The sequence below is a fragment of the Pogona vitticeps genome, chromosome 2 (genome assembly GCF_051106095.1).
Source record: "Pogona vitticeps strain Pit_001003342236 chromosome 2, PviZW2.1, whole genome shotgun sequence".
NCBI lineage: Eukaryota > Metazoa > Chordata > Lepidosauria > Squamata > Agamidae > Pogona > Pogona vitticeps.
The window spans coordinates 29422659-29562466 of record NC_135784.1 but is presented as its reverse complement, the minus strand read 5'-3'; the positions used below and the strand labels follow the sequence as shown (position 1 = coordinate 29562466).

The following is a 139808-nucleotide window of genomic DNA, read 5'->3' as shown; positions in this document are numbered from 1 at the left end:
TTATTTATTTATTTATTTATTTATTTATTTATTTATTTATTTATTTATTTATTTATTTATTTATTTATTTATTTATTTATTTATTTATTTGACTTATATACCGCCCCATAGCGCTACAAGCACTCTCCGGGCGGTTTACAATTTTTAATTATACAGGCTACACATTGCCCCCCCAGCAAGCTGGGTACTCATTTTACCGACCTCGGAAGGATGGAAGGCTGAGTCAACCTTGAGCCGGCTACCTGGGATTTGAACCCCAGGTCGTCAGCACGGTTTTTAGCTGCAGTACAGCGTTTTAACCACTGCGCCACGAGGCTCCATAGCATAGTTGTTGCTATGGTGGTTGTCACATAGTTCTAGTTGTAAATTTCCTCAATTAAATCATCTGCACTGTTTCCACTCAACACAAAATCTCCCACTTTCCTGAAGATATATCTTCTCTCCTCCCTTTTCCTCTAACAGCCTCTCTTTCAACTCCCTAGAAGTTGTTTCCAAATTACTATATGAAGATACAGTCCCTGGCGTGGACTGTTTTTGTCTTCTCTGTCTGAACTGGCCCAAGCCAAGATCTTCTCCCAAACTGGTCTCCTGATCCTTTGTACTTGGTCAGGCCAAGGACTGAACACAGGACCTTTTACCTCAGAGAAGACGGCCTTCTAAAAAGATATGTTTCTTCCCTCCCCCCCCCCACCTTTTCCACAGTAGGCCTCTGATTAGAGATGGCATTCCCTACAGGGCAAAGCTACCAGCAAGCAGAGAGTTAACCCAGATGGCAAATCTCCATGTTTGCCTTAGGCCTGTACCGACCTCTCCCAGACTGGAGCTCCTTTGCCAGCCAAAGCCAAGGAAGGAGCGGGCCGAGTGCCAAGCTTCTGTGCCTGGCACACTCCCTTCCAACCCCCTGCTGTTTGGCATGGAGAGAATCGTGGCAGATTGTGGGAGAGGAGGGGAGGGAAGAATGATCTTGCAGAAAAAGGGCATTTTTCAAGACATGGCCGGGTTAGACGTCTTGCAAAAAGGGAAAGAAGAAGGGAAAGACACAATGGTGATATTGTTGGAGTTGGGTTGGTCCAGGAGTGTGTGCCTAATCTGAGGTTTGGGACGGCAAAAGGGGAGGGCAACAAGGCAGACAGCAGGAAGAAGGGCCATTTCTGGGGGGGGGGGACTGCCAGCCCAAGATATTTTGCCGCCTGAGATCAGAACAAGATGGCACACTATCCTCCCTATTCCAGCTTCAAGAACTAACTAGCCTGGCAGTTATGACTGGATTGCTCGTTAGGCAGCAGGATAGTGTAAGGGGCTTATGTTAGACCATAGGGCCTAGTACTTCCTCACTCTCTAAAAGTGAAGGATGAACAAGGAGTGTAGGAGGAACAGCCCAGGAGTTTCAACATCCCACCTCATTCTGGTGCCAGTGGCAAAAAAAGAAAGGAAACTGTTACCCCAAAGGGGTTACTGTTCTTTATATCCTGAGGAGAGGGACCATGAGAGGAGAGAGAGGGCCCAGCCAGACTACTGACAAGAAGACCATACACCAATAATTTTGGGTTAAGCACTATTCATGTAACATTTATTGATGAGACATAAGACATAGGATATAATACAAAAGGTACCAAGAGGCCTCTCATTCGTACTTCTCATTCATACAAGATACTCACTCATCTAGAAGGCCCTTCTCTGAGGGTGATCAATCCTCAGAAAGGGTGATGGGGATCGTTCCAGCGCTGTTCCGAAGCCCACCTGTCTCTTCCTGGGTCATCCTTCTTATAGGTCTTTTCCTTGTGGGCTGTGTTAATGGGCTAAACCTGTGCTGGCACAAGCGCATGGGGGCAGACCCTGGTTTCCTGGGCAAATACAATCTGTTGCCATGCAGGAATGCTTCCTTTCACGTGTATAGTTTGTTCCATCTGCCACAGGCTTCAGCTAGCCTGCTTCCTCTTTCTTAAGCCTGCTTTCTCCAGTTTTAATTATATTTGGACTCTTTGCTCCAGTTCACTTCCTTCTTGTCTGGGCACAAGAAGTGCAAAAGTCCAAACCTTTGCCCACACAGCGGCCTCTTATTAATAATGAAATTGTCTCTATCTGTAACTTGCATCTTCTTTTGCAGCTCTGTATTCGACATACTGTCCCATCATCCCTTGTGACTTCTCCATCTTCTTCTCAGGTCTGAGGTACTGGTCTTTCTGGAATCCACACACACTCTGTCACTCATAACAAAACTTGAATCTCTGTGGAAAGAATATGTCTCTCCTTCTTCTTCTTCTTCTTCTTCTTCTTCTTCTTCTTCTTCTTCTTCTTCTTCTTCTTCTTCTTCTTCTTCTTCTTCTTCTTCTTCTACCACAATTTAGAATATAATAATATGCTATATTTATTTATTTAATAACAAACCTTTTAGCGCAGTGGTCCCAAAACTTTTTCAATTCCTTTTTATAATACCCAAGTAACCTGAAAACCTCCCACCATGTTTGCATGAAAAGGCATTTCTAGTATGGTAAAGTCATCCCTTCTTTCTCTCCCAAAAGGCCTGTTTCTCATACATCTACACTAACTTTAATATCTGGCTCCGAAAGGACAAGAAGGATTAAACAAGGGCTACAACACATATCAGGAGACCCACAACAACCCTCCAGGTTGGGAAACATTGTAAAGGAGAGAGCCTTCTTCATCATCTGTTCCTTGCTGTTTTCTTTTTTGTTATCTGTTTCTTTTTTTGTGAAACTGTCTAGCTCTAGGATAAGGCTAGCTCTAGGGTAAGGCTAGCCCTAGAGCTCTGCCTAGCTCTAGGGTGGGCTCAGACCGAAAGCCCATCCAAGACAGAATCTCCGTTTCCACAGCAACCAACCCAATGCCACTTGGAAGCCTAAACGTGATGCCAAGAACATGTGATGCTCAGCTCATGCTCCCTAGATACGGGTATACTTTACTACACTGAGGCAAGTTGCTTAAAGGCGGCCACTGTAAATGTGTTGCTGCCAGTCCTCTAAATCCACCCCAAAGGGAAGTCCCTTAGTCACAGAGCTGGTCCAAGATATTTTGTGGTCTAAAGCCAAGTTATCTGAAATTAGGAGTTATTTTGGCACATGAGGCAGAAAGGTCTACGAGCGCCTCTCTCCATCCCCAGGAGCGAAACAAGCAAACAAACGCCATACTGTAACAAGTATTTGCTACCCTTTCCTAAAAACTCAAAATCTGCTGCCTAAAGTGGATGTATTATTCCCCGTAACAGTGGGTTCACCTCTCTTTTTTGTGGTAAGAAATCCCTCATATTTTACTGCCAAATAGCCAGCTTGGTAACAACACCAACCAGCACCATAACAAGGAAGAGGCGAGCGAAACAGTGGCCTCGGGTGTGCAAAGCTGAGAGCATAGAAAAATAATACCAAATACATACCTACAGTGCTATAGGTACTATGCCATTAGGGAAAAGGTGCATCTTATAGCATTGTTGAGTCATTTGCTACCCCAGAAAAACTCACCACACTTAGAGGTGAACAGCCATGCTGAAAATTTATTGTATGGGAATTTGGACTCTTCCTATTCTGTCGGATAGAAAAGGGATTTACTTCAGAAATTGCTGCAAAGGAGGAGAAATTTCAGAGAAATTGTTATGCATGTGGTTCAGGATCCGTGTGCTTACCTCACTTTTGAGGTGGCCAAATAATGCATGTCTTTTGCTGTCCAGTTACTGTCCAGCGGCTTCCCCAGTTAAACTTCCATGGAAGAAGGACTTCATGACCTGTCTTCCTTTCTTTAGACAAAGTGCTGGCAGACAGGGAAACTGCAGAATTATGAAGAGAACAGAAAGCAAAAACAGAAACAAACACACTTGCAGTGTTGTGATAGTTGAAAATATGTCACTGAATTCCAAAGGGCCACGACAAAGCGGCAGAAAAAAAAATTAGAAGTCTTTTCCATGGGGAAATAAAACAAAACTTCGGAGAAATTTGGAGAGAAAGTATGGCATAGCCTCACATCTACCTTAAATCTTTAGCACTGCCCTTCCTCACATCTGTGGCAGGATTTAGCAGGAAGATGCAGCAAAGGCAACATGACTAAAAGGATTCCTCCAAAATGTAACATTTAGGAGCTTGAGGAAGGTGGGATCCTCAGCCTTGGAAGAATGACAACAAGGGCTGAGCCGAGCCAGTGTTTCCCAGAATATGTTTTCCTAGGAAATAGTCTGATATATCTCTTTTTCTTATTCCACTAAGGAGGGCAACAAAAAACAAAGCTACCACCACGGCTCATACTGAGTCGCTTCCTCTGAAAAATTGCTGGAGAATTTGATGTTCCCCTAGACCAGTGGCAGTGAACCTTTTTGGGCCCGAGTGCCCAAAACGGGGGGGAAAAACCAAAAACCCAGCAGGCAGTGTGCTGCGGTGGCAGCAGAACCAGATGTGACAGTGGCAGAACCAGAAGTGGCGGCGGAAGGGAGAATCCTGGGCACAGAGGTGCCTCAAGACCCCACTCGGGATCCTGGCCTGCCGCTTGTCGAAGTTTGGCTGTCGGGGAGAGCAGCCATCTGGAGTCTTATGGCTCGCGCGCCCACAGAAAGGGCTCTGCATGCCAGCTGTGGCATGCATGCCATAGGTTCATCATTGCTGCCCTAGACAAACTAGGTGAAATTGCCTACCCACTGACACACACCCCTTTTGTCTTTCCATAAAGAGGTTGCAGAATATTGAAAAGTCATTTGTGCATGCCTATAGGGTCTATAAGTAGCAACTGGCAAGCGAGAGGCATAAGAAACTTCTTCATGTATCCACACCAGTAACATGACGCTACACATGATGAGGATGAACACTGGAAAATCAATGTTCTTCCTCACATTTATTTATTTATTTATTTATTTATTTATTTATTTATTTATTTATTTATTTATTTATTTATTTATTTATTTATTTATTTATTTATTTATACCCCGCCCATCTGGTCCAGGGACCACTCTAGGCGGCTTCCAGATACTTAAATAAAAACCACAAATATGGTGGTGCCCCGCATAACGAGCGATTCGTTTAACATCGAATCCGCATAGCGATGTGTTTTTTGCGATCGCAAAAGCGATCGCATTGCGATGTTTCTAATGGTAAAACATCGCTTTGCGATGATCGGTAAGCGTTTCGCTTACCGATTTTCGCATAGCGATGTTTTTTTAACAGCTGATCAGTGGTTCCAAAATGGCCGCCGGGTAAAGAAAATGGCCGCCTGCTGTATTTTCGCGCCCTTTCCTCAGTTACCGGGCAGCGAAAATGGTGGCCACATGGAAGATTTCCGCAGAACGGTGAGTTTTTTGCCCATAGGAATGCATTAAAATGTTTTAATGCGTTCCTATGGGCTTTTTTGCCCCGCATAGTGACGAATCCACACAGCGACGATTTTTTCAGAACGGGGCACCACTGTATACACAAAATTTATAACATCCACAAGCAATTTAACAGATGTAGAGCCTATGTAACCTCTATGGACTACAAGGCTCATTCTGACAGGCATTTGTTTGGCGTGTCGTGTGAATTGATTCATTTGTTCTAATTTCTGTTGACCATACAGCATAATTGCTAAAGCGGGCAAATTTGCCCAACTGTGCTTCCAGGTCACCCCAGCCCACACCTTTTTGTGCCCCGCTTCTATTTGTGTGTGTGTGTGTGTGTGTGTGTGTAGCTGTCAAAGTTGCCAAGGGTCCTTCTGCTCTCAATTTCTGGAATCATGAAGTGACTTGATAAGCAAGCGACTTCAGTGTTTTGGCAAATTGAACACTTCCTCTGCTCCTCTGAGAAGGTGCTGGGGAAGTGAAATCATTTATTTATTTATACTTTTTGAAATTTAATCTAAGTGATTTGTTGCATCAGCAATGGTCCAGCAGAGGCAAAATACTAAGGATAATTTAATTCCCCCTGCCCTTCTTCAGTATATCAGTGTTTGTGCATGTTTATGTTCAAGAGGAATAATAGAAGGACAAGTTCTTGTATCAATTGGGCCCTTTGAATTTTATTTGGGGGTCTTGAAGATTTTGTATCCAGAACTGCTTTCTTTGAGAATAAAATCCTTGTACAAGGGGAAGACTTTGAAAGATAGAGCTGCCTTGATATTTAGTTCCTGGCATGTTTGTTTTAGAGATACTTTGGGGAACTTTGTTTTCTGAAAGTGACTGCTGCTATGACACTTTGTGCATTGGGCTTATGACCATTTTTGTCCATTCCTTTGGTTGCACCCTATTTGGTCTGAGTTTATGTTATCCATGTTGTGGCTTTTGCTTTTCAATGTAAAATTTCATGTTTTTGCAAAGCTGACAGTGTTTGCAGTGCTCCCTTAGAAAATAGCCTCACTGACCCAAGAGGACCTTACACCTACGAGACAGCAGGAACATTTACCCTGTAAATCGTTTTCTGCATCTAGAGAGCAAAAATGTGCATCAATGCATGTTTAACTTGAGTCTGGACAACTGAACCAGGCTTTTAAATTAAAATTGAACCAAATGTTGTGAATTTCAAACATTGTGTGGTATCATGCTTATAAATGGTTCTGCACTACCTGTCCCCCAACTCTATCTGCTCCTTTTAAGAATAGTGGTTGCATTGCAGTGGTGTCGAACTGTGGCCCTCCAGATGTTCTTGGACTTCAACTCCCAGAAGCCTTCACCACCACTTCTGCTGGCCAGGATTTCTGGGAGTTGAAGGCCAAGAACATCTGGAGGGCCACAGTTCGACACCACTGCATTAGAGGAACAAGTGAGATCATTCAGGCCATCAGTGCTAGGGCGCTCATCTGAATATTCCAAAATGAATTACTATAATTGCTACTTGTAATATATAGTCATTTATTATACACATTTACCTTTTTGCCAAAATATACACCTCTGTAAAAATATTGTAGGGCACAATTTTATATTTTGCGAAATCAACTAGTTAAGGTTCAGTAGCAACCATATCAGGAATGTCCAATTTCATTGGGCTCAGGGGCCAAGATTATTGTTCCTACACCTTATCCTGGGCCACACCATGAGTACATCTGAGTTCATTTGGAGACTATGGGTCTTAAGGGACTCCTCAAAGCCCACACTGCAACATCTGCTGAACCTGAGAGCCTCCAGTAATGGAAATAGGGCTTCCCCCCACCCAAACATTTTATCATGAAACTCTCAAGCAGGCATGTTGTTATTGCCATGTGCCATCAAGTTAATTCTGGCATCTGATGATCATCTGAATTAACAAGACTCCAAGAAAGGTCTTGTCATGAAGACTTGCAAACTTATGGTTGTGGTTTCCTTTATTAAGTTCATCCATCTCATGTTTTGTCCTCCTCTCTTCCTGCCACCTTCCACTTTTCCTACCAATACAGTGGGGTCTCTACTTAAGAACTTAATCCGTATTGGAAGGTGGTTCTCAAGTTGAAAAGTTCTTATGTTGAATCTGCATTTCCCATAGGAATGCATTGAAAACCATTTAATCCGTATCTGCTCTTTTCTGTCCATAGAAACTACAGTGGAACCTCTACCTCAGAACTTAATCCGTTTTGGAATGGTATTCTTAAGTTGAAACGTTCTTAAGTTGAAGCAAAATTTCCCATAGGAATGGACTGAAAACCAATTAATCCGTTCTGGCTGTTTTTTTGTTATGTAGAGGTGTGTTCGTACATTGAAGCATTAGTTCCCATAGGAACTAATGCAAAGCTGGTTAATACGTACTCTACCACTAGGGGGAGAAATTTTTTTTAACCTAAGATGACCTAAGGTTAAAAAAAGAACAGGAAAGTTTTTTTTCCTGTTCTTATCTTGGATTTCTGTTCTCAAGTAGAATCAAAATTTAGCAAATGGAGCTGTTCTTAAGTTGGATTGTTCTTAAGTAGAGACGTTCTTAAGTAGAGACCCCACTGTATTGTCCTTAGCAGTCACTTTTCTCTTCTAATTGTATGTCCAAAATACAATAGCATGACTTTACTCATTTTAGCTTTTAGTGAGAGTTAAAGCTTTATTTGACCCGTCACCAATTTATTTGTCTTCACTGGTGGTCCGTGGTGTCTGTAAAGGAGCTTCAGCAATGTCCCTTGGCAAAAATTGTCCTCTGTCCACTCATTCTTTGGAGTTTTTATCTGTACTTGCCCCTAAAAACTCCGTAACCTTACGCGTCGGAGGAAGCAGACTGCGGTTTATGCAAAATTAACACCATCACGATTTTGTTCGTCTTTAAGGTGGCCGAAAATTATTGTTTCTCTTGGTTTGTGTTCCAGCCAGGAGACCTCTCCAAAACACAGAGGAACATGAGATTGAAACTTGCTTTTATGGGATGCTCAAAACAGCCAGAGGGGCCTTAACAAAGCAGCCCAGCGACACGCTATGTGTACACACCTCCCAGCGGCAGTGACAGCCGGGCCTGGGAGCCCATTAGTTTTCCACTGGCGTCTTGGGGCCGTCTCTCTAAGTGCATAAATGTGACAACGCGTGACCTCGCCCTGCCCATGGTGTCTGGGCTTTGGGCTGCCAGCCAGAGAGGTTTGCTGGCGGGAGAAAGAGACTTTGATTTCCCAGGGAGATTATCTCCTGTGAAGGGAGGGAAACCCCCCCCAAAAAAGGGGGGGAGGGGGCACCCAGGCAGAAGCACGGCCTGTCTCCATATTGGAGGCCCTTTGTAGAGGCCTCCCCTCCTCCCTCCCTCAAGCGCAGCCTACAACCTGCTTTGTTCTGTCCCAGGCTTTCAGATGTCACTAAGAAAAGCTCTCGGCACAAGGTTTGGCAGGGATCAAGGCCGAGGCGCCTCTGGGAGAAGTACAGGATTTATCTGCTGTGATTCCAGAAGGTTTTGTGTGTGGTTAAATATAGCCAGGGAGAGAGAGAGAGAGAGAAAGGGGGAGAGAACAGTTAGACAAGCAAAGAAAGAGAGAAAGGAAGAAGGGAGACATGAGGGCATATATATATATAAAGGGACAATTATCCGAGAAGAACTCCTGCATGGAAGGCAATTTTTATTCTGAACACTAGCACTCAGTATTCTGCACCACGACAACCCAAAGGCTGCATTCATAAAAAGCGACGCCCGGCCATTTGCCAGCGTTTTGCCAAACACATACCCATCTTTCCTCCCATTTTGAATGAATCGTGCTGCTTTTATGGGTATTTGGGAGAGATCGAGATGATTTTCCTTAACCACTAGAAATCTTCCACAGGTCCTGAGATTTCAGAAGGCATTCGCCAGACAAGCTCCCTGTGACATCAAATGGGCCCGGGGAAAAAATCCTGTTGATGTAAATTTATGCCAGCATAGCCTGTGTTGGGCGCTGGAAATATTTAATTTAAACTAATGGAAAGCTGCCTATCCTCCCACCTTTTAGGTTCCAAAGCTCACAGGACTCCCTTTTGCCCTGGGAAAACCTTTGGGAGCCTTGGGATGGGGGGGGGAGAGACTGTCACCACCAGGGTACTGCTGGCAGTAATGTTGGCAATCAGGTGGCATTTTTTTTTACTGTCAAAAGTTCAGTGTGTTCCCCCATGTTCAGAGGCTCCAAAAAGCTTCCCCCGGGGCAAAAGGAGCACCAGGGAGCCTTAGAACCTTAAACGAAGGGGCACGGGAAGTGTTTAATTAATTTAAATTAAATGTTTCTGGTGCCTGGTCCAGGTTATATCAGTACAAGTTTACGTAACAGGATTTTGCCCATTGGATCAAAATAAACCCTCCATTTGTTTAGTGGAATTCTGAAAAGCATATTAATCTTTCTGGTTCCCAAATGTAGGTAACCCGGGTGTTCTTGAACTACAGTTCCCAGAAGCCTTCACACCAGCTGTTCTGATTGAGGTTTCTGCGAGTTGTAGTCTAAGAACACTTGAGTTACCCAAGGTTAGGAACCATTGTGTTAGTCCAAATTTGGGCAGAAGTACGTAGACTGAAATTCTGCTAGAAAATCTCTGTGTGATTGGCAAGGCTTGTCACTCCCCATTGTCAATACAATTAAAACATACAGTATCTGCCTTGCTTAAGTTTGTACTGGAAAAAGGATGTTTGAGGAAAACCCGGGGCTAATCATTGTGTAAAATAGCTTCTCGAAGGCACCCTGTTTCTTAATTCTTAGTATATGTTTTGGTTACTTGAAGCAGCATTTGCATCTGATTTCGTTTAGTGGACTTTTAACCTTCTGAAAATAAAAATAAAAAAACCAAAGAAGACCCAAAAAAACAGAGAAGAGTCCATGTGCTTTAAAGAACAGAAAATATCTTAGTGCTACTTCTGTCCTCTGAAGATGCTGGCCACAGAGACTGGCGAAATGTTAGGAAGAACAACCTTCAAAACATGGCCAAAGAGCCTGAAAAACACACAACAACCAAAACATCTTAGGTTTCATGGCCCACAGCACACATTTCTAGATGCATGAACAGAATTTCAAGTATATATATATTACATATATACATATGCAGTACATATTACATATACACATGCTTGAAATACTTCATGCATGGGCGGTAATCCATGAAACCTAAGATGTTCATTGGTCTTTAATGTATATATGTTACATATATACATGCTTAAAATGCTCTTTTGAAGAGACACTTGTTCAGCAGTCCCGAAACCAGCAAAATTAGGGAGCTGGACAGGGGACAGATTGTATTTGTCTTCAGTGTGGAAGGGATGGTCACTCTCAAATTGGTCTCCTCAGCCACACTAGATGCTGTCCCAAGTCCTCTATTCAGAGCAGGTTACCATAATCTCTCGAGACTGAGGGATGCCCGCTGACTGATTTCATTTATATAGTAGAATTACATATATGCCTACATAGCCAGCATGGATCAGGGTGGTGTAGTGGATAGAATGTTGGACTAGGATTCAAATCCACATGGTGCCATGGAAACTCGCTGGGAGTGGTAGCAATATAAACCACTCCTTGAATATCTCATATACCTGTAAAACCCAATTAAGGTCACTAAACCTCTGAAATGGTTTGAAGGCACATAATAACAAGCACACTACACATGATCTGGGTGGGGCTGTGAACATTGGAGTCATTAATTATCATTCCCAGTAGTACATTCTGCGCTAGTTGTAGTGTAAATGTATGTCTGTTATCTGAGGATTGTCTAGACACACCATTTGTCCCACCTTGGGGACCATGTTGTGCAGTGATCTTATTGCCAATGTGCCAAACCAGAAAGCCAGCAGTTTTTATTGTTTTAATTAGATTTCATACCTCTCTGTCCCTCAGAAAAACAAGGTTTGTTTTGCATGACACTTTGTTCTAGAGCAGTGGGTTCCAACCTTGGTTCCCCAGATATTCATGGAATAAAACTCCCAGAAACCTTCACTGCTAGCTGTGCTGGCCAGGATTTCTGGGAGTTGTAGTCCAAGAACACCTGGATACCCAGTGTTGGGAACCACTGCTCTAGAGGAAGGCCTTTGGCACTTTTGCAAGTACTAGCACTGCAGCACTAGGCAACAAAGCACACAGAGACGCACATCACATGCAGTTCACAATAGCTGACATTAGCTGGGCACTGGCAAGTGCAACATCAGTGCAGCTGAAGCACTTTATCATAGAATCATCATAGGGTTGGAAGGGACCTTGGAGGTCTTCTAGTCCAACCCCCTGCCCAAGGCAGGAGACCTCGTACCATCCTGGACAGATTGGCTGTCCAGTCTTTTCTTGAAAAGCTCCAGCGATGGGGCACCCATAACATTGGGAGGCAGGCTGTTCCACTCCTTAATGGTTCTCACCAACAGGAAATTCCCCCTCATTTCCAGGTTGGGTCTCCCTCTGACAAGTTTCCACACATTGGTTCCTGTCTTGCCCTCAGGCTCAATGGAGAGTAAATAGACGCCCCCTTCCCTGTGACAACCCTTCAGATATTGGAAGAGTGCTGTCATGTTTCCCCTCAGTCTTCTCTTCATTAAGCTAAACATATTTAGTTCTTTTAATTGTTCTTCATAGGATTTAGCCTCCAGTCCCCTTATCATCGTTGCTGCTCTTCTCTGCACTTCTTCCAGGGCCTATAGTGCTAGATAGTTAAAGGTGAAGATGTAAGTGCTAATAAATCCACTGAGCTTCCTTTCTGAAATGACCAAAAAAGGAGGCAAAATGATTTGCCATTTGGAAGATCCCTTTGGGGTAGTATGTGCACTTACCCCTGAAATTCTGAGTAATATTTCTAAGATTTTGGACAACACTTTATCAGAGTTTAGGGAGGAGAATACTTTTTTTTAGATTGCAACTTCCAGAAGCCTCCAGCCTTTAATTGGCCTTTAATTTTTTCTATTCGCAACTCCCGGAATTCCCCCCCCCCCCAGCCAGCATCGCCATATACAAACAACAGGCCGTGCTGGCTCAGACCCCTGTGAAGTGTAGTGCAAAAATAAATAAAATACTGTATTCTCAGCTTTGCAGTTGATGGAGTGTGTGATGCCCCAGGAAAGTTCATCCTACAATGCATTTGTTACTTTTCAAGATGCAGCAGGACTCTGCTGTTTTCGCAGGAACATCCTGTGGGTAGTCCTTTAGGAAAGGCGATCCAGAAAATGTCAGATATGTCAACGTCTGTGATATGTTATCATCCAGCATACTGTCTGACATCCAGGGTCAGTTGACATCTATGTAACGCAATACACATTGTTAAGTGCAAAGTGGATGTAGTCAGCCTTTCACCATCATACATGGCACCTTTATTGGGAAAGAAATATCCTTAGCTTTGGTGAAACTAATTCCAAAGTCCTGGTAGTCTTGAGAATTTCCCTTTCGTCACTCTCTTGATTACATTTCAGTCTCCTGTTTCTTGTTTGTCCAGTTTTTCTGCCTCGGTACAGCTGAATATATGAGCTGCTGTAGGCCCAGACATTGACGTACCTCCATGAATCATATGCATTCAATCTTCTTGACAAACACGGACACTCAAGACTCTTGGTATTTTTCATCAGAGAAACTGAAAATGACCTACTCTGGCAGCTCAGGGGGTGGTAAAAAGGTGGATAAATCTATCAGAACCTTACGGTGTCACCGTTAAGTCCTGTTCAATATTTGGCCACAAACTGAGGTATGATTCATACTTAGCAGCTGGGGTTATTTCTGCGTGGCGAATTAGTGCTGTGGTATCAAAGCTTGACCACAATTTTTCTGTTAGTTGCAAGGCGAAAGATGTCCATGTGTTGCAGAAGCAGGTACTGTATATTGATGATTCTTTGCGTCCAAGTCCCAACTCTGAGTCTGAATCTTTGGTATCAAGTCCGGAGTCCCTATTAAAAACAAGATTCCCTTCCCCCCCCCCCCAGAAATAATGGAGAGATGGGTGGGTTCTGACTCAAATCCAAGTTGGGTCAGCAGTGCAACTTAAGTCCGACTTGATAGTGAGTCCTGTGACTTAAGTCCCCATCCTTGTGCAGAAGCATGAAGCAATCATTTTCCAACGGTATCTAAACATTTGCAGAACAAATCTGGTGGGGAGGCTTCCTCTCCCTGTCAAACTTTCAAAGCAATGTCATGTACTTTGTGGCATGATGCAGAGTGATCTTAACGAGCCCTCGTTTCCACTCCTATCATAATAGGTCATGCTTTTTAACTCATTCTCATGCCACATTTTGCAAGGATATGAGATCTCATTGTACTATCCAAGAACAGCATCCAAGGCAGGGGTGGAGAACTTGAAGTATGTCAAGTTATCCACAGAGCACAAAGTGCTGTCCTCTGAAGATGCCCATGGCCACAGAGACTGGCGAAACGTTAGGAAGAACAACTTTCTGAACACGGCCAAAGAGCCCAAAAAACCCACAACAACCATTAGATCCTGGCCATGAAAGCCTTCGCGAAGACATATGTCCTTATATGTTGAAAACTCCGGCTCCCATTATCCCATTATCCCAAGCCAGCATGGATAGTGGCTGGAAGTGATGAGGGATGGAATCTACAGCATCTGGAGAGCCACCCGCTCTTCAAATTGCTTATTGCAGTTTACTTCAGGTTTTCGGGTAGAACCCAAAGACACACACACACACACACACACACACACACACACACACTCAACTGAAACAAGGTGTAAAAGAGCAGGTGAAGTGTAGATGCAAAACGGTGTTTTGGAGCCATGCTTCTCTTAGCCAGTGATATGTGCATAGCAGGTGGATCATAGAAGTAATCTAGGTGGACCTCAGGGTTTCTATAACATGGAATTACAAAATCAGTATTTTTGTTCATGTTTGAGGCAGGGAAATACAAAAACGATCCCTGACAGTGCATTAGCACACTTCTCTAAATTATCTTCAGTGCTAAAATATATATTCCATTGTGTTACTGTAATATTTACTACTGATGGAATTATTATTTTTGTTTGTAAAAAAAAGTTCTTTTCAGTCATGGTGAGACTCAGATTCTTTGACAGAACAATCAATGGGATGTAAGACAGAAAAGGTGAGCACCACCTTAGAGGACAATGACTTTCATCCTATGAATCAAACCAGTGAGACAATCTGAAAAGTGTGATTAGTCATACCAATAACTTTAAATGGGCCAGCAAAACTGCACAGCAGCTCATCACTACACTGGTTTTATATATAGGGCCAGATGTTAGAAATAGACCATAACTGGCAGAGGAAATTCCTTAACTAATGAAAGCGTCTGAGTTTCACAACTGGAATATCGCTCATCTCCAGAAGTCTGCAAATCAGCTAGTCTAGTTTGGTGATTGGTCCTCCAGATTTAAGCCCAGTATTCCTCTGAAGCCTTTGTTCACAAATCTGGAAAGACCTTGCCTCAATTACTCTAATTACAGTTTCTTTCTAACACCTGTTTCTGTTCCAAGAGTAATAAGCAATTGGCGCAAACACGGAACAGGTTGGGAATAGGGAAGCAGGTTGTCCTCCAGATGTTATTTTGCTATAACTCCCAGCTCAAACGGCAGCTTATTGTCCAGCTAGGAGGGGAACATCATCAGGACATTTCAGGACGAGTCACCTCTACCCATTATTCCTCACCATTGGTTATGCCGGTTAGGACTGAGGAGAGTTTTAGTGCAATCTTTAAAGAGCTACATATTTCCCACTTGTACACTGGATTCTTGCAATTAATGAAACAATTGGGAATTTTAAAAACGTCATTTTAATGGCTATAACTCAGTGATCCACCCCAGAAGATCTGATTTTTAATAAGATCTTTTTTAAAATCTTGCCAGGTGTGTTCAATCCTAGGCTTAAGGTACTTATGTTGTGCCAAGTCGCAGTCGGAGGACTGGAGTGGACTCCCTTCTTTGTGCAACTCAAGCTGCTACAGAGAGATCCTCTTCCCGAGGTGTCATGATGCACAGATGTGTCCTGCTCTCTTGTCCCACTGGGATACAGAGTCATCATTATCAGGGGTTTATTCATTCATTATTCACCACTGGGACTGTGAAAGCCTCCTGGCCCATCTGGCGTGATTGTGGTGCAGAACATGTGTCGGGGGAGATAAGCTGCTAGTAAATGATTCAGAGACTGCTCAGATGCCCCCATGCCCAATCAATATGCAGAGACGGGGCCCAGGAGACTGAAATGGTTCACTGTGAGCACTTTCTAATTCTCTCTCTCTCTTTCTCTCTCTCTCTCTCTCTCTCTCTCCTCTCCTCTCCTCTGGGTCTTATCAGTCTTCATTCTCTCCACCATGGCTTCCAAGGCGGCAGCAGCCCATTCCTAATGATTTCATGGTGAGACGAGTGGGTAGATCCTTATACAATTGCATGGTGGGGTGGGGGATGACATACAGATAAGGTTCTGTCTGTCTGCCTGACTCCATGTAGAATGTAAAGGCGAAAACCAGGGAGGACTTCCAGCACCAGCACAAGCTGCCCCCATCCCTCCAAAAAGCAAGAATGCTTGATGCTCACATGGGTCTCAATTTGCGTATTTCTGTCTAAAGATACATTTGTTGTTTTAGCTAGTGACAGGGTTTATCGTGCTTTATTGTATTTTTACATGGTGTTTTTATTGTATGAGTCTATTGTATATATGTTGTGAAAATTAATGGAATGCTAAACAAACAAACAAACAAACAAACAAACAAATATCGAGCACATTAAAAAGGCGTATATCCAGAAACCAATTCTGGAATTTGGGTGGGCAGTGTCTCATTTCCCGCCATCTCAGGGCCAAAGCCTGAGATCCAGTGAAAAGACCCCTCCCCCCCAAAAAACCCTTAATCTCAGGGCCAAAATATTAGCACTGGCCACCATATTCTCCACAGCGAATCTGAGACACTTGGCTTCCCTCTTCAGCAAACAGAGAAATTACAGGTTTCTGCGGACAATTTTTATAAAAAGATAAGGGGGAGTAGTGTTGGGGGACTGAGGAAAAAGTTGCCTAGTCTTACTTTCTCTTCTCTTTTCCCATCCTTAGACTTTGGGTTTTTTCCAGCTGAAATGTGGAGAAATTTTGTAAATTTGAGTAAATTCATCCAGACAATCTGCAGTGAAATTCTTCTCCATCTGCCTGGGCAAATTCTATACTGTTTCTAGCATAGAGAAGCATATACAGTATTGAACCTGAATGTCATGGAGGTGCTGAGGGTAAGATGTGTCTCAGGAAAAAAAGTGGGGGAATCCTAATCCAGAGCTAATGTGGCTGAATAAGTAGAATCTGAAATCTAAGTCAAAGCTCATTTAAAAAAAGATAGCTGGCCCGGCCCAAGACATATTGGTACCTGAGGTAAAAGACAACATGGTGTCCCTTCTCCCACACTCCACATACAGAAGCTGACAGAGACCCCAAATAAACTTTATCTTCACATGGGCAGTGGCAATGGGCTAGCATCCTCCACCACCATACCTGAAAGCAGTGAGATGTGTTTGTGTGGAACAGGCCACATAGAACACAAATTTTGTCATCCAGAACAAGGGACAGGAGAGGGATAAGGGAGAAGTTCAGGAAGAATTGTCTGTCATTGCTGCCTTCCGTGGCTGTTTGAAGTCACTGACACTCTACTCAGGAGTGGGGATCATGGGAACATTTCTTGGAACATTTCTGTAGTTTCCAGAACTCTATTAAAGGGAAAATAATTACAGACAGAGAGGCACATTTTTGGACTAGAGCACCCATAAATCTTGGCCAGCATAGCTAGTGGTGAAGGCATCTAGCAGTTTTAGTACAAGAACATCTCGGGATCTAAAGTTGGGAACCATTGCTCTAAAATCAAGAGGTGGGTCTATCTCATTTTTCTGTTTGGTTTTTTAAAATTCATTTTAATGGGGAAAATATAATAGAAACACTATTCCAGGAGCAATGGCCCTAGGATTTCAAAATCTTTTGCATCACACTTTTCTTTCTTTCTTTCTTTCTTTCTTTCTTTCTTTCTTTCTTTCTTTCTTTCTTTCTTTCTTTCTTTCTTTCTTTCTTTCTTTCTTTCTTTCTTTCTTCCTTCCTTCCTTCCTTCCTTCCTTCCTTCCTTCCTTCCTTCCTTCCTTCCTTCCTTCCTTCCTTCCTTCCTTCCACACGGACACACACAGTAACACAAACACACAGTATCTTCAGACTGCTAGGATTAGAAAGTGCCTTGAGGCATCCCCTATCTGCCACCACCCAGTAGGAGGTAAAAGACACAGGTCTGCTTTCTCCTAGTCTGAGGTCTGATGTTTTTATTGACTGTTTGGCTTACTTATGCAGAAGATAATACTTTTGCACCACTTTCATTAGTTATGTAGACAAGAGGATATCAGGTGTGGTTTCTCATACTCGCATACCATGTTTATCCTTGACTAGTAGGGACGATTTGAACCTATGATGTTATCCTGACTGGTCAGGCATCATTCATCTCCTGGGGAACCTTGGTGTCCAAATAGGCCTTTAAAAACCAGAATGATTTATAATACCTTTATGTACTTTGCAAAGGCAAGAGAGGAGAGTTATCTGCGAAGTTTGACTGTGACATATTTGAACCCCAGGTGTGAAATCTTACAGTAAGGCTCTCTTTTGAAAACACCTACATGCTAATCTGATACCACAGTTGTGTAAATGGACTTGTGGTCAAAGAGAGCTCAGAAAGGGGAGGAGATAAATCTTGACCTAAATTCCTTGCATTCTGGATAGAGGAGGGCAGAAAGTGATGCCATGTATGCAGAAAGATCACAGAACCTGGCAAATGCAAAACCTGCTGAATTTCCCTTGTTTGCATACCAAGCAGCTTTATACTGTATTTTGCTTTTTGTAAAAGAACACACACACACACACACACACACACACACACACACACACACACACACACACACACACACACACACACACACACACACACACACACACACACACACAAAACCCAACAGACTGAAACAATTTGGACCCACGGTGCAGATTTGCTTCAGTAAGAATGAAGTCTGGCTACCCCTCATTTCAATCTGGACCTGACACTCCAGTGTGGTATAAATTCCGAGCACAAACATATAAGAAAACTCCATTACGGGTAGCCCCCATAGAAGCCTTCACGATGAAAGTGTTGAATCAGAAAGGGATGATGTTAACTCACAAAGAACTACTTAACAGAGAACAAAATATAAAAAGTAAGCAAGAATTAGAGAAACTAGGGGTGGCAACAGACTGGTGGTCATTGAATGAATTAGAATCAAGATATACAAAAGATAGAAATTTGGGTTTTTTTGAAGGTGAAGTACAGGTAGATAAACTCTGGATCTATACTGACGAGAAAATAACAAAGAAAATGTATACATACTTATTGGAATATGAATTGGAGGATGAGAGGGTAAAGGAGACAATGATAAAATGGGCAAGGGATTTCGGCTATAATATTGACATTGATCACTGGACAATGATGTGGAAAGACTGTTATAAAATGATCAAGCCAGTAAATCTATGAGAAAATATCCTCAAAATGTTTTATAGATGGCATTATACTCCTCTAAAACTGGCAAAAATGTCAGAAGGTAGCAGTAATATCTGTTGGAAATGTAAAAAAAAGTAGGAATTATCATATGTGGTGGTCATGTGAAAAAGCCAGGGCTTATTGGTTACAGTTGTGGGAACTGATAAAAAGAATTATTCAACGGAAATTAAACTTTAAACCAGAAATAGCATTATTAAATATTATGCCAGAAATTACTGATAAGAAAATCAAATATTGTTTGATGTATATATTGATAGCAGCTAGGTTACTCTGGGCCCAAAAATGAAAAAGTGAAGACATGCCTACAATGGAGGAGCTCCTGAAGAAGCTGTTGGACATTATAGAACTAGATACATTATCAGAAGTGCTACAAGATCAACCAAGAGACTATGCAAAACAAAGTTGGAACTTAATACATGCTTGGGCCCAGGGACAGACTTGAAGATAGGGCAAAATGATTGATGGCCTTTGTTTTGTTTTGTTTTTTTCTTCTTTTTTCACTTTCAATGCTCTCTGGAGTTTGGGAAAGTTGGAATGTAATGAGGTCTGAATCTCTGTCCTCAAAGTGTGTGTGGGGGAGGGTTTGGGGTGTCTGTATTGTATTTTAGATATGTGTTTGTAGTTGAAATAAAATTTAAAAATTTTCAAAAAAAAAAATCTGGACCTGACACAGATTGGTTCAAAATTGGTTCCAATTTGGGATTTGCTCAAATACAGTGCACATACCTGGTTCCAAGCCACTTTCCAACTAGAAACCCTCTGTTTCTGTAATTAAAAGCAGGCAATTTATTCAGGGAAGACCGATCAGTTACTCAGAGAGTAAAACAATAGAATGCCAAAACCCACCTCAAAAATAAGGCCAGAGAACTGATTGGGGAGGGGGAGAAAAAGCTAGTCATGCAACAGGACTTATGCAAGAGGAGCCCCCACACCCTTTGCTCGGGTGCTTTCTACCCAAAAGTCTGCATGCCTGGTTGCAGGACTGATTTCAGAATTGATTGGTGGCTGGGTGCACCACGGAAACCCTGCCAAAGGGTGGGAGAACTCTACTGCAATTTCTATTCATAGGCTAATAAGGTGTACATTGTCATGCGTACGGTACATCATCAGATAAAACTGATGTCCTAAGGCATCTCTCCCCAAGACATTCCTCTTCAGGTGTGGTAGAAGTTTCCACCATTCTAATCCAGGTTGAGACCAGCTTGGTTGGAGAAAGCTGCCAAAATACACTCTTAAACACAAGCCACTTTGATCCACTTTGATCCTTTTGTCGTAGGGGATTAACTAGCACTTCTTAACTTCCCTTTGGAGTTTAATGGGTGGGTATTGGGTTTCCACTCCTGGGAGGAAGAGTGAGAAAAGGTGGCATTCAGAGGAGTCCCCCTCTCCTCCTTCTTAAGCCCATTAGAGAGTCCAGGGAGTTTCTTCAGTCATGGTTATCCTAAGCTCACAAACTGATTAAGGCAGCAGGATCTGATCTCTTGCTCCAGAGAGAACAGGTGGGGCAAGCAGAGGGTTGTGGTGGTGCTGTCATCGTGTTTGGGAACCCAAATGCCCTGTCCCCAAATGGAAATACTCTTCTTGTAACCAAACTAGACTGATCAGGGATGGAGGAGATTTTTGTCTGGTTCACATTTCTTCACATAGGTGCCAAGTTTTATCATAGATTTGAGGAGAGTGGGGAGCCAACTGGCTCCGTCTCCTATCCACTCTGCACAGACACACACACAGACACACACAGACACACACAAAGAAAGAAGAGGTGCATGTAGTGCCTCTTCAAGAAGGAGAAAAGAATCTTATGCTTTCAAAAAAGGGGGAAAGGAGTAATTATACTAATAATATTCTTAGAACTGCAGAGTTGGAAGGGACCCTGTGGATCATTGAGTCCAGCCTCTATCAAGGTGACACACTGGGGAATTGAACTCCCAACCTCTGGCTCCACAGCCAGATGCCTAAACCACTGAGCTACCCAGCAATAGGAGATGTTGCTATTCATTTTCCTAATGTTCTCCATCACATTCACTTCTAGATTTCAGTGCCCTCTACAAATTCCAGCGCGCCATAGAACAAAGCCCCAGTCACTTCACACTAGTTATAGCCCTGTGTTTTAAACTTTTCCAAACATGCCATTTGCTCCCTCCGTAAATGTGGAAGAACCTGGGATAGTGAAAAGATCAGTGTTTAGAGGAAGTCACTTTGACAATATTCTTCCCTCTCTTGTCCCAGCTGCCAAACGCCTGATCTAATCATGCAGCATTTGCTGTATTCTTCCCCCACCATGAATATTTGCTCCCTGCCCTCTCTCAATACCAGCCCACTTGATTCACCTGTCTCCTGCCAGAGGATGGTTTTCCCCGATCCCATCTCCGTTCCCCTAACCCCTATTCTTCCTTTTGTACAGAATCTGGGGATCCTGGCTAGTAGGTTCCTGCAGCCACCTACCCAGAATGGACTGCAGGGATTTTGAAGGGTGGGGAGAAGAAAAAAGATGGATGAGACATGACCTAATGTGTCTTTTCCAGCGATGACCTTCACATCTTCAAATGCAAACAAGAAACCAGAGAGAGCTAATAATACTCCTCTAGGCCCTGGCTGGAGTAAACACTCCCCTGCCCCGGGCTGGTGGGGGAAGCAAGGAGCTCAAATGACACCCGCCTGGAGCCAGCAGAGAAAGCCAAGAATGTGTCACCCAGAACGGATATACTATTACTGCGGAGTTGTGTGTTGCTTGCGAACGGCCCGTATCTCCTCTGTTTTCCACCTCAGCTGCTTAGCAGTGGCCTGTTTGCTGAAAGGAGGAAGTACTGAGGAGGGAGGAATCTACTTCCCTTTTGAAATTGTCTAATTCGGAAACCCTCTCCCCTTGAACTGGGGCGAGCCATCTGTAGCGCTCTGAATGGGGCTTGACTGCCACTCTCTGCCTTTCTAACCATTGGCGATGCTGGCCAAGCCTGACGGGAGTTGCAGCCCAACCACACCTGGAGGGCTGCACTGTGCCCACCTTTGCCTTAAACAAAGGAGTCGGACAAGCTTATGGAATTACATGGAAGCTACGTGGACCCTCCATGATCAAGAGCAGTTGTCTACAGATTGTTGCTTGTGGACTTTGAATGGGCAAGCTGATGGCCACTATGAGAAATAGGATAGTGTGCTGGATAGACTTTTAGTCTGGTTCTCCCATATGTTGGAAAAGTTACTTCTTTGGACTACCACCTCCAGAATTCTCTAGCCAGTATGGTCATTAGGGGATTCTAGGGACTGTAGTCTTCAAAGGCAACTATTCCAGGCTCCAGGGTCTTCATGGATTCTTGATGTTCTTTTAGACCCTGCTCAAGGCTGACTCAGACTTCCAACTTTCCAAAGTCAGTAAATTTAATACAGTACTCAGCTGGAGTGGGAAGTACGTGCCCTGTGTAATTAAATTCTAAACCACCCAGAGAGTGGTTTAAGCACTATAGGGTGGTATATCAATCATGAGGGTATCCTGACTCACAACTCTGATCCTATCTGTAACTAATCACAAGGGCAGATGCCAAACCATTGTTTGCTTTAATGGTTTGACATCTGCATTTGTAATAGATAGGATCAAGAGTTGTAAGCCACCACCAGGATACCCTCCTGATCGATCATGAAGCAATCTTTAGGAAGCCACTCAATCCCAGCCTCTTATCTGAATTAGCAATCACACGGTATTGGCATAATTATAGCAGTGGTTTCCAACCTTGAGTAACCCAGGTGTTCTTGGATTGCAATTCCCAGAAGCCTTCACTGCCAGCTGTGCTGGCTGGGGTTTCTGGGTCTTGCAGTCCAAGAACACCGGGGTTACCTAAAGTTGGGAACCACTATCTTATAGGCTGGCTGTAAGTAAGACATGCCACATCACTGATTCATATTCTAAAGAACGATGCAAAGTACTTAGCATTATGCTTTTCAAGCCATGTCAGTGCTGTAGGTGTAAAATGTGTCAACAGCCTCAGCACCACAGACACCTGCTTACAATACAAATAGCTGCTACACCAATAGTGTTAACTCATAAAAATTCTACATATTGTTATCGGACAAGGCTGCCATGCCATCATCCTCTTGGGAGACTCACACGTAGTAGTAAAATTATCGAATGCACAAATGAAAAAGTTTGCCCATTGGGACGTTATTGATCTCATTTACAAAAGTTAATAAAAGGCTAAAGATTTCTTGATCTTTATCAGTCGGCAAGCCTGCAGGGACTAAAATAACATAAAAAGTCCAGGAAGAATCCAAAGCGTGGAGCAGCTGCCTTTGGGAACTATAGTGACAAGAGAAATCTGGAGGTCAGCAAAAAACATGATTTTTCATCCTCTTTAAACGTATCAGGGAAAACAAATGCACATTCTTTAAATGCAGCGCTGAACTCTTCCTGCCTTCTGCTCTATTGCTTTATGCTACTCCTTACTTTATGTTTTTTTCTTTACCCGTTGTGAGTACCTATCCCCACCCCCATCGGGGCCCTCAAGCCTTGCCCTCTTGCTTTCAAACTGCGATATGATCATCTTGACTGGAGCCAGTACAGATGTGGAAAAAGATTAAAGCATTGATCTTCTGTCATTCTAATTCAAGCTGCCCTGCGCCTTCTCTCCTTGTTCCTCACTGGGTCGGGAGCTATAAAATTGGTCTGTCTCTGCTGCTTCAGCTGTCCCAGGTTCCTCAAAGCAGACATGGTCTTGGTAAAGATGCTCACAAGTATGCTTCAGTGGCGATGCCTTCCAAGACAAAGTGGTGGAGTATGGCTCCTGAACGTGTACAGCATTTTAAGTATATTTTTGGACATTGTGTATCTCTTTAGATGAAGTATCCTCGAATAGTTCATGGTCATGTTTTATCCATGTCTCCCCCATTTCCTTCAAATGAACTGAAAAAGAGGGATTTCAAAGCTCTCCTTTCTGGGGTTTGGTTAATGATAGCTTCCTCTCCTGTCTGAACCTTCTAAAATATGGTCCATCTTATCTAGCATTTAATTAAAAACAAGGCAGCTTCAAAGATTACTGTCATCAATCTGGCTCCCCCAGTATATATGAAATCTATTTATAAATGTGGAAACATCAAATATAAGTGCATATAAAATACAAAGTTAGTGTAGAACAGATGTCTGGGGGAAAATATTAGACTATAACTCCATCCTGGTTGGAGATGCTGGCAGTTGTACATTTTTTAAAAATATAACTTTTCCAGTCTCGGGTATGAATCAAAACCAAGGAGATCACCACTACCACCATTATAAAAAAAGAAATAAACCAAGAAGATAGCAGGAGGAAATACATAAAAGTAGTATTTTTAATAGCACAAATACAGTATACACATTTATAATGCCACAGTGTAAATAAATGATGGACCAGGGTTGAACCTTTAAAATCTGCTATAAATCCAAAGTTTTAAAGAATTCTTTGATGTTTGCACATTACCCCAATACCCAGATTACATCAAACAGATATAAAAGTCTGTTCAATAACAATCCTGTCTGGTTAAACTTGGATTCAGCGAATGTTTGTTTTCATTGATTCATAGTAAGCCAAAAGCTTTAAAAAATGTAAAGCATATGGAAACACAATGGAAGTTATCTCAAATTAATCAAGAAGCAGAAATCTTACAAGCGGGACTTGTTACAAGATGTCACCGTATGAGGCTGCGTCTTGCATTGGCTCAGGAGAGCTTCATTTGATTCTCACATGTTCGGATATTAACCCATCTTTCAACCATCAGTCAGCATTCTGTGGCCACAGAATCCAGTTGGTCCCTCTATTTCTGTAGGAGGTCCTCTTCAAAAACATAAAAAACTTTTCTGAAGACCTCAGACAACCCCAAAGCTGATAACCCCCTGTTTGTATGTGAATTGTGCTGTTTTGGGCCAATTAAATAACATTTAATAACCTTCAAAGCACTCACTGTGGACACAAACAGAAATTCTGTCTTCTCAAATTCATCAAGCATTGCCCATGTACTTTCAAGCACACCTCCATGCCCAGATGGGTTAAACGCTTCACTGAAACACACACACAACGGGATAACAGATTTGCAAGAAGCGGGATCCTGTGACCCGCCCTACATCCCTTTAGCCCTACAGAACTTCAGTGTACAAACAATCCTGTCTACCTTCCAGGAGCAAGGATGAAAAGAAACCAGCGCTTTGAGGTGAAAAGCTGTGGGCTTGCAAGCAAGCTCAGCCTTGCCACTCTTCTTAGAAATCAAGCACCGTTAGAAGTTAATGAATCCAGAGAGGGAAGGAGTTGGCTGGCAAATGATTAAATGGCCCCAGGGCCACAGAACCAAAACAAAGGGGAAAACCGCACCCACCATTTCCTCTGAAGACTCCTGTTTAAGGACCGGTTTGACTCTGGTGTACAGGACAGAATATATGAAACAAGAAACAAAACAGAACAATTCTAAACTTTGGTGACTGGAAGTCACGACCAATTCTACCATTAGGCAGAATGAAGCAACTGTCTGAGGATACTGTACAGCAATAGCTGATTTCTCATCCTTCCGCTTTAGCCCTCTAGACTTTCTTCTCCCCTGGAGATTAGAGATCTACGTACAGTGGTGCCTTGTTAGACAGTTACCCCGCATGACAGTTTTTTCGCTAGACATTGGTTTTTTGCGATTGCTATAGCGATTCGCAAAACAGTGATTCCTATGGGAGAATTTCGCTGGACAATGTTTGCCACTGCTTCGCAAACTGATTTTCGCTAGACGATTATTTTGACAGCTCCCTGAGACGTGGTGGCGCTGTGGGTTAAACCGCAGAAGCCTGTGCTGTAGGGTCAGTTGTAAGATCGAATCCATGCGATGGAGTGAGCTCCCGTCGCTTGTCCCAGCTCCCGCCAACCTAGCGGTAAATGCAAGTAGATCAATAGGGACCACCTCGGTGGGAAGGTAACAGTGTTCCGTGTCTAAGTCGCACTGGCCATGTGACCACGGAAGATTGTCTTCGGACAAAACGCTGGCTCTTTGGCTTGGAAACAGGGATGAGCACCACCCCCTAGAGTCGAACACGACTGGACAAAAACTTGTCAAGGGGAACCTTTACCTTTACCTTCCACGCTCACAAACAAGTGTTTTCAGGACCTAAACTTCAGAAGACAGCAATTTAAACAGCTGATCGGCAATTCGCAAAGCGGCTTTCCTATGGCCGATCTTCACTAGACAACAACGATTCTTCCCCATTGGAACACATTAAACAGGTTTCAATGCATTCCAATGGGGAAATGCTTTTTGCTAGACGATGATTTCGCTAAACAGCAATTTCAGTGGAACGGATTATCATCGTCTAGCGAGGCACACTGTATTGCACAGCCTGTCCCACACCCTAATAACTAGAGTACCACTCTTAAGTGGTGTGGGGAGGATGCTTTCCAGTTACCAGTGTGCAAATTAAATTTAATTTGCTAATCCATCATTTTCCATGGTGAGAAAGGGAAGGACCATTTTTTTCCTTTGCCTGAGGCCGCAGAATACCTTGGGCCAGTCCTGGATGAGGAATAATATATGGAGAGATAAGCATTTTTCAATGTCTCAATGCGTCTACCTTCATTGAGGCTAACCACTGGATTCAGTAAAATGGCTCTAAGTAACTTCGAATACCGTGTGTCCCCTTTCAGTGGCAGAATCTGTGGCCAGTGAGTTTGGGGCCTTCCCTGCCTCCCCTTCTCTCCTGTGGAAGGACTTTTGTGCTTATTGGCTAGCTTAAAACAGGAGAGATTGTTTGTCAATCCACGCGAGTAGTGCTGACTCCATCTGGCAACAGCTCTTTAGAGCAGGGGTTTCCAACCTTGATTCCCCAGATATTCTTGGACTATAAGTCCCAGAAATCCTGGCCAGCAGAGATGGTGGTGAAGGTTTCTGGGAGCTTTAGTTTGATTAACGTCTGGGGACCCAAGGCTGGGGACCATCACTTTAGGGTCATAGTGCAAGACGAGACTATTTTTTGCAACAGTGTCTGCAGTTCTGGACAAGATGGACAATCAGTCTCCAAGATGCTTCACCCTGTTAATTACTGCAGAGGCCCTTCCTGACTGCTGGCTTTTCCCTGGCTTTTGTGGCACCCTCAGGATTTGCCTTCACTTCATCTCTGGATGTATGTAGTTCAGCATTGGCATACAATCTGCCCTGTCTCTTTTCCAGGGTCCTTGCATCTCAGGAACCTTCAGCTGCTTTTTTTTTTTGGTGGACCAGACAGGGATGTGGGAAACCCAGGTTCAAATACCCGCTGTGCCATGGGGGAGCCTTGGGCCAGTTTCTCTCTTGCTTGCTTTCTTCCTCCCTTCCCCCTGAGCTAATTTACAGGATGGTTGCCATGAGAAGAAGGTGAGGAGAAGGAAAGAAGCCAGGTACACTACCTTGAATTAATTGGGGGTGGGGTGGGGAAGACAGAATATAAGTCTAACTAATACAGAAATACATCATTCATAGCATTAAGGCTGCAGTCCCAAACATACCAATTACAGAATTTCTACAAAACCAGGAATTCCAAAAAAGCAATCATGCTGGAAACTCCTGACTTAAGGTACAGTACATCCAGCAAAACTCTTCCCTCCAATTCCAGCCCCTCTGTGGTCTATGTAAATCTCACATACCTTTAGGACTCTATAGGTGTTTTAACTCTTGACATGTTTTCTCTTGGACTAATTCCTAGAAGTGGTCATGAACTACGGTAGTTCATCTCGGTTCATGCTGTTTTGTAAAGGCAGCAGTACAGGTGCTGCTACTCCCCTCCTCGCCTCCTCTGGCTCAAACAGCCACTCGCCAGACCCAGCTTGCTTGTTTTTTTCCAACTCCTGGGCTAATCTCCCAGTCATGAGCAAGAGCAAAGACTTCTCTGCCTCCCCTTTTTGTCTGAGAGGGAGATCGGCCAAGAGGGCAGAGCAAAGAAGCCTGAGATGTTGCCTAGACTGGAAGATCAATTGAGGAGATGCAGAAAGCTTGTAAGCTGGGCCTGGTGAGTAGCTTTTTGATCTGATTGAGCCAGAGAAGGTGGCCTTTATGAACTGGGATGAACTGGTTCTTGCCCATTTCTAGTAATTCTAGTAATTCCCTTCGGAGGGCTTTTTTTTGCTGGCTTCGACATTGCAAATTCCCTAGAACAGGTTGTTATTCAGGGATTTGCATGTCATTCTGAGATCCTGGATTTCTCCTTCCGTCCCCACCCACCCATTCATTTTTGAATGTACTGAAGGGAATAGAAAGCAGTCCTGTCTCAAAGACCCCACCCCACCCCCATTCAAGCAGTCCCAGGCCAGGGGTGTTGTGACAACTGTTTCCATAAAGACACAACTGTACAGTGAACCGTTGTGAAGAAGGGACTTTGCTTGTGAGTGTGACAACTGCTGTTGAATGGGAAACAGGTGGGAAGAGGGCTGCAAGAGGAAGACGGGAGAGGAAATATCTTTCTTCGTGATGAACTGTAAAGGAAATGTAGACTCATGACTCCCCTTTGAGGCTCCGCCACCCCTTTCCTGGCAAGACTCTTATCCAGTTTGCATTCACATTGTACTGTACTCCTCCATATCTATCTATCACAGGCCAAAAGGGGCAAAGTGCCATAGACAGATTAGGTCATCCAGGTCTAGGGCTCAGAGTGCTTAATGCTTGCTGTCTAGTTGTGTTCAACTAGACGGCAACTAATATTAGTAATTGTGTGCCATCAAATCAATTCCGAATCATGGTGACTTTTTCCAAGGTTTCCTATTCCCTTCTTCTGCAGGCCTCCTGGGACTTTGCAGCTTGGCCAAGGCCAAATAGGCTAGTTCTACTCCCACAGTGGGGAAATGAACTCCCAACACCTAGAACAGTGAGTTCTCCAGCCAGCTTCATCCATGCTAGTATGTAATTAGGGCTGCTCCCACCTCTCTCTCTTTTTTGCTGTGAGTTATCTCTCCTGCAACACCTGTACAGCTTCGAAAGGGGGGGAGGAGAACATGGGCTTCTCCTTACTGGGAAGAACAGTACCTCTCAAATCTGGCCAGATGAAATTTTTGTTTTAGTTTGTTTTGGGACAAAGAAACATTTGCAAATCATGTATTTGGGGCTGAAGTTCGTGTTTTAGGGGGGGAAAGTGAAGTTAAGTCGGTCCTAGACTGGTAAGCATCAAGATCGGTATGATAGTGGGATCAGGAAAAATGTCTGGAGAGGAGACTGCTTGCAGACCGTGTGGGTCACTCTGAGTTCCATCATGGGTAAAATATAACTGAGCAGCAAACGAATGGAATAAACCCTTAGATCTCCCAGTGCACCAGCTGAAGTTTGGCCTTTTCCCATACTTCCTAGGGTGTAAGCCATAATGAATTCAGCATGACTTCCTAATGAGTAAGCAACCATGCATGTGTAAGATTATGAGTTGGGTGTGTGTTTAATTTCCCGTAAGAAGAGAGATGCTTGAGACCGGTATCAAAAATCTCCTGGCTGCCTCTTCACCTGGTCTAGAAATACGTAATATATCCAGGGAGTCTTGTTTCTAAGCTGAATGACCAATCTAGATGAATTGGAGCCATGAGAAGTAGGGTTTATTAACCCCCCCCATGACGTTGCACAACCACCCATATACACTCAAACCTACAATGTGGAGGAGACCATTTTATTAGATCTGCAGCCTGGAGGGATTGGGTCCCTCCATTGTGAGTAAAGTGGGCTAGAACTGAAATGAAATAAACAGTGGAAAAGGTTGAATCCCACTCTGTGCCCTACAGTCTAAATCCAGGTGAAACTTTCTGCCCTTGGCCACACCCGCATGGGAAATTCTTAATACGCAGCTTCATATTTTGCCTTGTCCCAAGTTCGGAAATGTCACTTTTTGGACTCTACAACAGCTGAGAGCTATAGTGCCCCCAAAGGTAGCTTTTTCCAAGCTCTGATGAGTGAGTCTATTCCCTAGTGCCTCTCCTCTCCAAGATCTGCCTTAAGGGGGCCATTCGGTGTCCATGGATTCTGCACTGACATTAATGTGATCTTAAACAATGCTCTTTGCTTCCAAGGTCAGCCAGGGAGATGTAAATGTCACATCAGCCTCAGCCTGGGGTGGGTTCCCAGGGGAAAGATAACACTAGCAACTGACTGCTAACAACTTCCCATCCATCATAGGTGTCCCCGAGCTGTCTCAAAAGAAGAAAAGGGCTGACCGTAAGCCAGAAGTTGTCAATGAACCCAGGAGTCTTGGCCCCCCAGCTCTCTTTCATGTCATCCACTGTATCAACACATGGGTCATTCTGGTTAGGAGCGGAAGAAGTTAGATCTTATTTTATTCTCATTTATTCAAAGAACTGAAATAGCGCTCACCCACTTGACCATGAAGTCTACACCAAAGCTTGGAAGTTCTAAGTTACAAGGAACATAGTTTCCGGCAAAATAATTTTCCTAGATATCAAGGGTGTATCCAAATGAGACTTCAAAAGTAAGATTAATGGTTGGAAATGTTACTCTGGGTGTGATCAGATGGTCCTTTGTCCTGCTGTTTGGTCCCTTACAGGGATGGGCAGGCTGTCTCCTTTGTTCAAACAATCAGAAGATGTACAGTAATTGCTAGAGCAAACCAGCCTCTCCTGAGAGCATACCTACCCAGACCTTTCTGGGTCCTTGTTTGGAACTGCTGGTGTGTGTGTGTGTTTCTGCATACATGTGTGCATGTGTGTGTGTGTGCACGTGTTGGTGTAAGTTGTTGTTGTTTAGTCTAGTTGTTAAGTTGTGTCCGACTCTTTGTGACCCCATAGACCAGAACACGCCAGGCCCTCCTGTCTTCTACTGCCTCCTGGAGTCGGGACAAATTCATGTTGGTCGCTTCAGTGACACTGTACAACCATCTCGTCCTCTGTCGTCCCCTCCTCCTCTTGCCTTTTATCCACTTTCCCAACATTAGGGGCTTTTCCAGGGAGTCTTCTCTTCTCATGAGATGGCCAAAGTATTGGAGCCTCAGCTTCAGGATCTGTCCTTCCAGTGAGCACTCAGGGTTGATTTCCTTCAAAATGGATAGGTTTGTTCTCCTTGCAGTCCAGGGGACTTTCAAGAGTCTCCTCCAGCACCACAATTCAAAAGCATCAATTCTTCGGTGGTCAGCCTTCTTTATGGTCCAGCTCTCACTTCCATATACAGTGGTGCCCCGCATAGCGAGGTTAATCCGTTCCGGATTAACCTTCGCTATGTGAAATCTTCGCTAAGCGGGAAGTAAAAAGCCATTGGAACGCATTAAACTTCATTTAATGCATTCCAAATCGGCCCTAAACTTCCCACTTAGAGAAGTTTCCTGGCCCCGGGCAGCCATTTTCGCACCCTCGGCAAGCGAGGGGAGGGCGCGAAAACGCCGCGTGGGGCCATTTCGGGTCGTCCGCGGCCATTTTGAAGCTGCAAAACAGCTGTTTTGCGGCTTCAAAACGGACCCGAAATGGCCCCACGCGGCGTTTTCGCGCCCTCTGCAAGCGAGGGGAGGGCGCGAAAACGCTGCGCGGGGCCGTTTCGGGTCGTCCGCGGCCATTTTGGAGCCGCCGAACGCGGCTCCAAAATGGCCGCCGGACTCCCCAATCGTCGCAATGCGAGTGCGGCGATTGGGTGCTCCGTATAGCGATCCCGAAAAAGGGGATCGCTATACGGATTCGTCATTATACGGTGCGCTCGCTAAGCGAGGCACCACTGTATCACTACTGTTGTTGTTTTCATAAGGAAGGTGGACCAAATAGAATTGCTTGAAGGGTCCATATGTCATTTGGATAAAAGGATCAAACCAAATGGCATACCAGACCTCTCTACAACTTCTAACAACCCTTATTTAGACGCAAGCAGCCTGCTCCAATTTAGCCTGTGTAGACAAGTCCTCTGCTGATGTATGGAAGGCTTGTAGACCAGAACAGGAGGAGCTTCATCCTCAAATTTCAAGGGCCACCCTGTATCCTGGCCACCAACCATGCATGGTTTAGCAAGGAACATTTTCTAGTTAATTCTCATTGTTACTTTCTAAGGGCATTTTGACAGAAATTTTCCAAGCAGTATACATTTCTCTTGTACTGCTAAGGTTTTTTTAAAGTGACGATGTCAAGTTGCTTTGAAAAGTTGTTAATGAGTAACATCATTTTGAAACATCGCAATGAATAAATGGTTTCTGAAAAGTAGCATTCCAAGCACTCCTCTCCACGTGTCATTTTTTTCTTACCTCTTGTAGAACAGGTTTTGTAGGTTTCTGTATTGTTTTGAAAACCTGCAGACCCTATTTGAACAGAGACAAATGATAGCAAACAAAGACATTCATAGTGTAGGAAGTGGAAACTTTCTCAGAATACTTTCCTTTCTTTTAAAAACTATTTCCAGAAAAACACCAGATTTCCTGCTGTATGTATATTCCCCTTTCCCCAAGGGGTGTATGTGAAATCAGGTGCATTATTTTCAGATGAGACTGTCATGTGTAATCCATTACTTTCACATTTTCTGTGGGGATGATGAAAGAGGTGGAGGGAGCAGAAGTTCAATCTCAGCTGTTATGAGCCAGATGCTGTCCTGTCTAGTAGCTTGACCCCTAGCAATGAACACTGATTAATGGGTAATAAACAGAAATTCTTTAAGGGTGGGATAGGCTTTTTAAACTAGATCTGTAAGGTGTTTTTGCAAGCTTACCTTGCACACTTAGCTTTATTATCTACAAGATCCTCTTTTTGTAGATTTGAATTCTTTCTCCTTCTCCCTCCCTCCCTCCCTCCCTCCCTCCCTCCCTCGCTTTCTGTCTCAGTTGCCAGGGTTGGCAACCATCCGGACGTATCTCCATCCATCTCTCGCTGGTGGACTGGTGGTTCTCTATGAAGGTCCATCTGATGTTACCCATCCAGGAAATCCACCTTCTGCCTCTAAACATGTTTACTCGGTCAGGTTAAAAGCTCACGCTCAAATATAGCAATTAGTCTTTAAAGTGCAACAATGTTTTTCCCTTCTTTATTTTTCATATGCTAGCACGGACTCACATGGCCATCTCTTCTAAAACCACTACTGTGGGAAATCAGTGAAGGGGAAACTCAGTCACGGGACAGGCAATCTGAAGAAGCGCAAATCCGGGCTTGGTGTCAGAGTAAGAAAGGAGTCCTTTTTAAAAGAGTTTGATCCCTCGCTCTTTGGACTCCTGTGATCTCTAGAGTGGGAAGAAAACCTTGCTGACCCACCCAAAGTCATGGCAAGAATCCAAGGAGAGAACAAGTTAATAGTTTAACGAGGCCCCGCAGGCTTTGATGGAGAAATATGCGAACACTGCGTGATGGGAGAAGGGCGGTTGCTATGGATGCTGTCTGGAGGTCAGAGGGATCAAAAGGATGGCTGCAAAACATGTTGCTTCTATTGAATCAAACCTATTGAGCTAAATGTTAAAGGCTACATTTGGGCAAAATGGTGGGCAAAGCATGCAGGCTGGATGGAAGCGATGCCCAGAATGTAGAGATTTTACTTTGTCAAAGAGCAGCTCCCCAGAATGACCCATCCTGTGAGTTCAGGAAGATTGCATTTCCAAGCACAGGATTTGCTGGGGTTTCTCCCTCACCTCTTTCTTGGTTTTATGCTCCTGTGCTTTTATGTGACCAGCGTGGCCTTTCCTGAGGGTTCACATTTCTCTTCCCTAAAGCTTCACTGCCTGGATTTCTGCATGGCAAGCGGCTGTTAAAGGCAATGAAGCAGAACTATGGGGGGGGGGGAAGGAATCCAAGAGGAGGCAGGAACTCAGTTGCATAGCATGCATAAACCAGACCTGCAACAAAATGTTGCGGTGGAACTTGCACTTGTTCAGGAACTTCAACTGGGCCAGTTCCGGTCCTTCACCCTGGTCAAGGGCCACCACTATGTTGCAAAGTCCATAGACATCCATGTTCACACAGCATGCTTCAGTCTACACATTTATGTTTTCCTTCTTCCCTGTTCTGTGTTCTATGAAAGGTGACAGAACATGCAGGGTTGCTCCCCATGTTGTATTTTTACCACTGACGGAAGTCAAATGTTACTTTTTGGACTATGGCTCTGTCAGTCTCCCAGTTTTCATGGCTAGTGGCCATGCTTGCCAGTGGCTTCTTGGGGAGATGATGTTTCCCAAGCTCCTAACAGTCTATACTGCCCTGGAACATCTTGGGAGCACTTTGAAATAAATGCATAGATGTTTGCTACTCAGTGAGTTGTTTTTCTGAGTGGTTGCTCCCTTGTGCATGCGTAATGTGCTATCAAGTCTGAGCCAACTACAGTGGGGTCTCTACTTAAGAACGTCCCTACTTAAGAACAATCCAACTTAAGAACAGCTCCATTTGCTAAATTTTGCTTCTACTTGAGAACAGAAATCCAAGATAAGAACAGGGGAAAAAAAAACCTTTCCTGCTCTTTTTTTAACCTTAGGTCATCTTAGGTTAAAAAAAAATTCTCCCCCTAGTGGTAGAGTACGTATTAACCAGCTTTGCATTAGTTCCTATGGGAACTAATGCTTCAATGTACAAACGCACCTCTACATAACAAAAAAACAGCCAGAACGGATTAATTGGTTTTCAGTCCATTCCTATGGGAAATTTTGCTTCAACTTAAGAACGTTTCAACTTAAGAACACCATTCCAAAATGGATTAAGTTCTTAAGTAGAGGTTCCACTATAGTTTCTATGGACGGAAAAGAGCAGATACGGATTAAATGGTTTTCAATGCATTCCTATGGGAAATGCAGATTCAACATAAGAACTTTTCAACTTGAGAACCACCTTCCAATACGGATTAAGTTCTTAAGTAGAGACCCCACTGTAGAATGGGGCTTTTGAGGTAAGTAAGATATTTAAAGAGTCGTGAGACTGCCCAGCTAGCTCAGTGGATTAAGTATTTGGCTGCAGAGGTTGGAGGTTCGATTCCCCACGGTGCCTTCTACGAGTAGAGCCATCCTGTGTGGCCTTGGGCAAGCTGCACAGTCCAAGAGCGCCCTCAAAAGATGGGAATGGTAAGCCACTTCGGAGTGTTCTGTATCGGGAAAATCCTGAAAAAGGTTGCCAAATGTTGGAATGGACTTGGCGGTACATGATTGATTTACCAGTTCCATCTCCCCTATCCACAACCCTTGGGTTTCCATTGCTGGCTGGCCTTCTGACTTGTAGTTTGTCACTCTGTCCACTACACCACATTGGTTACAAGTATTTTTGGTTGTCAACCTGACTTTTTGAGAAAAAACATGTATGGTCTTGTATGGCCATTTCCCAATGCAAGAATACAAAAGGCCAATACAGCTGCTTCTTCGAAAATTGCAACTTTGCAGACTGGGCCAAACTGTGTCTTCTGTAAACATATAAGCTGGCTTGTTAGCTCGGTAGTTTAGATATCTGGCTGTGAAGCCAGAGATTGGGAGTTTGATTCCACACTGTGCCTCTTGTAAAGCAGAGTCAGCTGGTGTGGCCTTGGGCAATCTGCCCAGTCCCAGAGCAAGCCCAGAAGAATGAAATGGTAAACCACTTGTAAATATTCTCTATCTAGAACCCCTGGAAAGTGTTGCCATAAGTCAGAATTGACTTGACAGCACATTATTATTATTATTATTATTATTATTATTATTATTATTATTATTATTATTATTATTATTATTATTATTATTATTATTATTATTATTGTTGTTGTTGTTGTTGTTGTTGTTGTTGTTGTTGGTGGTGGTGGTGGTGGTGGTGGTGGTGGTGGTGGTGGTGGTGGTGGTGGTGGTGGTGGTGGTGGTGGTGGTGGTGGTATTGGTATTGGTATTGGTATTGGTAGTATTAGTATTAGTATTAGTAGTATTAGTATTAGTAGTATTAGTAGTATTAGTATTAGTATTATTAACATTGACATATACGATGCTTGCCATTCAAAAAGTTCCAAGGGCCTCCAGGTAGGGCTAACAAAACATGCATGATTTCTATTTAAAACTACATATATGTGGGAAACATTGTCTGAACCTGCTACTAATATAAATAATTTTTCCCACCACTCTGAGTCTTTGAGATTATCATCATCATCTTACAATTGCAGAGCTGGAAAGGACCCTATAGATCATCACGTCCACGTCAAGGAGGCCCAGTGGGGAATTGAACTCCCAACCTCTGCCTAAACCACTGAGCTATCCGGAGACCATCCCACCTTCCTATTGCTCCCTCTGCTAGCCACCTTTCCTCCCTCCTCCATTTCCTGCTCTCTAAGGACAGACATGCGGAGATGTAACTCCAGTGACTTGCCTATAAAAGAACAAAACCGTGGACTGTAAATAAAAGACACCTAATCCACTGAGTTTTTTTTCCCCTCTCCTTTTCCTTTAACTGGGAAGCATCCAGGCTGATCATTTTTCATTTTCTAAGGAAAGGGGTGAGACTGGGCAGATCTTTCCACAATTTCCTCTGCACCAAAAATGGAATTACCCAATTCCAAACCCTTCCACCAATTATCTGAAGTGCTTCAAAAGGACCTACTGCCTAATTCGAATTGAACACTCATTTGAAGCAACTGAAGCTAGGACTGGCGTCAACAAGCATGTAGCCCCCATATCCCAACATTTAAAAAAAACACCTTACTTCCTACCCTTTAGCAGGCATGGGGAACCATTTGGGCAGGTATTTCACCCTGAAGCTTGTTTCAAAGCCATGAGCCTGGGTCATCTGTAGTTTTTGCCCTTATATTCTGACTGGATAAGGAAAAACAAGAAGAAATGAATGGTTAACATATCCCTTTGTTCATAATTGTCATCACCAAGTAATAATCAGTTTTTTTCCTTTGCATCAGAGTGTTGCACAATTCGAAATCATGGATGCACATGAAATATAGGCCAAATCGAAAACCAATGTCAAGGCAATCAGACCATTTTTGACCAGAAGTGAAGCAGAGCTTGAGATGTGGGAAGAAAGTTTTCCTCGGCTTCAGCCGTCCTCCAGGGGTTGAGTGGGTCCATGAAGTTGAGTGGGTTCAGTGTTGCTCCAACGCAACACTTCAGGAAGTGAATTATTGGCCGGCAGCACACTGTCGCCCAGGGTGTGCCTGGATGTACTCACTCTGCTTCTGCACTCTTCAGAGAGGCTCCTTCTATATCCGCAAGTAATGATAAAAAATGCTTTATTAGAAATGTGTGTCTTTGTGAGAAATCGACCTTTAAGGAGGATCAGAAAAAGCAGTGAAAAAGAAAAGGAAAACAATACACCAGGGACTGCTTGGGAGCGTTGGCATAGCAAAGCCTCTCTTTCGGGAAGTCAGAAAGCATGGCAAAAGGCTGAATGAGAAAACATGTGACAGCATGCTTTCGGCTATGTTCATTTTGGTTAAAACACACACACACACACACACACACACACACACACACACACACACACAAGATCAAGAAGATTGAGTCTAAACATTTGTTTCCAAAATACATGCCCAAATTCCTTTGCATGCTCACAAAGCAGGGCGTGAAGAAAGCCTTCTGCTGTAATTTAGCTCTCTGGATAGCTCAGTGGTTCAGGTTTGAGCCAGAGATTGAGAGTTTGATTCTCCACTGGGCTTCCTGCAAGTAGAGCCAGCCTGTGTGGCCTTGGGCAACAACCTGCACAGCCCCAGGATACCTGCAGAAGGAAGGAAGGAAGGAAGGAAGGAAGGAAGGAAGAAGGGTAGAACAATTCTGAGTACTCTCTACCTGGAAAACCCTGAAAAGGGTCACCACAAGTCAGAATTGACTTGACAGCACGTGATTATTATTCCCTTGTATTTTAGTTTTGCAAAAAATGGGTCTTTGGGGTGGGTCTATATTGGCTATTAGGCTATACCTGACATTTGCGGGCAGTATATTATGATCTGAATGTTTCTATGAGAAGTGGCTGAGAGATGAACTGGAAGATAACAAATGGAGCTACGGGAGTAGAGTTTCAATAACCAAAGAGATTTCACATGAAAAATGAAAAGACTAAAGAAGCAATGTTTGTTCGTTTGTTTTATTGGATTTTTACCCCACCCATCTAGAATAAAGGTCTACTCTGGGCAGCATTACAAATTTAAAAAAAAGTTAAACCAATAAATATGTTTAGCTAAACATTAGGGGAAAATATTTTAACGGTAAGAATTAAACAGCAGTGGAACTGAGCTCCACATTAAGTGTACTGCTTTCATTCACAAGAGGGAGGTAAGCAGTGGGTATTCATTCATTCATTCATTCATTTATTCATTCATTCATTCATTCATTTATTTATTCATTTATTTATTTATTTATTTCCCACCTTTCCACTAAAAGAAAAAAATAAAAAATAAATCACATTCAAGGTGGATTGTAAAATTCTTAAAAGAATAAAAACAAGTAAAACCAGCTTGAATTTTGAAATTTTTTAAAAATAAAACCAAGTCAACCAAGCCCACTGAAAAAATAATTAAAATCAAGTAAACACATTAAAAACACTGAAATCAACAAAGGCTGCAGTGAAAAACACAGTAGACCAAGTTAGATATCATAGGCTCATCTAAAAAGAATAAATTTTTTTTGGCTCCCATCTTAAAATCAATCAGAGTGGAAACAGATCACGAGTGCGAAGGAAGACCGTTCCACAGTCTGGGAGTGATACAGGGTGGGCTGTCTTCTGCATGTTTATTGGGGAGCGTCTGAAACTATGGGCTCCTCTTCGGTATTCTCGAGCAGGAATGAACAAAAACCTGGAGTGACCTCCAGAGTCATCTCCAACTCTGTGATTCTGTGTACTAAGAAATAAGACTCATGGAGTTCAGAGGAACTTATTTCCCAGCACATACGTGTAAATATCCATGCATTTGTCGCCTCCTTTTAAACAAGAGCAGAAAGTCTTTTGGCATGTTATACACCATGAAATTCCATTTGGCATAAGCCTTTGCAGACCACAACTCACTTCATCGGGTGCAAGTTGCATCCCATGAAGTAGGCGGTAGGCAGGCAATTTTACTGGGTAATTGCAAGTTCAAATAGTTATTATACTGGGTTAGATCCAGGTGACAGGTTAAACTACTGAAGTCATTGAAATTTAAGTTGCCCAATGTACTGTACATTGTACCATTGCTTCTCTAAGTACAATTAAATCTGGATCCAACCCACTCCACCCCTTTCCTTCTTCCAAAGACTTCAGGATAGCAAGCAGGGCTCCTCCTTCATTTGAACTTCAAGATAAGGAAGATTAGGATAAGGAAGAGTGAGTAGCCTAGGGCTACCCAGTGAGATTTATAGCTGAGAGGATGGGTTTCTCCAGGCTGATATTTTAAACAAATTCTCTAAATCAGCGGATCCCGGCCTTGCATAACCAGGTGTTCTTGGACTGCAGTTCCCAGAAGCCTTCACCACCAGCTGTGTTGGCTGGGGTTTGGGGAGTTGCAGTCCAAAAACATCTGGGTTACCCAAGGTAGAGAACCACGGTCCTAAGTAATAGCTGTGCTAGTCTATCTCAGCAAAAACACAAAAAGAGTCTTGAGGAACCTTTGGAACTAGTTTAATAACCACTTCACAGACTAATCATAGGCGGGCTGTGATATTTACCCCATGGCCCCTGCTTGTTTCACCAAACACAGGGCTCACCCGAGTATCCCAACACGCCCTTTAGCACGCTGCCACCAGTTGATCTCTTTATCAACCTATATCTCCTATGAAAGACTGAGGTCCATTCAGTACTGAACTTTTAAACAGAAACCGGATTATTGATTACAAGTTGTTTTAGGAATAGTTCTTAAGCACATCCTTAAAGTTACACAAAGCTTCAGTACAGTCATGCCCCGCTTTACGATTACCCCGTTTAATGATGAATCCGCTTGACAACGGTGGTTTGAATGGGGTTTTTCCGCTTTGCGATGATTGGTTCCCTGCTTCAGGAACCGATTTTCGCTTTACGACAATCAAAAACAGCTGATCGCCGGGTTTCAAAATGGCCGCTGGGTGTACAAAATGGCTCCCCGCTGTGTTTAGGAGTCATTTTTCACTTTACAGGCACCCGAAAATGGCTGCCCCTATGGAGGATCTTTGCTGGACGGTGAGTTTTCAGCCCATTGGAACTCATTGAACGGTTTTCAATGCATTTCAATGGGCTTATTTTGCTTTACGACGTTTTCGCTCTACAGCAATTTCGCTGGAACGAATTAACGTCATTAAGTGAGGCGACCATTATATTTTACTTTAACCTCTCCTATCTTAATTAATACAGGTCACACTCTGACTAATCACTCCTTAAACACTCTCTCTACCTCAAACCCCCAAACTCCTCCAAACTCTGTCTCTGACTGAACTAACTACTAGAATCTGACTGCCCCCTCCCTTCTGGTTTCTCTGGCTCCGCCTCCCAACAGCTCTCATTGGTACATGCAAATACACTGCTGAATATTCATGCCAGGGGTGATCGCTACATGGGCCTTGGTCCATTTCGAAGGAAACAAGGCAGTTAGTTCTACTCTGGAAATAGCACAGTAGTGCAGAAGGAGGCGGGTTGCCCCCACAAGCATTTTTGTTTCTTGAGAGAGGAAAAGAAAGCTTAGTGGATTACAAGTGAGGTGGTCACTCAAGACGCACACCTGTTCCACAGAGGAGAATGTCTCCCACTCATTTCCCACCCCACCAGCTCATGATCAGCATCCCATGACCAAAGGGCCACCTTGGTGGGTGCAGTGTCCTCTGCGTCAGGGCTAAATGGAACAAATCCCCCATAAACAGATGCTTTGCCAGTGGGCTCAAGGCACCAGCTGGGGAGTGAAATCGGAATTGGCTTCACTCGTTGTGTGGAAGTCTGTGACGGCAGACTAATTCATCCCAGCTCTTCTACGAGTTCACTGGCTCTCAACCTCTGGCCCTCCTGGTGTTTTGGACGTCACCTCCCAGAAAGCTCAGCCAACATGGTTAGGGATTCTGGGTGTTAAGGTCAAAACATCCATAGAGGCAAAACTTCAGAGCTCCTGGGAAGGCCAGATCTAGATGAAATCAGCAAGATATGACTTTGGGGTCCTCGGGCAAATGTTACATTGGAAGTGTTACATTGCTGCTCCATGAGTGCCCAAAATTTGGTATGCACAATGCATGGATGAAATGTGAGAATTTTTGGTTGAAACCCCTCCTTGCCAAAAGGTCCACTAGAGTTGTCAATGTACTTTATTTTTTGTCTTACATGGGCATTAAGCAGGGGTTCCCAACCTTGGATCCCCAGATGTTCTTGGACTACAACTCCCAGAAATCCTGGCTAACACAGCTAGTGGTGGAGGATCCTGGGAGTTTTAGTCCAAGAACATCTGGAACACTGGCATAAAGGAATAGGAATTAGCTTGTGCTTCTCTTGAGTATCACTTCCAAATCCCAAACTCTTTCTGACTAAAATTATTTCTGTTTCCCAGGTCTCAGCCTTACATACTTTCCAGTTTGACCCGCAGTTCTCCACTAATCATTCTTAAAAATCTTTCACTTAAGGCCCGGCTTCACACCACTCTTATCTCATTCTCTGTGGTAAACGCAACAGTAAATTTATCTCCAATGTCCTTTTGTCTAGAAATCTTAGGTGGCCTTCACTCACTCATTTATTTATTTATTTATTGGACTCATTCATTGTTTCATCTCTTTCCCTGGCATGGCTACTATTTTTCCTATGACAAGAAGAGGCAACCAGCTCAACCACAGAACTGCTCCCCAAAGCCTTGTCTGTTCCTTCTTTCCTTGCAACATACTCTATAACCAGGGCTACTTGTCTTCGGCAATCGTAAGTCTACCTGTCTAATCTTGTCTCTATTTGTGCTTAGACAAAGAGACAGATTTTGTTTGACTATAATGAGACTCCTAGGCATGGGACTTTGCAATATTATTTTTTCACTGTAGGTCCCAGAATTTGAAGTTAAGGGTTCTGTGTGAACCAAACTGTATGCATGTATGAATGAGAATAAGCCACGTTACTTTATCTTATTCACCTGATCGTTTTATTTTTCCCTGTGTGTATTTAAATAAACCTTATTCTTTTGTTTGTTTAAAAATCCATTCCTGGTCTGTGTGACTTCTTATAGGGAATGGTTGGTGGCAGCTTAGTTAACGTGTGGCAGATCCCAGTAGGTCTGGGTTCAACCATAAGCGTGCTGCTTATATACCGCCCCATAGCGCTTCAAGCACTCTCTGGGTGGTTTACAATTTAATTATGCAGGCTACACATTGCCTCCACCCCCAGCAAGCTGGGTACTCATTTTACCGACCTCGGAAGGATGGAAGGCGGAGTCAACCTTGAGCCGGCTACCTGGGATTTGAACCCCAGGTCATGAACACAGTTTTGGCTGCAGTACAGCGGTTTAACCACTGCGCCACGAGGCTTGCAGTTGGGCTGTAGACCTAGCTAATAAGAGGGTCCCTCCCTCCAGCCTTCCCAAAACAGATTTTGCAGACAGTGCAAGTTTGTCCAAATGATTCATTTAATCTGTTACTTAACGTACACCAAAAATATCCCAGGCTTTGCTTTGAATATTGTTTGTTTTCCAGCAGTTCCTCTATTCTGAGAGATGATTGTCGATAGTACACTATAGTGCACAGAGAGAGAGAGAGAGAGAGAGAGAGAGAGTTCATTCAACTTGGCAGCCACCTCAACTTAGCCTTGTGCTCCTCTCAGCTTCGTGCCACCGACTACTACCAAACCTGTCCACGCCTAAGGCCACTAGCCACTTCGACCAGGACACAGTGGAAGCTGGTTCTTAACATAAGTGGGGCATTGGCCTTTGTCCCTCTGGTGGTTCTAAAACATGGTAGAAATCACACTTTTTCTGGGTGGCAGAAATCTGGCATACAAGAGAAGCTTACTGAACAAATATAAGAGACTATTCTTCAGTGAGTTAGATTGTTAACTGTTAAGTCAGGATGCTTCCAGTGTGACTTTTCTTCTTTGGCAAGGGCTTGGACTCAATGACTGGAATCCTATGAGCATCCCTATAAGGTTGGCTTAACTTGCCATGTCTAACTGAGAAGACATCAAGGTGTGTCTCAATCAACACCTGATCACGTGCTTGACTGAGCAACCAAGGCATGTCCCGGAACTTCATTACTGTAGTTAGCTGCAGTTACCTGCAGGAAATTACACAAACTGTACGAAAATATCAGTAGAATTCTGGGGTCCCTTCCAACTACCGCTGCATGAGTTACCCTGAATTATCATTGCAAAGGAAAAGGAAGCGAACAAAACTAGTTAGTCCTACTTGCTCTTGATGCCGTGGTTAAACTGCAGTATTGCAGTCAAGACTTTGCTCAAGGCCTGAATTTGATCCTCATAGGTTCAGGTACCCTGCTCAAGGTTCCCTCAGCCTTCTGAGGTTGGTAAATTGAGTGCCCAGCTTGCTGGGGGTGGGGGCAATGTGTAGCTTGCATAATTAAATTGTAAACTAACCAGAGACTGCTTTTGAGTGCTACAGGGCAGTATATAAGCAGTACACTTTTCCCTGCTGTTCCCTTCTCTTCCATTCCCTACCAGTTCCATTGGGCACCCACCTCAATTTGTGGTATGACTAGCATGCTTCTGTACAAACGAAAAGACCTGCTTTTCTTGAATGTAATGACCAGAAACCAAACGTAGGAAGGGTATAGATTCCTTATGCTGATCCATACATGCTGTCACCTCAACAAATAATGTGTTGGCTTCCTCTCCTCTCCCACTTCATCAGTTAAATCAGTGTCCTTTCCCAGTGTGCTTTTACACACAAACACTTTTACACACAAACAGAAAACAAGCGAAGAATTGCTGCCTTGTTGTTTAATTGAGGGGCAAAAACTTATCTGATCATTCTAAACCCTAGAAATTCGTGCACCTTAACAATAGTGTTACATACAGCACTGATGTTACCTGTCTGTCATGGGTTTGGAGGGAAAGATCCATCCTATGGGGAGTGGAAGGCGGGACATCAGGAGGAGGGGCTGTACTGTATATATATGTGATGCGTGTGTGGAGAAGTGGAGACGCTGGGATGTGAAGCAGCAGCAGCTGGGAAGAAGAAGCTGGTGTGGGAGTCTGTGTGTCAGACAGGGTACTACTGTGTGTCAGAGTACCAACCTGATAGGTTCAGGTGTCTGAATGGTTAGCCAGAACTGATAGGTTCAGGGTCTGTGCTTCAAGTTAAGGGTTCTGTGTGAACCAAACTGTATGCATGTATGAATGAGAATAAGCCACGTTACTTTATCTTATTCACCTGATCGTTTTATTTTTCCCTGTGTGTATTTAAATAAACCTTATTCTTTTGTTTGTTTAAAAATCCATTCCTGGTCTGTGTGACTTCTTATAGGGAATGGTTGGTGGCAGCTTAGTTAACGTGTGGCAGATCCCAGTAGGTCTGGGTTTGTCACATTGATTGGTGTCCAGCGTGTGGGATACGACTGGTCCAGTTGTCCAGCGGTCCAGCAAAGCCTTGGCAAGTGTGCCCAGAGCAAGGGGGGTCTAGTCAGGGACAATCTGAGGCGCGTAGGTAATCTTCTAGGTGTACCTCAGGGGGAGGTGCGCTAGTGGAAGAACGTGCCAACTGGGGAGACTAGATTAGAGTGCTCTGAGGCAGCCTGGTTTTGGCGGGAAAAAAGCTGAGGCAAAACTGTGTAGTAGCAGTGATTTAGCCTGCCAGCTGAGAGGCCCAGCAGAGGGGGGTAGACTCTGGCTCGCAACTGTTGCAAGTTACAGTAGTGCTGAAGAACAGCAGTAATCTATAGAAAGCTGGTTCTGAGGCAAAAGAGAAAAAAAAAAGTGGTCGTTTTATTTTGAGGCTTGACTTTTTAAAGCAGCCTGTTCTGAGGGGGGGATTATGCCCTTGACTCGAAGCCAGATGGCAGAAATGGGTGAAGTGAAAGACCCCCAGGTAGACCAAGGTTCTGAGGATGAATTTGGCTCAGTGCAAGGTGACAGCACAGGAGAGCAAAACCCAGAACTCAGAAAAATACTCATAGCCCAACAGCATGAACTGAGGGTGAGGGAAATGGAAAAAGAAGAAAGATTAGAGAGACAGAGAATTGAATTGGAATTGCAGAGAGAGAAAATGGCGTTTGAATTAAAAAAATTGGAACTGATGAATCAGAACAATAATAACAATAGGGATTCTGAGGGAGGCCAACTGTCTAAAGCTGACCTGAAGAAATTCCCTGTGTACCACAAGGGAGATTGTCCTGAGGTGTTCTTTTCCCTAGTGGAAAGAGCGTTTGTGGACTTCTCAGTGAGGGAAACTGAGAAGATGACCATCATGCGATCTTTAATCAGTGGTAGCCTGGCTGAGGTTTATGCCGAGATGCCTGAGGAACTGATGAGAGATTTTGCAGAGTTTAAAAAACTGGTGTTTGCAAGACATGGGATAAATGCAGAACAGCTGAGACAAAGATTCAGGTCCCTCACAAAAAAACCAGAGCAGACTTTTACCCAAGTGGGGGCCCAATTGGTGAGGCTGCTTGAGAAATGGCTATCTCAGGAGGGGACAGAGACCTATGAGCAGCTTAAAGATTTGATAGCGCTGGAACAGTTCTATTCAGTCCTGCATGGGGAATTGAAATTCCAGGTGAGGGAAAGGAAACCAAAATCTGTGGCAGAAGCAGCCGAGATCGCAGATTTTATTTCCCAAATAAGGAAGCCCTTGGGTGAGGGGAAATCTGTAGGTAAACCCAAAGAAACCTACAGCAAGTACTCTCAGGGACCAGGGAAAAACCAGCAAGGGGGAGGGGCCCATGGTGAAGGGAAGCCCTCAGACATGAAACCAAGACCTCAGATTTTGGAGGGAAAACCAAAACAAGATGAGAGAGAATCAAAATACACCAGAAAATGTTATTTCTGTCAGGGAAAGGGCCATCTAATCTCAGAGTGTGAGAAATTAAAGCAGCTAAAAGGAATTGTGCCTCAGGATTCTAGTGGAACCAAGCCAAAAGCTGTGTTCTGTGTCCAGAGAGAGCAAGGCTCATTGTCACTGAGGGAGCCTGTTGCCATGGCTGCTCAGTCTGGAACGGCTGCATCTGCTGATCAGGCTGAGGAAGGTGGTCCTCTTGTGGAGGTCAAGCGATGCTTGCTCGTGAGAACAGATTCTCAGTTGTTTGAGACAGCAGGGGTGGACGTAGGAATACTTGGCCGTCAGTATCGGGGGCTGCGGGACACTTGTTCTCAGGTGACCCTGTGCCATCCAGATATTATTCCTAGGGAATATATAATCCCGAATGAGAGCATAAAGGTAGCAGGGATTGAGGGGCAGATAATCTCACTCCCAGTCGCGGAGGTACCTGTCAACTTTCAAGGCTGGAGGGGAGTTTGGCGGCTAGCGATTTCATCGACTCTGCCAGCAGCCGTGCTCGTGGGAAATGACCTGGCTGAACATGTGAAAAGGGTGCTAGTGATTACACGTTCACAAGCCACCACGGGGACAGTTCAAGGGGGTAATGATGAGCCAGAGACGGAAGCAGGTGGGGGGAGTTCAGAAGCTGTGGTGGAAACCTTAACCACAGACAGCAGATTTGGACAGGAGCAAAAGGCAGACGCCACTCTCCAAAAGTGTTTTGAACAAGTGACTGACGCCCAGCTAACACCTGAAACCCCAGTGAGATTTCTGGAGAAAAAGGGGATTTTATATAGAGAGACCCTGAGGAATATCTCAAAAGGGGGAGATGGGATCAGAAGTCAGCTGGTGGTACCTGAAAAGTATCGCCCCATGATCTTACAAAGGGGGCACTCTGACGTGTTTGCTGCGCACTTAGGGGTGAACAAAACACAGCAGAGAATCACACAGAATTTCTACTGGCCTGACATAGGGAAGCAGATCAGGGAGTTCTGTAAACAATGTGATGTGTGTCAAAGGCAGGGGAATAGCCGCGACAGGACCAAAGCAAAGTTGTGCCCTTTGCCTGTGATTGACACTCCGTTCAAATGCATAGGGGTGGATATTGTGGGACCTTTGCCCAAGGCCACAAAGAGGGGGAACAGGTTCATTCTCACAATTGTGGACCATGCCACGAGGTACCCTGAAGCCATACCCTTGACTAACATTGAAACTAACACAGTGGCAGATGCCTTGGTGGGGTATATGTCCAGGATGGGATTTGCCTCAGAAATAATCACAGATTTGGGCGCATCGTTCACATCAAAGCTCATGAAACGCTTATGGCAAATCTGTGGAATAAAGCACAAGGAAACCACTGCCTATCATCCTGAAAGTAATGGGTTAACTGAGAAGTTCAATGGGACTCTAATGCGCATGATTAGGGCTTACTTGGCAGAGAATCCAAACAATTGGGACCAGAAGCTGCAATCCCTTTTGTTTGCGTATCGATCAGTGCCACAAGCCAGTACCGGGTTCAGTCCATTTGAACTTTTATTTGGGAGAAGGGTGAAAGGGCCCCTTGATTTGATCAAACAAAATTGGGAGCAGATCACCCAGGATGACCCACAAGACGTTGTGACATACATAGACTCTTTAAGGATTGACCTAAAGAGAAACCTAGAGCTAGCAGCAGAGACCCTGCAAGCTCAAAAGGTCAGAAAGAAAGCTTGGGATGACCAGGAAGGCAGGGAGAGGCGCTTTAATCCAGGGGAGGAAGTGCTTTGGCCTAGGCCCTGCAAAGAAAACAAACTGCAGCTGGGTAGCCCAGAAATAAAATACTTGGGTCACATGGTAGGGGGAGGAGTGATAAAACCCCTGGAGGCCAAAATAGAAGCTGTTCGTGATTGGCCCAGACCCAACACCAAGAAAAAGGTCAAATCATTTCTTGGGTTGGTGGGCTACTACAGAAAGTTCATCCCGAGGTTTAGCGAGATTGCGGCTCCGCTGACCGATCTGACGAGGAAGAAGGCTGATGACCGCATCCCGTGGACCAGCGACTGTGAGGAGGCGTTCCAGAGGTTGAAGCAGGCGCTCATCAACTATCCAGTGCTGCGGGCTCCAGACTTCGACCGGGAGTTCATCATCTACACCGATGCGTCTAACAGCGGGGTAGGAGCAGTTCTGTGCCAGGAGGATGAGAATGGTGACCAGCATCCAGTGTCCTACCTGAGTAGGAAACTTCAAAAAGGTGAGAGACATTTGGCAACCGTGGAGAAGGAGTGTTTGGCCATAGTCTACGCGATCCAGAAGGCCAAGCCTTACATCTGGGGAAGACATTTTGTTCTGTGCACTGACCATTAACCACTGCAATGGTTAAAGACAATGAAAACCCACAATAGCAAACTTATGAGGTGGGCTTTAAACCTACAGGACTATGACTTTGAAGTGAAGGTGGTCAGAGGGTCAGTGAACTGTGTTGCTGACGCCTTGTCAAGAAGACCTGAAGAATGAAGACGGCGAAAGAAACATGAACTATGTATATATATTGATGACAAAAAGTTAAATGTACCTGTTTTTTGAACTTGGTTTGTATGAATAAAGGTAAATTGATGTAATGTATATGGTAAATGTTTAAATGCCTAATTGCTATGGTTAACTTAGAATGTAAGTATAAGTAAGTATGATATGGTATGTATAACTGTTGTTGTGTGTTTTATCCAGGTTGTTTTTTGGGAAAAAGCACGTTAGCTTTCCCCCTACAAAACAACTTATAAAGAGGGGAGGTGTTACATACAGCACTGATGTTACCTGTCTGTCATGGGTTTGGAGGGAAAGATCCATCCTATGGGGAGTGGAAGGCGGGACATCAGGAGGAGGGGCTGTACTGTATATATATGTGATGCGTGTGTGGAGAAGTGGAGACGCTGGGATGTGAAGCAGCAGCAGCTGGGAAGAAGAAGCTGGTGTGGGAGTCTGTGTGTCAGACAGGGTACTACTGTGTGTCAGAGTACCAACCTGATAGGTTCAGGTGTCTGAATGGTTAGCCAGAACTGATAGGTTCAGGGTCTGTGCTTCAAGTTAAGGGTTCTGTGTGAACCAAACTGTATGCATGTATGAATGAGAATAAGCCACGTTACTTTATCTTATTCACCTGATCGTTTTATTTTTCCCTGTGTGTATTTAAATAAACCTTATTCTTTTGTTTGTTTAAAAATCCATTCCTGGTCTGTGTGACTTCTTATAGGGAATGGTTGGTGGCAGCTTAGTTAACGTGTGGCAGATCCCAGTAGGTCTGGGTTCAACCATAAGCGTGCTGCTTATATACCGCCCCATAGCGCTTCAAGCACTCTCTGGGTGGTTTACAATTTAATTATGCAGGCTACACATTGCCTCCACCCCCAGCAAGCTGGGTACTCATTTTACCGACCTCGGAAGGATGGAAGGCGGAGTCAACCTTGAGCCGGCTACCTGGGATTTGAACCCCAGGTCATGAACACAGTTTTGGCTGCAGTACAGCGGTTTAACCACTGCGCCACGAGGCTTGCAGTTGGGCTGTAGACCTAGCTAATAAGAGGGTCCCTCCCTCCAGCCTTCCCAAAACAGATTTTGCAGACAGTGCAAGTTTGTCCAAATGATTCATTTAATCTGTTACTTAACGTACACCAAAAATATCCCAGGCTTTGCTTTGAATATTGTTTGTTTTCCAGCAGTTCCTCTATTCTGAGAGATGATTGTCGATAGTACACTATAGTGCACAGAGAGAGAGAGAGAGAGAGAGAGAGAGAGTTCATTCAACTTGGCAGCCACCTCAACTTAGCCTTGTGCTCCTCTCAGCTTCGTGCCACCGACTACTACCAAACCTGTCCACGCCTAAGGCCACTAGCCACTTCGACCAGGACACAGTGGAAGCTGGTTCTTAACATAAGTGGGGCATTGGCCTTTGTCCCTCTGGTGGTTCTAAAACATGGTAGAAATCACACTTTTTCTGGGTGGCAGAAATCTGGCATACAAGAGAAGCTTACTGAACAAATATAAGAGACTATTCTTCAGTGAGTTAGATTGTTAACTGTTAAGTCAGGATGCTTCCAGTGTGACTTTTCTTCTTTGGCAAGGGCTTGGACTCAATGACTGGAATCCTATGAGCATCCCTATAAGGTTGGCTTAACTTGCCATGTCTAACTGAGAAGACATCAAGGTGTGTCTCAATCAACACCTGATCACGTGCTTGACTGAGCAACCAAGGCATGTCCCGGAACTTCATTACTGTAGTTAGCTGCAGTTACCTGCAGGAAATTACACAAACTGTACGAAAATATCAGTAGAATTCTGGGGTCCCTTCCAACTACCGCTGCATGAGTTACCCTGAATTATCATTGCAAAGGAAAAGGAAGCGAACAAAACTAGTTAGTCCTACTTGCTCTTGATGCCGTGGTTAAACTGCAGTATTGCAGTCAAGACTTTGCTCAAGGCCTGAATTTGATCCTCATAGGTTCAGGTACCCTGCTCAAGGTTCCCTCAGCCTTCTGAGGTTGGTAAATTGAGTGCCCAGCTTGCTGGGGGTGGGGGCAATGTGTAGCTTGCATAATTAAATTGTAAACTAACCAGAGACTGCTTTTGAGTGCTACAGGGCAGTATATAAGCAGTACACTTTTCCCTGCTGTTCCCTTCTCTTCCATTCCCTACCAGTTCCATTGGGCACCCACCTCAATTTGTGGTATGACTAGCATGCTTCTGTACAAACGAAAAGACCTGCTTTTCTTGAATGTAATGACCAGAAACCAAACGTAGGAAGGGTATAGATTCCTTATGCTGATCCATACATGCTGTCACCTCAACAAATAATGTGTTGGCTTCCTCTCCTCTCCCACTTCATCAGTTAAATCAGTGTCCTTTCCCAGTGTGCTTTTACACACAAACACTTTTACACACAAACAGAAAACAAGCGAAGAATTGCTGCCTTGTTGTTTAATTGAGGGGCAAAAACTTATCTGATCATTCTAAACCCTAGAAATTCGTGCACCTTAACAATAGGACTGTCGTTTTGCACAGTTTGTGCAAAAATGGTTCTCATGAATTTGAGAAATCTAGCAGAAAGTGCCAAGAAATTTCTTGTTCTCTTGCAAGACAAAGAGGGTCCCCTAACCCCACCCCTAGACTGGCCTAACTTTGTGACAAATGTCTAGAGAAATCTGGTAGGGGGTTTCCAACAAGGATTGTGCAGAAATTGTTTGAGGGAAAAAGGACCCGAGATTGACCTCTAGTGGTTATTATGTGTAATAAGAAATGAATGTGCTCTCGATAGCAGCTCTGAGGAATGTAATTACGTATCATCATCGCTTGCCATCAAGTTAATTCCTACTTATGGCAACCCTTTTCAGAGTTTTCTGGTACTTAAGAGTATCCAGAAGTGGTTTCCCATTCCCTTCTTCTGGGGGTGACTGGGGACTGTGCAGCTGGCCCAAGGCCACCCAAGCTGGTTCTACTTGCAAGGAGGCCCAGTGAGGAAGAACATGTAGCCATCTATATGTTACTGAATGGCTAGACTGATGTGACCAACATCTGGAGGGCCATGCATTCCCCACCCAGGCCTGCAAGAGGATATCATGCTTACAAAGGCAATACACATGCACACAGCTGCCCTTACAGGGAGTCTCAGTTCTCCCCCCCCCCCACTCTTTTTTAAAAAGCCCTTGAGTTGTCTTAACCGACCAGATAGGTGGGATATAAAATAAAATAAATAAATAAACATCTCAGAGGACTGCCTGGCATTCCATGTGTTTCACAAAGAGTACAAGATCACATCATGCAATAAACAAATCTGAGTGTGCTAATGCAAAATTCCAAGCGTGACATCCTTCTTTCTCTCCCCCCCTTTTAAAAAAATCAATGGCATGTTTTTAGCCACTGCAAGAAACAAATCATCATTGCAAAGAACAGTACAGAAGCATCCAGACAGTACTGTACTTGAAAAAAGCTCAACCATGTTATGTGAAGATCTGCCTCTATAATAACAATCCACTGTATGTCATTTTAACCAGTGAGCTTCTTTTAAAAATGTGGCATCCACAGAGTCCCTTCCAGATGATGATTATGAGTAGTAGTAGTATCAGTATCGGTATTGGCATTAGTACAGTATATGCAGCTTTCCTCCCCTGCATTCAACCTTTCCAACAACTCTGTGAGATAGGTTAGCCTGAGATGATGTGACTGGCCCAAGGTTACATCACAGCTATGCATTTCATAGCCAAGTTAGGATTTGAACCCAGGTCTCCCATTTTCTCTACAACACCATATTAGCTCCTCTGCACTATGATGCACAACCACTGTGCTACACTGACTTAGAACCAGGATATCATAGATTGCCCCCAAAAGTAACTTTTGCACGCTCTCGCTTTTGCACCTGCTGTGGATATTAAGGTCCCAGTGCTTCCCAATCCCATCCTATATATGGTTTTGTCTACACATAGCATTAGTAGCAGGCTGGAGTGGGCTAAATAATGTCGCTAGAAGGTCCAATGTGCCATTTGGAGTGATCTTCGCAGCCAAATGGCGTATGGATCTCAAGCAACCCTATGTGGTTTGCAGCATCCTGCTGCCAGTTTGCCAGTATTGTGAAGAGAGCCACTTCAGGATATTGGCGAATTAATCACTTCCTTGGATCCGCAGAGGGGCTGAGGAAGTGAAAAAAATATTTGTGTGTATTAGGGCAATGAATATGTGCCTCATTACTTTAAAGACCTTAAAGACTAATGGAAAGCAAATACGTAGTTTGACAGAAGGCAAACTGATAACAGGCCGCACTGCCCTAAAACCCCTTTTGCTTTCCATTAGGCATTTAGGTCTCTAAAGTGATGCAATAAATATTCGCTTGCCTTATATACACTTTAAAAAAAGAAAATTCTACTTCCTCAGCCCCTCCGCGGAGCCAAAGAAATGATTAATTTGCCAATCTCATGATGTAGCTCTAGCATCTCAATCCCTTTGTGATATCAACAAATTAGAGGAAGGCTCGCTTTTGCCCCATTTCCAAAGATCACACATACTGGATAGGGACCAAAGCAGAACAACTCTACCATACCAATAAAACAGGAGTCAGAAAGCTGAACACCTTGGAGACAATTTTGTTTGCTCTGGAAATTATATCATGTGATTATGGTCAAACAGAGTGAAGCCACCTGTTCCCACAGTGGTCCAAACAGCAGGGTGAGTGTCCATCTGATCACACCCTCAAATGTAAAAAGAAAAGAAAAGAAAAATCCATTCTGTTCAATATACTGTGAAGAAATCAAAACCATTTGATGTTCAAAGCTAAGCAGGGCTGAACACAATTAGGACTTGGATGTCAAAGATATATACAGAGAAGTCTGTATATTGAAAAGTCTGTAAGTCGAGCCGTCTGTAAGTCGAGGGTCCACTGTACATTCTCTTACAAAAAATATTGCTTCGTAACGTTCCACTAAGCCCAGAATTGTTTTTACAGAGCATTATACCAGACAATATAGATAAGACAAAGAGTTACTTAGTCATATATATAGTCACTGCAGCCAGAATTCTTTATGCTAAGAATTGGAAGAAATCAAAGATACCGAAACAAGAAGAATTCATTGAGAAGATATGGGAAGCGGCAGAAATGGATATTCTATCAGAAGTGTTGAAAGACTGCCCAATGCAAAAGGCAACTGAATGATGGGATTTGTTATACAAATGGCTTGAGTCCCCAGATAGTGTTTGAGTAACATAGATTTAAACTAAGATGGAACCTGGAGGGCAATTAAATTATAGAAAGGCAGAAAGTCGACTTGATATCGCAACATGAACAGATTGGATGATTGTATATTCTCTGTTCTCCTACCTCCAAATTTTTTCCCATATCCCCTTTTACCTTCTGTATTCCTTAGCTTATCCCTAGTTGTTTAAATACAAACAAGCAAACAAACAAACAAAAAAGGACTTTGATGGGACACCATCAGAGAAGACTAGGGATTTCTGGGAAGCTAGGACAGAGCTGCTGCGAGCTGGAATTGAAAATAACAGTTAGAAAGACCAGTGGTGCGACACAAGGGAAGGCTAGTTCATATGGAATAGAGCTTACTTCCAGTTCAGTATTATTTTTTCATTCATTCATTCATTCTTCTATCCATCCATTCATATTTTATTTACCTCCTTAAGAAAGACTCAGGGCAATTTACATCATTAAAAGACTATATTTAAAAGGTAAAAACAGTAAGCACAGTGGTGCCTGACTTGATGAGGATAATTCATTCCATTCAAATCACTGTTAAGCGAAATCCTCATCAAGCAAAATGTAAAAACCCATTGAAATGCATTTAAAACTGGCTCAATGCATTCCAATGGGCGAAATACCTGTTTGTTTTGCAAAGATCCTCCATAGGGCAGCCATTTGCTGGTGCCTGTAAAGTGAGGAATCCGGCCTAAAGCACAGCGGGGAGCCATTTTGCACAGTGGGTGGCCATTTTAGAGCTGCCGATCAGCTCTTTTGAAATCGTTGTCTAGCGAAAAATCGGTTCCTGAAGCAGGGAACCGATCATCGTTAAGCAAATTTTCCCCATAGGAACATCGTTTGTTCCGCAATAGCGATCGCAAAACTTCATCGTAAAGCAGATTCATCGTTTAACGAGGTAATCGTTAAGCGAGGCACCACTGTATACAAATACTAAAATAGATCAAACAAATACCACTCTGAGAAATGGCAAATAAAAGCAATACTAAAAAAACATTCAGAGCATTAAGGCACAATGATCCAATTTGGGGGAAAAACCCTCTCAGACAGCCAGTCACTAAGAAAAAGCCTGCTTGAAGAGAAAGGTCTTTGCCTGCTTGTGGAAGGATGTCGATGATGAAGCCAGCCTAGCTTCCCATGGGGGGGAGTTCCAAAGTCTGGGAGCAGCAACAGAGAAGGCCCTCTCCTTGTGTCCCTATCAAACACACCTGTGAGGGTGGTGGGACTGAGAGGAAGGCCTTCCCTGGTGATTTTAATGCTCAGGCAGGCTCATAAAATCTTGCAGGGCAACCTTGGCAACTCTTGTGAACAAGCCAGGAAACCCTTTTGGACTTGAAGGATAGGGTCTGCATTTCTGCAAGTAAAATAATGATCTAGAAAGAGAAGGGGCTGTTCCTTTGTTTTTAAACTTTGGAGATGACTGTAATATGCACACCAAGACTCAAAGGACACACCAGGGAGCAATAGCAAGAGTGGTCAGTGCCCCTGCCCATACAAACCAGAGTGGATTAAAAAAAACATGATATTTGATTTAAATCAAATCCACCTTGATAAGAACACAAGGCTTTTTACCCAGAGGAAAAATAAAGAGGCAAGAGAGGTTTATATCTGACATTTAGGAATTCTGGTGCCCCTCTCCATCCGCCCAGATGCTTCCTCCATGATAAATAAATTTTCCCCTGAAGCCATGTTAAAAGCAGGAGGGAAATGCAGAGCAGGTGCAGCTGGTGCTGAGGGGATCTGGGACAAAGGAAATGAAAGGGATCGAGAGGAACAAGTCCCGGAAGAAAATGAAAGAATAACAGGGGACAGGGGTGAAGGCAGAAGTGTAACCCTGCAGACAAAAGACAGAAAAAGAAAATGGCAGAGGGCCGGAATATAAGATGCTCAGCAATGCCACGCGCCATCGTTCTTCTCAGCCTGGTGACCCTTTCAAAGCCCCCTTGGCTATTACTCCGGATGGCATTTCAGGGCCCCTAAGAGGAAAATAGGTGGTGAAATTTAAGAAAGCGCATGCCCTATGGCAGCCGAGAGGCGGAGTGACAACCGTGTCAAAGGGCTTGTAAATTGGGATTTGTTCGGCTGTAGAAGGTGGCTCTAGAGTTAACAGCAGGACCTTGGGGCCGGGAAAGAGGGCATACGAATTCCAGAAACACAAATGCTTTTTTTTGACAGTCTTGTGATCTGGTTAACAAAATGAAGATGAAGAGCGGCTCGCTGTACCTCAGCTGGAAAGAGAAGACTTGTCGGGTGTATTGCAGGAAATTGAAATGAGACGCTGGATTACTTTCCCTTTGCGCAGAAGTTAATATGCATCCGTGGGCTTTAGTTTTTGTTATGTTATGTACATTAAGTTGATTCCCACTTCTGACATAGCTCACTGACTTGGAGCACCTGGCTGAGGAGCCAGACGTTGGGAGTTCAATTCCTCACTCTGCCTCCTGTGAGTACAGCCAGCCTGTGTGGCCTCGGGCAAGTTGTCCCTCTCCCAAGGAACAAGGGAATGGTAAACTACTTCTTAGTACAGTGGTGCCTCGCAAGACGAATTTAATTAGTTCTGTGGTTAATGTCGTCTTGCGAAAAATTTGTCTTGAGAAACACGTTTTCCCATAGGAATGCATTGAAATCTAATTAATGCATTCTTATGGGCAAAAAAAGTCAGAACAAAGTCAGATTTGGTTTACAAAGGGTTTATTAAGTGCTCTTTAAAGCCATACATATTGTGCAGATAATTTCAAAAATTTCAACCAAAAAACTTTTTAACTTTTTAAACACCATAGAAAAACATTTAAAAACCAGCAAACCTGAGGTAGGAACAAAAAATGGAAAACATTTGTCTTGCGAAGCAAGGCCATATGAACATTTGTCTTGCGAGTCATCAACTCTACCGCCAAAACAATCGTCTTGCGAGTTTTTCGTCCAGCGAGGCATTCGTCTTGCAAGGCACCACTGTACTCCTTACCTAGAAAGCTCTAAAAAGAATGGCTTTTAAGTTAGAATCAACTTGATGGCACACACTATTAGTAAGGTTTCCAAGATATTTGAGTTATTTAAGGAGACGTTTTACCAATGCTGCCCACTCAGTGGGTTTCCATAGCCAAGTGGTGATCTGAACTTGAGCCCTGATACCACACTCTATCTACTACAATTAAGTTGTTGGGGTTTTTTTTGTCATCCATCAGTTACACTTGTTAGAGGGTTTAAAAAACAACTTAAAAGGTGGTGTGATGGAGAAGAATTCCCCGCTCCTTGGCCACATGTGTTATTACAGTATCAGTTCCAGCCAGCATTAGCCACACACTGACTGAGGACAACAGGACTTATAATCCACCTCATCTTGAGAGTGCCACACCAGAGAATACTTTCATAGCTGTTATTTTCAAAGAAGCAGCCATGTTCATTTAGGCAAGCTTATCAGACAAAAACAAACCATAGAAACAAAAACTTGAAAAAGAGAAAATTGTTGTAGCACCTTGATCTATTAATGTAAGCTTGCACGGAGCAAGCCCGTTTACTCAGATATTAGAGTGAGACCATATGACTGTCAGAGAAACATTTTCTGCCACCATCAGCACAACAATGGTAGAATGTGATTAAAAGATTCAAGGCAGTCTCTGCCCATAAATATTTCTCTATGCCATATATAAGCTGGCTTTTAAATTAAATACTCTCAATACAAATTAATTTTTTTAAAAAGCAACAATGATTTTAAAAAATCACCAAATTCTAGCAATGCAACAACAACACCAAAAAGAATTTCATCACTCAGAACATGACACATTCCCTAGGAACCTATACGTAGAATAACCACAGAATTGTAAAGTTGGAAGAGATCATTAAGGGTCATCAAGCCCACCCCTCTGCCAATTGGGAAATCCACAGCTAAAGCATTCTAGTAGGTGACCACCAATCTCTATTCAAAAGCTACCAGTGAAGGGTCTGTCCACAAGCAAAGTGTGCTGCTTATGTACTGCCCCACAGCAATTAAAGCACTCTGGGTGGTTCACAATTTACTTATGCAGGCTACACACAGCCCTTCAATGTACAGTGGTGCCTTGCAAGACAAATTTAACTCATTCAGTGGTTAATGTTGTCTTGCGAAAAATTCATCTTGCAAAATGCATTTTCCCATAGGAATGCATTGAAATCTAATTAATGCGTTCCTATGGGCAAAAAAAAGTCAGAACAAAGTCTAATTTGGTTTACAAAGGGTTTATTAAGTGCTCTTTAAAGCCATACATATTGTGCAGATGATTTTAAAAATTTCAATCAAAAAACTTTTTAAAATCATAGAAAAACATTTAAAAATCAGCAAACATGAGGCAGGAACAAAAAACGGAAAACATTCATCTTGCGAAGCATGGCCATAGGAACATTCGTCTTGCGAGTCATCAACTCCCATTGCCACAACCATTTTGTCTTGCAAGTTTTTTGTCCTGTGGGGCATTTGTCTTGAGAGGCACCATTGTAATGTGTTCCACTGCCAAACAGCTGTAACCATCAGCAAGTTCTTCCTAATATTTTGAGGGAATCTCCTGGTTTGTAACTTGAATCCATTCCTTCAGGTTCTGGAACTGTGGGAAACAAACTCACTCTGTCTTCCACATGACAGGCCTTTAGACATCGGATAGCTATCATAATCCTTTCTCACTTCTCTCCTGTCTAAACTAAGTCATTAAACCATTCTTCATAGGGCTTGGTTTCCAGACTCTTTGACTGTCCTAGCTTCTAAGTTTCAAGAGCTTGTAATTCTGGATTCAAATTACAAACCAGGAGATTCCCTTCAGCTATTTGGAAGGACTTGCCAATGGTCACAGCTGTTCAGCTCTCCTCTAGACACAACCTGCCATTCCTTCCATTATGGAAGAGGAGCGGAACAAAACTATAGCAAGTAAAAAAAAAAACCTCAATAAATTTACAGAATTAGCTGTCTCAAGTTGTTCTTGATGATGGCCGTTCACATACTGTAGGAGATGGAAATGACCCCCTTCTTTTTCACATCTTCTACTTCCTGTATAGTTGTGTGTTGTGGTCACATGGCATATATCCTGTGATAGTGCTTCATATGCTTTTTAACCATTCTGGATTTTGGGGGTGAATCAGATGCAGTATGGTGATCTACACCCCTCGAGGGGGACATATCCTCTTCCCTTTCTTGTGCCTTTCTCTGCCTTCCTTTCCTTTAAAAAAAAGGTGTGGGTACATGCCCTTGCTGGCCACATATTGATCTGGGCCATTTCTTCCTATTTCCGTGTTTCATTACCCTCTAAGGAGGGAACCCACACCGCACTGCAGTGGTGGTCAAAGGACAGTAGGGGGTTGATGCTCTATACTTGACAGAAGTGTACCAACATACCAACGTTCCTGTTTGAAAATTATTTTTTTTAAATTAAGGGAGTTGAATGACAGTGGGTAAGAGAGGTGGGACCGCATACCATGAATTGGTTTTGGAATACAATGATGCCTTAGAAAATTCAATATCTAGGGATACAAATTACAAAGAAGACAAGCACACTGTTGAAAGATAACTACATGAAATTGATGACGGAGATACAGAACAACTTGGAGAAATGGGATAAATTACAACTATCGATGCTGGGAAGAATTGTGACGATCAAAATGAACATTTTGCCAAACATTTTATTTTTATTCCAATCGATTCCTATCATACTAAAACAGTCTTTTTTTAAAGAACTTAACAAGATAATTATGAGATTCATATGGCAAGGCAAAAAACCAAGAATTAAAATTAAGGTAATGCAGGATGCTAAACAGAGGGGCGGCTTTGGTCTCCCGGATTGGGTGCTGTACTATAGAGCTTGTATCCTAGATTGGATAAGAGAATGGATAACCCTAGAAAACACTAGACTACTTAACTTGGAAGGCCACGACTTACAACTAGGATGGCATGCTTATCTATGGTATAAAAAGGATAAAGAACAAAAGAACTTTAACTCACACATGATAAGAAGAGCCTTATTGGGAATGTGGAGAAAGATTATACAACAAATTTACTACAAAATACCTACATGGGTGTCACCGATAGAGGCCTTTACAAACCTGGACTTATGACAAAAGCAATTTTTTTAAGATATCAAGATTTATTAAGAAAGGATGGTGAATTAAGGTCTAAGGAAGAACTAGAGTCACAGAATGTATATATAGATTGGTGGCCTAGAGCACAGTTAAAATCTAGATACGCAAAAGACAAAACAGAGGGTTTCTATTCAGAGCAAACGACTTTTGATAAGCTGCTGTTGGGTACCAAAGAACAAATTGTTAGGAAAATGTATAACTATATGTTGGAATTTAAAATGCAGGATGAAATGGTTAAAGAATGTATGATAAAGTGGGCACAAAACATAGGGCACAATATTGATATTGATCAATGGTTGAAAATATGGCAAAGTAACATAAAATTTACAAAATCGGTTAACCTCAAAGAGAACTTATATAAAATGTTTTATAGGTGGCACATGACCCCAGAAAAACTGTCAAAGATGTATACAGATGTATCAAATAAGTGTTGGAAATGTGAAACACAAGTGGGAAGTTATTATCATATGTGGTGGTCATGTGGAGTAGCGAAAAAATACTGGAAAAGAGTACATACTATGTTACAACAAATAATGCTCTGTAATGTGCCATTAACTCCAGAATTGTTTTTATTAAGTATGATACCTGATAGCACAGATAAGTCAAAGAAACATATAGTCATGTATATTGTTACGGCAGCTAGAATTTTATATGCAAAAAATTGGAAAAGTCCGACGATACCGAAGCAAGAAGATCTTATTGAAAAAATACGGGAAATAGCAGAAATGGACATTTTATCAGAAGTCATGAAGGATTATCCCCTACAGAAGGCAACAGAAAGATGGGACCTATTCAACAAATGGACTAAATTAACAGGCAACGTGTAAATAGCATATACTGAAATGAGAGCTTAATCTAAAAGGCAGAAAAGAGAAAACAGAATAATTTAAAACTATGATATGGCATTAAGTTTAGAATGGTTGTTAGCATGCTATGATCTCTCCTCTTCCCCATAAATTCCTAAGTCCCCTTTTCCTTTTTGTCACCCCTTATGTTAAAAAATAAAAATTATAATAATAAAAAAAAGGAATACAATGATGCCTGGACTTATGAATGCCCCTACCTACAACTTACGAACAGCTCTGGTCGCAAAATTTTGCTTCAACTTGCCACCGGAGCTTCGACTTACGAATAGAAAAAAGGTGGGGAAGGCAGGGAAAGTGGGAAATTTGAACTTTCAGTTAACTGTATTTGCGAAGGCTTTCACGGCCGGGATCTAATGGTTGTTGTGGGTTTTTCGGGCTCTTTGGCCGTGTTCTGAAGGTTGTTCTTCCTGACGTTTCACCAATCTCTGTGGCCAGCATCTTCAGAGGACAGCAAATTTGCTGTCCTCTGAAGATGCCGGCCACAGAGACTGGTGAAACGTCAGGAAGAACAACCTTCAGAACACGGCCAAAGAGCCTGAAAAACCCACAACAACCATTTCAGTTAACTGTTGGCCAGTGAACAGGCTGCAGAAAATTTTTTGCAAGGGTCCTTGCTGGCTGGTGTGCTCTAAAATGGAGTTTGGTTGCTTGGTTTGGTTTAAAAAGAGTTGGTGTAAAATGAGTGGGTTTAAAATGTGTGGGTTTAAATTGTGTGGGTTTAGCATGTATGGATTTAAAATGTGTTTTAGACTCCAACCTCTTCCCCCCCCCATTGTCTTCTCTCTTTCTGTTTTCTCTCTTTTAGTGCTTAAAAGCACAAGCCTTTGTCTGAGAGGTCTGTGTGCCCCAGTGATGCCCTTACTTCTTTCCTCTTTTCCCCATTGTTCCCTCCCTCCTTTCCTGCCCTTTTTTTAACATAAATCATTTTTGATTTTTAAAAAAATGTCCCCCTAGTGGTAGGTAAAGGTTCCCCTTGACAATTTTTGTCCAGTCGTGTTCGACTCTAGGGGGCTGTGCTCATCCCCGTTTCCAAGCCATAGAGCCAGCGTTTTGTCCGAAGACAATCTTCCATGGTCACATGGCCAGTGTGACTTAGACACGGAACGCTGTTACCTTCCCACCAAAGTGGTCCCTAGTTATCTACTTGCATTTGCATGCTTTCGAACTGCTAGGACCAACATTCCTGCCTTTGGGGGAGCGGAAGATCTTCTGCCTGCCACAATCTCACTGGGTGAGAGACAGTAAGAACTGTGGCTGGGCTGTTGCCAACTGCCATCCGGAGTTTGGCTCTATCTCCCTCCGTTTTCCAGGACTAGGCCCTGCTACTCCTGATTGCCTCACCCCCCCCCCAACATCAGCCACCTGGCTTAGGGTGAGTGAAGGCTTTTAAGCCGAAGGTGTTCTCAGGGCCTCACCGGACCAACATGAAAGATGGCGCTGGCGCTGGGCGACTAGCGTTTTCTCTCACCGCTCCAGCTCGCCGCCTGGGACTTCTTCTCTTTTCTTCTCTTTTCTTTTCCATTTTCTTTTTCTGTTTTTTCTTCTTCTCCTTTCTTGTCCCCCTCTTTTTCCCCTGTTTGCCTGGAGCCGGTGTCTCCCGACGGTGCTAAAACTTACCGGGAGAGTTGCGGAGAATCGCGGAGCGTGGGACTGAGGCTGGCTGGACCCTGGAGGTGAGGCGGCTGCGGCTCGAGACGCACTGTGGAGGTGTGGAGTCGCGGGGGTCCGCAGCCGGCTTGTTGCTGGGGGGTCCGGGAGCCAGGAGGTCCTGCTGTTCTCCCCGACGGGGCCGGTCTTGGGGAGTGACTGGAGCGAACGGAGTCAAGTGGAGTCCGAGCCCTGAATACAGCGGTCCGTGGCTGGAGGTTCTTTGCGCAGCCCTGCTTGGCCCTGGAGGATTTGGTGTAGTTTCTTTGCGGGGGACTGATCGACTGGTGACCAGAGGTCGGCGGGATCCCCGACGAGTGGATGGAGTGGGGGGATCGGAGCCGACCAGAGCCAGGAGAGTGTAACGTTGTCCTGGGAGCCTGGGGAAACTGCGGGATCGCCAGGACGCCGGAGCTCCTGCGAGCCGGTGCCATGTTGGCGGCCCTTTCCTCTGTTTTCGGCTACCCCGCTTGTTGCTGTTCCTTATCTAACAAAGGTGTTCCCCAAATTGACTTTCCAAAATTGGGAACGGCAGGGACTAAGCCTTTACCATCTTGGCTTTTGACGCTTTTGCCCAGGCTCGGAACTAATATCAACGTGGGCTCAGAACTAACAACCAAGATCTGTGAGCGTCTCCCCATGAGCAAGAACTATAAATTAGCCCCACCATTGAGTCCAACGACAAGGCTACAGGGTAGAAAAGTGCAATCTTCGAGCACATGTGGGGGATAACTGTGTTATTCTGTCATTAGTATTTTTCCCCCCATTTTATTGTATTATTTTTGATTATTTTATTTCATTTTACTTTAATTATTACTAAGTTTGATTGTTGTTATATGTGTGCTTTTTCTTTTTTAATGGTGTATTTAGTTAGTCTTTGTATTGTAAAAATTTTGATTTGTTAAATTGTATTAAGTTATTAGTTTTTCTCTTTCCTTTTCTTCTATTTTTCCTTTCATCATGGAATGGAGGGCCTGCCTTCCCAGCGAGGGGCCACAAAACATCTCTGTGATTACGGGTAGAGGGCGATATGGCTTTGGCTCCGTCCCTACTCGTGTATGAACAGATGTTTAAAGGCTGTTCCTTGTTCTGAGACGGAGACCAACCCCCAGTACCGAGGTAGCCAGACCAGCCAGCCCTCTACTCTACGCCTGGTGTTGTTGAATGCCAGGTCTGTATCTAATAAAACCCAGCTAATTTACGATCTTATTCTGGAGGAAGATGCAGACCTGGCTTGCATAACCGAAACATGGATTGGCAGAGAGGGGGGTCCCCCCCTAGCCCTCATTTGCCCGCCCGGTTATGCTGTCCAACACCAGGGTAGACTAGAGGGACGGGGGGGGGGAGTAGCTATCGTTTACAAGTCTACCCTAGAGGTAGTTAGGCGCTCCTCGGTGGTAAAGCCGGGTCTTGAGGCCCTCCACGTGTGGATTGGGGCTAGGGACGGAATTGGGATCTTGCTGGGTTACCGTGCTCCCCGCGACCCAGCCATTTCCCTTCCGGAGCTGGTGGACTTTGTCTCCGCGGCATTGCTGGGTTCCCCGAGACTATTGGTCCTGGGGGACTTCAACATGCATGCGGGGGCAGAGGCTTCCGGACCAGCTCTTGAGTTCCTGGAGACCATGGCCTTCTTGAACATGTCCCAGCATGTCAACGGCCCTACACACGTGGGCGGCCACACACTAGACCTGGTTTTTTCCACCAACGGGAGTGAGAGTGGTCCGATGGTGACTGACCTCGAGTCGGTTCCCTTGTCATGGTCGGATCACCACCTAATAAAATGTGTCACCAAGATGGCTCTCCCCCCTCGCAGGGAGCAGGGACCTATTGTCATGGTCCGCCCTCGAAGGCTACTGGATCCGATTGGATTCCAGGATGCCATGAGAGGAGTTACGGCTGACCTGGCTGGTGCTCCTGTCGAGGCACTGGTTGACGGCTGGTTCACCGCCGCGGCTAGTGCCGTAGACACGATCGCGCCTAAACGCCCTCTCCGCCGCAGAGATCGCCCGGCGCCCTGGTTTAACCAGGATCTCCGGGCGTCGAAGCGGGTCAGGAGACGGCTAGAGCGCAAATGGAGAAAGGACCCGACGGGTTTCAATCGTATAGCTGTTAAGGTCGCTACTAACCTTTACCAGGCTAAGGTAAAGGCTGCCAGTCGAACTTACCTCGCTAACCGGATAAGCGAGGCGTCTAACCAGCAGGCGGAATTATTCCGTATAGTACGCGACCTATCCGGAATTGGCCCGGGTGATAGGCCTCCCCCTAGTTTTACACCGGACCAATTTGCAGCATTTTTAAAATCTAAAGTGGAGGCCATCCGCCGGGACCTCGCTCCTTTTTTGAATACAGCGAGTCGAGTTGAGATGTCCAGCGCTCCGTCTTGTCCGGTGATTTTTGATACCTTTCAGCCTGTTTCGTCCGATACTGTCGCCAGGACGCTTGATCGCTGTCGTGCCACCACCTCCTCCTTGGATCCTTGCCCGGCCTGGCTAATCAAAGCAGCCAGGCCTTCAACAACGGAATGGGCTACTGTAATAATTAATCGGTCTTTCCTTGAGGGCAGATTTCCCTCTGCCCTCAAGGAAACACTCATTAGGCCCATTAGAAAGAAACCTAGTTTGACGGCGGACGAAATTGGCAATTATAGGCCCGTCGCCAATGTTTCTTTCTTAAGCAAGGTAGTCGAGAGGGTGGTGGCTGATCAGCTTCAGGCGTTCCTGGATGAAACAGATGCCCTGGATCCATTCCAGTCGGGCTTCAGGCCGCGCCACGGAACAGAAACGGCATTGGTCGCCCTGTGTGATGACCTATTGAGGGAGGCCGACAGGGGCAAAATGTCTCTGCTGGTCCTCCTCGATATCTCAGCGGCCTTTGATACCATTGACCACGGTATCCTCCTGGGGAGGCTCACCGAGTTGGGAATAGGTGGCCAGGCTTTCGCCTGGCTCCATTCCTTCTTGGAGGACCGCCCCCAGAGAGTACAGCTTGGGGAGAATGTCTCGGCCCCGTGGAGCCTCAATTGTGGGGTCCCACAGGGGTCGATCATCTCCCCAATGCTGTTTAACATCTATATGAGGCCGCTGGGGCGGGTCATCAGGGGGTGTGGAGCGATGTGCCATCAATATGCGGATGACACGCAGCTCTACATCTCCTTTTTTCCAACTGCAGGAGATGCCGTTCTGTCCCTTCAGCGTTGCCTGGGGACCGTATTGGAATGGATGCAGGAGAACGGGCTGAGGCTGAACCCGGACAAGACGGAGGTACTAAGGGTGGGCGCTCCCACAGTTGGGGACTTGGGAAACTCCCTCACTTTTGGGGGTGTGACTCTGCCCGCCAGGGATGGGGTCCGCAGCTTGGGGATCCATCTGGACCCGGCGCTCACTATGGAATCTCAGGTGGCGTCTGTGGTCCGTACCGCTTTTTTCCATCTTAGGCGGATAGCCCAGCTGCGACCCTACCTTGATGTGGGGGCGCTTACTACCTTGGTGCATGCGCTCGTAATCTCAAGATTAGACCACTGTAATGCGCTCTACGTGGGGCTACCTTTGAGGTTGCTGCGGAAACTACAGGTGGTGCAGAATGCTGCGGCCAGATTACTTAGTGGAGTGAGAAGATTCCAACATATCTCGCCCACTCTGGCCGCACTGCATTGGCTGCCCATCCGATTCCGCATCGACTTCAAAGTGTTGATGCTTACCTATAAAGCCCTAAACGGTTTAGGACCTCGATACTTGGTGGAACGCCTTCTCCCACCAAGATCTACCCGTGTCACTCGTGCGAGCCAGGAGGTGAGGCTGAGGAGCCTAACGCCGAGAGAGGCCCGGAAGGAGAAGACCAGAAATCGGGCCTTCTCGGCGGTGGCTCCTCGTCTCTGGAACAACTTACCTCCTGAGATTCGCATGGCTCCCTCGCTGGACATTTTTAAGAAACAACTAAAAACATTGATGTATAGGCAGGCTTTCCCAACAGAAAACTCCTGACGATTTTTCTTTTCTTATATCTTTCTTTGATTTCTATCTTAGTTTAGGTGCAATGTTTTAAAATTATATTGTTTCTTTTATTGTAAGCCGCCTAGAGTGGGCTAATATGTCCAGATAGGCGGGATAGAAATAAAATAAATAAATAAATAAATAAATAAATAGGTTGATGGGAGCTGGGACAAGCGACGGGCACTCACTCCGTCGCGTGGATTCGATCTTACGACTGCTGGTCTTCTGACCCTGCAGCACAGGCTTCTGCGGTTTAGCCCGCAGCGCCACCACGTCCCTCCCTAGTGGTAGAGGATGGATTAACCGGTTTTGCATTAGTTCCTATGGGAACTAATGCTTCAACTTACAACTGGCGCCTCTAAATACAAACAAAAACAGCTGGAACAGATTAATCAGGCTTCAATGCATTTCAATGGGAAATGCTGATTTGACTTAAGAACATTTCGACTTACGAACATATCTTGGGACAGATTAAGTTCGTAATTCGAGGCACCACTGTACACATTCAATAAAATGAATTAGCTGTACAGTGGTGCCTCGCATATCGATCGTTCCGTTTTATGGTGAAATCGCTTTGCGATGTTCCCTATGGGCTATTTTCGCTTTGTGATGATCACAGGGAAGCTATCATCGCAAAGCCCCCATTTTCGGCCAGCTGACTGGCGGTTTCAAAATAGCCACCGGGTAAACAAAATGGCCGCCCGCTGTTTTCAGGCACGGATTCCTCACTTTAGAGGCACCAAAAATGGCGGTGCTATGGAGGATCTTTGCTTAAAGGTGAGTTTTAAGCCCATAGGAACACATTAATCGCATTTTAATGCGTTTCTATGGCCTTATTATTTTTGCTTAGCAATGTTATCATTTAGTAGTGATTTTTTCAGAATGAATTAACATCGCTAAGCGAGGCACCACTGTACTGTGTAATGAAACACTGAACAAATGTAGTAGCATTAATGTGGCTACTCTTCCCTACTTTGCAATTTTAAGAATAGGATGCTGGAGCAGATGGAATCTTTGTTTGTTTGTTTGTTTGTGTGTGTGTGTGTGTGTGTGTGTGTGTGTGTTTCTGTCATTTCTATAAGGAAGCTTGCCACCAGGAATTGGGGAGCAAAACTTGAAGTTGTGAGTTACAAACCACATAATTATCTCTAATGAGTTATGCTGAGGGGTGTAATGAAGAAGAAAAGTTGCATGCTGGATAGAATCATAGAATCATGAAGTTGGAAGGGGCCTATAAGGCCATTGACTCCAACCCCCTGCTCAGTGTAGAAATACAAATCAAAGGATATCTCCTCTTGAATGGCCCCAGTGTTAGAACATTCACCATCTCTTGAGGTAAATGATTCCATTCCTGTACAGCTCTAACAGTTGGAGAGTTTTTCCTGATATTCAATCGAAATCTGGCTTCCAGTAACTTGAGCCCATTGTTGCGTGTCCTGTACTCTAGTATGACCAAGAACAGATCTTGCCCCTCCTCTGTATGACAGGTTTTCAAGTATTTGAAAAGTAGCCTCAATCTTCTTTTCTCAAGGCAAAACATGCCCAGTTCTTTCACTCTTTCCTCATATGGTTTGGTGTCCAACCCCCTGATCATCCTTGTTGCCCTCCTCTGAACTTGTTCCAATTTGTCAGCATCTTTCTTGAAGTGTGGCATCCAGAAATGAACACATTACACAAGATGAGGCCTAACCAGTGTCAATTAGAGGGGTGATAGTACTGTACTTCACAGGATTTGGAGACTGCTCTAGTATAACTCAGTGGTTTGGACATCTGGCCATGGAGCCAAAAGTTGAAAGTTCAGTTCCCCACTGTGCCTCCTTAGCAGGGGCTGGACTCAATGATCCAGTGGGTCCCTTCCAGCTCTGCAGTTCTAAGATTTATTAATATTTTAAAACCAGTATGCTAGATTTGAGTTGGCAACAATTTCCTTCAATGGAGTCTCAGACAATGTTTCCTTGTTATAACTGATGTTATTTTTCAAGAACATTGACAGAGGTTTGATAGGAATGTTTTTCAAGTTATATGCCATTTGTTTGCAATATGGTGCTGGAGGAGAGCTTGCAGGTATCCTGGGCCTTACTTCATAAGAAGAACAACTGGTTCGGTCCTAGAGCAAATCCAGCCCGAACCATCTCTGAAGACAAAAATGATGAAGCTGAGCTATCTTACTTTGGGCACATCATGAGAAGGCAAGACACGGATTGCTGCCTTGTTGTGACAAAGGGGCTTGAGTAAGCCGCCCCGAGTAGACTTTGTCTAGAGGGGTGGGGTATAAGTCCAAATAAAGTAAAAGTAAAAGTAACTCAGAGAAGCTATGGGCTATGCCGTGCAGGGCCACCCAAGAAAGACAGATCATAGTGGAGAGTTCTGACTAAACACAATCCACCTGGAGCAGGAACTGGCAATGCCACTCCAGGATCTTTGCCCAAGAAAGCCCCATGAACAGAAACAAAAAGCTAAAATATATGACACTGGAAGATGAGACCCTCAGGTCAGAAGGCGTCCAACATGCTACTGAGGAAGAGCAGAGGAGAAGGACAAGTAGCTTCAGAGCTAATGAAGGGGTTGGGCCAAAGCCGAAAGGACGCTCAGCTGTGGACGTGCCTGGAAGTGAAAGGAAAGTCTGATGGTGCAAAGAAAAATACTGCATAGGAACCTGGAATGTAAGATCTATGAACCTTGGGAAGCTGGAGGTGGTCAAACAGGAGAGGGCAAGAATAAACATTGTCCCTGGAAAAGCCCCTGATGTTGGGAAAGTGTGAAGGCAAGAGGAGGAGGGGACGACCGAGGATGAGATGGTTGGACAGTGTCACCGAAACTACCAACATGAATTTGACCCAACTCCGGGAGGCAGTGGAAGACAGGAGGGCCTGGCGTGCTCTGGTCCATGGGGTCACGAAGAGTCAGACACGACTAAATGACTAAACAACAATAACAATGCTGGAAAAGTTTGAAGGCAGCAGGAAAAGAGGATGACCAAATGTGAGATGGACTGAGCCATCAGGAAACCACGGGTCTGAACAATGCTGTTGAGGACAAGATCTCTCATTCAGAGTCCCCGAGAGTTGGAGGTGACTTGATGGCACCACCACCAACAACGTGAAATGATTGTAAGTTACATCTGAAGACATATATGTAGACATACATGCTCAAGCTGCAAACTTGTGCCCCTTAAGCCACAGCAAACATACACGGGCCAGGCTGCGCTTCACGGAAGGAAGTAAACCTCCTTCGACATGATGCACACGTTCGCAGGTAGTTCTTGCAAATGCGCGCCAAACTGCCCGGCTTGGCATTCCCTCGGAGGCGCCCCTGCGGGAAGGCAGCGAAGGCGGACGAGGCCGCCCCTCCCTCCTCCCACCCCGTTCCGGAGCACCTCCGGCCAATGGGAAGCGGGGAGGGGAAATTTGGGCAGCTCAGCAGCTTCCCGGCATGCCTTGCCCTCCAAGAGCAGCAGGCTCAGCCATGGTGCGGTCGGGGGTTCGAGTCCCGCTGGTCCGCGAGGGGGGGGGGAGACTCGCAGGCTCCCTGGGACCGGGATCCACGCTCGTCGGGAAGGCGGGCGGGCAGGAAAAAGCTTTCGGAGGCTGGCCTTGGCAAGCCGTGGCACTCGCGCCTTGCCGAGAGCGACCTGCCTCCTTGCGAGGAAGCGCGGGCGGGCTTGGGCGAACTCCAGAGGCGGAGGTGGTCGCCGCGCCTGCTGGCAGCCGCTTTCCCAGCCGGCGATCATCGGGTGAGCTGGCGAGCCGCCGCCGCTTGTGTTGTCTGGCGGTCCTCGTGTGCTTTTCGCAGCCGCGTGGCAGGATCGCGGGCGGGGGGGGGAAGAGGCAGAGAGAGAGAGAGAGAGAGAATGAGAGAGAGAGAGGCGCTCCAGGTCCTTGGGATGCTGCTCGTTTGCCTCTTTGTAATGATCACTTCTGGGGGATTCATTTGGGAGGCAGGGCCTGTGGGGGGGGGGGAGATGCTCCCTTACCTGGCCGAGCACACGCTTCCCTGTGCGCGCACACCGTCTTGCGCTCGGAATTCGCCGCAGATCTGGCTGGAGAAGCGAGGGGGCCTCTCGGCATTGCGGGTTTTGGACGCCTTTGCGCTGTGGGGGAGGGGGACTACAAAGCCCATCGTCTCACGCGGTGTAGCGGGGGTGATGGGGCGTGCAGTCCCCTCCCTGGGGAGGGCTCCCGCACGGCGGAGATGAGCGCCCCTTCCGCCCTGAACCCACCAAATAGGTCTCGTCTGATCGAGGAGGGTTCGGCCCGATCGGGATGGGTGGGAGGCCGTCATGGCAGCTCCCGGGGAGGGCGGGGAGGACGCCGTTCTTCCGCTTCTGACCCTGGGGAGAGTTGCCAGCCCAAGGTGACAGGATTGCACTAGGTAGATCAATGGCCTGCCCTGCCCTAAGGCTTGGTATATTCCCGTGGGGAAGGCTTGGTTAAGTAGTCTTGCTACATAATACTGAATTAAGTTTTAGGAGTATTTCTAGTATTTAGTAGGATATGTATAGGATATGTATAGGGGTTTTTTTAGTCTGCCAATTAGTGTATCCGCACTACACAAATGCAGCTGTTTGATAGAGTTTAAACCCTCATGGCTTTGTATGATACAGTTGTGGAATGTGTTGTTTCCCATATACCTAAGACAGTGTTCCTACCTCCTGTGAGCTGCAGCAGAGGGATCTGAATGCCTTGCCAAATCCCTATGTGTGGGTTTGAAAAGAGAGAAAGAAATCCACATAGAGGCTCTCAAACCAATAGCTTTAGTTCTTGAGGACAACAACCTCCAGATGCGTTGGGAGTACAACTCCCATCATTCCAAGGCAGGGTGATGGGAGGTGCATGCTTTTCTTTTTCCTGAGAGTTTCTTTCTTTCTTTCTTTCTTTCTTTCTTTCTTTCTTTCTTTCTTTCTTTCTTTCTTTCTTTCTTTCTTTCTTTCTTTCTTTCTTTCTTTCTTTCTTTCTTTCTTTCTATGAACTTGCACCTCTGTCTTTGACAAGAAGGTTGATGCACATCAAATTAGCACATGGTTAGCAGCTCATTTTAGTAGTGAGGAAGTGCTGACTCAGTAAATTCCCATTTAATGGGCAAGTTGTTATCTAAAAGCATAGGAGTAAAGGGGGGGAGGAAGAACAACTGTATACTCCAAGTAGGCCACACATAGATGATACGTGATCCTCTCATGCGGATACGTGATCCTCCCAAAGGCAGTTTGGGTTCCAAGAAAGAGAGGCTGCAACCGAGCGCCGTTCAGTGGACTTAAATTTCATATCTGACACCTTGGCTAGATGTGACACTTTCCCGGGGATCAACAGTCCTTGTGTTGATCGTTCCATTCCCCGTTTGCCCAAGGCTTACCGATAGCAAGAGAGTCAAGAGTGCGGGATAGCTCAGTAATCCGTGGGGGTGGGATGTATAGCCCTCCATAGCTTATTGGATTGTGACTCTCATCAGTTTTAGCTGGCACAGCTAGTAGGGAAAGATGATGGGCGTTACCTTTTGGCCCCATCTGGTTGGCCCTAATTTATTCCACTATATGGCCACTTTGATGCTTTCCCTCTTGAGGATCACTTAGTAGGGAAAGCGTTTTATTGGTATTGGCACATGTTTCTGGATAGGTGCTAAGAACAGAGGCAGTGGTTGCTGCCGGGAGCTGAGTAGCTCCAGCATCCTTTTCTAGACCGGGAACAACTGCAAGGCGCTTGGTGTTCCACCAGGAAAGAAGTCAACAGTGCAACTGTAGCGAGCAGTTGTGCCACCCAGGTCTTTGCTGCCCTATTGGTTGAGCTTGGGTTACATGCCATCGGCTTGCGCAGTGGTCGGCTGGGCTTGCCTGTTTTTCCTTGCTTGTTTGTTTCCACCCAAGAATGAGCCACTAGACATGGTACATGTGTTCAGGACTTAGTATAGGCTCTTTGCCCCTTTCCAGCAGCTAGTACCAATGGGCAGCTTTGGTATCACAAAATGCTAGAAATGCTTATGTACCCTCTAAATTTCATAGTTTGGGTCAAAAACCTTTATTATAGCTCTAGTGAGTGTTCCACCAAGAGAGAACCATAGAATCGTAGAGTAGTGAAGTTGGGAGTGGCCTATAAGGCCGTCCGGTCCAACCCTCTGCTCAATGCCATGATTTCTGTCTTTCTTTGTATTATTACAAGGATAGCAACTTTCACTATCCGTCTGGGAACTCTTGATTTCCAGCTTATGTTGCCCAGCAGATGGTATTCGTAAATCGACTCCTCCTGATCCTAGAGCTGTCAAACAGCTGTCTTGACTTGTAGCTGTGCACAGCTTTACCTATTCTCTATAATCCTGCCTAATCCACTTTTAAAGCCTCACTTTCGTTTATGCTTGTCACCACTGCATCTTGTGATAGAGAATTCCGTAGCTTAATTGTGTGGTGTGTGGAGCAGTGCTGCTATAATTACGAAGTTCCCAATAGGATTCCAAGAGCTGTCTGAGTTCTTGAGAAGTGGGCCGGTTGCTAAAATCCAGAAGCACTCTCTAAATTTTAGAACAGATGAATCAGAGTGCAAACCAGAATGTGGTTGGTGTGCCTTCTTGTTCTGCGTATCTCTGTTGCTGCTTTGTGGCTTAAACTGGGCTTGGGGAGATGGTAAAATGGAGGTTATTGGTCAATGCCTGGTTGAGTGACCAATCCCATCTCTCTGTTCAAGGATGCATTTTGATCTCCAGGAAAACTGATGATTTAACACTGACCAGGTATGTCTTAACTGTCACAAGCAGTCCAGTACCTGAAAGTAACTCTGTTGTTACAAGCCATTAAGTCTCCTTCAACTTATGGTGACTCTCATGTCCTATCCTCAACTGCCCTGCTCAACTCTTGTAAACTCAAACTAGTGGCTTCCTTTAGGAAGTAACTACAGTGGTGCCTCGCTTAGCGATCTTAATCCATGCAGAAAAAATCGCTGCTAAGCTATGACATCACTAAGCGATATTAAAAAGCCCATAGAAATGCATTGAAACCCCTTCAATGCATTCCTATGGGCTTAAAACTCACCTTTAAGCGAAGATTCTCCATAGCGCCACCATTTTCGGTGCCTCTAAAGGGAGGAATCCGTCCCTAAACACAGCAGGCAGCCATTTTGTTTACCCTGCGGCCATTTTGAAACCGCCGATCAGCTGTGCGAAAATGGGCGCTTTGCGATGATCGCTTCCCTGCGATCATCGCAAAGCGAAATTTCCCCATAGGGACCATCGCAAAGCGATCGCTTTTGCAATCGCAAAAACATTGCTGCAAAGTGATTTCTTCATTAAACGGAGCTATGCGAGCCTCACTGTAGCTATAAATAATTCCCTACTCGTAATTGATTAATGATTTTTAGCTGCCATTCAAGTTTCCTTTTTTTGGACATCCTGGGTTTTTAATGGCTTTTTTGATTCTCTTTACAGTGGTGCCTCGCAAGACGAGAGCCCCATTTAATGACAAAATCACATTACGATGAAGTTTTTGCGATCGCAAAATGATGCTTCCTTTGAGGGAATTTCACTTTGCGATGATCGGTTCCCTGCTTCGGGAACCGATTCTTGCAAAACGACGATTTTTGGCCAGCTGATCGGCGGTTTCAAAATGGCCGGCGGGTTAAAAAAATGGCTCCCCGCTCTTTTCTGGGACGGATTCCTCGCTGCACGGGCAGCGAAAATGGCCGCGCTATGGAGGATCTTCGCTGGACAGTGAGTTTCAAGCCCATAGGAACGCATTAATCGGGTTTTAATGCGTTTCTATGGGCTTTTTAAATTTCTCTTTATGATGTTTTCATTCTACAGCGATTTTGCTGGAACGAATTAACATTGTAAGGCGAGGCACCACTGTATTTATGTCTTTGTCAGTTGGATTGGGTAGTTGCATTTTAATTGTTGTTAGCCACCCAGAATAGTGCCGTGGGACTAGATGGGTGGAATGAATGAATGAATGGATGAATGAATGAATGAATGAATGAATGAATGAATGAATAAATAAATAAATAAATAAATAAATAAATAAATAAATAAATAAATAGCTTTTGCAAGACAAAGGCATTCCATAATGATTATAGCTTAGCAAGGGATGGTCTTGTTACCCTTGCTGGTGTCCAGTATTTGCATCTTCTTAGTCACTTAAATAGTTGGAGGGGTATTAGAGGAGAAGCATCATACAGTTCACATGCTAGTTCTTGCCGTGCTTTGTCTTGCTGCCTCCTGCTCTGTGACAGGTAGTGAGGCAATGAGGAGGTGACCAGGATGAAAGGAATCTCACAACCATAGCAGCCACAAGCATATTTTTCAAGAACTGCAAACTGTCATCATTGCTTTTTTGTGGTTGCTAAGCAGCATCGTTGATTTTTTTTTTTAAAAGTAGCATTTTATTTATCCTTTCCTAAAAGAGTTGTTATGTGCCATCAATCGAAACTGACTGGTCGCAAACCTCATGGGGCTTTCAAGATAAATGAGATCTTTAGGGACCAATTTTGCCTGTTCCACACCCTCCCATGTGTTTCCGCAGCTAAACTAGGATTCAAACCCAGATCTTCTGAGTCCTAAAAGCAAACAGCAAAGTGTGCTGCTTATATTCCAGCCCATAGTGCTGAAAGCACTCTGGGCGGTTTACAGTTCAATTACCCCCACATTACCCCCCCCACCCCATGCCCTCACCAGCAAGCTGGGTACTCAGTTTACTGACCTTGGAAGAATGGAAGGCTTGAGCCAGCTACCTGAGCATGTCAAGATGAAACCCAAGCCATGAGCAGAGTCTTGACTGCAGTGCTGCCATTTAATCACTGCTGCATGAGACTCCTTTGAGGGCATATCTAGTGTGGAGTGATGGATAGTGATCGTTTAGGACTTGAACATCTCCTGTGTTCAAGTCCTAATCCACCACTATCTATCACACCACCCTGGATATATTGCCAAAGAGTTTTCTTCACAATCAGTCGTTACATTGCAGTAAAATGGTTTCTTCCTGGTTACTTTGCAACATTTACTAAAATCCTAAAGGAACAAATGGTTGTTGTGGGTTTTTCAGGCTCTTCGGCCGTGTTCTGAAGGTTGTTCTTCCTGACGTTTCGCCAGGACTAAAGTCCTCTGAAGATGTCCTCTGAATGTCCTCTGAAGATGCCGGCCACAGAGACTGGCGAAACGTTAGGAAAAACAACCTTCAGAACATGGCCAAAGAGCCCGAAAAACCCACAACAATCTAAAGGAACTGTTTTACTACAACGTATATATTTAGCATGAAACAAATGTGTGGGAACAGAATCAATGAAGAGGGGACAGTTTTAAAAAACTGCAACTCTGGCAGCACCAACCTAATTTTACGGAGTTGTAGAAATGTAACTGTAACTAATTCCTGCTTAATGGTAACTTTCCAAACTCCAGTTACAACAACAAAGAGCACTGTAGCATTTTAAAAGCTGATACAGTTATTATGGCAAAATTTTCATGGACTGGAGTCCATGCCAATGGATTTACATAGAACATTTTCTGCTTCTAATAGAGGACCTTTATTCACCGAAACCTCTGCCATAAGACATTTATGGCACACTGGCTATTACCAGCACTGGATTAACGTGGTGGACCTTCTAGAATGCCTTAAGTATTAAGAGGTCTTGAGCGGGTGCCCTTGCTTTGCGAATTCTAAGCGTGTTTATAGATTATGGTTTGGTGGGTGCATCTGGTATCAACATATAGTTTATATATGAACAAAGTTACTGCCTCAATAACAAAAGAGAACCAACATTTGTAAAACTTCTGTGCCTGGTCACTTTCAGGCCATTCCTACTCGCCATAGGATACCAACTGAGACGTGCTTCGAATTCACTTGAGGTTAATTTGCTTCAGAGCAGATCTTTATTATGGTGGCCATAGGTGAATGAATATTGAGTGCTGAACAATATATGTTGTTTACTGGGGTTTCTCGTGCATGAGCATTTTGTTGTTACATACCATCAAGGCATCTCCAACTGATAGCAACCCTATGCATGAGCAATCTACGAAACACCCTGTCCTCAACTGCCCTGCTGAGTTCTTTTAAACTCAAGCTTGTGGCTTCCAGTCAGTCCATCTCATAATTCCTGCTGCCTTCCACCTTTGCCAGCATTATTGTCCAGATCATCCTGCCTTCTCACAATGTGCCCAAGTTAAGACAGCCTCAGCTTCAACCTTTTTGCCTCCAAAGATAGTTCAGGCTTGATTTGACCTAGGACCCACTTGTTCACCTTTCTGGCATTTTTCTTTTTTTTCTTTTTTAAGGAAAAGGGTATTGACTGGCTGACCCATCGATTTTGGTAGGATGTGGTGGTCATCCAGCTCAGCTCCCTCTTAACCCAAACTGGCCTGTGCTTCCAATGAGCTGGCCAAAGGGTCAGGGGGTCAGAGAGATGGGGAAACCTACGGCTGGGGTCACCTTTCCAATGATGACCTCAGTATACACTCGCCCCAACATGGCAGGTGCTATGGGGCTCCCGCTTGGTGTCACTTTGCAACCATTTTGTGTCTTTTCTCCTCTCCCTGATGCTCAGTGACTTCGATTTCTAGTCCCATGACTTTGCTTCTCACCGAAACACTTGCTGTCCTGGCTCATAGCCCTCTCTTCCTTTCTGCCTGTTTTCTTGCCTTTCCAACTTATTTAGCTATTAAAAACCAGCCTCTAAAGTGTTGTGCCCACACCATGTGGATATCAAAATGTCTGGACATCATCAGCACTGCATCTAAATGAAATATGCATAGCTACAAATCTCCCCTTCTTTGCTTCTAATGTTGCTTTCTTTTCCAACAGATTCTGGCAATATATATGAGGACAGCAGTTCCCAGAATTCTCAGCTTGTGTGGCCCCTGGCTTGTGGATTTGGGGACCTGTTGTCCAAAACAGAACTTTGCAAAGCTCTTCTTTCAATGCCTTGTCTTCTTCCAACCTGATGACTGATGACAGTTGTATTGGCTTACAACATTCATCACTGCCAGACAGTATGGCCCCTGGCTGTGGGGAATGGCAATTATAATCCAGCAGATCTGGAAACTGCTTGGTTGGGGGTGGCTGACATAGCGTTAGCTTTCCTTTGGCTATTCTTGCCAAATCCTATTTTGCAAACAATTCCAATGCTCAAGCTATGTACTACTACTTTATACTGCATCAGACCTTTGGTCTGTCTAGCCAGTGTGGTCAACTCTGACCGGCAGCAGCTGTGTAGGGTCACAAGGAGGATGATTTCCTTTTCTTATCATGACATTCCCTGGTGGTCTGTCTCTCTCTCAAGTATTAACCAGGCCTGATCCTGTTTAGCTTCGAAGATCAGGTAATGTAGTCTATGTGTTCAGCATGGTATGGCGAAGTTGTCGCTTTGAAGCAAGATTGATACCACCCATACACAAAAGGGCAGTATCAGGAGGCTTGGGCAAATTTGATAAAATTAAAAGAAAAAGAACCATCTTGAAAGATCTCTGAAGTGGAAAAGAGGGGACCCATCCCCAAATCAATGAAAACTATTGGATACTCACTGAACACTGGAAGCGAGAATGGAGTGGAAGACTTTGAATCCTCAAGTGGGAAGTACCCCACCCTCCGAAGTTCTGTTGCAAGGATCAAAGCTATTACATGAAAATGCAATTGCCAGTTCTGAATGAGGCATGCACGTTGAATGCCAATATGTCAAATGTGGAAATGTGTGTATCATTTTATGTGCCACATGCAGGTTTTTTGAATTATTTTAGTGCTGTATTTGTCATCCCTGGATGCAAAACTATGGAATATTGGCATGTGCAGGTCCCTATTACTGTTACTGTTTTTCCTGCAGTTATTATTTTAGTATTATTATTTTTTCCCTCTTATTGGTGTTCGTGGTAGGATTGCTGCAATCATTCAATAATAGTGTGTTTCTAAGCCAGAGGTACATCTGACTGAGTTCAGTGTGGCTTACGCTCTAGTAGGTGAGAGCATTCATTCATTCATTCATTCATTCATTCATTCATTCATTCATTCATTCATTCATCCATCCATCCATCCATCCATTCAACTTTCATACCACCCATGTGGCTGCCAGGGCCACTCTGGGCATTTCACAATATAGTAACACAACAGACACTTTAAAGCACTACACATAAAAACTATATGAAACCAAAATAAGACAAGAGCTCCAGCCTGAATCATACTGCCAAAGACAGAATTCCTGGTTCTCCTGTTTTCTCTACTTTGCACAGATGGGACACCTTAGCATCAATTTGTTGACATCTTCCTGGTTAATACTTACCAGTGCAAGATCTTCCTCCTTTGAGATGTGAACTTGAATACAAGATCTTGAATCCCAACATCTGAAGTTGGACTATCTTTTGGAAAGGTAATTATTCTGCTTTCCTGTTTTTAGGAAGGGAGAATGGGGTCTGGAGAGTCATAACCTTAGGGAGAGGGCTCTGTGATGTTGGGGTTCTTTTAGAGAGCAAGGGGACTAGAGAGGATGTGTTACTGGACTCCTAGAATGCCAGAAAAGTATATGTCGGTCTAAAGCATCTTGGAGGAAAGAAGCAGTGGAGAAAAAGTTGGTTGATGACACCCAATGGTGCAGTGGTACAGCAGGCGTTCTTCATGATTGCCCTCATAGTTATGCCCTTTCAGGAGAGTCCAAAAATGCAGGCTGTCGGCTCTTCCCAGATCATCAAATAAGGAGCAGGACTTTTGCAAACCCAGTTACTTTTAATTATCCATTCAAAACCAAACCATCCTCAAAATACTTTGCATTACAATAAGGATAGCTTACAAGAATATATAGATCCCGGGGAAAAACCCAACTATGAAAAAAGGAAACTTTTCTCAGCACTGGGACTATCTGTCCATTAGCACCTCCCCTTGTATTAATCTGTGCAGTCTTTAGGTTTTTTCAAGAATGGATATGGAACAATCCCTTTAAAGGACAATCTTGGCCTTTCCAAGGTTTTTAATTCCCCAGACTCTTCCCAGGAGAGATCATGAGAGGGGAAACACCTTGTCTATGAGCCTTTGATGAGGTTCGCGGTACAAAGTCCTTCCTGCCACCTCCAACTATACAGTATTAAATTAAATGGTTCTACTTAATCCTCGAATGTGTAGCCCTTCAAGCAAACAGCCTTGGCTTATTTAATAATGAGTTAAATATTGTCTTCCTTTTCTCGTTATAAATGGTGTTTGCTTTGCTCGTGGTTGGTCATAAGAGCAGCTTCAGCTGAGTGCTTTTGAACTCATAGGATCAGGGGTGAGACATGGTCAGGTCTGAAGTGTCCTCCCACAAAGGCGTGTCTTTGCTTCCCATGTACAGACGCGTAAGAACTGGAGGTAGAGCACAAGGATGAAGACCCAACGTTGAGCAAGCGCTCTATTGCCTGAGTGCTCTAGCACAGTCTTGAGTCCAACACTTGATTACATGTGCTAAGTAGCCTGTGCTTGGTGTGAAGCAGAAGGGAGAGCGGTAGCATGGAAGGGGAATGTGCCGTGGAGCTGTCCTGTTAGAAAACTGGGTACCCTGTAGACTGTGACTCCCATTAGTGTGGTTAGTGGCAAGGGATGATGGGAGTTATCATCCTGCCAGATTTAGAGGGCCCCTGCTTGCCTGCTACTGTTCTAAAGGCTGGTTTATGAGTAGCATCTGCCCCTGTCCAGATATTTCTGTGTGATACCTCCTCCCTTTGCAGATCCCTGTAACTCCAAAAATACCATGTTCTCATTGGCAGATGTTTCAAAACATCACACTGGCTCTGCTTATTAGTGATAAAATGCAGAAAGCTAGAATACTGTGGCCACCTTCTGAGAAATGGCATGCACATATTGGCTGAAATCCTGTCGCATTGCATGCGGAGTTACGTGACTCACTAGACAACAGATAACATTTATGGATATTTCTTAACTTGAGGCAGCTTGCCTCTAAAGGGTATACCGTTTGCATAGAAGCACAACAGGATTTCAACCACTGTTACAGCAGATCATTTAGGATGAAATCAACGGGCGAGGGGAGTGCAGGAAGGGGGAGGAAAGACTTTATGGCTCAGTATGGCACATTATTATTTAAAGCAACTGTATCCAAAGTCAAAACAGACATGAGTGATGTCTTGCTTTTGGTAGAAGAGAAAGAATACACGGCTCCATAGCACATAAAGTACCCTCTGGGGCATTTACAAGATAATTATGCAAGGAACATGTGATCTGGGTACAGTGGACCCTCGATTTACAGACGGCACCTCTTACAGACTTTTCGAGTTACAGACTTCTCTGGCGGCAAAATTTAGGTTCGACATGCAGCCAGAGAATCGACCTACAGACCAGATTTTTTAAAAAAAATGGAACAAAAACGGCCGGTTCCGGATGAATCAGTTTTCAATACATTTTGGGTCAATGGAGACTCGACCTACAGACTTTTTGACCTGCAGACATTGTTCCAATATGGATTAATCCCGTAAGTCAAGGGTCCACTGTACTCAGTTTACTGACCTCGGAAGAACAGAAGGCTGAGTGAACCTTGAGCCAGCTACCTGGGATTGAACCCAGATACTGAGGAGAGTTCTGGCTGCAGTACTGCAGTTCAGCCGCTGCGTCATGAGTGCTCTCATTACCCAGGGGATGCCCACATGTGTTCACATAGTACATTCATTAATAAGAATACTTGATTTTTTAAAAAGTGCAATTTTCTTTTTAAATAATTATTACGCAATGCTTTTAATATGCAAAAAAGATCATATGCCACTCAGAAAATATCAGTCTCTCCCCCCCCCGTTCTCCTTTCTTCTTAAACTACATCCCTTTGAACAGATGCTCACACTTTGAGTCTGAAGAGAAAGAGAATTCCAAATTTGCGAACAGCCAACACCAATGCCTGCCCATTGCAACAAAATACATTAAGAATGTGGATGTGGTTGTTTCCAGAGGTTGGAACAAGCTTAAAGGTATGTAAACTCTGAGAATTATTGACCAGAGCCACAGGAGATTTGATGTCTGAGACAGAGCAGCAAATAATACAAGCACCGAACCAAGCTTCTTTGACCCGTGGAGTTAATTTGGTTCTTTAGCCAGCAAAAGTCACAGTGCCTCTTTCTCTTCATGGAAACAAAAATCCAATCGATATACTCTAAATTGTGAAAAAATTGCTGCCTTTCTCATGACACCTCCAAAAATCCACTGTGTGATGTGTCCTCTTTGATCTGCCTAATGATATGGCTGGGCTTATGAAACCCTCTCTTTGGACCATGGCTGGAAGACGGTAGCTTGTCATTTTCTTTAACCCTGAACCATGTGTCTAATGGCTTCGAAGGTTGCTGTTCACTATAACCATAAGGGCACAGAGAAATAAGTGAAGTACGTTAAATATAGTTAGCAAGCAGAAAATGTCTAAGAAATACATTTCAAATCAGCCTGTAGCAAGTGGCTTATGATTCAAAAGCAACAAAAGAAACATAGGAATAAAATCATATTTAATCTAAGCCATTTTAAACAAAACCACTTTCAGTGAAATATTGTAGCAGTTTGATATTTTCCCCCATCCTCTTAACCTTCAGAAGTTAGAATGTTTAAGGGTATTCTGTGACATCACAGCAGTTCAGCCATTGCTTGGGAGGAGAGGAAAACCCAGAGGGAAGGAATAAGCATATTTCTAGGTTTACATGAGATGATTTGTAAAGAAAGCCTCCTACAAAGGCGTGCCTGTACTTTTCTGTGTGTGGGTGCGTAAGAACCGGAGGTAGATCAATTGGGGCAGAATCTGTTCTGTACAGGGCAGGTAATTATGCTGCCTTGTTCCCAGGTTTTCTGTCCAACAGGATGAGTGCAGGATATGAACATGCAGGTCAGTTCTCTTTAGAGACTTTTGTTCTATTTACACTTAAATATTGTGTGTCCTGTTTTATTACTTTGTATGCCAACGGCATACGAATCCACGCAACGGAATGAGCGCCCGTCAGTTGTCCCAGCTCCCGCCAACCTAGCGGTTCGAAAGCATGCAAATGCGAGTAGATAAATAGGGACCACCTCGGTGGGAAGGTAAACAGCGTCCCGTGTCTAAATCACACTGGCCATGTGACCACGGAAAGATTGTCTTCGGACAAATGCTGGCTCTATGGCTTGAAGAGCGGGATGAGCGCCGCCCCCTAGAGTCGGGCACGACTGGACAAAAATTGTCAAGGGGTACCTTTACCTTTACCTTTATGCCAACAGCTGCACATACAATACCATCCTTTTTTCCCTACCAAATTTCAGATATTTTAAGCTTTAAAAAAAGCTTCTTTATATCCTTCTTTAACTAAAAATATTGGGGGGGGGCATAGGAACACTAAGGCTCAAAAATGCTAAGATTGGGCAAAATCGCACCTGTTTTCCCCTAGAGGGTGCAAATAATTTTTTGAACAAACATTTTTTCAAAAGCTTTAAAGGAGAGCTCAGTGGTTTATGCATATGGCTGTAGAGCAAGAGGTTGGGGGGTTTGAATCCCCACGGTAGAACCAGCCTGTCTAGCCCTGGACAAGCTGCACAGTCCCAGGGCAACCCCCCCAGAAGAGGTAAAGGTGAAGGTAAAGGTTCCCCTTGACAATTTTTGTCCAGTCATGTTCAACTCTAGGGGGTGGTGCTCATCCCCGTTTCCAAGCCATAGAGCCTGCGTTTTGTCCGAAGACAATCTTCCGTGGTCACATGGCCAGTGCGACTTAGACACGGAACGCTGTTACCTTCCCACCGAGGTGGTCCCTATTTATCTACTCGCATTTGCATGCTTTCGAACCGCTAGGTTGGCGGGAGCTGGGACAAGCGACGGGCGCTCACTCCGTCGCGTGGATTCGATCTTACGGCTGCTTGGTCTTCTGACCCTGCAGCACAGGCTTCTGCGGTTTAGCCCGCAGCGCCACCCCCAGAAGAAGGGAAGGGTAAACCACTTTTGAGTACTTTCAACCTCAAGGACCCTGAAAAGGGTCACCATAAGTCAGAATTGACTTGATGGCATATGATGGTGATGATGATTTAATGGGAATGGGGGGTGTGAGTAAAGAAGGCAGTATTTGGGCTTGCGGTCGGTTCCTGCATCCCACTGGCCACATGTTGTCCACCCAAATTACAGTAAAGGTCAACTCACTAGAAGAGAAAGAGAGTGGACAATTTGTGGCCTTTGATATAATGTGCTACAATTCAGATTAGCCTTAGGAAACAGCAACTTTTGAAGAATGGTAAGAGCTGTGATCCGGTTACCTTTTGGGGAGCCACAAGTGGCCCACCTCTGGTTTAGAGGAATATAAAATGTGTTGATGAAGATGGGAGCCGCCGTGGTATAGTGGCCAAAGTGTCAGAGTCAGACTCTGGAGATCCAGATTCAAATCCCCACTCAGCCATGGGCAGTGATAAAGCACTCGTTGAACGTCTGACAACCCAACTAGGTTTGCCATAAGTTAGAAGCAACTTGGCAATATATATTAGCAACCCCTAGAGAGTTTGGGGGAGGGGCAATATTAAAAGACAAAAAATTCAGTAGCAAATTGCTGCAAGTCAAGAAGTCAGTGTAAGCATTTCCTGTCCAGCTATATAACTCGGAGTGCACAGCAGCAAATGCCTAAGCTGCCTTCTTAACTTGCAGCAAATCTGCCATTGACTTTTATTCCAGCGGAGTTACACCAGCATAAATGCGCAAGATTTTGGCCTTTAAATGTACGCTATCTGCTTTAGACTTCATCCCAGGTGTAAGTTCCAATAGAAGTGCCTAGCAGAAGAAACCAAGAAAAGGAGATAAAGCCCCTTTCCTTCCTTTAGGAGTCTGAGATGACCTAGTTCGTTCCTGTGAAATAAGTAACCATTCTTCCCTACTGTCTCCTTAGGTGTGCTCATGTGAGCAAATGGAGAACAAGCGTACCAACAAGACCAAGAACTGGCACAAGGACTTGCAAGAAATGTGGTGTGTGTGTGTGGGGGGGGGAGAAATCCCAAAAGATTGAGATGGACATATTCTGTACACACTGAGATCTGTTCTCCTACATCTTTCTCCACGAGGACAGCCCCACAGCACAGAGGATTACCCTCCTATTTACAACTCATTTTAGCTGCTTCCTTTCTTTACAACCCAGACATTTTTCCAGTGGTTTTAATGTTGGACCAGTTCATGCCTGCTTACACCTTGGTTCCTCTTGATACTTTGGACTTCCAAAACATGAAATGTCCAAGCTGTAGGCAACTGTTGCTTATCTGATTCTTGGCAACACACTTTAGTGGCATGCTGGACAGTCCTGCGCTTTCTTCTCTCTGGCACAAGAATCCTTTTTCTATATTTCTGTTTCTTTTCTTTCTGTGAATTATTGGTTCATTTGACTGATCGATTTTATTAAATTTGTATTCCCTCCCCCAATTAGTGCAGATGTACTACTACTCTGTGAAATTTACGGTCAACAAAAACAATACAGATAAATAAAAATGAAACACACGTGTATATATCGCCCCATCAATGCACACACTACAAGTCTAATATTTATGCTATTCGTTGGGTTAGCAGCAACCTCTAGAGATCCAGTTCAACTCTATTGCAAGAGGATGGCCAAAGGAAGAAAGGCAGCACTAGCCGATTCTGGGCTGTTAAACAGTAATCTGGTTGGTGAATGAATGGTTGCTAGTTCGAAAGTTGACAGTCCTTCAACTAAAAAGCAGTGACAGTAAGCAAGAGTTAGAGCAACCACATGCTTGTATGTATGTGAAAATCTCCAAATTGGTTACACAGATTGGAAGGGGGGGGGGAAGGCGACTTCATCATCATCATCATCATCATCATCATCATCATCATCATCATCATCATCATCATCATCATCATCATTAAATAAGCACAGCCTGCATGAGAAGAATGGTTTCTGGGGTATTACAATTTCAGTTCTGTAGCTGTTGCATAAGGTTAGTTTTCAGTAGTTAAGCAGAAAGGCTTAAGCGTTCCATTAGGGGACACACAGCAAAATCCATACGGCCACAGGCTTTTATAAGGCACAATGAAGGTACGTTAACTAGCCTGGAGATTCAGTCAGTTTTACTTAAAGGTGTGCTGCAGGACAAAACCAGCATCCATCCTGTCCGTTCTTGTTTGCAAGATCCTTAAGAACCAGGAAATGGGCTGGCGGTCTGCTTAAACATAAGCAACTGCCCTCTGTATAGCTCTTTTTTGAGCATGACTTATTTGCCACTTAGAAGGGGCAGTGCCTGGCTAATAGCTCTTTTCCAAAAGTAAGCCAGTGTGTGAGCGCCAGTTTCCATTTTGGTATCTCCTTCGCTTCTCTTCAGACAGTGGGGAAGACCGCCTACAACTCAGGTGATATCAGCTACTTATTCCTGACGCAGTTCCCAGCCTGGGCTCATCTCTTCCCAAGTGTCATGAATCCAGTCCACATATTTCCCAGACTGACGGTAGGAATGACTGATGATCACATAATGCAACACATGACACAGAGCACTGTGTAAGTTTGCTAAGTCTGGGTGCCCCAGGTGGGAAGACAAATTTTAAGGCAGAAGCTTTTGCAGGAGAAGGTGTGCATGTCTTTGGTGCCTGGATGTCACACCCATTATTTTGCAGTGTGTCTACAAGGGTCTATGGCTGCCCAGAATCTGACTTATAGCTCTGTAATTTCAGGGGATGGGAAGGCCGAGTGAATGGCTCTTGCATGCAGCCCCTTTCAAGGTTCCAGTTCCTCTAGCTATAATTTTAAAACAATGGTTTTAGTATAGAAATAAGGCTAGGGGTGGAACGCTGAAGCACCTGTACTCAACACCTTAGCCAGCTGCACAGATTCTAGGTTCCCCCGGTAAGGTCTATTGGTGATATCTTTCCTTAATCAAATTAGACCTGGTGCTTCAAGCACCACCCAGAAGCTTCATCCATCTGCCTGTTTAGCTTCCCTGTGACAAAATCATATTTATGGGACTGCAGCTCTGGAGTGCTGCTGCTGCTACGAAGAGGAGATTTTGAAATTTGCACTTCCCAAATGTGACCAAGAAGTCCATACTACCATTTTCTGCATGCTTCCTAAGCATGCCTACAGTTATCTGGGCAAATAAAGCTGACACAAATGACGATCCATCTCGTAACGAGAAAAAGTAGGGGAGGACACCACTTTTTCAAAAATGTGCATATATTTGGCAAAATGTTTGCACGTAATCCACTCAGAACACCAAAGATTTTAAGAAGAAGGTTTAAACAAGGGCAGGAGAATGTGATGGAAGAAGGGGAAAACACAACACATCCTCTGGGGAACAGTCCAAAAGAGACTAATTAAAGATTAGAAGCTGGCCTTTTGTCAAGCTAATGGATCCTGGTGGGTCTATCCAGTTCATAATGCTTTAGAAAGCTGTTACCGGAGCAATATATGTTTTGATAGGAAAATTCTTCTATTAACTGCTGCTATGGTGATGGTGGTAAATTCATTCCTAAGAACTTTTCCTGTTAACACTTGAGAAAGAGCCCCTTTAATTTTAATGACATCACGTCTGGAAGAGGGAAGTTCAACAGGTGTTGCTTGTATGCATTCAACAGATGGTTGCATGAGTTTTACAGTGCATCTGTTCAACAGGTGTCGCTTCTGTGTCAAGCCATACTGTTTGAAATTCTGTATAACTCTTAAATTGACAAGAGGCCTCTACTGTCCTTTTCTCATGTGGCTGTTCTCCTACCAAATGCAGACTAGCGTCTAAATGTAATCTGTGGACTTGTTTTTCTTACCATTGGGGTGGCCTCTGAGCAAACAGCACCCCACATCATCTTTATTTCAAACCTAATCACACAGAGATCAGTGTATTTTCCTGTAATCTTTAGGCGAGAACTGGGATTCATCCTCACCTGGTGAATTCATGTCAGAGCAACCACTCAGCCTACCATAATCCTTGGTGCTCCTCATAAGAAGAATACAAGGTAGACTTCTGCCATGAATTTTTGGGACTCTCGTGTACAATAGTTTTTCTGCACAACTGGTGCATGGCCTGAAGAAGTGAATTTGACCCAGGAAAGCCTGCTGATTGTTTTTTAAAAAATTTAATGATCGAATAAAGGTACTGTATCGTCTCTCCTGCATTTAGATTCACTAAGGACCACACAACTTGTTTTTTTTTTCAACCTAACAGTGGGTCCAAACAGGCAATTTTTCAAAGCTCTGCATCAACCATAGAACGGTGGTGGCACTAAGGTGCCTGTAATCAGTCACTCTTCTATGTATTTCATCCACAAGCTTTCTCCTTTCCACATCCTTCTGCCTCTTGTCTTTTTGTTATATCTCTCACTTACGTATTTATTCCTTAAATATTTCCAATCTGCTGTGCATCAACAGATCTCCGAGTAGGTGACAGTACAGGGGATGCTATGGGAGCAGGAGAGTAACTCAGTCTGCCTGGTATCTGGAGATTTCACCCTCTTTTTTGTTTGTTTGTTTGTTCCTGCTGTCACAAAATAAATCATTCACAACCTTGGTGGCTTTTTACTTGATGGAGTGATGCTCTAGGGTGGCCGGAGGTAAGACAGGACATCTCCCCCTACTTTTCCTAGTTGTGTGGAAGAGGGGCTTTCAGCAGGTGTAGCTTGTGTGACAAGCTGCACCTGTTGAAATTCCTTCTTTTTTTCATAACCATTAAGAGCACAGGAGCCCTCTTGTCATTGGTATTGGGGCTCTACCGTAACCAAAAGAAGGAAAAATAGTAGGCAGCCTTAAAAAAGGTGAAACGTGATTTCTGGAACCTGTTCCACCTGCAAGTGTTGGAAGCAAGAATGGCGGAGGGCCTCCACCAAGATCTGGCGTGCGTTCTCTGCAAGGACCTGTACACTAAGCCGGTACAGCTGAAATGCGGGCACTGCTTCTGCCTCAGATGCATCACTTCTTTCTGGGGTAGCCAATGGGGAATTCCCAGTTGGCCTGAGTGTCAGGAACTCTGTCCTGATAGACAATGCACACCATATCAGTACCTGTGGCACTTGGCCCAGAAAGCAAGAGAGGCAACCCAGTAGGGAGTCACTATGGGAGACGTGGACTACCCTGAGGGGAGGGTGACGATAAGCAGCCCGGAGGAAAAATACAGCTTGGAATGTTTGGGGTATGGTGCCATTTTTGAGCTCTTCTGTGTCACCGATGAGATTCCCCTTTGCTACTTCTGTGCCGGTTTGCCATCCCATGTTGGGCACGGCTTCATCTCCTTGAAGGACGGGAACCAGATTTACAAGTTGAGCAGGACAAGGCCCTTGGGAGGGGGGGGCGGATGAGCCTGGCCCGCTTCACTTCTTAAACTCTCGCTTTTCGTCCTGTAGGAGAAACTGGCCATAGCCCTGGAGCCCTGGGAGAAACGAATGAACGGGCTAGTAAAGGTTGAAAGAAGCCAAGAAAAACACCTGTGGGATTTGAAGGTAGGAGAGAATCAACTAGAAATTATGGTGGTAATCAGAGGTTGGCCTGGGGTGAGGTTCCCGCCCACCCCCAGTGTATTTTGCTGGTTGCATTTCTCTCGGGTTTCATGTTTTAGAGCTATTGGAGAATATATTTTTAAGGTCTATGTAGTTATATTTTATTGACTGCTTGTGGCTTTGAACAGCTACTTTCTTTTCTGGAATTGCTGGCATTCTCTAAACCAGTAGTACATGGATTATTGATAAGCACCAGTGGTAGTTTCACTATACAGTGATATCAGTTTGAGTCCTCTTAAACTGATAGGGCTGTACCTTTCAGGATGCTGGGGTATGGAGTTCAGCGAGGGACCTAGAATTTTCTAAATCCTTCACCAGATCCCAGGATTCTGCAGGGTGAAGCCATGGTTATTAAAGTAGAATGGAATCAAATTCCATAACACTATGGAATGCTGACATATTCACAGAATTAATCTAGGTGGGGAACTGGCTGGATAGCTGAATAGTTTAGGTATCTGGTAGTGAAGCCAGAAGGTAGGAGTTCAGTTCCTCACTGGGCTTCCTGCGAGTCGAGCCAGCCTGTGTGGCCTAGGGCAAGCTGCACAGTCCCAGGGCTTCCCCAGAAGACAGGAAGGGTAAACCACTTCTGCATATTCTCTGCGTGGAAAACCCTGAAAAGGGTCACCATAAGTCAGAATTGACTTGGTGGAATATTATTATATTCATCTACATGGGATAGCAGATTTCCACAACAGTTTTAAAGAATTTGGTATCTTTTATGGGACTTTCTGTATCCAGGATATCTCACTGACCCTTACCAGCCATTATCTATCTGTGATCTTTACACCAGGGACTACTTCCTATGGTGGGAGAGGTCATTGCACCTCACTAGGTACCTACCGCCTGCTTTAAGCTGGGCAGCCCCCAGCCAGTAAGGTGCTGCCTCACCACGGATTGTTAACCTCATGGGGTGTGTGAGGTTTAAGGTGAAAGCTAACAAGCAGATCAATAACCCTCCACCATGCAACAATCATAAGAAAACTTTTGCCCTGAAGCTGGGCATCAGGAACGTTTGGACAATGACCCCTGGCTTTTCTGATTACGTGCAAAAAATAGATGATGCACACAAGACAGCTGTCATCGACAGGGAACTGAGTAGACTGCAGATAGATATTTGTTGCCCTGCAAGAGACAAGATTGCCAGACATGGGATATGTCAAAGAAAAAAAAACTTCTCATTCTTTTGGCCGGGAAAACCATTGAATGAGACCAGGGAGTATGGTGTTGACTTTGCAGTCAGAAATACTCTGCTGAGATCCATGGTTCCACCTACTGTTGGGAGTGAAGGAATCCTGTATCTGCAGCTCCACTCATCAGTGGGACCGGTCACCCTCATTAGTGCATCTGCAAGCGGGATCTGAAGGCCTTAGGAATGGACCTCAACATATGGGAAACCTTGAGCGTTCAGCCTGGAGGCAGGTGGTGCATCATGGCCTCTCCCAATTTGAAGAGACCCTTGTCCAGCAGGCCGAGGCAAAGAGGCACTCCCGAAACCAGCCAAATCAGGGAACTGATGGGACAGATTGTATGTGTCCTCAGTGTGGAAGGGATTGTCATTCTCAATTTGGCCTTCTCAGCCACACTAGACACTGTTCCAAGTCCTCCATACAGAGGACATTAGCATAGTCTCTCGAGACTGAAGTATGCCTAATCAATCAATCAGTGATTTAGGACATAAAGTATTTCTGTATTAACAGAATAAGGGCACTTACTTATTATTTGCTGCATTTCCACCAACCTTCCTGCCAAGACAGTATCTGTGGTGCTCCTCTTCTCTTCTTCTCCTCAAAACAAGCCCGTGAGGTAGGACAGATTGAGAGAGAGCCTCAAAATCACCAGGGAGTTCCATAGGTGAGTGGGGATTTGAACACAGGTCTCCTGGATCCTAGTCCAACATTCTAGCTGCTACATTATGGTATTTCACCATACCCTGGATGAAATTCATTCATTCATTCATTCATTCATTCATTCATTCATTCATTCATTCATATACTGCCTGATTAGTGCAAGGCACTAATCTACTTAGTTAATAATCAAATAAAAGTATAAAAATTAAATAAACAAGAAAGGGTACAGAAGTAAAATCAAATCAAGTCAAAACATCATGAGGGAAACAGACAAAGAACATCAAGCGAGCAGAACAAGCTGGCTAATTCATGTGAGGATGCCACTGAAAACCTCTGTCAAGAGCATTGTCTTAAGTAACCTCTTCAAGGTTGGGAGGGAGGGAGGGGGGCAGGCGCAGCTTCTTCTGGAGCCCATTCCAAAGGGCAGGGGCCACAACCCAGAAGGCCTGATGGGTGATGGCAGATGCTAATTTTGTGTAGCAACCCGGAGGAACTGTTAATTTCCCCTTCCTTCCCCTGCAGAAATCAGCGGTGGGCTTCCGCACAGTCATTGAGAGGGAATTCAAGGAACTGCAGCAGTTCCTGAACCAGAGGGAAAGTGCTCTCCTGGCGCAACTGGATGAGGAAGAAACGGCAAGCCAGCGGGACATGTCTGCCCGCATTCAACAGATCCGCGAGAACCTGTCAGCCGTCAGAAATGTGGTGAACAACGGACGGGCCCGGCTGGCACAGACCGACCGAGTTCAGTTCCTTATGGTTAGGCAACCACAGCACCATTTCTTAAACAGGGTCTGCAGCAAATCTTGGGAAAGTGGCTTTTCCTCCGGTCCCAGAAATCCTCCCCTGCCCCCCAAGTCTGCACAATCTCTGACCTTTAGAGATTGGAAAAACTGGGCAAGCTGGATGGGGAGATTCTGAATGTCGTTCTCCACAGAACGTCCAAGCTTTGGGCTGCAGCCGAACAGGCAAAATGAAATGGAGACGCAGGATGGGAAGGGGGGGGGTCAAACCTGCGTTTCTAGAAAGGGATGGCATGCGATTGGGCAAAGCTAAAATGGGAAGGGCAGCCGGAACTGAAAGCAAAGCATCTTGCCGGCGCCCTTAATGCAAATCAAAGGAGTGTCCACATCTAGAGCACTGCTATAGCTGAGGGACAGGTTTTGCTGCCTGCCTAGCTGCCTCTCAAAATGGGATTTTCCAGCCAGGGTCTTGGCCTGGACCGCCCCCCACCCCGTCTTCAGCTCCCCCAAGCGGCTGTTTCTACAGCTGATTAGCCCAGATGCCCTGGCACAGGGTCACAAGAACCCACCCACCCCATTCTCAAGAGCTGGTCCTGAAATCTCAGAGGATAGGGATGGGAGGCTGATGATCTGACCACTTGGCTGTGTGGTCAGTGAGGGGGAGCCTGGCAAGCGAGTCCATGTTCTTTGGCCACCTAGGAAAAGAGAGAAGTAGGCTAAGAATTGCAACAGTTTGCATTCCACCAGTTTGTGGGAGGACAGAAGGTTTGGGTAAACTACTTGCATATCTCCCCAAATCGGACAAAAGGACACCGATCTGTATAAAATGGCGGATGCTAATTTATAAGCAAGGCAGGAAAAACAGAAATGATTTTTATAATTGAAACAGAACTGAAATGCCCCTCACAGGACTCCCATATCCACATTTCTAAGCGCCCCACAGATGCTGAAAAAACATAGCATGGTCTCTGTCTCCCTCTAATGCCCAATTCTAGTAACTTCTCTGATAGTTAGTTAGTTAGTTAGTTAGTTAGTTAGTTAGTTAGTTAGTTAGTTAGTTAGTTAGTTAGTTAGTTAGTTAGTTAGTTAGTTAGTTAGTTAGTTAGTTCCAGGATTTTTTCTTTAAAATATTTTAGTATTTTCAGACTGTGGATAAGTGAATCAGTGGTAACTGATCTCATGGATACGGGACCCTATGCTAAGTGCTGGACTTCCATGGCTGCTGGGTCCGCCATGCAAATGGTCACTCTGGGTGGGCAAGCTCAGGATCTCTGATCTTGACTCCTTATGTTTCTTTATCTTCAAAACAGATGTGGACTGGACAGCCAAAGAGGGCTGTCCCCCTTAAAAGTGGACGTGTGGCCATGCCACCCTATCAGTGGAGCCTAACTTAACTTGAAATAGGTAGTGGAGTTTACTTGAGAGTAAGAACAGAGTTCCAGCTTCCTAACCATCGTGCCTTCTCTTTCCTTGACCAGGGTATCCGGGAGTTCCTAGATGTGTAAGTGTAGCTTCTTCCCACTTCAATTTTGAAGAGAAATAAAACATCTGGACTTGATGTAATATGTGTTCTTTCTCCCTTCTCACCAGCTTGTCTGCTGAGACATCTAAGAGAAGAGACGACCAAGGAGACTGCTCAGTAGTTTCCAAGGAATTCTGTCTGGACAAGTTCCAAGGTCCAACACAGTACTTGACATGGACTTCAATGAGGTCGATCCTCAAACTAGGTACCTGAGAGAAAGCTCTGAAAATTGCTTATGCCGCTAGGCAAATGTTTTTCCAGCATAAGGCAAATAAGATATGATGGGTGCCAGGGAAGGGATTTTTGGATCAGAAATCCCATTAGTTTCCATTCTGGGAGTTCTACATGACAGACAGACCACCTAAGAGAAAGGCCACATCTGGAAGGCTTTGAGGCCAAGCTAGGCCTAGCTTCCTATTCCTGCCCTGGTGCTAGCTGGGAGCTTTCCTTCTGAACAGGAAGCTAAGAGGAGCTAAGCTTCAAAGCCTTCCAAGTCTAGACCTTTCTCCCAGATGAGCCACATTTAGGTATTTGGCAGGAAGAACTCCCCGAATATCCAAAAATTCAGTTTCCAAATGGATGAAACATTACAGCGTGCTAGTTTGCTTGTTTTTAGCAGCCTTCTTGGCTGATTGAGGAAGTTATAGTATTATCATTGTCACAACCTGTTTGCTTCTTTAAAGTTCAGCACCAGGAAGGTTATGGTGCTCTCTTGCCATTTTTCTTCCGTGGTCACTTCAAGTTGACTGATAGAGTAAGACAGATCTGAGTAGAGCAAGATGCATGGAATTTATTAAACTTGTTCCCTTCCTCTTCTCACCAGATTTCATAGACTCGATTCAACTAGATGCCAGCACCGCTCATCCTGGCCTCACTATCATCTCTGGCACATCTGTAACTGTTGGAGAGCAACTTGAGATATCCTGCGACGACCCAAAGCGATTTCAGAACTATCCCGTTGTCTTGGGACAACAGGGATTCAGGTCAGGCAGACACTACTGGGAGGTGGAGGTCGAAGATGAGAAGGAATGGATTATTGGTGTTGCCTTAGAGTCCATTCCAAAGAAAAAAGAAGACCACCACCTACCTTTTTTAAAGGGCAAGATCTGGTGTCTAGAGGCAATGGAGATTGAGGATGGACCTGAAAAGGCATCGTCTTGGTCGAGGTTGGGTGTCTACCTGGAGTATAAGAAGGGCCAAGTTTCCTTCTATAATGTGAGAGCTGGGTCTCATGTATATACACAGAGGGTCTCTTTCAAGGAAAAAGTCTATCCTTTTTTCCAGTATAATCCGATCAAGTCAAGAGTTGATGGGCAAGATGTTTCCCTGAGAATTTGTCATTGTTAATCAGAACGTTTTTTTTTTAATTATCAGAGGGTGAGTTGTTGCCATCCTCTAAGATAGGGTAACCCATGCAGGGCTTTGACTGTGGTGGTGCCCCTCTCGTGGAACAAGTCCTTAGCTCTCTTCATCCGGTTCCCCACCTTTAAACATATTTTTTAGACACTAGATTAAAAATCTATTTAATTCACCAAGGTTTACAGCAGTGTTTTAAGGTCTCAATGGAGATTTTACTGCTGTGGTTACTGGTTTCTTTTGCTATGTATGCACTGGTTTTTATGCACGTCTCATGCTTATGAGGATACCATTTTAATGACTCTATAAGTTGCCTTGAAGTCTGAGCTGGAATGGCAGGTCATTCTATGATGTTCCAAATAAATAAAACATGAAAGTAAGTCTAATGTGATATGACTTTTCATGTATATTCCATAAATCAAGAACCTAGACTTGAGTATATTTGAATGGCATACTCTCAGATGCCAGAAAGGTATTTATTCAATTTATACCCATCTTCCTCTATTATAAGATTCAAGATGGCTCAGACACACGTTTTTGAGAATGAGCATATTCTAGTATGCAAATTATAGTATTAAAACATTAAATACCCAGAGCTGGCAAAAATACCTTACATCTAACCAATTACTTTTTATAATAAGTAAAAAGTAGCAACTCCAACATTTATTTTTAGGTGTAATCAGTAATGCTGACTTTATTATCCAAGGTAAAATAGAATATTTTTAGGGGGTTTTTTCTGTTTGTTTTTGTAAGCTACAGTGTTATCATTGGCCATGAGAGGGAACAGGAGATAATTCCTCCATTTTCCCAGTCTGTTTGAAGGAACAACAGAGATATATAACATGGGGGAAAAGAATATGGAAGTCTAGCCCTTGGGCACCTGGAAAACTAGGTTACCTGGACGTCACTTAATAGGCTACAGACAGGAGTGGGGAGAACTCAAATGACCCTAAGGAAAAAAATATATTGTCACAGTCTTTTGTGAGCCTGGAGAAGAACAGGCAGCGTCACACGGTTGTCAGGGTACTCGGTGGCCCTAGATTTGGTGCTTGCTGCCCCAAACGCACTCGATACTTTCCATGATTGGATGAAAATTATCTGATCTCTGTCCTTATTGCACCGTGCTGCTTCGGACATGAACCAGGTAAGAAAGCCTGCTCTAACCTTAGTACATTAAGAGCATGCATGCCAGTGAATTCTACTTGTGTGATGGCCGCCAAAATAATGATAGCGGTTGCCAAGAAACCATGACTCGCACAAACACGATCCTTTTTAAAATGCCATCTTCTAAACTCTGTAAATCACAAAGTTGCGTAGGCAATCCTGTGTGCGCTCTCTTTGTCCACTAAAGCAGGTTTCTGCGTGCCTTTTGATGGTACTTGTCCCTGCTTGCACAAAGGGTGCTTTTTGCGTATGTTTTGTTTCTCCAAAAAATAAAATAAAAAAATAAAAAATAACCCTACAAAACTCATACATGTGTGGATTTGTCCCATAACGAGTCTTTGGAGCGGCAAAGTAGATAATTAAACACATCCACATTCTCTTCCATCCCAGGGCCAAAGGGCAGGGAAACAGCTGGACAAAACAACTTCCAGCAAGGAAGCAGCTGGGGAGCCGGAAGGCGGGAACCCCCTCCCTCTGTCCGCCACCACTCCCTAACCGTTGCCAGCCGATTCCTGCTCCAAAGCCTAGTTGAGATAAAAATGTCGGGCAGGGAGAGGCATTTGGTGAGAAGCCATCCCTCCTATTCTATTCCACTTTCTTTCCGCTCTTCCTTAGTCTGAGGATGAATCAGGTCTGAAGGTCAGAGTCGGTCATCAAAACATGCAGTTCTACCCTGAGTTAACCAGGTGACCTTTTAAAATGAGGACCAAGGACTCCATTTTGAAAGGTCTTCCTTCATACAGTCCTCTTGCTTCGGGGGGCGGTGGGGGGGGACAAAGGATAAGTTCCCAAAAAACTCATCTTGTACATATGTTGAGGCTGATCTGCCATGGGATCAGGGAATCACTCCAGACTGGCCCCAAAAGGTCCAAGTCTGGTATGGAGAGCGGTCAGGTTATAATTCCCCCCTATATTGTGCGATTGTTGGGAAACCGATGGCACCAGGCCACTGCACAACTGGTTCAAAATGAGATCTGTTTCCTGGTGTGATCACACCCTCAGTTTTCCCCCAAATGACTTAGTGACAGAGACAGATGTAATCCTTGGTTCAATTTTAAAAATGTTCTTTAATTTGTTACATTTATATGTTGTTTTTTTACTTGTTTTACTTGTTTGGAAGCCGCCTAGAGTGGTCGCAAGACGAGATAGGTGGGGTATTAAATAAATAAATAAATAAATAAATAAATAAATAAATAAATAAATAAATAAATAAATAAATAAATAAATGCAGTTCTTCTTGGCTGAGGGTTGCTCTCTTTACCTTGGGTCCCCAGACGTTCTTGAACTAAAACTCCCAGAAACCTTCACTGCTAGGTCCATTGGCAAGGGCTTCTGGGAGTTTCAGGCCCGGAATGTCTGGGGACCCAAGGTTGGGAGCCACTGCTCTAGAATGTAAACGTTGACTTTGTTGCTATGGAACAACTCAGTGGGGTTGTTCCATAAGAGAGCATCACACATTTTTTAAAAAAATATGGACTACAGTTGCTTCTGGGGCCTCTCCAGGATTAGGAGCCTTGAAAGGTCAGCTTCATTAGTTGCATAGTAGATCTGCCCCTGCCACACTGAGTGGGGATTCACACCCTGATCTCCAGAGCCCACCTAATCCATCACTCTCTCCCTTACGCCATCTATTAACGGCAACTTTCATGAGTCATCAAAAAAGAAAGAGAAGAAAAAGTCTGTGAGTTTATTTGGCTTCTAACCTCTCAGAAAAACAGGGTAGCTTTCAAATCTTGCAGCGCTCCTTGTCAGCCTGGTGGTTATAAAACCTGGGAGGAAAGAGGAAAGGGGAAAGTGTTTTTTTTTTAAAGTCATCTTGGCCAGATGCTGAGGCCAGACGAGCCTTTTCAAAGGAATCTGCTCCACAGGGGAGAAGCAGCTGCCTTTCAAGATCCTTGCAATTGACTCACCACGGTGTGTTTTTCTAATGCTTCAGAGAGATGGAGATCAGCCAGTCCTGGTGGCACCTCTAAAAGAGGGGCCAGAGGCGGCTCAGAGAGGAAGAGAAATCGAGGAAAGGAAAGCAACAGCGGATTCTCCCAGGCTCAGGAACAGCGGTCATGGTGGAGGCTTTCCAGCAAGATCTCACTTGCTCAATCTGCCTGGATTTGTTCGTTGAGCCGGTGGTGCTCAGGTGTGGACATTGGTTCTGCCGAAAATGCATCACTTCGTGCTGGGTTACCCAAGAGAGAGGTGCCAGCTTTTGCCCTGCTTGTCGGGCACCCTGTCCATACAGGGAGTTTCAACCGAACCGGCTGCTGGGAAACCTAGCAAAAAGAGCGCGGGAAATACAAGAGGCAGCAAGCAGAGATGCTGCCAAGGAAAATGCAAAGGCTGAGGAGAAAGAGCCAGAGAAGGCAAGAGAAGGTGGACAGAGGAGGCAATGTTGTGAAGTCCATGGAGATGATCTCCTGCTTTTCTGCACTACGGATGAGACTTGCATTTGCTCTCAGTGTGTCAACTCAGCTCTCCACACTGGACACAGTTTCAGCTCCTTGAAGGATGGGGCCGAGACCTACAAGGTGAGTGAAAAGGAGATCGTGGAGAGCTGTGGGCACCAGCAGACTGACCTGCCCTATCTCACAAATTCACCTTTTCCCCTTCCTTAGCAGAAGCTGTCCAAAGCCTTGGAGCCCCTGGAGAGCAGAGTTAAGGAACTAACAGATTGTGAAAAAGGCCAGAAAGAAGAAATACGCTCCTTGAAGGTAAAAGCAAAGGCATTGCTCACGAACACAACTTGGGGAAATATAGCCTGCGAGTTACAGCTCCTCAAATACCCCCCTAGCCTGTGCTAGCCTGCGATGGCTCTAGTGATAAGTACTCTATGATACGCTGACATTCTGAAGCAAGTAAATCAAGAGCACTTTTAAAATAGTTTTGTAGATCTAGATGTCCTTATGTGCTGTCAAGTCGGAACTGACAAATAGAAACGATAGAGCCTTCAAATAATTGAGATATTTAAAAACTGGTTTTACAAGTGCCCCCCCCCGGAGTTTCCAAGCAGGGAATATGAATCCAAATCTCTCGAGTCCTAATCCACCATTCTCTCCACTACACCACATTGGGCACAAGTGTAGCCACTGTTTAATTTCCTGGTTATATTTAAATAAAATAGAATATACGTGAGTATTTTAAGGTTCTTAACACAGAGATGGTACTTGATCCTATCAAATAGAAGGACACTTATTTTCTTCCTTTATCGTCATGATGATCTCATTTTTCCTGGACACAACTCATAACGGCATTGAATACACATATATGTACAGTGGTGCCTCGCATAGCAAGGTTAATCCGTTCCGGATTAACCATCGCTATGAGAAACATCGCTCAACGGAACAAAAAAACCCATTAAAACGCATTAAACTTGGTTTAATGCGTTCCAATGGGCCCTAAACTTACTGTTGAGCGAAGCTTCTCCATAGGGGTGGCCATTTTCGCGCCCTCGCTTTGCGGGAAAAGTTGTGGCGCCCATTTTGGAACCGCCGATCAGCTGTTCTCCCCCGCTTCGTTGTGCGAAAATCGCTAAGCGAATCGCTTAGTGTGAGTTATTGGTCCCATAAATGAGATCAAAAACCACGAAACAGGAAAATCCAGGCTTCCTTCACTCCCGACTTAAGTTAACTGCTTGAGTCAACCCAGTTTCCGGGACATGAACTCTTGGCAAACCTGTATTTAAGGCTGTTTCGATTTTACTAAAAAGAAACCACTTAATACCGTATCTTTACTGTTCAATGACTCAATTTTGGTAACGTAAGCCAAATTTATTATCTCTAGGGAAACTGTTCTGTTCAAAGGACTAGAAAGGCCAATTATTAAACAACATGAGTTTATTTAAGTGAACAAAGAAAACATTTCTCTGCAGTTTCATTTCTAAGCAACAGCATAACGTTTCAGCACCTTCTATATTAATTAACTATTAAACAAAACAAAATCTAAACTATAAACTAAGGTAAACAAACGATATTCTTACGCAGTCCATATTGTTAAATCAGGTTCCTTCGTCTGGATCAAAGAAATTCAACGCCATGTTTTCAGATACCCAAAAATCTCTTCCCCCCTTCTCTCTCTCAGAGTTACTTTTTCCAACCTCTTGTAAATTTCTCCAACCTGCCCCCTCCTGACATATTCAACCAATCACGAAGGCAAGAATTAGCATAGGGTACGCCCTACTTTCCCACCAACACCAAAGAATTGTTTATCATTCAGGTTAGAGATATTTTGACTCTGCCGTGTTTTTCTCTCCAGCTGCAGCGATAAGGTTAGCGAATAAAGCTGAAAATAACTACAGTGGTGCCTCGCTTAACGAGTGCACCACATAACGACGAAATTGCATAGCGATCCGTTTTTTCGGATCGCTAATGCGATCGCTTAACGTTTTTCTTATGGGGCACAATTCGCTTTGCGAAGACCGGTAAGCGTTTCGCTTACCGATCTTCGCAAAACGAAGCCCCGACGATCAGCTGTTCGGCGGCCAAAATGGCCTCCGGAAGCCCGGAAATGGCCCAAAATGGCCACGCGCAGCGTTTTCGCGCCCTCGTTAAGCGAGGCGAGGGCGCGAAAATGGCTGCCGGCCATTAGAAAGCTTCGTTGAACGGTGAGTATTTGGCTCATTTGGAACGCATTAAACCATGTTTAATGCGTTCCAATTGAAATCCCTGCCCCGTTCAACGATGCTTCAGCATAGCAAAGGTTAATCCGGAACGGATTAACCTCGCTATGCGAGGCACCACTGTACTAGTAATTTTCCAGAACTTAGCCTGTGTCAGACTCAAAATGGATTCCTCTATGGTTAAGACATGACTACATAACCCATCTCTAATTAGACAAATACACTTTCGCACAGTGAAAAAACGCCATAGGGGCCATCGCTGAGCGAACGCTCCAGCAATGGCCCGGACCCCCTCGCTATGCGAATTCATCGCTCAACGGAGCGATCGCTAAGCGAGGCACCACTGTATATGTGGATAGAGACTGCATTTGCCAAAGTAGTCATTGCTGAAAGCAGTCCAGAGAAACATATAAAACACAGCAAGCATAATTATAATACAGTGGTGCCTCGCTTAACAAGCGCACCGTAGAACGACGAATCCGCATAGCGAGGACGTTTTTGCGATTGCAAATGCGATCGCATACCGATGGCCCCTATGGCCGAAAATCGCTTTGCGATGATTGGTAAGTGTTTCGCTTACCGATCTTCGCAAAACGAAGCTGCGGATCAGCTGTTCGGTGGCTCCAAAATGGCCACCGGAAGCCCCGAAATGGCCACGCGCAGCATTTTCGCACCCTCCCCTCGCTTAACGAGGGCGTGAAAATGGCTGCCAGCCATAGGAAAACTTCGCTGAACGGTGAGTTTTGGAGCCTATTGGAATGCATTAAACTAAGTTTAATGCATTCCAATGGCTTTCCCCGTTCCGTCCAGCGATGTTTTCACATAGCGAGGGTTAATCCAGAACGGATTACCCTCGCTATGCAAGGCACCACGGTACATAATGACATTGAGTTACACATCATTTAGTATTTCAGCTGTTTCAATAAGGACGTCACAAAGCAGTACGCAGTCAAGTCAGTTCCGACTTATGGTGACCCTTTTGAGAGTGTTCCAGTAGAGAATACTCAGCAGTGGTTTACCATTGCCTTCTTCTAGGGGCAGGTCCAGGACTGTACAGCTGGCCCAAGGCCACGGAGGCTGGCTCTATTTCACAGAATGCACAGTGGGGAATGGAACTCCCAACCTCTGGCTCCACCGCTAGATACCTAATTCGCTGAGCTATCCAGCCAGCAACATGTTGGTTAATATTAAAAACTGACATGATAACCTGCACTGCACATTTCACTGTTTGCAACAGCATACCATAGAATCATAGAAAAGTGAAGTTGGAAAGGGCATACAAGGCTATCAAGTCCAACCCTCTGCTCAATGCAGGAATACAATCAAAGCATATCTGCCAGGTGATTATCTAAGTTTTTCTTGAATGCCCCCAGTGTTGGAGCACTCACCAACTCCCGAGGTAACTGGTTCCGCTATCATACTGCTTTAACAGTTAGGAAGTTTTTCCTGATATTCAACCAAAATCTGGCTCCATGGAACTTGTGCCCATTGTTGCGTGTCCTGCACTCCGGGATGATCAAGAACAAATCCTGCCCCTTCTCTGTACCACAGCCTTTCAAATCTTTGAAAAGTGCTATCGTATCGCCCCCTCAGCCTTCTTTTCTCAAGGCTAAACAATGCCCAGTTATTTCAGCCTTTCCTCATAAGGCTTGGTTTTTCCAGCCCCCTGATCATCCTTGTCCCCCTCCTCTGAACTTAACCACGGTCCTGTTGGTTTCACAACAAAAGGAAAAAATAAGCAAACAACAACAACAACAACAACAACAACAACAACAACAACAACAACAACAACAACAACAACAACAACAACAACAACAACAACAACAACAACAACAACAACAACAACAAAAACCACCAGGTGCTTCAGATAGTCATCTCTCAAGAATGAGGAAGACACCCACATCTCACCAGGCACATATCCTGAGCTTTAAAATGGCACCCTTATCTAGATAGCCATACTTGGCCTGATTGTTCCCAAAGAGAAGAATATTAGGAGAGGCAAACTGGAAAACCAACTTCTTTCTGGAGGAACAACCCATTGAAAAACACAAAGAACAGCAGGACATACCTCTTTCATATGCACTTAGAGTAGCCAAACTGCCTTGTGGAGGCTTTTAAAGCTGAAGGCAAGGTAAGAATGGTAGATGTCCAAATTGTAAACAAATTGACTCTTTCCTTCTGGCAGCAGGTCCCCTTTAAAGGCCTTTAGAGCTAATGAAACAGCAAGGTTTGTAGAAACTACCATGCTGCATCTACTAAGGACATTTGCTTGGCCTCCATGTGAACAGAGTGCTAGACTAGACTGTTCGAAGTAAACATAAAGTAAAGGATGTGGTAAAGCGTGGGACTGATCCAGCATGGCTCTTTTTATATTCTAAGCAAAATCTGAGAAAGATCTTTTTAATGGACTGAAACTGTTAAAGACAACTGTAACTGAAAAAGGGAAATCCTTAACCATCATGAGCATCTGAGTATTACTACGTAATCACAGAGCAAATACAGAATAAAACCAGCACTAAAGAAAGAGAATCTTCCCCCCCCCTCCCATTGTTAGGTTCTAAGTGATGCACAGGATGATACACCCCCCTCCTCTTATTTCAGGACTCAGCGGCATCCTTACGCACAAACATTGAGGGCAAGTTCTGTGAGCTGCACCAAGCCCTGCGAAACAGGAAAGCTGCCATGCTTACAGAACTGGATAATGATGAGAAAGTTGCACACAAAGATATGGATTCTCATTTGCAACAGATCCAAGAGAGTCTACGTGCTGCCAAGGAAATGTTACACCAGGGAAAAACATGCATGGCACGGAACAACCCATGCAGCTTCCTCGTGGTAAGGCTACAGCTCTTCAGCAAGCATAATCATAATAGGAAGGGAATCTATAGATCATTGAGCTCAGCCCCTGTCAGGGAGGCAGGGTGCCCAATTGCCAGATACCTGAACCACTGAGCTATGGGGTCAGGGAAGGACTCTTTTTTAAAGGAAAGGAGATGATTTAAACAAATACAGTCATTCAGAAGTAAATCACATAATGTCAATGACTTTTCCCCCATTGGCAAGAGAGCTCAGGGTCAATCACAACTTTGGCTGTTCAGGAATTGATTCCTGGGAAGAGATTTTATTTCATTTTATTTATATTTTTTGTCTTTCCACCAAAAAAAGGTGATCAGGGTGGAAATATAATCAAGGCCAGTTTTTACTAAGGTGGTAAACCAGTGTCTGGCACATCCTCAGTCTGACATGTTGCAGCCGAAACATGTTGGCATCGACATGTTTACATGTGTATTTACTGCCTTTCTTTGAGGATTTATGGGATACCCTGTAAATAAAACATTCCAAGTGACAAAGTCAAATGATGGCCAAAATCCTGTTGCCTAGCATAGTACATTATAGTAGAGTAGACCCACTTAATCAACTTCTCCATTAGATCCACTGATTCTAATGGGCCAATTGTAACTGTGACTTACTTACCATAGTAAGCCACAGTTAGGACAAGCCATTTGAATTAATGGAACCTCACCAAATTCCCACTAATGAAATGGGCATACTCTAGTGTGATTTACTACACTAAGCAACAGGATTTTGGCAAAAAAAAAAACCCAACAGAAATGTTGAGTGGACTTATTCTCTGGTAAATGCAGGCCCAGTAACATCACTTGGCATCTTCGACCTCCAGCATCCATTCCTCTTGTTTTCCCAGTTGAAAATGAGCCAGGAGGTGAGACTGAGGAGCCTGACGCCGAGGGAGGCCCGGAAGGAAAGAACTAGAAACCGGGCCTTCTCGGCGGTGGCTCCTCGCCTCTGGAATAACCTGCCTCCGGAGATTCGCACTGCACCCTCGCTGGGTATTTTAAAGAACCAACTAAAAACGTGGATGTATAGGAAGGCCTTCCCTTCCAGTTAATTCCTGACCTCTTTCCTTTTTTTCTCTTTATTTGATTTATTTTGTATTTTCCCCATCTCGCAGAATCATTTAATTAATTAATTGTTATAAATTTTTCTTGAACTTGTTATGCTTTATGTTGTAAGCCGCCTAGAGTGGTTGAAATGACTAGATAGGCGGGGTATGTATAAATAAATAAATAAATAAATAAATAAATAAATAAATAAATAAATAAATAAATAAATAAATAAATAAATAAATAAGCTATCCTTTAAGTTTCACACAGTGTCCTAGCCCAGTGGCTCCCAACAGAGGTGGGTATGAACCAGTTTATCCCAGTTTGTGTGCTGCCGGTCCCTGTCCCTGCCTCCTCAGCCAATCAGCCACTCACCAGGCCCAGCTTGCATGTTTTTTTCCACCACCACCCCTTGGCTAATCTCCCCGTCACCAGCAAAAGCAAAGACTTCTCTGCCTCCCCTGTTTGTCTGAGTGGGGATCCCCAAAAGAGCAGGGCAGAGAAGCCTGAGCAGTTGCCGGGACTGGAAGATCAGTTGAGGAGGTGCAGGAAGGCTAGCACGCTGGGCCTGGTGAGTGCTTGAGCCAGAGGAGGCAGGCCGCAACCTTTATCGACCAGGACGAACTGGTTTATGCACATCTCTGGTTCCCAGCCTTGGGTAACCAAGGTGTTCTTGGACTGTAGGTTCCAGCAGTATTTACCACCAGCTGTGCTAGTTAGGGTTTCTGGGAGTTGCAGTCCAAGAACACCTTGGTTACTCAAGGTTGGGAACCATTGCCCTAGCATAACACTTCCTGGGGGGGCGTTATGGGAAATCACAACACCACCTCGTAGGTACAGGGGCTTAGTGCTCCCATGGGTCCCTTTGAAATTTAGTGCCAGAGAAAGAAAGTGTTGGAGTTCTTTGGGAAAAGAACGAAGTCTGGTCAGTTAGGGGCAGTTTGAGCGGGGGGGGGGGGGTACCCAGCTTCTTTGGCCCTCTGGAGAAAAACAATTAATGAAGAGAAGGGTTCTAATCTAGCATTCCACAGTTCTCTGAAAACAGAATGAAGCCCAGGGAATTTCAGGATGGAAAGGTGAGATCCAAAAGAGGGACATTTTTGGATTGTTGGGACATTTCTATCTAGAGTCTTGTAGAAGAAAGCAGGCATGCCTGGATTTGAAGGAGACTTGTTCATGTAATTTTTCTGTCCTTTTCTTCTAGGGTATACGTCCGTTTCTGGGCCTGTAAGTTGCTCTTTGAAGTGGTTGAGTCGTTTGAGTAGGTGCTAAAGAAATATATTTAATAGCTGGGCCAGAGAGAACGGTTGACAAGAAGATTCACTGTCTGGATTTCTCCCAGCGCCCCCAATGCAGCATCCTCACTGGGCAGTTAAAAGGGAGAAGTTAAAAAGGCAGTTCCTAGCCTCTAGATTATTCTTGAACCCAGGGCTGGGCACAGCTTTCTCTAGGCTGTATCACCCCACACTGTAGGTTTAGGGTGACCCCTTTCAATCCCTCTTCCCAACCTGGTTTCTCTGGGCAGCTCATGCAAAAGCCTGGGAGCGGGCACTGACTGAGGAGCCCTTCCCTTGGGCGCGGGGTGGGGGGGAACCGAAAGAAGGGCCTCCCCAGAAGATCTGAAAGACTGAGAAAGCTCATCCGGGTTGATATGATTCTTCCAATAGCCTGGACCCAAGTCACAGAGGGCTTTATAGGTAAGAACCATCCCTTTGAATTGGGCCCCGAAAATGGCCGCCGGGTAAAGAAAATGGCCGCCTGCTGTGTTTTCGCACGGATTCCTCGTGCAAGACAGATTGGTAGCCGAAACAGATTGGTAGCCGGTGAAGCTGTTGTAAATCAGGCTCCCTGTAACCAGCCCCATCTGAGGTCTGCGTTTTGGGCCTGAGGAGGTTTCCAAACTCTTTCCAAAGGCAGCCCCACACACAGTAATCTAGCCAGGATGTCATTAAGGTGTGTGTCCCTATGGCCTGGTTAGGCCTCTCCACGCTAGTTTTAACTGTGCAAAGGCGCTCCCGGCCACCGCCGGAACCGGGGCAACGAAGCGCCAAGAGGAATCCAGGAGCCACCCCCCCCAAAGCTGTACGCCTGTGTTTTCAGGGGACGTGTCACCCCACCCAGCACAAGCTGCGACCCCTGTCCCCTGATTTGCTGTGTGATTGACCAAGAACATCTGTTCTCTGGATTAAAGTGGTACAGTCCCAATCCAGCAGCAGACACATGAGTGGACGGTCTGGCCTTTATCGCGTCCACCTGTGGGGGGTACTGGTATTCATATATGAATACCAGTACCCCCATCTCTAAACTGAACCCTAGGGCCAAGGCTACAGCTGCAGAATGAGAGGATAGCATGGGTTATAGCGCTTCAACAGGGTGGGATGTGTTCTTTCGTTCTTCTATTTTCCAGCCCCCCCCCATAACATGTTTAAAATAGAAGATCCAATTAAAAATGGGATCCTCAACCGACAACAAGAAGGTGGAGCCAACCCCATCATTCACACCTCATTCTGTTGCATGTGTACTGTATATCAGAAATGGCCCCACTTTGCTGTAACTGTTGTTCAAACTCCTCCGTACCAGACTAAGATCACAGAAGGAGACGACACCTAAAGGAGACGAGAACCATCTTGGTGTTCTTTGCTGTCAACTCTCCCCGGGCAAGTTCAAGGGTCCCGCTCAGCACCTGGCCTATAGACCACTGTATCCTGTCTTTGCACAAGGTATCTAAAAGCAACAGTTTGATTGTAATCAAGTCGTCCTTCTTTCTCAGAGTGCTTTCTAAAAGTATTTTCCTAGTTGGGGCCCATGATATCTGAGGATTAAGTGGGGAAGGAAGGGCGGAGTTCCATCATAGGCACCAGGCCGGAGGCAGTGCAAGGGTTAGAAGTAATTAGTACATAACAGAAGGAGCTTTTGGGGTAAGGGGAATTTTTTACTCTATAAAAACCCAAATAATGTAGATTTGCAAAGTACTGTGCTCTTAATTGTGGGGTTTTTTTCAATAAAAGAAGTGGCCCAGCACAAGCCTGTGCTACCTCTGATTATACGTGTCATGGGCCAAGGATTAAATAAGTCTAGAGCTGCATCACATTGGCAGCAATCTGGATAAAAATCTGCAAGGTGAGTTGTTCCTCTCCTATCTGCCTATTGTGATTTATTTCCACCTAATGCTTTCACAACAGCTTTCACTTCACTTTCTAGAACTGCAGGTTCTTCATCATAGGTCTCCTCTTCAAAGGAATCTGTCATCCTTTTGTCCCTTAGCAAACAATATAAGATGGGAGGAAGTGATTTAGGGAAGGTAACGATGCACTAAGTGTAAGTGCGGGAAGGAATACAAAAAAATAATTTGTATCAAGGTTCAAGAAGGGGATGACAGAGGACGAGATGGTTGAACAGTGTCATCGAAGCGACCAACATGAATTTGACCAAACTCCGGGAGGCAGTGGAAGACAGGAGGGCCTGGCGTGCTCTGGTCCATGGGGTCACGAAGAGTCAGATATGACTTAACAACTAAACAACAACAACATCAAGGTTCCCCCTGGATGTTCTCTGGGAGGCTCAGGACCCATATCTCTTAACATGTGACTCTTCTTGTGACTCCAAGTGCACACTTAGTGCTACACCTTGTCCTGTGGGGAGGCACTGCCTTGGTAGGTCTCTGCTTTAAAATACTTGTAGGGGAAGAAGCCAGAAAGAGATACACAGTCCCATTAGATTCTTCCAGTGGTGATGGGGGTGGATCTGAACGTGACACTGGCATAGGCGGCAACGGTGGAGGCACTAAAGCTAACTTTCATTAGTATTGCGCAAAAGGTGTCAATGGTAAACGACTACTCAACTTTCCTTACCATGAAAACCAGTCCAGCTGAGACAGTCCAAAATGAAACAAGAGATAATGTTGGAAGATATGACCCCCAAGGCCAGAAAGCAGACAATCAGTTACTAAGGAGGAGCAAAGGATAAGTACAAATAGTGCCGGTGCTAATGATGCAGTAGATTAAAGCCAAAAGGACATCTAGTGGCTAAGGGCATAGACGTGAAAGTCCCATGCTGCATAACATATACAATTGGAACATGGAATAGGAGAAGTATAAATCAAAATAAACTGCAAAGCAAGAAAAGAAACATTGCAATGTTTGGTGTCAGTGAACTAAAGCGGACTGAAACGGATAGCTTTCAGTCAGAGAACTACAAAGTGTTTTACTGTGGAACTTACAAAACTCAGAAGCAACTGAGTGGCTCTAATACTGAAGCATCCCTTCATGGATTGCTGCCTTGTCGTAGGCGAAGGGGCTTGAGTAACTCAGAGAAGCTATGGGCTATGCCGTGCATGGCCACCCAAGACGGACAGGTCATAGTGGAGAGTTCCGACTAAACGCAATCCACCTGGAGCAGGAACTGGCAAGCCACTCCAGGATCTTTGCCAAGAAAGCCCCATGACCAGAAACAAAAGGCTAAAAGATATGATGCTGGAAGATGGGAACCTCAGGTCGGAAGGCGTCCAACATGCTACTGAGGAAGAGCGGAAGACTAGTACAGGTAGCTCCAGAGCTAATGAAGTGACTATCCGACTATTGACTATTTGGACTTTTGTTGGCAAGGTGATGTCTCTGGTTTTTAAGATGCTGTCTAGGTTTGTCATCGCTTTCCTCCCAAAAAGCAGGCGTCTTTTAATTTCGTGGCTGCTGTCACCATCTGCAGTGATTATGTAGTCCAAGAAAGCAAAATCTGTCACTGCCTCCATATCTTCCCCTTCTATTTGCCAGGAGGTGATGGGACCATTATATTAGTTGTTTTGATGTTGAGCTTCAGACCGTTTTTTTTTTTTTTTTGCACTCTCATGTTCACCCTCATTACAAGGTTCCTTAATTCCTCACTTTCTGCCATCAGAGTAGTATCATCTGCATATCTGAGGTTGTTGATATTTCTTCCGGCAGTCTTAATTCCGGCTTGGGTTTCAATATACAGCCTTGTTGTACTCTTTTCCCAGTTTTGAACCAATCAATTGTTCCATATCCAGTTCTAACTGTTGCTTTCTGTCCCACATATAGGTTTCTCAGGAGATAGATAAGGTGGTCAGGCACTCCCATTTCTTTAAGAACTTGCCATAGTTTGCTGTGGTCCACACAGTCAAAGGCTTTTGCATAGTCAATGAAGCAGAGGTAGATATTTTTCTGGAACTCTCTGGCTTTCTCCATAATCCAGCGCAAGTTAGCAATTTGGTCTCTAGTTCCTCTGCCTCTTCGGAATCCAGCTTGTACTTCTGGGAGTTCTCGGTCCACATACTGCTGAAGCCTACCTTGCAGGATTTTGAGCATAACCTTGGTAGCATGTGAAATGAGTGCAATTGTATGGTAGTTGGAGCATTCTTTGGCACTGCCCTTCTTTGGGATTGGGATGTAGACTGATCTTTTCCAGTCCTCTGGCCACTCTTGAGTTTTCCAAACTTGCTGGCATATTGAATGTAGCACCTTAACAGCGTCATCTTTTAAGATTTTAAATAGTTCAACTAGAATGCCATAACCTCCACTGGCCTTGTTGTTAGCCAGGCTTTCTAAGGCCCACTTGACTTCACTCTCCAGGATTTTGGCTCAAGGTCAGCAACCGCACTATCTGGGTTGTCCAGGACATCCAGATTTTTCTGGTATAGTTCCTCTGTGTATTCTTGCCACCTCTTCTTGATGTCTTCTGCTTCTGTGAGGTCCCTCCCATTTTTGTCCTTTATCATCTTCATCTTTGCACAAAATGTTCCTTTAATATCTCCGATATTCCTGAACAGATCACTGGTTTTTCCTTTCTATTATTTTCTTCTATTTCTTTGCACTTTTCATTTAAGAAGGCCCTCTTGTTTCTCCTTGCTATTCTTTGGAAGCCTGCATTCAATTTTCTGTAACCTTCCCTATCTACTTTGCATTTTGTTTCCCATCCCTTCTCTTCCCTTCTCTTTGTAAGGCCTCATTGGACAGCCACTTTGCTTTCTTCCATTTCCTTTTCTTTGGGAAGTTTTTTGTTGCTGCCTCCTGGACAATGTTACGAGCCTCCATCCATAGATCTTCAGGCACTCTGTACACAAAATCTAGTTCCTTAAATCTGCTCTTCACTTCCACTGTGTATTCATAAGGGATTTGTCTTAGATTATACCTGACTAACCCAGTGGTTTTTCCTACTTTCTCCAGTTTAAGCTTGAGTTCTGCAAGCTGATGATCAGAGCCACAATCAGCTCCAGGTCTTGTTTTTGCTGACTGTATAGAGCTTCTCCATTTTTGGCTGCAGAGAGCATAATCAATCTGATTTCAGTATTGCCCATCTGGTGATGTCCATGTGTAGAGTTGCCTCTTGTTTTGTTGGAAAAGCGTGTTTGTGATGACCAGCTTGTTCTCTTGACAAAACTCTATTAGCCTTTGCCCTGCTTCGTTTTGAACTCTAAGGCCAAACTTATCTGTTGTTCCTTTTATCTCTTGACTCCATGCTTAAGCATTCCAATCCCCTATAATGAGAAGAACATCTTTCTTTGGTGTCAGTTCTAGAAGGTGTTGTGAGTCTTCATAAAATTGGTCAATTTCAGCCTCTTCAGCATCGGTGGTTGGTGCATAAACATGGATTCCTGTGATGTTGAAAGGTCTGCATTGGATTCGTATTGAAATCATTCTATCATTTTTGAGATTGTATCCCAGTACAGCTTTTCCAACTCTTTTGGAGACTATGAGGGCTACTCATTCCTTCTACGGGATCCTTGCCCACAATAGTAGATATAATAATCATCTGAATTGAATCCACCCATTCCCATCCATTTTAGTTCACTGACGCCCAGGATGTCAATGTTTATTCTTGCCATCTCCTGTTTGACCACATCCAGCTTACCAAGGTTCATAGATCTTACATTCTAGGTTCCTATGCAGTATTTTTCTTTGCAGCATTGGACTTTCATTTCCATGCATGTCCGCAGCTGAGCGTCCTTTCGGCTTTGGCCCAACCACTTCATTAGCTCTGGAGCTACTTGTCCTCCGCTCTTCCTCAGTAGCATGTTGGACGCCTTCTGACCTGAGGGGCTCATCTTCCAGCTTCTTATCTTTTAGCCTTTTGTTTCTGATCATGGGGTTTTCTTGGCAAAGATACTGGAGTGGCATTGCCAATTCCTGCTCCGGGTGGATTGCGTTTAGTCAGAACATGAATTGAAAGAATGACTGAATGTAATTCTTTCCTTTTTCTTTCCAGAGTTAGAAAGCATTCAGCTGGATCCCAAGACTGCTCATCCTGAGCTTATCATCAACGACAATGGAACAAGTGTCTGTAGAAAACCAAGAGTGACCCACATCTATTATATGCAGAATAAAAAAGAACCAAACTCTGAGACGAAGGACGTGTGGACTGTGCTTGGAACAACTGGCTTCATTTCAGGCAAACATTATTGGGAAATAGAGACTCGAACTCAAAACCAGTGGTTTATTGGTGTATCTTTAGAGTCTGCCAGAGGAAAAAAATGTCTTGAAGATTTAAAGCACAAGATCTGGGGTGTACATCAAAAAATTATGAAGGAAACTAGCCCTGATGGTCCGCCACGTTGTCGGATTGGAGTGTACCTAGCTTATGAGGAAGGCCAAGTTTCTTTCTATAATGCAAGTGATGGGTCTCACCTTCGTTCACAGAGGGCCTCGTTTAAGGAGAAAGTTTATCCTTTTTTTTGTCATCCTGCAGACGATGCATTATCTCCATTCTTTAGAATTTGTCAGAAATAGAAAACAGCTGCATTTGAAATGTAAGCTGTTTCTGTGCCAGATGTTCTCCTGCAGCTTCAGTTATTTATTCTGCCTATTAATTCTTTATGAGTCTTTCTCCTATGAATGGGACAAAAGGTGGATCACAGGAAAAGAGCAGGAATATGTTAAATGAACAAAAATAGAAATAATGAAAGCATAGTTTAGATCCACAGAAATTAAAATAGCATCCAGTTACTTTTTTAAACTCTCCATTTAAGAGCTCTCTAATTCACCCTTAGTCGTGGTAGTAAAATTGGTATGATATGAATCTACAGTCATCGTACAGAAGTATACCTTTGACATGGCTTTGTTTGAATACCAGATCTCCCTGATCCATTAAGACAGTATTTGGCACCATGTTGGGAAAACAGTAAACGTAGGTATACAGACAAGATCCAAGAAGGAAGGGAAACTCTGACAGTCCATGAACTTGATAAATTGAAGGCCGTAAGATTACCACTGGAAGGAGGAAATCTCAGCTCTGATAGTAAAGAGTTGGCTCGGAGTGCAAATTTTGGAGCCATACCTAAAAGGAAAACAGCAAAAGAAGAGGCTGCACTGCTAGCTGAATTTTTTTTTATAAAATGGAGAACATGCATTGGAAATTAAATCAGAAATGGGGAAACTAACACAGAAAAATACTACAGCAATTTTAAAAGATTTGACTGTGACAATGGAGAAAACTGATTGAAATGAAAGCAGAGATATATAAAGCACTACTGGAAATTAAAGATGATATTGAAATATTGGGCCTAAAACTTAAAAGAGGTTGATCCAATGACGTCAAATGATGTCAGAGGAAGGGGTGCCTTTGCACACATCCACAGGGCCATTGTCCTATAACTACAGTCTCATTACAAGTTTAATGGTACTCAGTTTTTTTAAAAGAAGCAGGTTCAGTTTCTGCGTTCCTTCAGTTGCTCTCAAAGCAGTCTGAATAATTGGAATCAATTTTCTAGATTGGGAGTGAATTCTAGGTGGATTTGAACCACAAATCTTTCGTCCTTGAAATAAAGCTCCGGAACGACAGACCCCCAACTTTGATCCGTCTTAAATTATATTTGTAATTTCACCTGTGCTCCAGAGGGTCCCGATGGAACTGGGCTGAGATTGTCTTGAGATCAGATGGTGTCATCACTGTAAGGGGTTAAGGTATAGAACTAAACCAGACCATTAACGGCCTTCCTCTCTTTTGATGTTAGCCTATCATTACCTTGGTAGGGGTTGCAATCTGCTCAGCTGTGCAAGTCTTTTACTGCTGCTATGAGGTCTCTACTTTGTAAGGAATGGCTTAGGCTGAGTCGTCTTCATTATTTCTCTTGTTGCGATTGTTCTCAAGCTGTCTAAAGACTTGGCTTAAGTATTCCTTCTGCCTCATTGGGCATGTCCTATTCTTTAAATAAAATAAAACCTTCTCCACACCTGGTGTGTTTATTGTGAGTGTCCTTTGAAGAGCTGGTCCTACACCTTCACTCTGGTAGGCTAGAAAGTGAAATTAGTCTTTCTGTTCTGCAAAGCCGATTTCAGCTCTGGGAGCCCAAGTAGCTTGGCAGGGCTGACTCCTCTCACGGCGCAATAGTTAAACCGCTGCACTGCAGCCAAAACTGTGCTCATGACTTGGGGTTCAATCCCAGGTAGCCGGCTCAAGGTTGACTCAGCCTTCTATCCTTCCGAGGTCAGTAAAATGAGTACCCAGATCACTGGGGGGGGGGCAATGTGGAGCCTGGATAATTAACTTGTAAACCGGCCAGCAAGTGCTTGAAGCGCTATGGGGTGGTATATAAGCAGCACGCTTTGCTTTGCTTTACCCATGGTAAGCCACACATGGGCACAGCCCCTGCATCCACCTTGGGACTGAGGTTTCTACAGGAGGGGTGACTCTTCATTGCTGAATCATATTTGTGTTTCAATAACTTGCTACAGTGAACCGCAGCTCCCTCTTGGTCCTCTGCCTTGTCAGTCATCCAAACACACGCCGGGTACCTTACCCATTAGCCAATGCCACGCACACAGACTTTACCTAAAGAAGCACAGGATTACAGCCAAAGTATCTCAGAAAGATGCCACTATTTACAAGGAAATGCAATTTAATTTTAGTCCATCAAAGCAGAACTGGTGGAAACGCCACAAGAAACTGATTTGATTACTACATTAAATTCTTATTTTTCCCTTGGCACAGAGAGATTCCGTGCCCCCGTCCCCCGGCCTTACAATGCCCTGTTTCAAAACAGTCAGTTTTTTTATATATATATATACCCAGTTTATTGGCAGTGATCTTAAAAAAAATACTATTTACAAGTTTAAGGCAAGGTTGGTAAGCTATATTTCAGGATCAGCGCCGTCTCTTGGCCGTGTTGGGGGGCGCTGTTGGGGCCACCGCCCTCCGCTTGCTGGCCCTGGTGGTGGGAGTGGGGGAGGCACCCACCCCTTCCAGCTGGTGGGCCTCCAGATCAATGCACTGCTGTAACAGGCCTGTCAGGATGAACTCTGAATTGGCGATCGGTATTCCGGCATCTTGTGCTGGTTTGCACCGGGACAAGTCATCCGGACAGGAGACAACCACACGCTTGTCCTTCATAAAAGAGACGAAACCGTCAGAGGGTCTGATGCTCAGAAAGAATAAGATACAGTGGGGTCTCTACTTAAGAACTTAATCCGTATTGGAAGGTGGTTCTCAAGTTGAAAAGTTCTTATGTTGAATCGGCATTTCCCATAGGAATGCATTGAAAACCATTTAATCCGTATCTGCTCTTTTCCGTCCATAGAAACTACAGTATAATCATATCACACACCCCCAAGCCCTTTTTTTATACCCACATTATAACTCGTCCAGGGAGCTTCCGCAAACAATCTCTCTCACCTTATAGGCTCGAGGCATTCTGGGTAAGAAGGTCCCTCCGCTGCATTTCACAATGTCTCTCATGTGCTCAGGCTCTGGCTTGACATTCGGGGTGACGTGGATCTCATAGCCCTGGGGAAAAACAAGACAGGTTCAGGGTGCAGCCTGTTCTCTCTTGTGGGAGAGGGAGCATGGCTAAATGAGGGATCCAAGATAAAAACAGGACAAACAGTAGAGGAAGCAGTTGTTGTGGGTTTTTCGGGCTCTTTGGCTGTGTTCTGAAGGTTGTGTTTCCTAACGTTTTGCCAGTCTCTGTGGCTGGCATCTTCAGAGGATAGCACTCTGTGCTCTGGTGTAGTTGGCTTGGGAGTGCAGTATTTATGGCTGTGAGGTAGGCTTTTGTCTTTTTCTGTAGATGGGTGATTAGTGTGTCTTGTTGTAGGTGTATTGTAGTAGAGGAAGCATCTGATGCTGGGGGCGGGGGGAAATACATGGTGCAGGAACAGATAATGTCCTTTGAGAAGAGTACCTTGCACTCAGGTCTCCTCATCGTGAAAGTGCTGCTAAAGGAGATTATCTGAAGTGTGCTAGGCTTAGAATTAGGACTTTAGCAGCTGAAGATTTCACCCTTTTTTTCCTCCTTGTAGGGCTGCCCCATTTTTCTTTCTGAAAAAAGAACTTTTGACCCAGAGCTAACAAAAATACTTTTTTTTTTTGGAATGACATTTAAACTTTCTCTAGCTAGTATGCTCAGTAGCTGGATTGGCTGGGGAATTCTGGAGCTTGTACCCCTGACCACAAACTTTTTGAAGCTCCACCTAACCGATCCCCACAACTTCCAACAAGGGGAAAGCAGCCAGACAGTGTGCAACAGTCCAGCAAGCTATCAATCACACCATTCCCAATGCTACGGATTTTCTGAATCTTCATGTATATCAACCCCACTCTGTTCCATTCAACCTGAGGGGCAGCTCACTTTACCCTCTCCCTGCATTGCAAGAATTGTCACAATGAACCAGGAAACTCACAATAAAACAAGCATGCTGACTGACATATAGCAGCAGTTCCTAACCTTGGGTCCCCAGATGTTCTTAGACTACAACTCCCAGAAATCCTGGCCAGCACAGCTAATGGTAAAGGCTTCTGGGAGTTTTAGTCTAACAACATCTGGGGACCCAAGGCTGGGCATCACTAGCATGACAGTACAATTACCAGTTATATCCAGAGGTACCAGGGAGAAATGCAAACAGATACAATGATTTCAGTGCCTCCGCTGACAAGGGAAGTGGCAGAAAGGAATTCTTTCTTGCTCTCAAATTCCTGACCAGTTGGAAACAGAGGTGCTGTGGGTGAGACGGGTTGGGGGTTGCTAATTTTAGTCCTACCTGGAAGAGCCCCCCTTCTTGCTGGGCTCTCTGTAATGAGGCTGTGAGGCTGAACCCAAAGTTCTTCTCCTGCTCAGGGTCATGAACGAGGAAGCTGGTTGGCATCAAGAAGAAGGAGTTCTGTCTGCTCTGCAAGCAGAAGGGGGGGCAGAAACATGAAGCAGAGAAGAGAGAGGGAACGGCCACCCCATTTCCCTTAAAATTAAGCTCCTCCATGCACCGCAGCCCATCAACAAAGTCACCCACAGAGAGATACCGAGGAGTTACCTTTCATGCTTCCAAGCCATTATTCTTACCGAGAACTAGCATGATGTAAGGGGTCAGATCAGTGGTTCCCAACCTTGAAATAATATTAGCTGTGGGTCTGACGGCAATTTTTAATATATATTTTAATTGCATTTTAATTGTTCTGAATTTTTATTGTATTTTAAATGTTGTAAGCCGCCCAGAGACCTTTGGGTAGTGTGGGCGACATATAAATAAATAAATAAATAAATAAACCAACCAACCAACCAACCAACCAACCAACCAACCAACCAACCAACCAACCAACCAACCAACCAACCAACCAACCAACCAACCAACCAACCAACCAGGTGTTCGTGGACTGCAACTCCCAGAAGTCTTCACCACCAGCTATGTTGGCCAGGATTTCTGGACTTCTCCACAGAACATATGAGGAACCAAGGCTGGGAACCATTGGACTAGAGGAGTGACGGTGAACTTTTTTGGGCCCAAGTGCCCAAACAAACAAACAAAAAGCAGGCGGTGGAAGGGGGAATCCCAGGCACAGTGCCGCCTCGAGACCCCACTCCAGACCTGCCGCCAGCACCAGCTGCTCCGGATCCTTGCCCACCACCTGTCGGGACGCCAGCAACTGACTCCTCAGGTTTGGCTACCAGTGTGTGGGAGGGACTAGTGATCCGGTGACTTATGGCTCGCGTGCCCGCAGAAAGGGCTCTGCATGCCAGCCGTGGAAGTTGGAAGATCCAGGATCACGTTCCCATTGACCAATGAAATTCAAAAAGTTGATCCCAAGCCGAGGATGCTCTCAATCTAACATACCTTTGGAGTATAAGGTTTGGAAGAAGAGAGCCACCTACGCTACCTGGAGCTCACAGGAGGAAAGGTACGAGATGAACCTAAGGAGTTAAAACCCAGCCCAGGGTTGTCCAGTCCTGGCCACCAGAGGTCCTGCAGATTGGACTGCAGTTCCCATCAATCCTAGGCACCACAGCCAATGGTGAAAGCTCATGGGAGCTACAGTCCAATCACATCTGGGGAGCCGCACATTCCCCGCCCCTGCTCTGAATGTTCCATGCCTGTCTTTTCGAGTCAGGATGGTGGTAAGATATTTTTTTTCCTGGGTGGGAGGTGTGAGTCAAGCAAGACCTCAAGAGTGCCTGTGTCCCCTGAACCCTCCTCCCTTTTGGCAGAATCGTGAGGGAGAGTCCAGGAAAAGCCGCTCACCTTCTCCAGCCAGTCTGGGGTCACGATGGGGATGCCCCGAGCCAAAGCGCACAAGAACTTGACGGTGCGGCGCACGCGGTCGGTCACGAGGTGGGTGCAGTCAAAGACGGACTCTGCCAGAGAGCCGCCCAGCGTGGTCACCACCCGCTCCCCTTCCTCGTCAATCACGCCTGTGAACAGCACCTGGAAAAGAAGCAGTGGCACAAAGTAGCAGAATAAAGTACAGTGGTGCCTCGCTTAACGGGTGCCCCGTTTAACGACGAAATCGCATAGCGATTAACTTTTTGTAATCGCTTTTGCGATCGCTTTGCAATGTTCCCTATGGGGAAAAATCGCTTTGCGATGATTGGTACCATTTTGCTTACCGATCATCGCAAAGCGATGATCTTTTAACAGCTGATTGGCGGTTCCAAAATGGCTGTCAGGTAAAAAAAATGGCCGCCCGCTGTTTTCTGGGACGGATTCCTCGCTTACCGGGCAGTGAAAATGGCCGCTGTATGAAGGATTTTCGCTTAAAGGTGAGTCTGAAGCCCATAGGAATGCATTGAAGGGGTTTCAATGCATTCCTATGGGCTTTTTAATATCGCATAGTGACAAAATCACTTTGCAGTGATTTTTGCTGCACCGATTATCATCGCTATGCGAGGCACCACTGTAGTAGTAGTGGGTGGGGGGATAAACAGATCACCCAGAAGGACACGGCCACTGACTAGCAGGTGAAACAAGGATTTCCTAAATGCTATGAAGCTAAGTTCCCACTTGCCTCGATCTCTGCTCCCTCAATAAAAGGAAACCAACAAAAATGTTTGTGCATCGTCATGCTGCCACTCCCAGAAGCCTTCACCACTTGCTGTGCTGGCCAGGTTTTCTGGGAGCTGCGGTCCAAGAACATCTGGGCACCCAAGGTTGAGAACCACCACCCTACAGAACCCCGTAACCTCCTTGGGAGTTGCGCTCAGCCGTTCGCAACACATTTCCAAGCCGCACAAAGATCCAGAGGTCCCACTTGAATGTTGCCAGTCAGAAGCAGAACCCCCAAAAGCCCTCTTCCACAAAGCCTTGGGCACCATCCCCACCGCTAGGGGAGGGGCGAGCCTTTGGTACCTTGGGGGCAGGTGTGCCGGGGCCCTGGGTTCTCTTCTGCGGCTGAGCTCGTGTTCCCCCCGACTTGCTTTCTGCGCTCTGCAACCGTAGCCGCCTTCCCGAGGATGGAGTGGACTGGGCTGGGGATTCCTGGAGTGGAGGGTCGGAAAGAAACACACAAAAGAACGCATCCAGGCTTAGAAAAGTGCCTCTTTTGGGGGGGACTCCAGCTTGCAAAACCTCCCGGCTAGCTTCTCAGAGCTCTCCGTCTGGGGAAAAGGAACTTTCCCAAGATCTCCCAGAAGCAAACACAAAACCACCTCCAATCATTTAGGTCTGCTGCGTCCTGCCTGTCAAACCCATGCTTATAGGGAGCTATACCAAATCCAGCGCTCAGCCACGGAGCCCCAGCCGCAGGTTGAGAGGCTTCCCGACCTAAGGCCAGCTTGCCCTCAGAGGGCGTTGGGGCCAGGGAGCGGCGGGAGGGCGGTTTTCCTCCAAGAAATATACGAGTTGGACTCCGCAACGTATTCACACACCCCACCTTGCTCCCTTCATGTTCAGCAATGGAACCCACGCTACCTCCACGGGGCTGCCGAAGGGCACCTTAGCAGGAAACAGCACATGGAAAATCTTTCATGTGCAAGAGTTTCGTAGTCCCTCTAGACCACTGGTTCTTAAACTTGGGTTACTCAGGAGTTTTGGACTGCAACTCCCAGAAGCCTTCACCACCAACTGTGCTGGCTGGGGTTTCTGGGAGTTGCAGTTCAAAAACATCCGAGTAACAAAGGTTAAGAACCACTGCTCTAGACTAACCAGTAAGACCCAGAAGGTTCAATTTTTGGACTACAGCTTCCAGAATCCACAGCCAGCAGGATGTTCTGGGACTTAAACAGTCCAAAAAGAGCAATTTCCCCAAGCAGCTCCCCTGTTACACATACACAATATGTGGGCGAGAGACTGTGGCTCATCTATGGGTGCCCTGCTAAATACGGACAGCTCTTTACCAATGGTTTACAATTGCACAGGAGAGCCGGCATGGCAAGGGCCACATCAGCCACCCAAGCCCTATTCAAGCGTTACAGGGAAGCCAGCCTTATCCACACACTGACAGGGCGCTACCTAAGCCCTCTCTCTCTCCACCTTTGCTTTCTTCCTACAGGAGCCGACAGAGAGGTTTCTGTGCACATCTCGGCTGTGCGTGTGAGCGAGCATCCTGGAAAAGCTGGGTTCTTGCCCAGCGCAGCCCACCTCTCCCCGTCAGACTTGGGTGTCGCAAAGGGCAAATAAAATCCCAGTGACATGGAAGAGGGCCAGGCACTCCCCTTGAAGGGTACTGACCACGCCGGATTTGGTAACACCTGAATAGGGCTCTTCAGTTTAAAAAGGGCCCAATGAAGGACCAAACTAAGCTGGGGCAGCGGGAATATTCTCCGTGATCTCTTACGGAACTTTCTTTCAAACTCTGTCTACCCACACGGTTCTTTATTTCTTAGGAACCATGTTTTCCAGGCGCCAGTTCCATGACCCACCTGCCTGGGTTTGGCATCTTTCCCAGAATCCTTTGGGCTTGAAGTGCTGTTTGACCGCCTACCGGCCCGGGTCTGAGGACGTTCCGGCGGCTGTTCTTTCCCAGGTTCTGCGGCCGCCGCCCTCAACTTCCCCCGCCTCGATAGCTCCCTGGTCCCAAGGCTGACGGCTGCGATCGCTGCCTCTCCTTTCAGCCTGCTGGCGGCATCAGAGTCTCCCGGCGAGACCTTGGCTCGGCTCGGACACGAGGCAACTGCAGGCTCCCCGTGCCTGGGCTTCTTCCCGGAGCGGGCTTCCTCCTCCTCGTTGTCCTCCTCCTCCGGCTGTACCTCCTTGGCCTCTGGTTCTCCCATGAACTGCGATGCGCTGCTGAGTTGCCGCAGCCCCCTGCGCCGGGAGAGGGAAGCTGCAGGCTCCCGGCTCCCCCCTGCGTTGCCCAATCCCGCGGGGCCACGGCGACGGAGGCTTCGTCCTTCTGGAACTGAGGCTGGGGACATGGCGGCAGCGGTGGAGGACAAGCGCTGACTCCGCCGCCGCCCAGACACCGAAGCGGGCTCGGGTTTGGCACAGTCTGGCACCTGTAATACTAAAAGTGTTAAGTGGGGTGGGAAAGCTCAGATCCTGCAGTTGACACTGGCTGCAGGAGGCCCACCCACTTCCTCCATGTTGCCATCGTTGGGTCTGGATTCTGGCTGTTGCAGAGCCCTATGAAGGCACTACAGAATCCAGCATCACCAAGGCACTTACAAGAAGATGCCTCGTCACCTTTACCGTGCATAACAGCATTTCACTGTCCCTCCTAAGGCTCTGTGGTGTGCAGTGAAGAGCTTTAGGCTGAAATAGGACAGTGTCTCCCACATCAGGGAAACAGAAGCTCTAATGTCCACTCCTGGAATATGAGTGGGGTGTTACGGAAGCTTCTTCGTTTCCATGGAGGGAAACCCAAACTCATACTCACCTGCTCGGAAACATCCTTTGCTTCTTCCCGGGCTAATGTGGAGCTTTTTTCTTCCAGATGATGATGGACACCAGCTAAGACAAAGAATGGAAAGGAATAAGCTGAAAGGTGCAATACCCATTTCAATCACCAAGGGGCAGTGCTGTTCTATGGAAAGCCACAGGGGTGGGCACCCCACCCCACCCCACCCCTCCCTCCCTCCCTCCCTCCCTCCCTTCCTTCCTTCCTTCCTTCCTTCCTTCCTTCCTTCCTTCCTTCCTTCCTTCCCCACACAAGAAAATAGCTCCTCTTTCAGCACTCTCTCTCAGCAACCCGCTAAACCAGAAGTGCACACTATTGAGCCCTCCAGATGTGCTAAGATTCCCTAGCTGGCCATGCTGGCTTCCAGGAGCTCTCTCTCTCTCTCTCTCTCTCTCTCTCTCTCTCTCTCTCTCTCTCACACACACACACACACACACACACACACACACACACACGACACTTGGAAGGTGAAAAGGCTGAGAATCATGACACTAAAAGACCGTCTTCCCTGGCTGCTTATGCCGAAAATGTGGCACACTACAAATCTGTCATTCCCACCTGGGAATGATGGGGTTTGTAGTCCAAGACAACTGCAAACAACCCGTATGTGAAAGGCTAAGCATATGCCCTGCTCTCTTCCCAGAAGATTTACAGAGCCATGAGTTCTGGTTTATTCAGAATTCATGAAATGATGCAGGCCAGGATCTGCTGGTTTTCCTGGCCCTGTTGGACCAAGCTTCCCAAAAAATTTCTACACTATAGCTCTGACATTCCCCCATCAAGTGAATTTACTGGATTGTGCTTCTGGGAATTGAAGTTTAAAAATGACCACTCACACCATCCTCTGGCTGCTATGTAGCCAAGCACAGATCAATGTACTGGGCAGCATAGCGGAGCATTTTCACAAACACCCTCCATTAAAATCACAGGCAGTCTGTAACCATGAATGGGATCCAGAGTATGGAAAATGCACACACATCCTACTCCCACTGCAACCATTTCTTTTGAGCCCTCCAAAGAAACTGATCAGTAGTCACTGCTGCTGGGTTATGCTGTGGCTTTTCCCTTTAAAAGGAGACTTGTGACACAGCGGTTAAATTGCAGTACTGCAGTCAAGACTCTGGTCGCCACCTGAGTTTGATCCCAACAGTTTCAGGAGCCCAGCTCAAGGCTGACTCCACCTTCCATCCTTCTGAAGTTGGTAAATTGAGTACTCAATTTGTGGGTGGAAAGGGATAATGTGTAGTTTGCATAATTACATTGTTGACCTTCCAGAGAGTGCTTTAAGGGTTGGAGGGGCATATATAAGGGCAAGCTTTGATTTGCTTTTCTGCTTTAATATTTTCAGAGAGCAACCGGAAATATAGCAGCCAGAACATCTTTTGCCCAAGAAACAAATGGAAGTTATAAACAAAGACCTTTCTCTTCAGGCAGGCTTTCATTTAAATGACGAGTTGACCAAGGTGTTTTTTTTTAAGGGATTATTGTATTCTGTTGTTTTACTTGTGCTTTTAATACTACTCTTATTTGTAAGTTTTAATATGGTATATATTTAATCCTTTTTAAATATTGTAATAATTTATTATTTTAGCTTTCAACTTTAGCACTATAATCCTTCAGGAGAAAGGTAAATTTACAGAGGGAGAGAGAGAGAGACACAGCAGAAAGCGCCAAATGTCTTCCTTGTTCAAACTGGGCTGCCCCTTCTAACCTGTACAGGGGGAGAAAAACATATAGGTGCCTGTCCGCATATAGCTATGAGCAGACAAATGGGCCTTGCTATTCATTTTCTACCGACTGTCTTCAGTTGACACATTTCTGTCCCACTTTTTATGTCATAAACTCCCAATGGTGTGTTATGACTCCTCCTGGCATCAGCCTGACAATCAACCGCCTGGTGGGGTAGAGGTGAGGTTGAAAGGGGACCACTAACCCATGACATGTGGGGACCTGAACCCGTCTCCCCCAATTCATAATCCAGTGATGGTGAACCTTTTTGTGCCCAAACAGGGGCTGGGGGGACTCAGCGGGTGGCAGCAGAAGGGGGAATCGCGGGTACGGAGGTACCTTGAGACCCCACTCCGGATCCTGGCCCGCCGCCTGTCAGGGCGCCAGCACCGTGGCTGCAGCCTCCTCCTCAGGTTTCGCTGCTGGGGGTAGCGATCCAGCAACTTATGGGTCACCTGCCCACAGAGAGGGCTCTGTGTGCCAGCTGTGGCACGCGTGCCATAGGTTCGCCATCGCTGTCCTCGTCTAACACTCCAGCCGCTCAATCAACCCTGCTTCTGAGGACTACACCCCTCGGTGCTGCATCCATCCCTCCATCCTGTGTGTGTGCCCCGTTCTGTTTCTGGAAAACCACGTCCCCTCCTCTTCCAAGGCGTCCCACCGGCTCACCTTCCCCACTTCCGGGCGGTGGGAGTCCTGCAGCGCTTCCAGCTTCCGAGGGCTCTGCCGACACTTGCGCCTCGCTCTTGAAGTTCCCCACCACCTCCGGCAATGCCGAGGACTCACTGCTGCTGCTGCTACTGGAAGGAACTGGTACGGAACGGGCAAGCTCCGGTTCTGCTTTCTTCTCTGGCTTGTCTACCCCGCCCTCTGCCACGGTGTGGGCAACGAGCTCTGAAGGCGAAGATCTGAGGGAAGAAGGCTTAGCAAGGGTGGCAGAGAGACGGGTGGCCTGCTGCCCCCTAGAGGCTAAGGTTGAAAGTGCAGGCACTGTGCCCTCCACGTGGAGTCTCCCTCCACCCTCTTCACGCAAGGACTGGGAGATCAATTCTGTCTCTTCCTCCTCCGGGGCAACAAAGGCTTGTGTGGGCTCTTCGGAGAGCGGTTCCAGATCCTGACAAAATAACTGGGTGGCTTCCAGCATGTAAGCACCAGGGTCTTGATTATCCTCTTTTAAAGGGGAGCTGCATGCTGGGGGGTGGGGGGAGAGAGAGGAGAGAGAAGCAAAACACCAGTTCCAATTATCCTCCCTCACAGCCCAGACCCATCTCCCCCAACCTGTGGCCCTCCAGATAAAGCTAGAGCTCAAACAAAGAGCAAAGGCCTTGCATGGAGAACGTCCTGGGTTCGAGTCCCTGACATCTCTAATTTAAGAAGGCAGCAGGCACTGCAATTTTTGTTGTTTTTAAGGCAGAAGAGAGACTGGAGGGTTCCCACAATCAGAGCCCAGGTATCAGGTATAGATCTCAAACTAATATCTTCTAGCGTTGATTACAAGTCCCATCATCCCCTGCCAAGCTGCCTAGGAATGGAAGCTGCGGTCCGGCACACTGGGAAGAGCAGCAGCAGGGTGAGGAAGGCTGGGCTACATGTGGAAACAATCTGCGGCTCCTGTGTCGCAGGATCATACAACTGCAGAACTCAAAGGGATCCCAAAGGTCATCTAGCCCAGCCCCCTGCCAAGGCAGGACATCCCTGCTCTTGACGGAGGAGGCAGACTGCGGTGTCCTACAACTGGCCCACCAGCAAATACTGCTGCCTGAGCCAGCTGCCTCCCTCGAGATGAGCTGCCCACACCCCACTCTCCTTCCCACGGGATCTCCTATGAATCTCATCCAAAGCAAGAACTTAAAAGTCCCTAACTCCTCCCCCCCATCCCCTGCCTGCCTAGTTGTTTGCAGACTGTCTGAGAAAAAAACAAAAAGCAAGGAGAGGATAAAGTGGTGCCTCGTCAGCCTTCCCTTCTTTTTTTCTCTCTCTCTCGTTCAGTGGTTCTGCGTCTCTGACTTTTCAGCCGTCTGGCCTTTCAACGACCAGGACCTATAGCCACTGAATTGGGGGGGTGGGGTGTCGTCTTCCGGGAGTTGAAACCCAAGACGTCTAGAGGGTCAGAGGCTGAAAATCTCCGCTCTAGTTTTCTTTAATCATTCCTGTGGCAAAGACGAGGGGAGCAGAGGCGTCTCCCAGCCGCACAGAAGTTCAGGAAAAATATCCGTACTTGGCCGCAAGCGTTCATTCCTTAGAATCCTCAGACAAAACCATATTGTTTGGAGGCCACATGCATCGAAGTGAGCATGAGAGCACGGCCTCCACCCTTCCAAATGTGGAAATGCAAGTTGCCTGAAGAGGGTGAGATAGTTCTAAATGGACTTTGCACGGGGGGGGGGGGGGAAATCTCCTCTTCACCTGCCCCCCCACAATGCCCAAAGCTGAGATTCAGGCTCAAGTGGAGAGACTACCTGGATGCACCTTCTACAGAGAGCTGGACTTCAATGGGACAACAAGCCTAGGATGCTCACCTCCGCACAGGTGGGCACCATGCTCTTCCTCAACAACTGAAGAGAGGCTGGCTGGACAGCTCAGAGATTTGGGTGTCTGGCTTCAGAACCAGAGGTTGTGAGTTTGATTCCCCACTAAGCCTCCTGGGTGGCCTTGGGCCAGCTGCACATCCCCAGGACATCCCCAGAAGAAAGGAATGGCAAACCACTTCTGAGGACCTTCTCTCTAGAAAACCCTGAATAGGGTCACCGTAAGTCAGAACTGACCTGACCGTGTATGATTATTATTAAAGATCCTAAATCCTCCATAGGTTTTGCTGCGTTATTCAGCGAATCAGACAGAGCAACAGGATTCTGGCCAAAAAAAAGCATTTTCAGTGGGTTCCAAGCAAGACAGGGAGGCATGGATGAGAAATTCCGGGTGATCTCAGACACACTGTACAGCTAGACAGGATGCCCAAGGGGGGAGATCACAAGGTCCCATCATCCACCCAAAATGAACCAGCGGTCCCCTCCACCTCCAGTCCTATGCAGGATACTGTGAAAGCGTCCATTCGATCACAAAGGAGGGCGAATGGAAAGAGCCACAACAGACTCACCTTTCTTAAGCGGGAGTGTGGTTGCCACAGAGGGGGACTGAGGGAGAAATGCCTGCGTGGCCTCCTCTTCTAGACAGGTACTGGAATCTGGGATGGGGGTAGAGGAAAAAGACACCGGGGGGGGGGGGGGAGAGAAGAACTTCATGTCACAAGGACCTAATATCTAGGTAGAATAACTCCAACAACAAAAAAAACAAGAGAAAAGAGTTGAAAGGATGATTTTCCTTAAGGCATTTAAGAAGGGAAGGGAATCAAAAGGCAGAAACCAGAAATCATGATATCGATTCTTCCATGCCTCTCAATCCAGAGGATCACTCTCAAGTCCCTCCCACTCACTTCAAGAAATCTTATTTGTAAAGAACACACTTAAGAACCTCACAGCAGCCCTGTTTGGTCGGGCCAAAGGGATTAGCTACTGCAGAGTCCTGCTTCGCCTACTGGCAAAGACAGATGTGACAAGAAAACCACCAGCTTCTTACAGAACGGATGCTTTCTCCTCCTGTTACTCCTTAGGAACTAGGAATTCATGGAGCCAGTACAGTGTAGTGGCTGCCCTTGATGTGCAACTCTAGGAAGAGCATCATCCAAGCCCCCGCTAAGCCATGAAACTCCCTAGGCCATCTTGGGCCAGCCGCACCTCTCTCAGCCTCCACCTCACGCTGCCTCACAGGGTTGTTGCTGAGAAGTTAAAAGCAGAGGGGACGAGACCCAGTGAGAAAAAGGACAGGACATCCTCCAAGATAATAATCCATTATCTTCCACAGTTACATTCAGAAACAGTCTCATCACCATCTCAACCTTCATCCCACTGCATCCTGCAAGCCTACAGGTATTTGGTGAGGGTAGTGCTTGAAGATCACAAAACACAAGCAAAGTCAGAGTTTCTAAGGGTCCTAAAAGCTGCAGCTCCCAGCACGGAATGTCCTTATTTCATCTTCTGCCAGAGAACCCAGGAATCCTGCAACCCTCTTTACCTGCCACGGTCGTGTTGTGGGCCTTTTCAGGCATGGGGGACGAAGTCTCGGGAGGCAAGAAACACTGCGTTGCTTGGAAAGCCAGGTCAGGATCATCTGGGAGAACGGAGTAGAAAAGGGAAGCAAAATGAGGGAAGCCAATGAACTCTGCAAGGCCCACAGGACTCCCTTATTCAACGCCTTCATGGGCTACCAGCCTTGTTTATTGGCCCACAATTCACTGCACTGGTTATGATCTAACTGGTTGGATGTCTCAGGCGTTTACATATCTGGCTGTGGAGCCAGAGGTTGGGAGTTCGATTCCCCTACTGGGCATCCAGGGAGTAAAGCCAACCTGTGTAGCCTTGGGCAAATTGCACAGTCCCAGAAGAAGGGAATGTAAACCACTTGAGTACTCTGTCCCTGGAAAAATGTGGAAAAGAGTCAACTTAAGTTGGAACTGACTTGAGGAGCACATGATTAGTTATTATGATCAAATGGTTTGCAACTGCCCTGCACAAATGATTCCAAGCTATTTGAAGATGATGCCACACCCAGTTTCTCAGTTCTTCCAGGGAGGCTCTTGTCTTCTTCCGAACACCCCCTTAAAAGTATACTTGGTAGGGACTCAAAAAGAGAAGACACTTTTAGTGGTGGCTCCCAGGCTCCGGAACTCCCTTTGACGAGAGGTTTTCTTGCCCTTTGTCCATTACTGGAAGCTGAACATATTCGTGATCTGATTAGTGACTGAGGATAGTGCTTATTACCAGCTGGGTTCCACTTCTCCCTATGGATTTGTTTTTAGATTATTATTATTTTTTAAATTTGAACTGGGATTCCAATTTATTTTGTTTTATTTGTTGCACTTGTTTGCTACTAACATTATACTTTTTTATTCTACCGTTACCACGTGCCACCCTGAGTTCTATAAGTCCAATCAATAAATCGGATGGTTTCCCCTATTCAGGTGGGACCGTTCAATACTTATACAAGCAAATCAGCGTTACCACGCACAAGATAACAGCAGACAAGGGAGACTCCGGAGATCTGCAGGAATGAAAAATATCCTTAGGACAAACACCTTAAACTAATCTGCCAAAATCCAAAGCAACAAAACAAGACCAAAAAACACCATGTGACACTTTAAAGACTAACTATTATATTTTAATGCGAGCTTTCTTGGACACGCCCACTTCATCAGACATATGGGGAAAAAATGAAATAACGGGTGAAATATTAATTTCACAAGTAGAACACTGTTTCCATATGGGTGATGAAGTGGACTTTGTCGACGAAAGCTCACATTAAAATATAATAGTCTTTAAGGTACCGCATGCTTTTGTCTTGTTTTGTCCTCTTTCTTTGGATTTTGCCTTACACGGGCGGACGCGGCTACCTCTTCCAAAGCTACAACCTTAAGCTAAGGAGAGCCCAGCAAGCAAAGCAAAATGAGAACTGAGCATGCTCAGTGGATAGGAAAACGCTGACTGGGTGTTGGAGGGAGGGAGGGACGGCATTTCCCCGAAATCACAGCCTGGAGGCTTGAACGCTGAAAAAGAAGCATTCCCTCCCACCACAACTTCCCATCCCAGCATGCACTGTTGCTTACCCACATTTCTGCAGCATCAAAAAGGCTGCAGCTGTCGCTAAGCCAGACTCAATGCAACTGGCACAACGCCAGGCACCACCATAGGCAGCCCTCCAGATACCATTGGACTGTCACCACAACACAGAGCCCAAGATAAAGGGATTGCCAGGACTAGAGACGAAACGGGAAAATTCTCCACTCCCTACTGTCTGTCCCATCTTGCTGAAAGTTTTCCCTTATGTAAAAATGGCTTTTAATTACATTGTTGTTTTTGTTGTTGTAAGCCGCCTAGAGTGGTCTTAATTGATTAGATAGGCGGGATATAAATAAAATAAAATAAAAAAAAATAAACAAACAAACAAACAAACAAATAAATAAATAGTACCCCCTTTCTCACACACACACCCCTCACCGTCAGTGTTGCTACCATCATCAGCTGGAGGGGCCTCGTTTCCCTCGGCGCCTGGATACTCATTCCCTTTGCAAGGTTCCTGGCGGACTCTCACTTCTGTCGCAGAAGCCGCCGATTCCCTCCTGGCTGTGCTAGTCTCTCTTGGGACCAACGGCACAGTTGCCTCTTCCACGTCTGTTTCGCTGTCTTGAGCCACGGATTCCTTGTGGGAGGGGGACGCCCCTTCCACATCAGTATCGCTGCCCCCAACCCCATCCGCCACGGGACTTTGAGGGGATCCGACACCAGAATTCTCTAGAAAGCTTCCTCCACCTCCTCTCCCAGGCCCAACACTTGCCGCTTTGTGGCCCTCTTCTGACCCTCCGTTCGGATTTTCAACCTCATCCTCCACGTCTGTATCGCTGTCCACAGAGAGAACGGGCAGGCCTGGCTTTTGAGATGAAACAGTTGTATCCTTGACAACCTTGGGGTTTTCCAAAGGTTTCTTCCCGTCAAAGCTTTGCGACGCTTCACTGACAGCCTCCTGATTCCCCTTAAATTCAACACTGGGACTGTCTGCCTCCACCCCAGGCCCTTGCCCTGGGCATCTACTGTCCAGATGCACAACCCCCTTGAGGGGGATCTCTCCCACGCACGCACTGCTGTCCTTACTGCTCAGAGGGTGGGGCCCCTGCGTCCGAGCAACATCGGAATTCTCCAGCACCAAGTCAGACATTTCCACGTCTGTATCCCCATCGCTGTCCCGAAGGGTCTCCAAAACACCCCCTGCTCCCGACGCATCATCCACAACTGTATCGCTATCCCTGTCACAAGCAGGCTCGTGGGTCTTCAGAGCCCCATCTGGGTTCTTCCTTTTGGGGGAGGCATCATCTACGTCTGTATCACTGTCCCTGTTTTCAAGGAGCTTCTGGACCTTCGCATCGGAATCCCCAATGGCTCCCTCCACATCTGTGTCGCTGTCTTCCTCCTCCTCCTCCTCACCCAGTGGATGGCCTTTGGGAGGTGCATCGTCTTGGTCTTCTCTGGCCTCTCTTACATCCTTGCAGCCACCCTCCTTTTGAGGGCCGGACCCGTGGCCTCCAGGATCTGCCATGCTTGGATTCTCCGTCCCCTCTTCTGCATCTGTGTGCTCCTCCCCATTTTCAGCAGGCTGATGGGTCTGGGGGACATTGGGGTCTTCTACCATCTCCTCCACATCTGTATCGCTGCCCACCTCAATGGCCATTTGGTGATTCTTCTGATTATCAGGCTCTGGATTTACTGACACAGATTCATCCGCGTCGGTGTCACTGCCCACCTCCAGGGTCTTGCTGGTTCCTGGCAGACACCTTGACGTGGATGGCTCTGAGATCCCACCTGTGAACTCCTCATCCACATCAGTATCACTGTCCAGGTGAACGCCTTCTGCCAAAGCAACCGAAGGAGCCTCTTGATTTTTAGCTGTTCTTCCTCCCAAATCCGGCTGGGCTTTTGTTGCAATCTCAGCACCTCCTGACTGTACAGGATTTCTCTCATGATTCAAAGGAGGGACCCCTCCGTTCTCCAAAGAGCCAGGCTCAGCATCCTGGCTTTCAAAGCACAGACGCAGCGAAGGACAAGGCAGCTCACTGACAGAGGCTTCCCCACTTTCGTCATCGCTGTGAAACACAAAAAACAAAGCAAGAAAATAAAAAATAGCGATAAACAACCAGATTCATCCATTCAGCATCAAAGACTCTAGTCCAGGTAAAGCAATGTAAGGTCCAGGATGGGAAAGTTTGGCTTTCTAGAGGCTGCTGCCCTATAATTCCCCTTCAGCCCCTCTAACCAGCATAGCCAATTATGAGGAAGGATGAAAACTGAACTCCAGTAACATCTGGAGGGCTACACTGCCCACGTCTGCCTTAAGTTATTGCTCTCGTGCATTCGGGTTCCCAACCTTGGGTCCTCAGATGTTCTTGGACTAAAACTCCCATAATCCTTCATCTTTAGCTGTATCGGTCAGGATTTCTGTGAGTTGTAGTCCAAGAACATCTAAGAACCCGAGGATGGAAGCCACTGCTCTAATGAGTTCTTTTTAAGTAATTTAATCAAAACATTTTGGAGAAAAACACATTTTCCCTTTTGGTGATACGCATCCATGTTGCAGCTGGCTCCACTTGAGAAGAGCCATTCCCTTGGAATACATGGTTTGCCATCTCCTCTTTTAATATTTATGTTGCAGTAATTTTAAAAAGGGCTCGCCAATAAATTAGGGAATGAAATTTCAGCTTCTGAAAGATGGTTTTAACCCAAGCTATGTAACTAAGTACAATCTGCAGACCAACAAGCCTTCATTAGCGACACTGGCTGCTTCCGGATAAAGTGTCTCCTAGCACTGAGGCATCACTGCTTTTTCTGCTTCATGTAAGAAGCAGAATTATACCACTGGAGACGTTCTTCTATATATGCTCAGCCTGCTACGTTCTCTTCACACCACCAGACATGACGGAGCTGTTTCTGGTAGGGATAAGGAAGGTTCAGTTCAAGCAAGCAATGTGAAGAGTGTCCTGAAAAGCTCTTAAAACACTAAGAACCAATAATTTATTTACTGCTAAGCAAGCATAGCAAAAATGCAGAAGGTGGTGATGACGGCGACAAGCGATGCATAGCTGCTGCCTTATTTTTTCAGGAAATAATCCAATCGTTCCCAAAAGATAAATGTGCCTCTTTTCTTGTCTCCAAAGGATATCTTGACTCAGGATTCGTAAGTATGATCCTCAGATCATTTGCTAAAAAGAAAACATACCTTTCAGGCACAACAGCAGCAGAAGGAGAGGAAAACATGGAAGAGGCCAACTTGAAGGGCCCTCCAGGGCCATCATCGACAGCAGGATCAGACCCTAGCAAAGACAACAAGATTAAATTAAGGAAAAAAAGCAATTGGGGGGGGGATTTCCTCTTTCTTCAACATCACCACCAGCCCTTCCCACTTTTCAGCAAAGGGCCACTGTTTTTTTTCATAGAGCACATGTTTTGCCTTTAATGATGTATGTCACCTTTGTGCACGCATTGTTTTGCTCTTAAATATTGTTTTTAAATGTGGTAAATGGATCTTTTTCTAAGGAGAAAGGTGGGGTCAAAATATTTTTAATAAATGTGTACCATCTTAGGTTGAAACCATGTCCTTTGTGGCTGGACAGGGTGATGGGCAAGTGGGTTTCCAGATGTTGTTGTATGAGAATGTCCAGCCGGCCTTGCTAGCACAGTCCATGGGGAGGCGAGAGTTGGGAGCTGACGTTTTACTGAGGGACCCAATCGTGTTAAAAGATCCCAGGGACCACAGATTCCTTGCTTGAAGAGTTGTTGACGGCCAGCCGTATAAGTACTAAACAGACTAGAAACTTAATTCCACTGCAAAGCAGCATTTTATATATAATGGAATACATCTATATTTTCCTCAGAAGGGCTATTCTATGTCTTGCACTAATGGATCAATATAGAAAGCTATGAAATACATAAATATTCTATTCTATAACTGGTAGTCCGATCCAGATGGGCTTCACAACAACCCCATAATTAAGCCATCAGTTGTAAACTTACTATTTTTTAAAAAAACCAAGCAGAAGTCATCATTTTTAGAAACTTGATTTCTGCGCCTGATAGGAATTTTTTTTGCATTCATATGCACTCCTGAGTATGCATACCCAGAGTCCTGATTATCCTAGCAGAATTACAGGAACATGGGAAGCTGTCTTAGACTGATGCTGCATCTAGGACAGCATCATCAGCTCTGACTGGCAGCAATAATTCTCAAATATTCCAGGTGTGGGGGGTTTATCTTAGCCTCACATGGAAATTCTCCTTATTCCCTGGTGTTCATTCATCCAAGTAATAAGTACAGTGGGGTCTTGACTTAAGAACGGCTTGAGTTAAGAACATTTTGACTTAAGAACCACTCTCGTAGGAAAATATTGACTTGACTTACATACTTAGATTTGAGTTAAGAACTGAAAAAAACCACGTGGGAGGCAGGGAAAGTGCAAAATTTGAACTTTCAGTTAACTGTTGGCCAGTGAAAGGGGTGCCTGTCTGCTTCCTCACTCCTCCCAGCGTTTAGAGAGTGGATTGGGAGACAGTCTTCAGACTGCCTGGACTGTATTTTCCCTGCCTTCCCTGAACCTTTCTTGACCTAAGAAAAAAAGAAACAAAATATCCCCCTCTAGTGGTTGAAGGAGGAATAGCAGCTTCCCATTAGTTTCTATGGACGGAAAACAGCAGATACGGATCAAATGGTTTTCAATGCATTCCTACGGGAAATGCAGATTTGACTTGAGAACTTTTTGACTTGAGAACCGCCTTCCAATACGGATTAAGTTCTCAAGTCAAGACCCCACTGTAATAGGGAAAGGATTTTTTGGAAACTGATGAATGTTCTGTCCCATAATTCAGCCGCAACCCCCCCCCCAGCCCAAAAATGGCAGGACGTACAGCAACTCCCTCACCTCCGTGCCATTTTTGTGCTGCTCATCTGTGTCCCATTGCATGGTGGGAATCGTGAGGATTCCCTGCAATTCACAATGCTGCTGGGGGGGGGGGGCGCGAAGATGGAGGCAGCCTCAGTTGGAACTCATTCCCCGCCCCCATGACCCACTGTGAGTTGCAGGGAATCCTTGTGAGTCCCAGGATGCAGCTGGGCACTTGCCTAACATTTCTGAGAAGCTATGCTGGAACAGCATAGAGATAAAGGCGCTTCTCTACTTCCTCCCAATTTGAGGGCTGCCGGTTTCATAACACGGCCGGTGACTTTCCACACTGAATTACGCGATTAGGGGTTTGTCAGTTCTGAAAACCCCATCCCTAACCACCAGGAGCAAACTCTGTTGAGCTTCTGGAACCAGACAAGATGGCTGCGTGCAAGAAAGCATTGTGCAATACGAGAGCAGAGATTTTGGGGGCCTCCCAAATCTAAACCTCTTCTCCTTCACAACCTTCACCTACCGTTCTTCCTGCCAGCCCCGTTCACCACATCCTCCCCTTCTTCTTCCTTGTCTGAATCTTGGACGAGGACTCCTTCCAAACGCAGCCTCTTTCCCGGTGCTGGCGTCTCCTCGATGACGAAGGCACTGGCATTTGGCCTCGTCTGAGTGGGTGGCACCTCCATGGACTCATCGGAGGATTCAGAGGCGCCCCCCGGGGCAAGGATGAAGTACTGGCAACCCACGTCCCCAAAGAGCAAAGCGTCCCCATCTTGAAGGCTGTACCGGACTTCCGGCTTCAAGATCAGACGCTGGCGTCGCGTTTTATTGAGGCTGCCTTTGTCGTACAGGAGGTGGGGCCCATCTGGGGAGGGGACTTCGATCACGGCATGATTTTTTGAGACCGAAGAGGCTGGCAAGCAGATTTGGCAGCTTTCCAAACGGCCAATCACATTTTCCCCAGGATAGATCCAGAAATCTAGAAATGAGAGAGAAGAAATTATGTTTAATGGAACCCACAACGGAAGAGCTGTTTTATTTGAACGACTCCCTGTATCTTATGTTGCTTTTGACTCCCTTTTGGTTTGGTTTTGAACTCAGTTCTTTGGTTATGCTTCAAGGAGCCTCATGCCACAGTGGTTAAATTGCAGTATTGCAGACAAAACTCTGCTCACAACCCAGGTTCAATCCCTCGTAGCCGGCTCAAGGTTTACTCAGCCATCCATCCTTCCAAGATTGTTACTGAGTACCCAGCTTGCTGGGAGGGCACTGTATAGCCTGAATAATTAAACTGTAAACCTTATATGCTATGGGGCAGTATATAACAGCACATTTTCTTTTTGCCCTTTTTCTCTCAAGGTACATTTTTACTGTGATGGGTAAATTATTTATTTAATGGTTATTACTCTACTTTGTTCCTGTGAGTCAAAAAGGCAGAATAGACCTCTACAAAACCCATAATCCCTATTTTTTCACACCTCCACTCATCCTGCTTCAGTCCACAACATTAAAGGCAGCTGGGCTTATTACATGAATAACTAATCTGACACTAGCCTCACCTTATTGGATTATATAATTCAGGATGAATCAGAGGTTGATGCTAGTTGAAAGCAAATCAACTCTCCTGGAAGCATCTTAAATACATACAAGGTGTGATTATATAAACCAAGGATAAACCAATGTCATCTGGTCACTGCAGAGCTAAACTCAAATTTTTATCCAGGTAAGGCAAAGGGTTTACCCATCAGTTCATTCCTTTAAAAAATAACAACAACAAAGTATTTTCAAATCGTATATATTTTGATACTATGTTCCTCATCCAGATTTTCTATCATACATCATATACAATACATATTCTTCAAACATATAGCATTAAAAAAATTAAGTACATATAGACGTGTCCTTTTTTGAGATTTCCGGAAGCTTTCAGTTAGTTAGGACGTATGCTAGAGAGGACTATGGGATGTCCAATACCCCCCAAATTCCCACGTTCTGGAAAGAGCAAATGAAGGGGTTCCTGATGCCGATGCACAAGCCAACTGCTCTCCATCTCTGCTGTGTGATTAGTATGCGTTCTGAAGTCAGCCCCGCATGCACATGCGTGAATGCATGTGTAGGGCTCCTTCCACGGGATGCAGACTGACGGACTGACTGACCAAAGTCTGTATCTCTATAGAGGAGGCTACAAATATGCAGGAGCCTCTCTGGATTGATTCCAGTTATACATCAGCCACCGGGCAATGCTAGCAAGATGAGGAGACCATCATGCATTCAGTACCCAGAGGTACCAAACACTGGAACAGGGATGAAGTTAGGGCTGGGAAAGTTGTGGCCCTCAAGATGCCATTGAACCATTTGGCACACCTAATATAAAGGGTGCTGTTTATATGTCAGTTTTGGCTATATATGATATGGCTAATCCTCTGAAATATGCTTTAGCTATGTCCCAAATCGTTTGGAGGGATGTTTCCTCTTTTTTATTTTCTTCGAAGAAGAATTCCATTTCTTTTTTAATTCTTTCCACAAATTCTTTATCCTCCAGTATTCCCTGGTTTAAGGTCCATCTTCTCTTGCCTTTTTTGTCCTTTCCACCACATTTTCATTGGATCATGATGTGCCCAAATATTGGTTTCTATTTCTACTTCCTGTATTTCGGTTTTTAATTCTGAGGATAGCCAGATCACATCCATTCTCAACCAGGATTTATGCCTATTTGAGTAGAAGGTAAATTGAGAGTTTTTAGTATTTGTTTCTCTCCATAATCCTAGTTCTTCTGCCGTACAAAAGAAATTTTTTGGAAATCTTTTCCTTCCCTTTTCCCCTTTTTTACCACTTGTAGTCAAATCTCTCATCTACAATTGCATTAAAGTCTCCTAGTATGCATATTATTTTTCCAATATTGTTTTATATAGCTTGCGACTGAATTTTTCAGTAAAGCCTTTACTTTTAAAAGAATGTCAGCTTAAGCAGAAAACTCACTTTACTGTCAATTTCTCTAGCACAACAAACTTCCAATCACTCTTGGGACAATAAACAGCAAATGTCAGCAACCTCTATAAACCACAGAAAAGCTAGTGGCTCTGGTGCATCATAAACAATGCATTACATAGGCATCCTTCAGTCTCGAGAGACTATAGTAACATGCTCTGAATCGAGGAGTTCCAGAGCATGAAGCCTGGGTAAAGTAATATGGAGGATAGGCTGTTACCCAAGCAGCAGATCCCCCCCCTCCACATCACTGAAATGGTCCAATGGAAAGGCCAGGGCCAATACAACTGGTTCCAGCAACGTTGCAGGAGTTGGCAGAACGACACGAACTGCCTCTGGGACTCTGGCTCCGGATTTTGCCTCAAGGTTAACTCCTGAAGCCTTTTCCATGAGTGGATATAGCCACAGTGCAGTGAGAGGTTTGAAATTGTAGTTTTCCTTCTCCTAGATGGGCTGCCTTCCAGGGCTGACAAGCCCCACCTACCCAGCCTGCTCTTTAAGAGTGCAGAAGTATGATCCAACCCTTTGAACTTTCCTGCCTCCCAGGTGTATGCAAATCTAATTGGCTTTCCTACGCATATGCATATGGTTACAAAAATATATATACTGTAACAGCTTCTAAGTGAACCATCAGCAAAAGGGTAACCTATATAAAACACTTATAGCTGGACTCTAAGCATGTTTCCCTCATTTAAGCGGGCCACCAAAAGTAAAAGCACAATAGCAAAGCGGCGAAGACATTTTAAAAAATATTTTATTATAACAAGACAGTTCAAACTTTAAATAATAATAATGGAGGACAAGTTGGAAGATACTGGATATGTTGCTCTCACTTTTCAGCCCCCCATGCTGCCATAACGAGCAAGGATAATAGAACCGGATGATTTCAGTATTCTGTTTTTCCCTGATGAAGGACCAGTGCAATTAAAAGGATCTCAGCCACACTAGAATAATAATTTTTAAAAACCTTTCCTTTTTTTTCTTTTTCTTTTTCTTTTTTTGCTGGTGGCCACCTTTGGATTTTTATGGTCCTAGAGGAATATGAGAGGATATAAAGGAAATTGTGATTGAACCTCTGTAAGCTTTCCATGGTTTCTGTAGCATAAACAGGGGAGGATCAGATCACAAGTAACAGAATAGTGTCAGATTTTCTAAATTAAATTGTTTAGGGAAATATTTATCTCACGCATACACCAATAAGGGCATTTCTGATGGGTTTTTAACGGTTTGCTTGTTTTCTGCTTTGCTTTTTCCCCATTTCCGAAGGGTATTGCATGGTTTGCTTGCTTTCTGCTTTGCTTTTTTTGCATTTCCGATGGGTCTTGCATGGTTTGCTTTTTCTTTTGCCCCCCTTCGGCCGGAACGGATTAATCCCATTTCCGATGGGTCTTGCAGTGCTGTTGTGGGATTTTTTTTGTTGGTGATTTTTTTCTTCACTAGGAACGGATGAATTATATTTCAATGCATTCCTATGGGAAATGGTGCTTCAACTTATGACCATTTCAACTTATGACCATCTTCCAGAACCAATTAAGTTCGTAAGTCGAGGCACCACTGTAAATAATAATAATCATGTGCCCTCAAGTCAATTCTGACTTATGATGACCCTTTTCAGGGTTTTCCAGGAAGAGAATACTGAGGAATTACCATTCCCTTCTTCTGGGAGCACCCTGGGATTGTGCAGCTGGCCCAGGGCCACACAGGCTGTCTCCACTCACAGGAAGCCCAGTGGAGAATCAAACTCCCAACCTCTGGCTCTACACTCAGATGCCTAAACCACTGAGTGATCCAGCCAGCCAGCTGTAAATGTGATGCGATAAAGAAATATATTTGTTTGGATTCAATCCAATAGAAACTATTCTCCAGTTCAATAAACCTAGGACTACAACTTTATCTTTTATAAGTCCTGCCTATCTTGAATTTTTCCTAACCGTTTTAACTTGTTTTCAGCCCATCTGTGCTCTCCAAGTACTTTACAGTTAGCATTTGCACCACAAATGCCTCATTTCACCAAAGGAGCCCCTTTGTGGCTATAATTTGCCCTTTTCCGAAGATCCATCCCCGAAAGGAACTTGATATACTTACTTTCCAGAGATGTAGCCCCATATGTCTGTGGCAGCAAAAGCAACAAAGAATTCTGTGGTGTGAACAAGTTTATTTTGGCACAAACTGCTATTTTCAGTATATGCCAAATAAAAAGTGTTGCTCTTTAAGATGCCGCAAGACTCAACTGTTTTTTGTTTTATTTCCTCTGAGAACTGTTCTGAATTAAGAGGCAGCAAGAAGCATGTCGACCGCAGTGCCTCACTAACAGAACCCACAAGATTCAGCATACGAAGAACTAGTTTTAATCCATTATATTATCATTGTTGTTACTGTGTACTGTCAAGTCCTGTCTGACTTAGGCAGCTGTAGGAAACAGTGACTTCCAAAAAGGTCCTGTCATTCACAACCATGCTCAGATCTTGCAACCTCAATGCCATGGCTTCCTTGACAGAGTCAATCCATCTTACACTTGGCCTTCCTCTTTCCCTAATGCCTTCAACGTTTCCCAGCATTTCCCCACATTATTACCTGCCCTTATTGTTCTTCAAGAGTGAAGAACAAGAGACTCTCCAGATACTGTTAGGCTGCAGCTTCCATCACCTCTGATCACCAGCTACATGGGTTGGGAACGAAGGACAGTTGGAGCCCAAAACCTTCTGGACCATCCCAAGTTGTCCACACATCAATCTAAAGGCTTAACTAACCTAACAAACCAGATATGGGGAAGCAGTGAGCACTCCTTTAGGTAGAGTGCAAAGGCACAAAGGAAGATCATTACCTTTCTCCGGGCCATACTTGTTGCTCAGAAGGTGCAGGCGACCCACAGGCTTAGGGGGCTCCCCGGAGTCTCCAGCCCCATTGGAAGAATAATCGGGATCGTCTTCTCCATCCCAGTCCAAGACCTGCGTCTGATCCATTCTACAATATTCTGCAATAACAAGTGAAATTACAACTGCACGGTGGTGCAGGAGGATCCCTCCGCCCCTCTCTTGCCATATCCCAAACACATCTACTTTCTTCCCCAGTTACACCTCCCGCATTACCCCCCAATTTCCAATCCTTCTATTTAAGGACCTCCCCTTTAAATCTGAAATACACGTGGAAATAAAGCCACTTACAGGAGATGCAGGAGCAACTTCATCTCACCCTTCCCCCAACGGAGCAGCCTAGGTCCAGAAGCCTACCTTCACCTGTCCCGCCCCTTTTCCCGGGAGACAATTTCCATTGGCCCTCCCTTTTGCCATTTTAAACAATTTCCCTTGCGCGATTGGTCGATTCATTGAACAGAAGACGGAGAGTAAACGGCCCTCCAGGAGATCCAGAAAGTATAAGAAACGAGAGGATGACCACAGAGAGGAGAAACGTCGGGCTAGAGAGGAACCAGCCACCATAGAGCTGTTTTTCAAGCTGGGCTGAGTTCCACCGCTAGGGCTCGCTTTGGAAGCCATTTTATTCAGAGTCTGGAGGGTTGAGGAAGTTAATGTTGCTGCATAAAGAGATCCGTCAATGAATTGTAGTTTTCGAAGAAGTAATCGTGTTTGTCTGTCTGTTCAAGCATTTTAGACAGGAAAAATCGAACAAAAGACACAGCTGACCAGAAGTTCTGGCATCTTATTCACTTATATAGTCTTAAATACTAGCTTTTAATGTTATAGGTAAATAATAATAATAAAATAAATAATGTTATAGGTTAATAATAATAATAATAATAATAATAATAATAATAATAATAATAATAATAATAATAATAATAATAATAATAATAATAATAATATAACCACTTCTTTGTCTTTTTTATTTTTTTTATTTTGTTATTACCTATCATGCTTGAACAGACTAACATGGCTACCTTTTCTATAGCTACAAATATTTTAATATGAATTTTATATCCCATTTCAAAATAATCTCACTTTTCATGTCTGAGGAAATGGACTTGATCCACAAAAGCTCACATTCAAATATAGTAGATTATCTTTAATGTGCCACTACAATTTACCTGTTGCATTTTTAATAATAATAATAATAATAATAATAATAATAATAATAATAATAATATATTGTCATTGTAAGTATATACACATACAACGAAATTCACAGACACCCAGAGACCAGACACATGCACACACATAAAATT

General features: G+C 44.9%; 3 protein-coding genes and 1 long non-coding RNA gene across 13 annotated transcripts; 2 read left to right on the top strand and 2 right to left on the bottom strand.

Moving 5' to 3' along the window:
- Positions 1 to 3109: 3109 nt before the first annotated feature.
- Positions 3110 to 19562, bottom strand: LOC144587577 (uncharacterized). Its single transcript, XR_013542724.1, has 3 exons — positions 19540 to 19562; positions 3638 to 3778; positions 3110 to 3539 (listed from the first exon to the last, which is right to left on the bottom strand). It is a non-coding gene; the product is annotated as an uncharacterized LOC144587577 (long non-coding RNA).
- A 49731-nt stretch (positions 19563 to 69293) lies between these two features.
- LOC144587575 (nuclear factor 7, brain-like) lies at positions 69294 to 96096 on the top strand. Of its 7 annotated transcripts, XM_078388700.1 has the most exons (10): positions 69294 to 69588; positions 72524 to 72569; positions 78039 to 78175; positions 80611 to 80744; positions 83649 to 86707; positions 88088 to 88183; positions 90610 to 90843; positions 92306 to 92328; positions 92418 to 92554; positions 93173 to 96096. In XM_078388700.1, exons 6-10 carry the CDS (start codon positions 88127 to 88129, stop codon positions 93694 to 93696), a joined length of 975 nt encoding a protein of 324 aa, XP_078244826.1. In that variant the 5' UTR covers positions 69294 to 69588; positions 72524 to 72569; positions 78039 to 78175; positions 80611 to 80744; positions 83649 to 86707; positions 88088 to 88126; the 3' UTR covers positions 93697 to 96096. The 7 variants fall into 7 exon arrangements, with proteins under 7 accessions (XP_078244826.1, XP_078244825.1, XP_078244824.1 ...); XM_078388699.1 differs by lacking the exon at positions 72524 to 72569 and having other exon boundaries at positions 69295 to 69588; XM_078388698.1 differs by lacking the exons at positions 69294 to 69588; positions 72524 to 72569 and having other exon boundaries at positions 72576 to 78175.
- Positions 94719 to 112017, top strand: LOC110090160 (zinc-binding protein A33). 3 transcript variants are annotated; one of them, XM_020813722.3, is made up of 7 exons: positions 94719 to 94849; positions 96806 to 97391; positions 97482 to 97574; positions 102080 to 102313; positions 104585 to 104607; positions 105961 to 106100; positions 110599 to 112017. In XM_020813722.3, exons 2-7 carry the CDS (start codon positions 96930 to 96932, stop codon positions 111117 to 111119), a joined length of 1473 nt encoding a protein of 490 aa, XP_020669381.3. In that variant the 5' UTR covers positions 94719 to 94849; positions 96806 to 96929; the 3' UTR covers positions 111120 to 112017. The 3 variants fall into 3 exon arrangements, with proteins under 3 accessions (XP_020669381.3, XP_020669380.3, XP_020669379.3); XM_020813721.3 differs by having other exon boundaries at positions 97479 to 97574; XM_020813720.3 differs by having other exon boundaries at positions 96738 to 97391; positions 97479 to 97574.
- A 1358-nt stretch (positions 112018 to 113375) lies between these two features.
- MDC1 (mediator of DNA damage checkpoint 1) lies at positions 113376 to 138917 on the bottom strand. 2 transcript variants are annotated; one of them, XM_072989113.2, is made up of 15 exons: positions 138793 to 138917; positions 138453 to 138602; positions 133164 to 133619; positions 130972 to 131065; positions 128205 to 129841; positions 126226 to 126321; positions 125252 to 125338; positions 122824 to 123345; positions 120406 to 120479; positions 119450 to 120025; positions 117939 to 118067; positions 116835 to 117017; positions 115365 to 115493; positions 114001 to 114111; positions 113376 to 113712 (listed from the first exon to the last, which is right to left on the bottom strand). In XM_072989113.2, the coding sequence occupies exons 2-15, from the start codon at positions 138589 to 138591 to the stop codon at positions 113473 to 113475; spliced, it is 4473 nt and encodes a 1490-aa protein (XP_072845214.2). In that variant the 5' UTR covers positions 138592 to 138602; positions 138793 to 138917; the 3' UTR covers positions 113376 to 113472. The 2 variants fall into 2 exon arrangements, with proteins under 2 accessions (XP_072845214.2, XP_020669391.3); XM_020813732.3 differs by lacking the exon at positions 125252 to 125338.
- Positions 138918 to 139808: the final 891 nt, after the last annotated feature.

Coding starts and splice junctions, on each gene's coding strand:
- LOC144587575 (XM_078388696.1), top strand. CDS start 87,554: ATGGCGGAGGGCCTCCACCAAGATCTGGCGTGCGTTCTCTGCAAGGAC. Junction 90,844..92,305: donor ACCGAGTTCAGTTCCTTATG/GTTAGGCAACCA, acceptor TTCCTTGACCAG/GGTATCCGGGAGTTCCTAGA. Junction 92,555..93,172: donor GAGGTCGATCCTCAAACTAG/GTACCTGAGAGA, acceptor TCTTCTCACCAG/ATTTCATAGACTCGATTCAA.
- MDC1 (XM_072989113.2), bottom strand. CDS start 138,591: ATGGATCAGACGCAGGTCTTGGACTGGGATGGAGAAGACGATCCCGAT. Junction 131,066..133,163: donor CGGGGCTGGCAGGAAGAACG/GTAGGTGAAGGT, acceptor TGTCTTTGCTAG/GGTCTGATCCTGCTGTCGAT. Junction 117,018..117,938: donor CCGGCACACCTGCCCCCAAG/GTACCAAAGGCT, acceptor CTTCTTTTCCAG/GTGCTGTTCACAGGCGTGAT.
- LOC110090160 (XM_020813721.3), top strand. CDS start 96,930: ATGGTGGAGGCTTTCCAGCAAGATCTCACTTGCTCAATCTGCCTGGAT. Junction 97,575..102,079: donor AAGAAATACGCTCCTTGAAG/GTAAAAGCAAAG, acceptor CTCTTATTTCAG/GACTCAGCGGCATCCTTACG. Junction 104,608..105,960: donor ATACGTCCGTTTCTGGGCCT/GTAAGTTGCTCT, acceptor CCTCCGTACCAG/ACTAAGATCACAGAAGGAGA.